This window comes from Catharus ustulatus, chromosome 6 (genome assembly GCF_009819885.2).
Source record: "Catharus ustulatus isolate bCatUst1 chromosome 6, bCatUst1.pri.v2, whole genome shotgun sequence".
In the NCBI taxonomy this organism is placed as follows: domain Eukaryota; kingdom Metazoa; phylum Chordata; class Aves; order Passeriformes; family Turdidae; genus Catharus; species Catharus ustulatus.
Genome location: NC_046226.1, coordinates 27,863,117 through 28,007,295, shown reverse-complemented (window position 1 = coordinate 28,007,295; position 144,179 = coordinate 27,863,117). Strand labels below are relative to the sequence as shown.

The window sequence follows — 144,179 nt, the reverse complement described above, 5'->3', positions numbered from 1 at the left end:
TGTCCTTTCTAACAAGGCTCTTTTAAGATGTTGGAGCAGGACCTCTGCCATTTTCCCTACTACTCAGATATCAAGATCCTGTTTCTACTGATTACACTCATATTCCCACAGACCAGAAGAGAATGAGATCTGTTTGAGAGCTTTTGCAGTCACCAAAAGACTATGAGGCTTTCAGTTGCTTGTAGCTTGACTTACCAGTTTGAGCAACAGCAATATTCTCATTCAGCACAGTGAGGCATAAAGCCTAATGTTTTCAGATTGCTTAGATGTTATGAGATAGGGCACCCCTGTTGCTGATTAGAGTCAGGTGAAATAATTTGAATAAGTCAAAGTCATTACATCTGAAAGTTCTTAGCTGTAAAAGACAAGATTGAATATATGAATGGTAAGATTGTACCTTTGGGCTGGTTTCTGACAGTGGCAAACGAGCACTATTTTACCCTTAGTGAAATCTGTTTACACTGGATAGACTTACCTACATATAAGAAGCAATAAAGTAATAGCCCTGACAAATCTAAAATTCAAGGTTTGATTTTACACTTTAAATTTGAAGTTATTGAAATACATGAATTTGGAGGAATTGTTGGAATGGAGAGAATAAACACCGAATGTGAGGAATCTTCAAGTAGGATGACATCTTTATTTTTTAAATGAAGAACATATAGGATTATATCATAATCAAGGCTTTATGTGTGAACCTACGTGGGCAAAAATGTATATATTTTTGCATAAGCTGATGGGAACTTTCAAATTTACCATCTATAATTTTTTGTTTTACAAATACCTATCTGTCAAGCTCATGATTACTAAATGCAGCTCTGTGACAAAGATGAGATGACTGTGAACAAGGCCAATGACACAGAGCTACAGCAGGACAGAATAAAGCAGAAGGTTTGATAATGAGAGATTACACTTTCCAGCTATTCTTGAGGACCAGAGGGAGGGAATTATTTGTCTTATGCTGGCAGCAATTTCCCTAAACCATGTGAGATGGCATACCTCAAGCTGTTGCAAATGTAGGCAGAACAACCACAGGCCATGGCTCCTGGGTGGATCTAGCTTCCCCAGGGTATAAAGTATATTGAAAAGGCTCCTAAATAGGGGCTGAACACTTAATTTGACTGTTTGAATGGAAGTCCCTATATTTTTCAATCACTAACCCTTGTTCACAGCTCCCTTGAAGCTTAATAATCAATTCTGCTTTTTTTAAAATTAGATTAGCTGTTCATGGTTACAGTTTTACAACTGTAACATATCAGATGTGTTAAGCAGAACTTATGCACTTTCCCCTTTTTTAGGTTCTGTAAAGCTGCAATGGACAAAGGTTATTAATCTCCTGCTGTGTTTAAGTTTCCTACAGGTTAGTTTTAATAAAATGTTTGTTTCTTTAAAAATGGGGCCACATTAATCCCCAGCCCTTGAAAACTTTAAAGTTAAGCCAAGGTTTCCCAAAGGACATTTGAAAATAGAAATATACTAGTATTTATTTAGAGAAATTTTATCAGTCCATGATTCATCAGTTTTCTGTAAGGAAATAGAGGTTAATTGCAATGGTTAAAGATTGTGTTGTGCATGTTTCTGAATTGTTAGTACTTAAAGCTTTTTGTGCTTTATAATATCACTGCAAGAAAAAAAAAATCATTCAACGTTTTCAGTTTTAGTGAACAAGAAACACCTTTACCGAAATACAAAAGCCATCTATTCTTACGCAAATTCATGTCAGACATCTAAAAGACTCCTTTTGTCATTCTTCTACAGGAGCTGATTGATTCATGCTACTAGTTTAAAATATACATAAAAATCAGAGCACTAAGAATTTTTTTTTAATATCAGATAGTGTAAACTTTATTATAAAATACTTCACTGCTACATATATTTTATTGCAATTCAACCCAGTCAAGTGTTCTGTAAGAATAATGTGCCTTAGACTGAAGCAAGGCATTATGCGAAAGAGTACTGACTTTATCAACCTCATTCTGTGAAGGTAGATAAGAATGTAAATGTGTTTATGTGTGGCTGCTTGTGTGTGTATCATGCAGACCATTCATAAATTGTTATAAGGATTAGTCACCTAATTAGTTGTTACTGTATATTATTTTTTAAAGATCCAGATAGAAGAGACATTGGCAAATGTTCAGACCATCTTTATGTTATTACATCTAATTGTAAACATCAACACACTTAATTATCATGCAAGCCTGAACAATTATGCCATTACTTTGTAAACATACATGAAAGGTTATTCATCACTGTCATATATTATAAAATATTAGTAATATCATGAAAGACAACCACACCAAACTTCTTCCCAGTCTTTGGTTTACTCATCATTTGAGACAGTCACAATGATGTGGTTAGTAACATGGAAGTTTGTCTTTTTCTGATGAAGAATATGTATCTGTTCTATCTGAAACAATGAGATTTATCTGTATTATTTTTCTGTTAAATTCTCATTGAAATTACTTATACAAGTTTATACATCTTTGACAATATTTAGTCACATACTTCTCAACGCAGTAAAGAGAATTAAACATCCATTTCCCTCCTGAAGAGACTTTTAAAAACCTGAATTACACACATTTCAAGGTATGGGGGAGAAAACAATATAGGATCATGGAAGCCATAATTTGCTTTTAGTTTCTTTGAAAGCAGTAGGCTAATAAAAAAGTAGCAGTTTTACATTATTATTTTTACTCATGCTCCTGCACATAAAAGATAATAATTTTAGATAATATCTAGACTCAAGGTTGTCTAATACTTTACTATTTTAGTATTCAAATCTGATTTGCATTTGAATTTCCTAAAATTTCAAACTCTGGACTGAAAGTGCCATGTCAGGTGTTGGCTGCTGAATATTTTTCAAATATTTCCTCAAATTATATAAGCCTTTCATAAGGAGTATTCAGCCTATGTCTGCTTTGAAGCAAAACCTTGGTTTCGTCCAGCCAAATACAGCCATGTTTTGAACTTTTAGATACTACAGTTCATCTTGTAGTAAGGAATCATACTAGATCTTAGTAAGCGCTTTCAGAATTGAGCAACATAATTTCCTGAACAATAAGTATACTTAACTCAACAGTGCATGACATTGTGCACTAGACATGCTTCACGTCTACCCAGCAGCCAGCATGCCCATACAGTCCAAGGTATTCCAGTTCAAATAGTCCAGAAGTGATTTAGGCATGTCAGCTCCAAACTGCATCCATTCTAATACATACATTCTAAAACACTTAGCCTGTGCTAAGACCACAGGCTCATTAGCTTCAGGGCTTTAATCTGCCAACATAACTATACTATTTCCAGCTTAATAGCGCCAGAATTTTCTGTTGTGAGAAAAGTACCTGTATAGCATGCTGGGAATATGTCTGTCATATCAGCTTAAAAACAACAGCCTATTACTTACCAGATATTTTTCCAGATAGGCTCCTAAAGTTCTGTGCTGTTGATGATATGCTAGATGCAACATGTTTTCTCTGCAGCTAATTTTTGCTATTTATTTTCTGGCAGAAAGAAAAAAAAAAAAAAAAAAAAACAACCACTCAGAAACTATATGTATTGCACTGCAAGAATATTAATTTTCTACATTTAAAACTTAGAAAATCCAAGAACTAAGGTTGATCCAGCAATGTTAATTCAGGCCTTGCATGTATGTTTTAGGGGGTAGATCCTTATTTATTTGCTCTTGGAGGAAGATTATCACATTATGCCTAATTGAATAGACTACACTCTTTTCTGAAAACACATCAAGGATAAACTGCGGTGGAGAATAAAGATAAATGAAAACTGATTCATCCCTCATGTAACTAGGAAAGTCTGCAGGACCAGAGTGTGTCTGGAAATGGCAGGTGAAGAATAATGCACTTGAGTTGTGACAGTGAGAACTGAATCTACCACGAAGTTCTAATGTGATGGTAATTGAGACACTTAAAGTTTTCATATGGCTGATAATGGCTGCTAAAAACGGCCACATTTTCTAGGTACCTATTTGAGTCATCCTTGGCAGATCCGTGCAAGTGCCAAGTAATCGCAGCTGCGACTGAAATGAATTGGATCTATGCTTGTTATTTAAAATGCTCTGAAAATTCAAGTCCAAATGCATTCAATTATCAAAAAAATAGTGAAAACTTGATCATTTTAACCTCTTTCAATTCTTCAATTTATTGCAGAGATTCCTCAATGCTGGCAGAATTATTTCAAAATTTTTAATAATTTTATGATTTTAAAACAAATTTTTGTTGTTTTGAAGTAGCTTACATCAGCAGACTTGAATGCTCATACTCAAATGACCTACAACCCACCAAAATATCTGTGTCTAGTGTCAAATTCAGAAATTATGCCAATGCTTGCAATACTGCTTTCACTTGCAGTAAGGCAATTGAGTCTCTGAATGAATTTAGCACTGTAATGTTAGACTGAGTGTAAACCTGAGCTGGTTAAATGAAGTTTCAGATGGGCATAGAGATGCTATTTCTATTGCATTACCCAGAAAGTTCACTTTCTTGCTTGTTTTTACTGTTCCTACACCCACTGGAAATGTGGAGTGTTTTCACCATTTTCAGAAACTTACAGACAGCATCATGCAAGGACATATGTTGAAGACTGACATAATCAAGGATACATCAAAGATTTCAGTTTCTGACCTCTGGGCTACTTCCAAGCTAGCTTTCATCTGAGATGTGTTTTTATTTTTTTAATTAATTAAATTAATTGACAGTTTACTTCCTGGTGGTAACAAGATCATATTTATAAACAGGATATATTCTGTATATCCTACTTTGCAGAAACATAGTTTTAGTAGAAAAATTTGGCTGTTTCTAAATAATGAAAGAAATAAGCCTGAGAGGATCACAAAATCACTGGATGGTTGATGCTGACAGGTCATTACCCCCATGCCTTACTTAGGCAGGTTGCTCATGACCATGTCCAGCCAGATGTTAATATTATCTCCACAGATGAAAACTCCACAAACTCACCACACTAACATACTTGCATTCAAGTTAGCTTATATTTGCTTCCAGGCTTTTTTCCCCCTTCTGAAATTGCTTAAAGTCATCTCTACTAAATGGTTATACTATTAAAATGTATTGGAGATGAATACTCATCAGATGTTTTCATCAGCCTCTAACCTACATCTAGGACACTACCTTATTAAAACAAATGTAAATTAAACACAGTACCTGCCAAGTCTGATAACCAGAAGCAGAAGGAAACCTTACAGAATTAAAGATACAATGATTTTGACTGAATTTAATTCCGTATTTAGAGATTTCTATTCACTGTACAAATTTAAACTGTATACTCTGCATTTTCTACTCAGGTGCTGGGGCTGTAAAGGTGTAATGCATGCTTAAATTTAACGGATTTTATCTCCATTGAATCCCAAAGCATTGAAGTTTTCCATGTTGCAGTTTCCATAGTTGTTCTGCCATAGTAGAAGAGTTGGTGTTTGTGGCCTGAGAAACAATGTTTTGAAGAGTTTTATTGAATAACGTCTATTCTTCCTGAAAACTGACCTTTGAGCACTTACAGCCATGACCATTTATAAATTGATAGTAGTATTCTTATTGTAATGGGTTACCAACTTCTTTCTAAAGTCTAACACATTTTGCAAGTTATTGCTAGATAACTGTTAGGCATTCCTCTGCCATCATTGCTCTACATTTTCTAAATTGTTTTGTGACTACTTACTATCTTTTGCTAACAAAATATTGACATATGGTAATAAAGTCTATAATCTTCTTCTATAAAACTGGTAATTTTTTCTCTGATTAAATATTGTGAAAGATACTGTAGTAGTTCAGCAGACTATTGCCTTGGGCAGAATGAAGAGTTAGAAAAGTATGTTTGTAACTAACACAGGCAATCTTCCTTCATGCAAAATTCATCATTGCCTTTTAAACTATATGCTCAGACTCTTCAGTCAGTAAGTGGTAGTGTGGAATGGGGTATGCACATGTGAGGTTTAGGGATATGGTGAGGTCTGGGCTTTATTATAAAAAAAAAGTGAGCTTTCAACCCAATGAAAAGCTTTGGTCTTGAAAGAGAAAGTAGAAAATGGAAGAGAAAAGAGTAATACCCTAACCCTCAAAGTGTCAGCTGGAAGTTTCCGTGTTGATGTCCTGTCCTGAGTGTAAAAGGATCAAACAGGAAGAAGAGAAATCATAATATGAAATGGGATAACATTTCTGAAGACAGAGATTAATTTCTCTTGGAGACCTTAATCATGAGGAAAAATGGTTCAATTATGTTGTCAAAACCCCAAGTAGAAAAAATGTAAAATAAACCACGTACGAAATTGATGGTGTGCATGTTGACGTAAGAGGACAAGGCTTGAGCTAGATGTGAATGAATGAATTTGAGACTGAAGATAGGGAAGAGGTGACACAGTGATGAAAACTTATCCAACCTGTCCTTACTACAAGGTGTCCCAGCTTTCTATTCTAGCACTGAAAGTAAATGAAGACTGTCCCTTTTTTTACTTTTTCTTTTTTTTTTTCCTGAATCCTGGCCAACTTCCCTTTTCCCTGTGCCAGAAGGTTTCCCTGAGAACCCCTGAACACAACACCCCAGTTTTTCACTTTAAAAATACAATCAGTCTGCAAGAGGATAGAAAGAATCTGCAGATTGCTACTGACTTACCAGTTAATTTGGCATCATTTTCCACATGACCTATCTTGGGAGAAACTTTAACTCACATTCTGAGTGATGCTTCCGAATGGAAACCTCGATGTTTAATGGTTGATTTTGCAGCACCAGACAGTCTCATAATTTTGATCTGAGTAACATCTTGGTCTGATGCTTTTCATATTTGCTATCTTTGCTTCCAGCTACACCAGTGTAAATGTAGTTGTATTGTTGAGTGTCTCAGTCTACTGATGCACAATTTATTCTGAATACTGTATCATGAAGGACAATAGAGGTTCAAAGTACACACCAAATTTCTAGAATGTGGTTAGTCTTTTGATAATCATCCACCTTCATTAGCTGAATGAATACTTACTATATCTCTCTGACAGATAACTACTGATTTTCAGGAAAAATGATTCCAAGTATCTGTCATCACAGCTAGAAATCTAGAATCTCACCAAAAGTCTCTGGATGTAAATGTAGATTTGATGTTTTAGGGATAGAAGCAGATGGTCAGAAAGGGAAATAAAACCATTGATCTTTGACAGAAAATATAAAATATATTCTGACTTCCTCATCCCTTGTTACCTAGGAATGTCTTGGAAATTCCTTTTGAGCATAAGTCTAGTGGGAAGGAAAAAACACAGTCTACATCGTCTTGGATCCTCAAACCTTTGCCATCCTACCAAATGATGATGTTTCTCACTGTTTGGGCAACAGAGGAAAAGGAAAAGAAGTTTCTTCATCTGTTTATGTCAGACAATATATTCCACTACCATTTGAAATGCAGTTTTCCTCCATAATGAGTAAGCCATAGTATTTTGCTTCCTAAAACAGCCTCTGGATGGAAGTGCAATGTGTTCCAATACAGTTTGCTTTCATATGTGCAATTTGTTTGTGACTCATGAATCCCCATCAATATGCCTTCTGTAGAAGATGTTATAAATGCCATCAATCCTTTATTTGTATTTGAATCACATGCATAAGGCACTGAGATTTTACAAGATACCAAGCAGATTTTGAGAGGACAGCAGTTTTCATCTTCAGAACAAAAAAAAAAAAAAAAAAAAATCATGTATGTGCAATATTTTAGTGTAAAGCCAATATGCAAGAGCAACAGAAATTCCTGACAAAGCCTCCTCCCCTTGAATCCCTCCCACTGCTTCTCCGTTGTCATCCTTCTTAAGTATCACCTCTCCTTTCCATCAGGACTGGCACTCAAGAATAACAGATGGCAGCCTCAAGATTGTAGCACCCTTTAATGTCTGCCCTTTACTGTCTGGCAAAAGTGTTGACATTTCTGCCTTGAATGAGAACTGAAAACATGTAAAAATATATTCAACATGAACAGTCAGTGTCTAAGAGGTTGTTTACACACTGCTAATGGGCTTTGACTTTAATAGAATGATCCTTAGGTCTGCAGAACCCACAGTCAGGTGTGAACTGGATATTTTCTTCTGTTATTTCCCTCCCATTAGAGAAATAACCAGTCTTTCTGCCCATGGACTCCAGAGCAGTCCCTACTATTTCCATCAGCAAATATGAATGCACTGTTGTGGGTTTTCTTGCAAGCATCAAACACCCTATAATCTCCTAGAATTGCCCCCAGGAAGCTCTGCCTCCTCCTCTAGTAAGAGTTGCTAAATTGGTGGGAAAAGTTGAAATAAGAAGCTCAGGTGCTATTAAACATTGGAGTCTTAAGTAGTTACTGAATTTTGATATTCACCATCATATGTTTTTGCCTTTAGTAGTGTACTGATGCTCAGAAAGTAAATTGTACAAATGTGTCTTCATTGCTGAAAGCAAAATTTATTTATTTGCTTGCTGAACTGAACACAGAAGTAATGCAGTGAATTGTTAATTTCTAAGAGTAAGCTTCAGGGAAATCTCTGGAATTTTTTTTTCTGAAGTACTCAAAATAGGTACCCAAATCCATAAGATCAGTATTGTCTGTAAAACATGAAATAGTCTCAAGGTACATTGAGCAGAGTTACATCATGGTATGGAGCACTGGCTAAACGCACCCCTGGCACTTTTGAAGAAAGCACTGCAACTCCTGCAACTCATTTATAGCACTGATTTATTTCTGATGGACATTTAAAATCTCCTGTTTACTTCTCATCATAAACTATCAGATAGCTCTTTCTATGATGTTTTTGACACAGTATTTTATGTTTGCAGAGTTTTGGTTTTTGTTATTATTTGTCTTTTAATTATTCCCTGTTGTTATGAGGCAGAAAATTCCCATTAACAAAATATATGGTTCTTTAATCATCAAATATGTGGAACAATTCAAGTCAAACAGGTGACAAAATACAGGACAATTTACAAACAAATCCCTCAGATTAATGTATACTGCTTAAAGATTTAGCACAGAAGGACTACATATGTCTGGGAACTCAGTAGTACTTTCTGCTTGCAAACCCTGTATTTTGACAGGCCATATTGTCTAGAGATAGGACGTCAGAAAAAGAATGAATAATTTAATCAGAAATAAATGAGACAAATTGTATAACGGACCGTACATGGATTTCCTTCTTGAAAGCTGAAGTCTGCCCATGCTTCACATGACTGGGCAACTATTCCACAATAAATCAGAAGCAGGTTTCTTCCTGCTAGTTTTTAAGCCAAATAAAGAAAACATTCAGATTGCTGGCAGTTTCAGGGAGATGTTAGGGAGGCACAGAGCTTTTAACATCCTTAATAAAGTCTGTAAGGTGATTTTTAAATTAAAACTATTATCCAGCTGATTCGAAAATATTTTAAGAGATTTTTTAAATTCAAAGAAACAATGAAAATAATAGGTTTTAATTATACAAAAAACTATTACAATATTTACTTTTTGCACGCAAGCTTTTATCTGAAATGATACATACAATTTGCTTATCTGAAAAAATTGAATATCTTCGCACGTCATTAGATATCTCCCTTCTATTCCTCAGCAACACGAAAAGCTGTGGCACAGAAATATTTTTAGATGGAGTGAACAGCATGAGAAAATGCCTTATTTTGGAAAAAATACATATATTAAGAATTAAATGTGAATGGTCTCTTTTGATCAAAAGAGTTGGAGTAAGCGTGTGGGGCACAAATATCGGCTGTCGAGGCATGCTCTTCCCGAATTTCCTCACTGTTCTTTCATATTTCAAACCCTGTTTTATTTAATCTTCACATTAGAACACACTGAGTGATAGGGTTAGAGAGACCTAGTGGTTTTAAATTCGCACGTCTAAGCCCTGTTTATTGGTATTTTGCTGACATCTAGCGGTGACCAACCTGACAAAGCCAGATTTCTGTCCTGTGCAGTTGCAGCAGGATCATTGCTTTATGAAGAATGCTTGTAACTGTGGGTTTAACGCTGTCATTTCATAAGCTGAAAAAGAAAATGCTCAGCAACCATTCTCCTCTTTCACTGCCTAGTCATAGGGAATTGTGAACTTTTAAATACAAAGGAACTGTTACTCTTGTAGATTATTCTAGAATTTTAAAGTCAGGTTCTACTAATATTGTCAAAAGCAGGAGCAAAACAGAAAACTAGGACCGGGGTTAGACGATGCCACGGTGAAACCTTGATAGCCAGCCTGTTCTTCAGTCTCCACCCACTGCCAACAAGTTAAAAATACTGTGTGCAAATCGCCTGTGTTTGCCTGCAATAATGAAATACCTGGTGCTGGAAGAGTTGCATGGTGATTTGGGATGTGTCTAAATCAAGGAGAACAAATCTCAGCTGCCCTAGATGTGAATACCAAACCAGTTACATATATTAGATGGCTGCCTTTGTTGGAATTCACATCCATATCTGCAAAATCAGTCTCAGGCCCAATGTATGCAATAAAATAAAAAAAGAAATCAAGCTGTGAGAATTCTCTTTTCTCTCCCTCAGAGAATTAGTGTTGAATAGAGATACTTTGGTTGAACAGCACTATTTTCTACAACACAAACGTTTTATTTTTAATAAATATTTATGAGGAGTAGGCAGGGGAGAAAGAGGTTATATTTTGATGATTAGAAAAAACAGTGACTCAATAAATGACATTAAGCTACTGGCTTTTCTGCTTTTGTTTCAAAACTATGAATATGTAGTGAGAGAGTGTGTGAGAGAGAGAGAGAGAGAGAGAGAGTGTGTGTGTGTGTGTGTGTGTGTGTGTGTTTGAAAGAGTGTGTGAGACAGGTGGCAGCAGGGTTGCTATAGCAATTACTTGTCACTAATGATAGGAGGGTAATTACTGCAGCAAATTCCCACATAGCTATTCAGCACACAAGTTAGACTATTTCCCATCCTAAAATATTCTTTCTGTATGTGCAAGATTACCTTTTTCACCAGATGGCTACCAGTTACATTTCTAAAATTTACAACAGTCTAAAACCAGAAGTTCATTAATTATAGTCTGAATGGAATCAGAATTCGGCCACCACCATCAATTTTGAAAGATGTGGTGTCTTTTGGGGTATACTTTTCTCTAGATACAATACAAAATTTTCTTTGCCAGAAAGGTTTTTGTAAGTTCAATGTCAAAAACATATTGAGGTCACCTTCAATGCTGCATTCAAGAAATCAAGATAGGTATGTCATTGAGGCTGACTCATCATTTAATTGCACAAGATGTAAATTAGGTTTTTCTGCAGTGAACTAATAAAATTAAACTATTAATAACTGTACAAACAACTACAATTCAGGCCATGTTTGAAGGAAAATAGGCATTGAGAGAGTTTCTTTACAATGTCTTCACTAGTATATTTTTCATTTTGTCTCTTTCCATTATTTGTAGCTTGAGAGTGACTTATCATGTCCTGCAAATCAGAAAACAATCTACATTTCATCTTTAGGATGCTTCATTCTGCAGTGTATGAAACGTTTCTAACCTAATAAACCAAAATCAACTTCTTTCCCAATATATATAATAAAAAATTTTATTTTGTGTAAACAGCAGTAATAAAGTGGTCTCAAAGGTGTCTATCTGATTTACACAAAAACATGATGTTACCTCAGCTACAGTATTCCTTAATGATCTCTTTAATGATTCTCTTTATCCTTTTATTGCCTTTGAAATGAAAGTATGGATTACGGACATTACATCTTAATTAACTGATGGCAAATATGTAGATATGCAAGCTACTTTAGAGGTTTCATTTTTTGCCCCTCAGCTGGCTGGACTGTGATGATTTGAGAAAATACATAGCATTTTCTCTCTTTCCAAGAAGAAGTAATGAATTTCAGAACTAGGAGCTGAAAAGACATCACTTGGGCTTCCTAGGAGGATTAGATTGTCAAATATGCCATAATTAACAACTGTTTGATCTTTTGCTAAAGTGTATTTCTTTCTGATTCACTTGTTATGAAAAAACTGTGCATCTCTGGTTACTCGTATTAAAAACAGTGCAAGTCTGCTTACCTGGGCTTTGTTCATTTTTCATCCTTCAGACAAAGTATTGATATTTTGTATCTCCAACAGTTCATTTTATTAATATAGAAAATAGATAACTTTCATTTGGTGTACTAATATTGCGAGAAGAAACCCTTATGAAATGCAACTGTTTTCAGATAGTATTTAGTACTATTGAGTTATTTCAATTCCTGTATAAAAGTAGGTGAATATGCTGAAAGTTAAAATCCACTTGTACAGTAATTAATTAACCTTGTATAGTAAGGAAAATAATACTTGCTGCTACTACATCAAAAATTGTATAAATAGGTTTTGTTTAAATAAGGACTATCACAATTTTGTTTCTTTTGTTTATGCCACAAGTGAAGGTTGATCTATAATCTGCTTCTGATGTGTAAATCAGTAAATCTTATGAATCATTTTAACCTCAAAGACAGCACTTGAATTCCAAGAATTTAATGAAAAGCACTTCCCATTTTTCTCACTAAAAATATATAGCTAGTACCAATTAAAATTCAGTGCACAGTGTATCCATTAACCCTGATAATCAGTAAAAACATGTCAGAGAGCAAAATGGTTTCTCCAACTGAATGGAAATTTCAATGAGCAGTTAAACTACAATAGGAAGAAATTCATTACTGGAATACCTTGCTGCCTTACAGCAGGTGAAATCTGATTCAAGAAATAACGACATGAAACTATATAAAATCCTGGCAAAAGTGGCAGCAAGGACAATGACACATATTTTAGCTTGTACCAATACTTATTTTGGCTCAGAACAAAAACAGAAAATATTGATCAGGCAGCTACATGTTAGATCAGTGTACAAGAATGACAATTTCTTCCCCAAAACCCCACGCTGTTTTTATTGTTTTGGCTCTTTGACTCTTGCTGACTGGAGTTCAAGCCCCAAATGGACTTCTGATCAGCAGGGTAGCTGATTTCAGAATACAGACAGAGAGAGAAAATGTGTAAAGTTTGTGAAGTACTCCACAAGCTCCAGCTTGCAAACCTCACAGAGATTGCAGCCCATCCAGCTCACAAGCTCTCACCTAATACAACAGGCTGTAAGTTGTGAAGAAATGTGTTTAAGTGTAAATAGTCTCTACTGCCTTCAGAAAGTAAAACTATTCCCTTAGTTTAGTCAAGTATTGCTTGCTGGGGAAGCTGAGAGGTCAATGTCCTAGGCTCACCACCGATTTCTCACTGTAAAATGGAAGTTAGCAATAATTGTGTGTATAATATTATCTATTAGGTGGTGCATAAGGGCTTGCATTGTATGTACATACTGTAATTGTATAGAAAACATTACAGAGTGAGCCTGCTTTTAGCTTGATGCCTCATACAGTGGTAATTAAGGAGAACAGTCTTTTGATTTGCTACTATTTGCAGTTCTACAGGAAAACTAGGTTTAGGCTATCTTGTGCTGTGCATTGTTGCCATATTTAATCTTCTGATTCTCTAGGAACAATTACATGCGACACCTATGGGGAATTTAATTCCTCTGCTGCTGCCTCTATGGCAATTGTAATTATGGTGCAGTACTATTTGAAGGAGGGGGGGAAGAGATTAAAAAAAATGTGTTTTTTAGAATATAGCACTGAATAATACCAAGGTTAGATTTATACAACAGCATAGCTCCAAGAATTAGCTTCCAGAATTAACCCTTTGTTTCTTTTCATGAGAGGCCAGACAAAATTAAAGCATTGGTTATTGCAAATATTTTCATGTAAAGCTTTCCATTCAAAACTATCAAATGCATGTATCCTCACAACATATGTGGGAGTTATCACAGCTTCTTTTTTTCCCCCTCCTTCTCCAGCTGAGGAAACTAAGGCACAGAAATGTTCTGCCTGATTTGTCTTTATGAAAAATCCAAAGGAGAGCAAATTAGTATGTGAGAAATTTTGAATTTCTAGCATTTCCAAGCTCCTTTTCCTTTTAGTTGATACAGCTTTGAAGGAAACATAATGGGCAAAACACATGGCTTTTTAAGCTATAAGACCTTAAAAAAGTCTGTGGAATGGAACATAATAAATTAACAAATGTTGCTTTGCACTATTCTGCGGATAAATCCTGTTGAGCAGAACTGAAGACGTCATTGTCTGAATCACACCGTATGATCCCAACCAAAGAAAGTCATAGACAGGGTTATGCTATTGCATTCTGAAGGAAATTTTAAAGAGAATCCAAAGAGCAATAGTGTATTAGAACTTCTTTTGTTCCTTATTAAAAAAAAAAAAATTATCTCAGCTTCATTTGCAGTATGGCCTTTTGATTTCTTTTATCATTGTGATGATTTTCAGAACTGATCTTGATGGCTATTCAGTTAGAAATTAAACTGTCATCAAGAAGTCCTCCAGTGCCTTCACAAGTTATCACTCTTGGAGAAGTGGTGTACACATTAAATCAGGAATAGAGCCCATTCTGGCTGAAGAACTCATTTAATAATAATGCAGAAACTTATTTGTCTTAAATAAACACTAATCATGCAAATTGAAATGCACTCACAATTCTCTATGTCTATCTCTTCACCTTCAGCACTTGCAATATTCCCCCTTAAATGAAACACAACATGGCCAAGCATGACCTATAGATAGCAGAAAGCTAACCTATGCCTTTGGTATAATTATACTGTACAAGAAATATAGGATTTTCTCTTTGCAGTGTATCCAACAGAATTTTAGTCATGCCAGAGAAGGTATAATGCTATAATGGCCTGTATGAATTTTGGTAGACAATGTGCACAGCACATACCCTTGCAGATCTGCTGCTGTGATTAACCTGAGAAATTTTCATGAAAAAGAAAGTAACTAAGAGAAATGTGTTTTCTACAGATAATTATCAACTTCTTTTGATACTGACATCAACAGAATTGACAAAATCTCTTTGAACATCAAGATTACCTTTCTGTGCATTCTTTCTTCTTAAAAGAAAAAAATACCTACAAATTGAATTACAAAATACCTTAAAATTTAAGCTTTTCCCAACTTTCCTCTTAAAAAAGCGAAGGAGTTGATGGAAGATCTTTTTAGGCCAAAGGGAATAACTCTCATACAAGAGCCAGTCTAATTTTTTCCACACAATCCTTTTTTTTTTTTTTTCTCAGTTATGAAAACAGCTAGCCTTTTCACTGAATTAGTACTTCCATGTGTGAACTATCCATATCCATTCTCCCCACCGTGTATGATGTTGTAAAAGACTTCTGGACTGGTACAAGACAGGTCAAGTTTTCCACTCAGAAAACAATCTGTGTGTTCACAGCTAATGTGATGATCTCCTTGAGAAGTCAGCACATGGGAACTGTCATTTGAAGACCTGCATTTTGCCACCATCTGGCCAAACAACACTGAATAAGTCACTTGCAGCCTTTGTTCTTTGAAATTCTCATTTATGAAGCTATTATCAGCCAATATTTGCACAAATGTTTCGTGCTTCTGTTGTACATTTAAAGTAATTTTTGTCTTTACTATGCCTTAAAACCATTTTTGGCCTTGTTTTCTCCAAATTTACATATCTAACCCTCCATCTAGCCTGAACTGCATTCCTTGTTTTGTAATATGAACAGTGCAGGCATAGTACAAAAGAGAGGAGATTCCAAACAGTGAATCTGAATGCACTTTTAAACATACTTTTCCATTGCAGATATTTACAAATGAAACCCTGTGATGCAGCATTTAATTCCCACGAGAAGTGTTATTCTCATTATATCTTCTGTCCGTATACAAGCTTCTGCTCTGTTACTTGTATTGCCATTTTCGGCAGGGACTCAGAAGAGAGAAAGGATAGGAACTCAGACAGAATTACTAAACTGAAACACAAAGATAATGAACTCTAATGCAACAGGACAGCAAATTAAAAGACTGGGAAGTTGTTAGCCCATGCAAAAATAGGAAGAAAAAGAGCTTTATTCCATACTTTTGAAGCATTCTTCAAAGCTCAGAGAGCCTACTAAACGAAGCAGTCCAGTTAATCTGCCTAGAGCTCCTCAGTTTGGCTCTCTTTACAAAAGAAATCCAAGCAGACATTTTTAAGAGCAATTATTTTTTTATGAAAAGGAAATAACTAAGACCTAGAAAGGCACATTAGGGGCTAGAAGACACACCAATCAGGAAATGGTTTAAGATGCCCATTCAGCTCAATTTGTTTTAAAGTATTTCAAACCCCCTGAATACAGCAAATTCTACAAATAACCAAGTGGCTGGGAGACATAGCGCATACTGCCAAACAGATTTAAATGCAAAACCAAGACTCCTGTTTCCCAAAGCTGTGGAGGGTGATTATAAAATTGTCTAGTCTTAAGGCAAAATTAGTCTCTCTGTTTCGCAGTTTGTATCTCTGTATTTCCCTACCAGAGTTCTAATGTTCCCCTTCTGTGCAAATATATCCACAAAAGAACAAATTTATATCGAAAATTGGTAGTTCCAAAAATGTCATGGATTTGGCAAAACTGTACCCTGGTTCACAATATTATCAGACAGAAGTACTAGATTTATAAAACACTTCCTGTCCTTTGTTTTGGGATCAAAATTTAAAATACTAAAAAATTATACATTTAATAACACATTTTAGAGTTTTCTTTTCATTTTGAAAACCTTGTGAAAATCTATATAATAATTTTTTTTAGAAACACAAAGTCTATGAATTTGTCTTTTTATTTTAAAAAGTCCTCAGATTCCCTCTCTATCAAAATAATTTTGGCAGCTGAAACATACAGAAATGCAGTATGTATCAAAAGACTGTGAAAAAAGCTGGAAGATCACAACATTGGATCCACTGGCTGCACTTCAGTTTTATTGTTCCAGAAGTTTATGGGTAGTGTCACATGAAAGGGTACAAACCTATTATAATACTGACTTTTCAAGTAACTGGCATTATGAAAATGTTCTGACACTTACCAGCGATTGGGGGAATTTTCTTTTTATTCTGTAAAAAAAATAAGTTCTCTAAATCTCTTAGTCTGGATAGGATCTTAAGAAGTAAAAGAAATGACGGCAATGTTTCCAGATTTTTGAGGAGGAAAAAAAAGCGCTATCACTCAGGAAATCAGATACTCAGCTGTGTCTGCAGGTTATAGAAAGCTACGACATAATCTTTCTGCAGAATGAGAGTCCTTTGCAAGGCATGCAAGAGAGACTAACACAGAATATTTCTAACAAAAGTATTGATTGCAAAAGCACATTTCCTTTCCTCTTACCCACATTTCTGATTTTTAAAGGCCTACAATAATGGTGAAGTATATGAAGCTTAAAACCCAGTAAAAGCTGCATAAGGAATCCTTGATGTCTGATCAAAGGCAAACTATTTGAGAAATTTCATGAGCTTCTGCAACTATTGGAAGATAAACTAACACCCTATATTGAGCTATAACGTGAAATAATGTCTTTTAACTAAAAAATACTAAATGGGCATTAAAACAGAATATGAATATAGTTAAATGGCAAATATTAGGTTTGTTTCTAAGACACAGGGGAACAATTCCAGAGATTCTCAGCGAAGAAGCACTGAGTGACACACAACAAAAGCAGTCAGCTTCCACGTTTCAGCACGAGATGCACAACATAATGCAAGGAACAGCAGGAATGTATTAATGAGCATGTAACTACAAGACAAAGCTGTTATGATGACTGCAGTTGTGCAGAAAAATATTCTTTATTGGATTTCATTAAAATCTACAAAAGTTATTTTTCAGATCAAGTATTTGTGATATTGGAAGCAAATTAATATCAAAGAAGGTTCAGGAAATCAAATAACATAGTGCAAAAAGGTATGAATTGTGCTTCTTTTATATGTCAGTGCATGTTACAAATTTAGAGTGGCACTTTTCTAGAATACTGTCCATCCTTCTGATTCTGAGACAACAGGCTCTGAATGCAAAACTCAAAGTGGGTTCTCATTATCTGAAGGAAAAGGTGTGAAAGAAGAATGCCTTAACTAGCTTAATTACATCCAAAATTAGGATATGTGGGATATCTGTAATACTGAAAACCTTGTGAAACACCTGTATTACATGTGAGATTTCATAACCATTCAGACTAAGTGAAAGCTGACCGTGAGTGAATTCTCAATCATGTGACTGGAATATCAGTGTTTCACAATAAAGTAAACTATTCAAGAAGTGTAATGGAGTAAGAGCTCCCAGTAAGTGAACACATAACTTTACACAGAAGACCTGCAACCAAAGATAAGGGAGTAAACTTTCCACCCCAATAAGCTGGACACAGTTACCAGACATGGGTGTGAAAACAGAACTACAGCAAGAAGGACAATTACATGTAGAAAAAAAGTGGTGACTTTAATCTTTGAACGTAATGGTGAAGTCATTCATTCCATGGCCATGATGGCTATTCTTCCAGAACAGCATGGTCACACTCGTTCCTGAGGATGAGTCCAGCAAAAAGCACCAAAGCTAAAGAAAACTAAAGGTAATAATGTTTATAGTTATGTCAGGATAGTCAAAATACTGCAACCTATGTTCCTTCACCGACAAATTGTTTGTCTAATCACTAATAGTAAAAGTCATGGCACACACAGCAAAGAAATGCTATGATAGAAGCCTAGATGAATTAATTGTTTGGATTCAACATTTAAACCCCATGAACAAATGTACAATGGAACATAGAATCACTTTGGCAACAAATTTGCTTGTCTGCTGGATAGACATCTAAGTGATTTTACTGGGTATTTGTTGCTATTTTTATTTGGCATTATGTTTAGGTTTCACTTGCAGTAAATGGTAAGCAGAATGAACTCTCAATTTAAATGTTCAATTAGTTTTATTTAAGCATTAAAAGAATTTCCTGGAATATACTTTCATTTGAGGAGATTTTATATACATTTGTCATTATCATTTCCTATCCTTCAAATAATGTTTCAAGAAAAAATGTTTATAAAACCTCATTTTGTTCTGCTAACCCTGCAAACTAAATATGTTTCATTTATTTTTAAATTAAGTGAAAATTAGCCAGGTGTGATAGATAAGTTTTCTATACACAGGTCTAAATATTGACAAAAGGAGACGTGTCACTGGAAAAATCATCAGTCTAGCAATTATCACGTTAGCATGTTAAGTGGAAAAAGATGTGAAACTTCCAAATGTGTCAATACAGATTATTTCATTTCCACCAGCTATCAGCTATACTGTGAACATCAGTGCTTTAGTGTCTATTCAGCAACAAGTCAGTTTTTACAAGCAAATATCTTAATGTGACATGAAGAATTGTCAAATCTCTGGCAAAATTATGCACATCCCCTTCAGAAATGGTCTGCCAAGAAAATATTAGACATTTCTAGAAGGACAGATAGTACAGGGATAGAGCCAGAGGCCAGGAACTGCAACAACCAGTCAGCAAGACCTGTCTTTCTCACAGACATGATTTTCAGGCCCAAATGTGACTGGACAGGGAGCAGAGGAGAAGGAGCTGTCACCAACCTTTTCTACTGCTGCTGTCCATCAAAAAGTGTTTCAAGAAGTTAAATTAAGGGGCATTGATTAATGAGCATCAGACAAAGAAAGGAAGATACAAAAGTGATCCTTGTAGCTGAACAGACTGCATGTAAAACACATCTTTTCCTTCATAATGTAAATAATTTATTTCAAAAGTCCTGAATAGACTAGTGCCTAAACCAGTGTTTAACTCTTTCTCTTGTCAATAATAGTGCTGATAATTTCATAGCAGCTTATGGGAGTCACAGCTCACAAAATTCATTATTTTGGAGGGACGACTTAGAGACTCAACCCAGTGAGAAGTAACAGCATGAGAAAAGGATAGTTGAGATGAATAACACTTTCTTGCAAGGATCCTGCAACATTGAAAAATGTTGTTTCTTGAAAAAAAACTTCTCTCGATTTTTGACTGGTCTTGGAGAGGTCCCAGCTGACTGGAAGCTGGCAAGTGTTACCCCTAATTTTCAAGAAGGGCAAGAAGGAGGAGCCCAGAAACTACAGGCCTATCAGTCTCACTTCAGTGCCTGGTAAAGTTATAGAAAAATTGTTCTGCAGCCATTGAAAAACACCCAAAATACAAAACAGTCACTGGTCACAGCCAGCACAGTTTCATGAGAAGAAGGTCCTGTTCATCAAACCTGATTTCTTTTTATGAGAAGGTAATCCACCTTGTTGATCAAGGGAAGCCAGTTGAAGGAATCCATTTGGATTTCAGTAAAGCTTTCAATACAGTCTCTCACAGGATCCTTCTGGACAAAATATCCAGCACACACCTGGATAAACAGGGTGAGCATCTGGCACAGGTCAGGCACAAAGGGTGACATCAGACTGGAGACCTGCCACTAGTGGGGTTCCATAGGGCTCCTTCCTCAGCCCTGTGCTCTTCAACATCATTAACCACTTGGATGCACGTCTGGAGGGGATACAGAGCACGTTTGACACTAATACAACACTGGGAGGGGCTGTTGACTCCCTTGAAGGCAGGGAGGCTCTGCAAAGAGACCTGGACAAGAGCAAGAGAGCTAGGCAATCAGCAACCAGAAAGTTCAAGAAGGGAAAGTGCTGGATTCTGCACCTGAGACAGGGCAATTCTGGATGTACAAACAGAATGGGAAATAAGAGGCTAGAGAGCAGTGCCATGGAAAGGATTCTGGTCAATGGCAAGTTGAACCTGAACCAGCAGTGCCCTGGCAGCCAGAAGGGCGAGCCCTGTCCTGGGGTTCATCAGGCACAGCATCACAGCCAGGCAAGGGAGGGGATTGTCCTGCTCTGCTCTGAGCTGGGGCAGCCTCACCTCCAGTGCTAGGGCAGTTTTAGATGCTGCAAAATAAGAAGGATGTAAAGCTGCTAGAGAGTGTCCAAAGGAAGGCAACAGAGATGGTGAAGGGTCTGGAGGGGAAGCCATGTGAGGAGTGTCTGAGGTCACTTGGTTTGTTCAGCCTGGAGGACACTGAAGGAGACCTCACTGCAGTTACAACTTCCTCATGAGGGGAAGAGGAAGGGCAGGCACTGAGCTCTGCTCTGTGGTGACAGGGACAGGACACGAGGGAATGGCCTGAAGGGGAGGATTAGGTTGGATATTAGAAAGACATTCTTCCTCCAGGAGGAGGCTGGGCACTGGAATGGGCTCCCCAGGGCAGTGCTCACAGCGCCAGCCAGGCAGAGCTCAGTGAGTGTTTGAACAGCGCTCTCAGGCACAGGGTGTGACTCTTGGGGCTGTCCTGTGCAGCTGGATTTGATGATCCTTGTGGGACCCTTCCAACTCTGCATATTCTATGATTCTGTGATCTCATACAATCTAAGGATTTTTAATACAATTTTAAAAAATTACTTTCAGAAAGCCAGTGTAACATTGATGTGTGCTAAAAACATCAGATATTCTTGGTAATGATTAATCCAACAAGTCTCAACATAAGGTAAGCAGAATGGGCAGTGCTTCTAACACAGTCTGGGGATGTCTACAGAGCGAAAATCACCAATTTCAGTGACATTGGGCCAGACCCTTACTGCATGACTCCAAGGCACAAGTTCAATTTGTATAGGTATTTTTGTAAAGAGCTACAGTACACCAGTATTATTTTCTGGCTGAATTACGTTGCACTTTTGCAAACTCTCAAGGAGACCTTCTAGAATGCATGTGGGCAAGATAGAATTTGTGATCTAGTTTAATCACAGAAATCCAGTTACTGAAGTGCTGATGTTGCTTATAACAGCATTCATTGTACCAAGGTCTAATAAAACTTTTTAGGTGAAGAACAACAGTATCTTATTTGTATTTGTACTGCTTTTTCCTCAGAAGCATCCTTATTTGATATTTTAAGCCTCTTTTGCACTAGAAGTGCATTATGCAGGCTGCTGGTGTAATAGTCCAAGCAAAGTTTAAAACTATTTTTCCAAGGAAATAAATCTGAATATGCCAAGTTCTAATAAGCACTAACATTTTATGGAGATCTACTACCTTTTCATCTATTTCCTTCAAAAATTGACTAATCTTTGACTTCTAAGCAAGAATTCTCAAATACATAACGGTGACAGATTACTTTCATACAAGTATCATAGTTTTTATGTAAAATGCCTCAATGAACGAATAGGTTTTTCCTAATTTTAATTGCAAACAGTCTGTATGGTATTGAGATACTGCAATTATCCCATTCTTCTCTTTTCCAATGTCTTCAGGAGTCCATGACTTGAAATCTCCTTTAGTATTGATTTCAAGATAAAATTTCAGTAACCAACAAGAAAGATATTTTAGTATTTCCTTTTTATATTTTTTACTCTCCCTGGTGCTCAGCATCAAGCAAGATTTGGCCCCAAGTTGTGGAGATTTTAGGCAATAGCTTCCCCATGCTTAAATTTTAAAAGTAGTTGCCATAGCAACTGCCAGACACAGCATATGGTGTGTCTGTTACCTCCAAGATAACAGAGCAAGTTCTAAAGAATTTTCTTTACAATATGTTATGAACCTTTGTACTTTTTACAATTTTTCAGAGTGCAGTATAAGGTACTGTTGTTCCCTGACATTCTCTTCAAGTTGAATGCTCATTTTGTAATTCTCTCTTTCATATTAGGGAAATATTTCCCTCTCTAACTTGTAGTTTTATTCACCCAATATTCAGCAAAACAGGAAAGAATAAGGTAGGGAAAAGGAGACATTTTTAAAGTTTTATCTAAAGATTCTACTTAGTTTTGCTACAGTGTTCTCTTTCCTTCACAGTGGCAATCCAAAAGAAAAAATGCAGAAAAAGACAGAAATCTTGTTTAAAATTCTCTACTATATAGGTTCTAGGCATGCAGACATTTTGCAGAACTCTATACAGCCTTCAGCCCTTGGATTCCCGCATCTGTCCAGCTTCTCATCTCAAACGAAGAATTAATATCTGTGCAAAGTGGCCTCAAATAAGAGGAACTTAGAAACACACCTGTCACCTCTTGTTTGGTAGGTAGTACATATCCCTTGTATAGCAAAGACTTATGTCCAGACCCCTTTCCAAAATGGTTTTTCCCTTCTATGTGTACCTCCTAAAAAGAAAAACCACTAGAACAGCTTGTGGGTGGAATGATACTGCCTACCTTCCTCCACACACTGAGAAGATGCCTCTGTCCAGCAGAGCTCACAGAAGTTCAGCCTTTCATTGCTTGCCTTGCTTTGCAGAATCCCATGCAGATTTGAGGAATAAGGGTAATAGGCCTTTATTCCTCCTTCTGCACCTCTGTGGTTGTATAGGCTGAGACAGGATTAAAAGAATAGTTACTAGGATACATAATAATGTTCTGCTCTATAATTTTCTGTCCCCCGAGTCCTTCACTCTGACAACTTTATGCAATTCAGGCACCTTCTGCAAAAATCTTCTAAAAAATTAAAAAAATAAAACTGCACCAAAACAGGATGTAAGAGTGCACATTTAATTTTCCCCCTGAGGAGAAGCTAAGAAGGGGAATGAACTGTTCATTATACACTTAGCTTAATGCACAACTACAAGATGGCAACACTGCTCTGATGAAGATACAAGATAGTGTAAGAACAGAGTAAAATATTTTAAAGGGAACCTTCTATGCTTGTGGGGTATTTTTCCCTTTATTTACTCTTCTTTTACCATGGTTATTTCTCAAGGAAGGGGCAGTCATTCAGTAATTAGAACTGCATGCTATTACCGTCAAGAAATACTTGGTCAAATGTCCTGCAAATAAATACTTGTATTTATTTAACAATTTGCATAGTTCGTTACAGTAATTATTGGTGTATATATACATATTTTTTAATCCTCTTTTGCTGTCTGGTCAAGAGATGAAAGAGACTAAAGAGCATAGCAGCAGGTACTATTTCTGGACATTAGCTTTCAGTGTAGCTTTCAGCAAAGGTTGAATGATTCTACTGTGAAAAAAAAAAAAAAAGAAGACATTTTTGCTGCTAAAAAGAGACTAGTGGCAGCATTTTTTTCCTAGTAATAGCAGTTGAAATTAACTAATAACCATAGTTACAGGAAAAGCAATGGTAGGAACTTGAGGTTTTAGCTGCTAAATGGCATGGCATGGTAACAGAAAAGGAAGGTCACGTGTGTTTCACCTCATCTTGGCGATGCACTATCAATTTATAAGTCTGGAGTATTTAGGAGAAGAAAATTACTCCTGGTGTCCTGATAAATATGTTTCATTATTTTTTAATATTGTATTTATTTTATATAATGTAAAAACCATGATTATATGAAAATACTGTAATGTAGGAAGACATAGTTATCATCCACCATGCCCCACTTATATTTGTGCTGTAAGCAATATCAGAGTATATAGGTCAAATATAGGTTAAAGTCACTTCAATACCCATGAATATCATGCTTCTCTTGAATTTCAGTTTCATAGGTTCTTATGCCTTACTTTTCCTTACCAGCTCATGGATGGCATTTATGTGTTGCATTGGACATACGCTTGATATTAAGGTGTCCACAGGTTCCTGAGGGAACAGTTTATGTCTCATACTTACTCACTTCCTCCTTCTGAAACCAATTCCTTCCACTTAATGCTGTAGTTCTGTTCTTAGCAACCAGCCATCTCCCCAGTGCTCGTGCTATTCTGTTACGAAGAGTAAGCAAAGGGGAAATATTAACGATCTTGCTGTCTTCAACTGCTTACTAGGAGGGGCTGGAAGAACAGAGCCAAACTCCTTCTATGGGCCACAATTACAGAGTTGGTGAGTATGAATTGCAACAGGGGAAATTTCATCTAGATGGTAGGAAAAATGCTTTCATCGTAGTCAAACAGTGGAACGGGTTTCCCAGAGAAGTTGTGACATCGCCACCACTCAAAACTCAATCAGGCGAGGTGCTGAGTAACCTTGTTAAGTTGATCCTGCTTTCAGCAGAGCCAGATGACCCCAAAAATTCTCTTCCAACCTAAATTATGTGGTGATTCTGTGATTCTATTCAGTTCAGGAAAGCTCAGCAGGCAGTGTTTACCACTGAAGAAACTACTCTAATTGAAAATCTGAGTGTGCCTGACAGTTATAAGTGAAAGGTTGTGATTTATCCAAACTAGTTTGTAACACAGAGGGAGAGGCTGGTATTTTTCACTTTTGTATGACTTTTTTCTTTATTACCATAGAGTATGTTGAATTTAGTAAAGTTATTCCTAGTGAAAACACAAATAGCGGAGAATCAAATCCTAAACACGAATGCACCAAAAATAAAATATCTCATAAGTTTCCTTTCAGCATGACTTATGCTACTTCAGCAAACACAGAACCCAATAAGAGATATGCAAAGCCCCTCTCTAATTAAGTATAAGTGAAGTATATCACTACAGTGTATTAGTGACTCCATATAAACATATTTTCCTCCTGAATGGTTATAAACAGGCACACCATAACCTCATTTTTAGCTTTTTTTTCCACATTATAAATTCATTTTTCTCGTTGCAAAATGTCATTTTCTTTCCAGCAGGTTAATCCCAGGAGGTCTGGTAACTACAATTACTCCATTTAAATATTCCACAGATCTGTCAAGACTCAAAAGAATTCTGTAGTGTCAGTTTAAATATAAATATATATAATTCTAGTTAATAATCATCACTTCAAGTCTGTTATGAAAACTGTATTACTCATTTGGAATTTGTGTGATGTTGTGTATGCATGCAGCATTTGTTGCAGAATTTTCATTGATTTAATTGTTAAAAAACCAACCGTACTAATGGCAACACATCAATGACCTCATGCAGAAAACAACATTGCTTTTAACAAGGTTAACTGGTCTATAATTGTTTTTTTTCTGATTACTTAAAGAAAAAGCACTAGATATTTTCTAGTTTTTCATATAGAGTACATACTATTGTAAAGACAAAACCAGCAAAACATATTTGGTGCTTTAATTTCTGTAACATTTCCATCTGAAGAAAATACTTTCATTTACCAGTTACCAGAACTTTTTCTCTTGATGGGGGTAGAGAGGTTTGGAGAAGTCGACAATTTTCTGCTGCCTTATGAATAGCCTGAAACACTACACAGTTAAAAGACAACCTCCTAAAAGGCTTCAAAACAAAAACTGTTATGTTGATCAAAAATAGAAAGTAGTATATTTTCTTTAAGTCTAATGTGTTCATTGGATCTTTATTCACTTATCCTGCTAGAATAGTCCTTGCAACACAGGTAGAAATGTAGCTCTTTTTACAACTAAAGTTTCAGTGTAGCAGAATGAATATGCCTTTTTGCCCAGCAAACTAATACCAATAAATAGCATTTTGAAGCTTTTAATCACCATGACAACCCACCTTAGATTCTTCAATAAAATGCCATAAACACACTGATTTATGCACACCTACCCTGTGTTTATAAATATCACCAGTGTTGTGCATCTTAAAAACATATAATGCCATTGATGTCTTTCTCTTGGAAAACTCATCAATCAGCACTCCAGTTAAAACTTCATTTGTATCCTTCTATTTATATTAAATGTTGAGTAAACAGTTTAGTTAAATAAAAAGACAGAGATACATACAAAACATGTCACAAACATACAAGGATATTCCTCGAGTTCAACAATCATTGGGAAAAATACCTGATCTATAAATAAAGTGGAAGAATTATACCCTTAAAATATCTACAAAACAGAATCAAAATTCGCAAGGCAGAACTCTTCAAACTACTCTTTCTGTCTCAGAAAGGAAATAGTTGACTTAAATATTATAAGCAGAGTATTCACTAAGCTGTGTGAGTAAGGATCTAATTATTGATATGAGTCACATTCTGATGTAAATGCTGCTTATGCTAATGCTGGAAAAATCACGACAAATGTTAAAAAAAACTGCCCCAAGACCAAAATTCAATTCAAGCCACTCTGGGAAATGGGACGTTACAGATATCTACTATGTAAAGGAAACAGATACTCACCGCTGTGTACTCAGCGCTCACAAAATTCACCAGATACTGTCCATTATCTTCCATGATTTTAGAACTGATGCCCTGGACCAGCCGTGCCACCACAGCTGCAGCATACCTGCCAGGAGGAACTCAGGATAACCAAAGAAACCGAAGAGCAATGTATGCTCAGGCCTGCCACGCTTGTCTGTGCGTGGCCTGAATTGCTCACCATATAGCTGCCACTATAGCTGCCACTATAGCTGCCACTATAGCTGCCACTATAGCTGCCACTATAGCTGCCAAAGCCTCTGCCCCTTGCCCCAGCCCTCCAGAGCCTCTGCTTGCCACAAGACCTTTTATCCCTTGTGTGGTCAGTCACAGCAGATGACATGAAGCACCTGTGAATCTGTGCCAGTCTGGAAGCACAGCTGATAAAATCAGTTGAAACATCTCTGAAATGCCACCAGGTATTTTTTGGGATAGACATGAACAAAAATTCTTAGCATTCTCCTCTTCTCTGATCCTTTCTACCATCCCTGCACTGAACTCTCCTACAGAACAATACCATACATCCATTCATAGAGGAACAAAGGCCACTTCACCATACCTGCATTTGCATGGTATTTCACAGGACCTGAAGGGCTTAGGAGGGACTCAGGGCATGTTGAAGACCTACAGCATACATGTGAATGGCTTGGCCCCTGGAAGAGTCTCAGAAAGCATCAGGGATGCAGTCTGGTTGATTCCTATTTTTCACTAAAAGACACACAACAGAAGCATGCTTCAGAAAATGTGAGGGAGCAGGGCAATATGGGCTCTTTGCAGTCTTGGTGTAATGCCTGCTGCACTATCCGGCTACTCTACAGACATCCTCCAGCAGTAACCTATCAGATATGTCAACTCCACCCTATTCACTTAAGATTAGCTGTGAGCTCTGTAATAACAGTGCCAGTTTTAATATCAGCACAAAATTCACTTTTGCTCTGCGTGTCCATCCAAAAATAAAAGCTTCCTGCAACCAATGTATCAATACTAATATCAGTAATATCAATATCAATATTGTATCAATACTAACAACGCTGTCTGTCCCAAATACCTCCAGTTTTTCCATCCCTCTTTCTATGACTGTATCCTAGTGAAGACATATTGTGTATTCTAAGACAGCATTGCATCGTACTATGAAATAAAGGTAACTTTCGTAACTTTCACGGATAAAGACCAAATTATGCTTATTTTCAGATTTCAGTACATAAAGTCTGCAGTCCCTTTCACTGCAAGCCAACAAAATGAGTCTGTCAAGATGTATTCCTCAAAATTTGTCGCTCTGCTCTGTAACGTCTTCATATACTTCCTCTGCTAAAGAAACTGCAAAATGAGTCAAAAACTCATCTGCCTTTTAATTAGTCATGTATACTCAGTCTAAATCTGGCAAAGGGACAGAATGTCTGAAAAGCCAAAATTTCATATTTTCCCTAAGGAAGACTTTCAATATTTTCTCATACTAAAAAAGTTCCAGGGTGATAGGGTTATATATATGCGTTTACAAGACAAAACAAAACGTTGCTACAAAAAGATACCATGAAATTCCTCCTCTTCTAGCCTTTGCTCACTTATGGTCAGTTGCATCACTTCAAAGTTTTCACTATCCTCCCTTCATTAAAATGACAATATAAGTTACCAAAAGACAATGTATAATATATATAACCACCTTTGATATGTGATGGCCACATGCAGTGTCAGAGTTGTGTAATCTGTCTAGATTGAACATCTAAATTTCATACATAAGAGTTTCACTGAAATGCTTTATTCTGTAAACCAATGCAGATGGTTCCAAAACGGCTCAACTACATTATTTAGGTACTCATTATTCAAACATAATGAAAGGTTAGCGTTATCTTTTACCTGCAGACAGCCCAAGGTTGGAGAGCTAGAGCATGAATCTCTGTAGAATATAAAGTCATAGAGATTAACCTTATTGTTTTCTTACTATTTCTTTAAGGAACTGTTTAAAATAAAATTAAAAAGACAGTGAGCTGGACTTCTCATGGTACCTGAATATAGCTGAGAGTAGATTGAGAAAGTTCCAAGTTCAGAGACATGAACTCTTATTAATATAGTTATTTTTTACTTTATAGCAAACACACTGGTAACAACTTCATTTTAGATTTAAAAAAAATTCACCGCTCCCTGTGTTTCTGAAGGAAATCTAATATAGGGACCACAAGGAAATCTAGTATAGGATCCTATGGATTCAGCAGAGCCTTGGAGCTGTCAAGACTCAATCCAGGCTGTTAGAAGATTTAGCCAGGCAACTCATAGAAAAAATAAGCACCTTCTTCCTACTGAATGAGTTTAAGTTTTAAACCAATACTGCACTTAAAAAAAAAAGTTTTATCTGTTCATTTTATAACTACTGCATCACACAGTTGATTTTCAAGCCCAAAATACCACTTGTCTAGAATCCTAATGACATTTACAGGGCTTAAAATCAAATGAACAAAAGATACTTTACCATCTCTCAGTGTCCCTGTAAAAATTACATACTGCACTTCTACAGAAATGTATCTTTTCTTCTGTTTAGTTTATCAGCTACAGAGAAGTTTTAGGTATCTTTTTATGTCTTGTAGCACTAGTCTCTAAACTATATGCAAGTACTTTCAATGAAAAGAGAAAAACTATAGTGGGAATAGCTTTATTGTCATATTTTTACAAGTGGGTGTGAGAAGTGATTTAACTTACAGGTACTGATTATTTAATTGTATTGATATAGAGCATAGAGCCTACCATGACTAGTGAATCATTCAGACTGACAAGAGGAGGTGTAAAAACTCTTATTGCTTCTATTCTGCCACATCCTTCCAGCTTTACAAAAGAAAAAGCTTTATTCACAAGTGATGTATTGATGTATTCACAAGTGGGGGTTAGTAAGCCATTAAAGTTCTTGATAACAGCTATGAATGCATAAAACAAACACGTCAAATCCATACAATTCTGTAATTGATTGGATAATGATTATTCCAAGAGATGACTATATCATCAGGTGCATAGTATAGCTGACTCGGGGCCTACATGGTTTAAAAATAATCTTTGTAAACTTTACAAAATTAGGCTTATATGGTGTGTTCCATTTAATTTGTTAGTGTGTGATCTTTATTCAACACAGTTTTATAAACCCATTTATTTATTTAGATGTGAAAAGATACCACAAACTATTAAAGTCTTTGCTACATCGTATGAAAAAAATTGTACTTTTATTTTAAGCCTATAGTCTTGAAGCAGTAGTCGATTAAAATAACAAATTAATTTAGTCTGAAAAATAATTGTGTTTTCAACAATACTTAAACAAAAATTACTGTGAGCCAACAGTGCCGTGGCAGCCAAGAGGGCCATTCCTTGTCCTGGGGCTGTCCTGTGCATCGGGCACAGCATCACAGCCAGGCAAGGGAGGGGATTGTCCTGCTCTGCTCTGAGCTGGGGCAGCCTCACCTCCAGTGCTGGGGGCAGGTCTGGGTGCCAGAATAGAAAAAAGACATTTAAGCTGTTGGAGAGCATCCAAAGGAGGGCAGTGAAGATGGTGAAGGGCCATGGAGAGGAAGCCATATGAGGAACAGCTGAGGTCCTGGGTCTGTTCAGCCTGGAGAGGAGGATACTGAAGGAGACCTCATTGCAATTACAGCTTCCTCATGAGGGGAAGAGGAGGGGCAGGCACTGAGCTCTGCTCTGTGGTGACAGGGACAGGACACGAGGGAATGGCCTGAAGGTGTGTCAGGGGAGGCTTCAGCTGGAAATTAGAAAAACATTCTTCCTCCAGGAGGAGGCTGGGCGCTGTAACAGCTCCCCAGGGCAGTCAGTGCTCACCAGCTGGCTCACCAGCTCCAGAAGTTTGAACAGCGCTCTCAGGAACATGGTCTTGGGGCTGTCCTGTGTAGGGTCGAGAGTTGGACTTGATGATCCTTGCAGGTCCATTTCCACTCAGGATATTCTATGATTCTATGAAAAACAATTAGTAGAATTTAAATAAATCCTCAGTTCTGCTTTCAGCAACATGAATAGAAAAAGCTACCTATAGATAGGTTTGAATATGACTATCTACACCAGGTTTTAGAAATACAACAAAGCACAGGTTGGGAATCAAAAAATACTGTTTTTTTTTTCTTCTTCATCAGTTCTGTGCTTTTCACTAAACTCAAGATGCTGAAAAGCAAGCAAGTAAGGGATTCAGATAAATAATTTCTTTTCATTATCACTTTATGATGAGGATAATTTTTTTTAAAAATGTAAATTACCTGTTTTCTTTAAATACTTACAATTTTGATTTTTCACAGCCAGCAATTGATTTTAAAATCATACTTTTCTCATTGTTTTTCCTACAGTATTTAGATAACACATACCTTTCTGGTTTTGTGGGGTTTTCACTATATATTATACATGTGCAAAATTTTTATTTTTTCTGTATCAATTATTTTTCCTTTATTAGTATAAATTAATATTCTTGGAAGTTGGGTAAAAGTAATACACTGAAGGCATTAACTAATTTGCCTAGTAACAGAAACATTAACTGTAATGTGAAACTTTTATCTGTGTTACTTTTTTCCTTGCTATTATCTGAAGAAAGAAAATAAGGCAAGAGCTGTATTGGATAAGATTCAGTGCTGGTAAAAGAATCCTGAACTAGAGATCATATTCACTAAGAGGTGAAAGAGCTCCTATTAAGTACCATCTTGTATGTGTTTTGCAACAAATTGTTTCTTCGACAAATTACTAAAAATCTTCCTGTTACTAGTAGTCCAATATAGAAAGGAAATCTTACGTCCTGTTTTCATTTTGTACAAAAGACAACTGCAATGAGTCTGGCTGCAGGGTAAAATCATCAGAAAATGAAGTTGAGAATGGCTGTGTATCCTGCACAATTTCATAGATAACACATTAGTAATGTCCCATTGGAAGAAAGCTGGAACATCTGGACAACTCTTTAGTGAAAACAAATTTTATTTTACAGAATAAAAGTGAATGACAGCTATCTTCAGATGAGGAAGCTAGACTGTACTAAGTAATGCAACATGAGAAAAATATTGCACTAATCTTGGTCGAAGGTGAAATTTGCAGGTCCAAACAGAATAATCTTTGTGCTTGTAAATTTAGCACAGCTTACTCTTAACAACTGGCATTTCATGATTGTTGATGCCATTACATCCAAGCTGCTTTTCAGAACAATGCATAACAGGCTTTTTAGTTAGACATGAACTAAAAATTAAGTCTGGCAATTCACTCTACTTATCAATTTCTAATTAATAAAAAGGATGAAACCACTGGAATTGAACTTATCCTGTGAAATGACAGGATTGAGAAGAATCATAATAACAACTTAGACACAATAGGGAAAGTGAGCGTTGATACAGGATGTTTTAAGTCTGATAAAGAAATCTATTAAGATACTGTTATTCAGCATCAAATTGTAAAAAATCTTTTTACATGAAGTGAAAAATCATAGAATTGTAAAGTTCAAAGAACAGATAATGCAATTATAACAGGATACAGGTGAGCTACTTAAATTATCATATTCCACTTAGCTCAGTGATCATAATAATTTTGCAACTCTATTATATTGAGCTGTGAAGAATAATTTAGAAAATCATTGACTCCATCTAGTGGCAATTTTCTGTAATTTTTCACTTGCAACTGCTTCAGTAGAGAAATCAATTCCAAACTTTCATTTTAATTTGTTACAAGTCAAGAAACAACAACAGAAAACAACAATCAAGAAGATCAGCCCACATCCCTTGCAAGAACAATGCTCAAAATATTCTGAAAAGAAAGTCACATCATTTTCCATATACTATAGTTTAGGAAGCTGAGATGGAGGGAAATGAGACAATTTAGGCCAGTGGCAGAATATGGATGAGAGCCTCAGCTTTCCCAGCCACAAGACTGTTCCTCAGAGAACCAGCATGACTGAGGCAATTTTTCTCACTGGATATCTTTGCCCCAGATTACCAGTAGACTACTGGTGGCACTCTGAATGAAATGAAATTGAATGAAATGAAATGGTATTTTTCCTTTTCATAACTCAGAGGAGGGAGGCATATTGCTGCAGCCACCACCTTAGCCATTACAAGTAACCATGTTTGCAGGCTGCTTAGACAATATAAAGAATCAGACCTCAGAAAATGCTCTGCTTACTCAGCCCCCACAGTGTACAATTTGATCAAAGTGGCAGCATGGCATGACGAAATTTACACTGCAACTCCCTGATGATCTATATTATTCCACTAAAAAAAAAAAAAAAAAAACAAAAAAAAACCCCACACACACAAAACCCAAAACAAACAAACAAAACCATACAACAGGTCAAGTCTCCAGGGCAATAACTGCAATTTTTCAAATACACTTTTCAAGCTGTAATTTTTCAAAAATTTTTCAAAAGCATTTAACCCAGATGAAGTAATTTTGGATAATCTTGTTTATATAGCTGCTAAAATGTAAGTCTGATAGAAAAGTCTGAGATGTGGAAAGCCACATGTTTATTCATGGTCATTGAAAGAAAAATTAAGTCCATAGTGATCAGAATCTAAGGAACTATAGAGAAAAGTGATTTTTACATTGCGAAGTTTTCGGGCTTTGGGGGAGTGTGGGCATCATTAAATTTTATTCTTGTTTTTACAACAATACTTGTAAATTCAATTAAAGAAATATGGTGGACCTCAGAAAGGAGACAGTATTCATCTCCAGAATTTTCCACGACAGGGCAACAAAAATGTCACTATTCTAGTTTATGTAAAGTCAAATACATAACACACTTTCCAATTAATAATTTGGAAAGCTATCAACAAATTTTGAACTGGTCCACAGCTATGAGGAAAATATCAACTACTGATAGGAATAAACATCATTCCATAAGCAGGATGATTGGAGCTCAATTCTAGCTGGAGCTGATTGACACTACCTTGTCAGTCACAGTCTGCACTGCGAAAAGAGCTATGATGCTGAGCAAAGGATTAACACTATGGTGAAATGGCTTTCAGAGCTAAACTTTGAATGTCAAAAGCATTCACTGATGAAATTATCCAAAGATTATTTTGAGGAAGTAAACTTGGCAAACACAGTGCTCTCCTAAAAGCAGTATAAACAGTACGTGTCAATAAAGAAGCATACTTCCCCTCTGCTGGTTTTAGTCAACCACAGTTTATTCACAGAATTTCTATTGCGAAACCCTGTCCCACTCAAATCTATCTTCTCTTTGACAAGAGTTCTAGTGAAAAATCACTGGATTGAAGAAATTCTTAGATATGAACCCTTGTTCTCCCAAGCCATTAACTTCAGTGTTCAGTATGCTGCTTCCAGGACAAAGTAGAAGTGTTCTACATGCTGTCCTCCCTCATGAACACCTATGGATGAACAGACATCTTCAAATAATCCCCTAGACAATTGAGAGTGACTCCATAGCTAGTCCGTCTAAAAATGCTGGGATTTCATAGAATAGTTATCTCTCAGATGTGATTAGCAAAACAAAACTTGGAGGAAAAGTTTTTATTTTAAACGTTTTCAAGTCATGGAGATAGAGGGTGACTTCAGATCTTAATAAGAGCTAATTGCAGCCCACGAAGAGATCTGTCCATTAGGATATATTAAATTCTCAACAGCATATGATTAATACAGACTCATTTGTCACCAACAAATGATGTTTCCTTGGCTGTTTTTACTTCATCTGGTATTTTCCTTACATTTATCCATGAACTTCGTAAGAGAAGTGCATAGGTCTTTCCCCCCCAAACTCTAAATTGCAGCAAACAAAATGTAGGTATCGTGACTTCCCTGATACTTTCCTGCTTTTTATTTGTGGGTCGCCCCTGACTGCATGCCAGGTACCCACCAAAGCTGCTCTCTCACTCTACTCCCCATTGCAATAGGACAGGGGAGGGAAAAAAAAGATAATAAAAGTTTTTATGAGTTGAGATAAGGATAGGGCAAGATCACTCATCAAACACCATCACAAGCAAAACAGACTTGACTTGGGGATATTAACTGAATTTATTACAAGTCAGAAGCAGAGAAGGATAATGAGAACAGAACAAATCTTAAAAACACCTTCTTCCTGCCCTCTGTCCTTCCTCAGTGTTCTATCTCCTCCCCTCCTCACACTCCCTGCCAGGAAGACAGGGAGTAGGGGTTTCGGTCAGTTCCTGCCACTGGTCAGAGAGACGAGTTCTTCCTCTGCTCTAGTGTGGGGTTCTTCCCACAGGAAACAGTTCTTCACAAACTTCTCCAGTGTGAGTCCTTCTCACAGGCTACAGTTCTTCGAGAACTGCTCCAACTTCGGTATCTTATCACAGGGTGTGCTCCTTCAAGAACAGCCTGCTACAGCATAGGTGCCCCATTGGGTCACAAGTCCTAACAGGAAACCTGCTCCAGCATAGGCTCCTCTTGATGCTGACATCTCAAGAATCACAAAAAAAGTTAACAATTTGCCCAGAGAGTACAGGGAATGAGAAGAGGTTATGAAACTGGGTCCTGCCTTACTCTCTCAAAGGTGGAATATGTAAAAAATTTTCTTAAGAAAGGATATTCTTTCATGTTTGACCTTTGTATACTTTCAAGTCTGATCAATAACAAAGATTTAATCTGTGAAACAGATAGCATTCAACAAGCGAGCTCTAAGTGATGTCCAGGTGTTAGAAAGGCAAATTACTTCCTGCCTTTGTCAAGGTGTAGGGCTTAACATGTTCCAATAATCTCAGACCTAAAGGGAGGTTAAACAAAACTTGGGAAGAAGGGTAAACCACAAAGAATGTATAATTTATGGGCCACCAGGACATTTCACAGAACATCCAAGATAAGGAAGAAACTAATAAAACCAACTCAGCAACTGAGATGGATCAGCTCCTGCTGAGTAAAAAGTAATTCTGGCAGGGGGAAATCTTCAGCCACCAACTCACAGACCACCAACCCACAAAACCCACTGACTCAAGAGAAAGACTGAGTATGCCGACTAATTAATTAGCATAAGCAAGAGAATCATTAACCAATAGAAGATAGAATATTAATTATTAAGAGAACCATGTAATTTATAGCCAATAAACATAAATGCCTTTGTCTGGTAACATAGATAAATAGCAAAAAGTTTTGATAGCTGGTGTGCTTGATTTGTGGAAACCTCTACCTTGCATACTGCACAGAATAAACAATGTCTCCTGGACCACCTCCTGTCCCACCTTCTCCACTGACCTCAGTGTATGCAGAGTTGCTCCTCTCACATTTTCGCACTCTGTTTTTCTCTGGTCACAGAGATGTTTTACATCTGTGCAGTAACTTTTTTCCTTCTTACATATGTTATCACAGAGGCATTACTGCCATCACTGATGGACTCAGCCTTGGCCAGCAGCAGGTCCATCCTGGAGCCACCTGGCATTGGCGCTGCAGGACTTCTGACAGAAGTTTCTGATTCTCACAGAAGCCACCCTTGTAGCCACCCCCAGCCCTCGACACCTGGCCACACAAACCCCATACATACTTAAGTAAAATAGAAGAGCAGAGCAATCACTGAGGCCATCACCATTTTTCCTCTGCTTTTGTCCGACTCCAGTACTAAGCTTTTGTGGTGAAATTCCTGTATTAGCATTTCAATATTTTTTAAAGAGATTAATAGTTGCAAATCAACAAAGTTGCAAACAGACACTCTGGATCTTGGAGCTGGGATCTTCATGAATATGTAATTCAAAGGTATTTGTGCTGCACAGGACAGTTACACCCTCAGGGTACACCAGTGGTTTCTTGTGGGAGTGGACCTGTATTTCGATCTTGTCTGGGTCTGATGAAAACAAAAAGCTTGCAAGGTGCACTGAATGATGATTCACCATTGCCTGAGAAGGCAAAATTAGCATCTTGATTGGTCTTTAAAAAACATGTATTTTAAAAAATCCAACAACTCATTTTTATAAAGGCATATTCCTTTCCAGATTTGCCCTTGTATCTGTAAAAAATTGTGAGTGATGTTCAGGGCATCATTATGAAAGGAAGACAAAGTATGATTGACTGGATATTAGGTGAAAGGAATTTAGTCAACTCTGAATGAAGGTCAGCCCCCAATGACAATTCAAGGGTATGTTTCCAAACGCTTCCATGCTTTCCAAAATCTGGGTCTCTTTCTGACATTTCGATTGAAGAGCAGCATAAGCCCTAGACTATTAAGAAAAAAACTAGTGCTAATCACCTCTTCAGTAAGGCTGTCCATAAGATTTTGGCAGAAGTAGCTAAAGGGAGAACAGACAGAAACCTTTCAATTAAAAAAAAATTATATATATCATCTAATGTGCACTTTTACAGGATTTCAAGGTTTGAATTTTGTCTGATTTCTGTGTCCACTGACTGCTCCCTCATCTGAGTCTTCTTGGATTGCTTAAGGTAAACTGTTTCCCTCTGCTCTTGTTTATTACTGAACAAATAAGCTAGCTACAATCTATCCAAATGAAAAACTTTGGTTCAGCAGATTTCACCTAAATTTCCCCACTTTTGTTTATTTATAAAACCTATCAGATTTCCACAATAAATTAAACAGAAAATACCAGCCATTAAAGGAACAACCCCTGTCCACCTTTAAAATAAATATTTATTTAAATGTTCAAAGAAAATGTTTTCTATTCTACTTTACCTTTATAAGTAAGATTCTTGCCTGAGGTGGGTTAGGAATTTCATAAGCAAGGCTACTTATCTCACAAATTACGTATGTTAAATATTTATTTGCTCAAACAAGCATCTCAAGAAACATTAATCTATTTTAAACGTTTAAGAAATACTGGAAGGCGTCAACATTCAGAGAACTAAGTGGTAGTAGAATTTCAAAATATTTTCCCAACTGTTTTCCCTAAAGCTGCTTACTGTGCAAAAACAGATACAATTTTCTTTTGGAATACTTTATAAGTCTCTGAATCAAAAGTATTTCATCAGTATCACACACAATCTACTCTACAAAATGCCTTCTGCAAGGCAAGTATTAGCTGATATTCAAATACAGCTTCAAATATAAAACACAACATGAACTACTGAAGTAAAACAGCACATTCACATCTACAGTCTAGAGTTTGATCATTTGGATTGGGAGAAATTGAAGTTTTTTCTGACACTTACAGGATGAAAAAGGAAAAACTAATGCTTTTTTAACTGAACCTAAAAATCTCAACAAACTACCAATTAAAAATCAGAGAAATATAAACATAGCTGGTCATCACATGTAGAAAGAAAATTTTAAAGTGCTTTATCAGCTTCAGGAAGGGTAACTGATATGGTGGGTGCAATCACTTTCACTCAATAAATGCAGCTGTTTCCCCCACCCTGGTTTTCACAAGTGTCCAGATACACAGAAGAGACTTATTTCTACTTTTAGCTCAGGGAGGAAAAACTGTAAGCAATTTTTCCTATGTCCATCTGAAAAGCCAAGGAGTGGAACAGTTCTGTTACATTTACACAGGCCCATCAAGCTCCTGACCCAGGATGAACACAGCAATGCAGGCAGCAGATGATCGCTGCAGGGTGCAGCCCCACTGTCTCACAGCAGGAGAAATATCACCCCAACCACTGCTGTTCACATACCTGCCTGTTATCAGAGCAACCCTGGACCAGGAGACCTCAAACTGCTGTTTTGTGAGGAAATTCCTGCTGCCAAGAGTTTGTATGTGTCATTTTAAAAGACACCAAGAACAGTCAGAAGTGATTACAGATCAAACATTCAAACAAGAAACAGAAAATATAAAAGGGGAGAACTAGGAAAACAAAACACTTGTGTTTTGCAGTAAATAGTAAGCTAGTGCTTTTTAAAAGGGTTATGTGAGAACAAAAAAATAAGTCAGTCCATTATCTAAAAAAAAAAAAATTAAGGTAACCTGACATCTTTTAAAACAATTAAAGAATAAGGACTTTATTAGTTATGTTAATTTTATTATTATAGAACCATGTAAATCGAGTGTAACATGTGCCATCATGGTTACATCCTAAAAATTTTATAAGCTATAATACGAATAGTAAGCATCTCCATATGTGGTTTGGTGTTTTAGACAGCTTAACATACTTCAGATATTTAGAGGATGCACTGCTTGTCAAAGTTTTACATAAATATAGAAAAATGTTTGAGGCTGTCTCATTAAATTTAAATAAAACCCCACAAAGTTCATAAAACCCAGGAGAACACACAGACACACTTAAATGTTAATTCTTCTTTTAGAGCTCTTTCTCCCTTATGGGTAATAATCCTTTATTCACTAGATTGTTACTTGAGACAGATATATCCTGAATATGGCAGACTGGAATCAGACTCTCAAAAGACAACATTAAGCCTTATCATTTCCATTGGCAGTGTGACAATTCTTTTTATTTATTAGAATATTTATTTATTAGAATAGTCAGCGAGCTAGACAGGGTAAGGACAAGAATGATACTCTACACTTCTTGAAAATGTGCATTTGAAGACATCCTTCATTTCTTTTCAGAAGTACAGGCTGGAAGGATTAACAGCTCTTTAACATGCAGGACTTGGGCAATACACAGAAGTAGGTAAACCCCAGATACACAAACCCAGGAAGTAACAGAGACTGTGACAAAGACCAGAATTCTGACAGGCTATGGAAGGAAACATTCCATCCCATGGAGATTAAACTGGAACTTTCTAACTGATGAGGGGGAAAGATGATCACATATTTATCAGGAAAGAACAAAGTCATTACGGGATATTTTAGGGTATTCATATGACTGCGCAAAATGCATTACGGGATGTTCGGGGGAATGGGTGTGATGAAGGTACGTTATAGGTAAACAAGAGCAGGAAAACAGAGAGGCAGTGGGATAATGGGGCCAGTTGTGTGAAAACAAGCTGCAGGTCACCACACCTGCCCAACCAACTCCAGATTCCAGATAAACTCTCTGTTCCGACTCTGTGTGCCGCTGGAGAACTTCCAGCCAGGGCAAGTGATCTGGGATCTAGCTTGGTAGACTCCGGGCCCAACAGCCAGGTTACCGGGGGGAATAAAGGTCTGGAGCAGGTATTGGACAGACCAGCCTGGGGAGGGTAGGGATGAGCCGAGAGAGCCGCTCTCGATGGAGCGCAGGGCGCGGGTTTGAGCTGTCACCCGCTCAGCATTCCCACCGCATGGACCGCGGGACTGCAGCGCTCCAGCAGCACTCGCCAAATCCCAGCCAAATCCCGCTGGAACGAGCTCCCCTGTGACACAGTGCACCACCACCGGCATTCCAACGGCAAAACATCAGCACAAACATCAAATACAGTGGTTCACTGAGAAACTGCTTCTTACAGAGATTTCTTACAAAACCCGCAACTTTTTGTTTCCTCGGGCAAACCCTGCAGGGGAGGTCCGAAGGGCGCTGCCGGGAGCGGCAGGGCGCTGGGCGGGGCGGGCCGCGCTTCCGGCAGCGGGCGGATGTTGCCGTTTGAATCGGCCGTCGGTTGGCGCGGCCTGGAGCGGCCTGGCGCGGCCTGGAGCGGCCTGGCGCGAGCGGTGAGTGCCGCCCTCGGGGCTCCGCGGCGGCGGGAGCCGAGTGCCGCCCGGCCCGGGGCCACGCGGGGCGCTCCAGGGGCTGTGGGAGCTGCCGGGGCAGGGAGGCGGGAGCCCCTTCCTTCGCCGTGCGGGGAGCGACGTGCGGCAGCCTCCTAGCCCGTGCTTTGGGGAGCCGCCGCTGCTTGGCTCCCGCCGCTCGGAGCGGCAGGAGCTCCGGGAGTAACCAACCAAACATGCGCCCTGTGGCCTCCGCGCTGGCGGGACGCGGGCGGCGTCCCGGGGAGACGCGGAGTGCACACGGGAGGGGAGCGGGCGGGGGTCACGCACGGGACCTGCCGTGGCCCTTGTGGCTGTGGAGCCCTGCGAGGCTCGTGGGGAGCGCGGCCCCTGAGCCCGCACGCTCGGCTCCTCGGGCCGGGCCGGGAGCGCTCCGCGCCGCCCGGGGCTGCGTGCCGAGGGACGCGTCTGCCTCGGGACACCGCACCGGGCAGTCACCGCGGGGTCACCCGAACGTCCCAGCGCGTGGAAATTCAGGACAGACAGGGTGCACGGGAGAGTTCCTTTGTTCCTGTACTGGGGAAAACGTGTGCCTGATGCCGTGCTTCTTGGGGTTGGCTTTGGTTATGCTATTACAACCTCTAGTTAAAAGACTCTTGAAACGCCTTACGTTATGGAGCAGTTAAGCATTACAGAATTTAGCAAAATCTAAACACCCTTCTGAGGACTTTTCTAGCGTGTTTAGGCAAAGTAGATACGTTTTATTTACACCGGTTTTCTAGACACCGGGGGATAATTCCTGATTGTTCCTGTTTCGCAAACAGACTGATGAGGAATTGCTTTGTTCCTAAAAAAGCCCCGGGGTACTTATGCGGGGGGCCTGCAGTGGTTGATCCGCGTATCTTTTAACTTGTAAATTCGAACTTTGGGTTCCCTTACCTGAAAGAATTTGAGAAGTAGAGGGAATTGGGGGTGGTGTAGCGATTTATTTTTAATTTCTATTTTGCTGGAGCCGAGGAAAGGTGGGAAGGTGATTTTCTTTTTTCCCGTCACATATGTGCTTTTTCCACCTGTAGGGCTTTTTACCAAAAAAACTCGGCTTGTGTGGCTGTGTGTAGGTAGTTTCTTCGTTGTATTACTGCAGGAGCTTGAGAAGGGTGAAACAACAGTGAACATCCTGAGGAAATCCTAAAGAAAAGGAATGTGTGTATTAGGAATACAAGTTAGATCAATGTTTCTAAATAAATTCCTTTCCACTTCAAAATGTAAAATACATTGTCCTACATGGTATAAATTCCATTGTACGCATGTATCCCAGTTTTGGATTCTTCACCTTTTTTGTGTTTTGGAGGTTTTTTCCCTTTGACTTTTTTGCAGATTAGGATTTCTCTGATTAGGCCAAGTTCCTGCATTTTCTCCAAAGAGTGGAGGCTGTGTTCATAGTCGCATGACTACACAGTCTTTTTTTTTCATTTTGTTTCCATGTTCTTTGTATTACTACAGTCTTTATTTGAGCAGAAGTCAAAGCTGTTTCCTGGGTTATCTCTAGACCATTATTTTTGTTGCTTAAAATGAGTAAGAACTCTTCTCTACAATGAGGTTTGTAGATAACTAGCTGTTGTGTTGGACTTTATTTTCTCTTTTGAAAATCAAATATGTTGTTTTTTAGTTTGAAGAAATAGGTAATAGTTGCTATATCTCTCATTGGTCTAAGAATTCTTTTTTTCTGGGCAATTGCGTCGTGCTTTCTGAACCCCTATCTCTCACAATAACAGTTGAATTATAACATTCTTTTATCATAATCCTACTTTTAGTTTATTGAGTTTATGCACTCTTTTTGCAGTTTTAAATAAAACATAAAAGAGGTGTAGAATGTTCATTAATGCACTGGATCTATTTAATACCTTGTTTCTTTTGCATGACAGATAGCCAGAAGAACTCAGGATGAGTAAAACGAATAAGTTTAATGTTCAAAGCACATGTGAGTAAAATTTTTTATCAAATAATTTCAGAGATACTTAATCTGTATATATGATGCTAGTTATAACTTGTTTTATTTGGGCTCAAAGAGCAGGTGAGTTTCCAGTAAACAAATTACTGTGTTCAGTTTGAGGCTCTTCATTACAAGAAAGACAGGAAGCTCCTGAGAGGGTTCAGCAGAGGCCACAGAGATGATTTGGGGTCTGGAGCATCTCTCTTATGAGGAGAGACTGTGGGAGCTGGACCTGTTTAGTCTGGAGAAGACTGAGAGAGAGTCTCATTAACCCATGTAATTATCTCAGAGGCAGGTGCCACCTCAAGAGGATGGTGCCAGACTCTTCAGTGGTGCCCAGCAACAGGATGAGGAGCAATGGTTGTGAACTAAATCACAAAAAGTTCCCCCTCCACATGAGGAAGACCTTCTTTACATTGAAGGTGACAGAGCACTGGAACAGGCTGCCCAGAGAGGTCATGGACCTTCCCTCTCTGGAGACACCCAAAACCCACCTGCACAAGGTCCTGTGTCACCTGCTCTAGGTGGCCTTGCCTTGCAGGGGGTTGGACCAGGTGATTCCAGAGGTCACTTACAACCCTAACCATTTTGTGATATTGTGTTGGAACCACCACTTGTTTCAAGAAATGAAAAAAAAATAACTTACAAACTGCCTTGGGTTTTTTTGCTGTAATTAGACTATTTTAAAATAATATTTTCTGCAGATGTTTTAAGAAAGTAATCTTGTGAAGTTAGCAGCCAAGTCACACGGAGCTGTGTTTGAGGTGTACCATTCAGGATTTCTTAGGCTAAAGCAGTAACCCTGTTCTTGTTACTATTGCTACTGTGGCTGGTCTTAATCTTAGAATATGTAAATGTGTTTTATGCATCTACTGGGAATTAAAGGGAAGCTGTTAAAAGTCCATGGAACTATGATAGTTGGCTAGAAACTTTGTTAAGTGGGAAATCCTCAAGGTTTTAGTTGAATTGAGTGTTCTTTCAACTTGTTAAATGTTTTTAAAAGCTGTTACAGAAAATTGCTTGGCACTATTCACTTGCTTCACCAAGATTATCACACAGGTAGACAAATGGTTCATTCATGGATTCTGATATGGGGATGACTTTGCATATAGTAGTAAAAACAACTAGATGACATTTCACATGCACCTGAACATTGTTGACCATTTGATAATTCTCTTTGGGTGTTTTGGGAAGAATATTTCAATTGGGAGCACAGTCTGCATGTGAATTTAACTTGGCTCGTAGACCACTCCTAAATCCAGCAGGCTAGTGAAGAATTTTCTTTATAGTAACTAGAGGAGGAACAAATGCAGATTCTTTTGTATCTATTATAAAATTCACCATTAAGGTAAGGGATATCTGCTGTCCTTTATCCAGTAATCTACTTGAAGATGCGTGTGATTTAAAAGAGGTGAAAGCTACTGCTCTGTAGCTGATCCATAGTAATTCCAGTACACTCACTATTGATTATTATCATGATTCTGTATTTCAGTTTGTGTTCTTTGTGGACTGACAGATGACTGCACTGAAAAGTATGGAGAAAAAAGGACCTATGTGGAATACAATCTCACTGTTCATTATTACTGTTTGGTAAGTGTATGGTATTGATCTTGGAGTTTCTTGTTTTATCTGAAAAAAAAAAAAAAGTGCAACAAGTATTTAATACTAATAGCCTGTCCTGTTGTTGTAACAATTCTGTTGTAACGCAGGAAATGTGAACTTTAGGTCATAGCCTTGAAGGCTTGTACTTGTTAGGTGCAGCAGATGAAAAAAGTAAATCCCAACAAGCTTTTATTCAAAGGTAAATACTGTTCATGGTCCATTTAAAGGAATTCATTAATTCTTCTAACCTATCATAGCAAACAGCAGTGAAGGTACATGTTAAGACAAAGAGAACAGTTTACATCTACATATTCCCACCTATAAGAAAAATGTAGTCTCAAAATTTGAAATGTGAAAATTCCACCCGGACAAAGTACAGAAAAACTTTTTTTTCTCGTTCCTCAATAGTTCTTACTGGCTGTAAGCTATTCCCTGACATTACACAGAGCACTGGGAACTTAAGTCCTAATTTTCAGTTAAGTTATATGTACCCTGTGATCATGTTAGTACAGTTTTACTAATCAGTAGAAGTTTATAATTTAAACAAAGCTGTAGATATAACCTGCAGCTTTTGTTATCACCTTTGACATTTTCCAAGATTCATATTCTTAAAGGTATACTTAAACTTCCCCTCAAACTCCAAATATTGGCAGGTCTTTAGGAAAAGTCTTTTGTTTGTTAGTAAATATAATTTAAATTGTTCTCCCCAGTTCTAAAATTACAGTAATTTCACGATTACAAGCCGCACCATTTTGACTAAAATTTTGCTCCCACACCGGAAATGTGGCTTACACTCAGGAGCGACTAATATGTGAATAATTTTCTGACATTTACAACCCCGGAAGTGCAAACTGAGGTGCCGAGTTGAGCAACCTGCCAGTAAAACCCGGGACTGCGTGATTGTTACACATTGGTTACTCTGTTGCGCCGCGGGTGGAGCCGGCTCTGTGCAGGCAGTGCGGGGGTTGAGGAAGGCAGGGGACTCCCTCCTTCAGGCAGCCCAGCCCAGGGGAGGCAGGGGGCTTCCTCCTGCTGGCCCCGCGGCTTGGGGGGAGGCGGGGGGCTCCATTCCCTCCTGCCACCGCCTCCGTGGGTGCCAGCAGGCTCCTTCCCCGGCCGTGGGAGCAGGGGGGCTCCATCCCCACCTCCCACCACGCCGCGGGTGCCGGCGGGCTCTGTCCCCGCCTGCCACCATGGCGCAGTGCCGGGCCGGGGTGAGTGACCCCAACGGCGGCCGGCCCCAGCGGCCCCGCCGAGTGGCAGCGCTGAACTGGACCACCTGGACCAGCCCCGAGCCCTCATGGCCCGAGCTGAGCCAGTAAACGCCACCATGCCGCGATTCTGTTACTAATTGGCAACTTTGTTGCACGCGGGTCCTCCCTGCGAATGACAGAGCGGCTTATAATTGGGTGCGGCTTGTGTATGGACAAAGAACGAAGTGTTTGCCAACACCCGGCGATGCGGCTTATAGTCAGTGCGGCTTGTAATCGTGAAATTACTGTAATGTCAAGTATCAGAAGTAATATAGGAGGTGTTTTCTCCACAAGTTCTTTGAAGAGTGTTGTAAATTATTTAATAGTTTGGATACTGAATCCTTTAAAAACTAAGGAGAGTGGAGGTTTTCTGGTTACATGAAAGTAGAAATACTTGGTTTTAAATAAATTGAAAGCAGCTGTAAGGAAATAGAGGCCATTATGCCATGTTAGTGGTAATTTTGTCCCATATATAAGACCATATCAAATGATAAGAAAGAATCCTATCCTGATGAACCGAAAGGAAAAGGCATGTATGCAATACTGAGTGTTAGGACTTAAAAGGTATTTTAACTGCAGGAAGATCATCACAGCATCTTTTACATTTTTTGTCTCTACTTCTTTTAAAAATGAGCAAAGCCCTTTATTTTACTTAAATATAGTGTATGTTATATAAGAGTTATACTAAGAGGCACATTAGTGACGGTTTAATTATTCTTTGCCAAATGTCTCACAGTTGGAAAAATATATTTAATTGGTTTGGGTATATAATCTTACATTTATTTGAGTAAAATATTGAATGGTGTGGTGTTGAAATTATAAAACAAGATTGTAAAGAATATAGAAGCATCAAGTTGTGAAACTCTTCAGTTATTTGAAGATTGTAATGTAGCTGCCTAACTTTAAATTATCATCAGGCTTTTCTGATTTGCCTAGTTACAGTAATTTCACGACCATAAGGCGCACCGGACTATAAGGCGCACCCCCCGGGAGTTGGCAACTTCGCAACTTTGTAGATCATATAAGGCGCACCGGACTATAGGGCGCATTATTTTTTTGCAGCGAGGAGCTGCGCGGCGCACAACAAAGTAACAAATTGCTGGCAGGTGCTCGATTTGCAAAGATTTTTCGAAGATCGGTGTAGCCTTTAAACGCAACCCCAGGCACCCTCCCCATGCAGCAGACCCCGGCACTCCTGCCCACCCCCCGGCGCTGGCTGACACGGCTCACAGCTCCCGGCTCCCACCGTGTGACCGCGCTGTGTCCTGGCTTTCCCCCCAGCCGGCGACGGCGCCGTTTCTCGGCGCTTTCCTGCGGCACTTTCCCACGGCTTCTCAGCACTTTCCCACGGCACTTTTTCGCCGCTTTTTTGTGGCGCTTTCCCGGGGTGCTTTCTCGCCGCATCTCGATGCTTTCCCGCAGCGCTTCTTGGCAGTTCCCCGCGGCCACGCTGCTTCACCCCGCCTGGTGGCCGTGCCAGTTCCCAGTTTCCCCTGCCCAGCAACCACGGCTCCCGCGGTTCCCGACTCCCCCCGCACAGCCGCAACTCCCACGGGTCCCGGCTCAGCTCGCACTTCCGGGTTCGCAAATTTCCGAACTTTGTACGTCAGATAAGGCGCACCGGACTATAAGGCGCACTTTCGGGTTCAGGGAAAAAATTTAGTCAAAAGGGTGCGCCTTATAGTCGTGAAATTACTGTACTTGATTCTGTGTTTATTTAAATCTCCTCTAAAATGAATTACTTTTCCTCTTAGGTGACACTTGAGTACAGTTACTTCCTACTGTGCTTCATTATCTCCACAGCACAATTGTCGTTCATATTAACACAGCTAATTTAATTTTACTTCTCCAAAGATTTATATGCTGAAAGTAATTGTTTTAAAATTATCTGAATAGTCTGTATACTTCAAAAAGGAAGGCAAAATACACTATCTTGGGCCTACAGCATTAAACAATACTTTGATATTATGAAATATTATTTTCATTTTACTGGTTATTGTCCTGTCAGACAAAAAAGTGTTTTATATCAGGTTTTTAATCATTAAAATGTTTCCGTGTGAGCTTTTTTAGACTAAGCTTCTCTCTTCTTACTTGACAAGCACAGTGTATGTAATTTTAAATCTTTAGGTTAGGTGATGTTTTAAAATACTTAATTTATTTTTGTAGTTGATGTCAAGTGGCATTTGGCAGAGAGGTGAAGAAGATGAAGGTGTAGATGGATTTTTAATCACAGATATTAGAAAAGAAGTAAATAGAGCTGCAAGACTGGTAAGAATGATGTCTTTGGAAAAAGGTAACTGTTACGTGCTCTTAGTACTGCCCATTGGGGCTTGTTTTTTTCCTCCAATGGTCAATGTGCTGAGCCCATTCAAGCCCCTGAATTTTACGTTTAGGTAACAAGTATATTGGGTTTGTGGGAACTGCAAGGAAACAAAACCGTGCCAAAAATGTAATGATTCACCCTTAAAGGCAAGGAAGTACCTAAGATTCATAAACGCTCATAAAGATACATAATACTGCTGGTAAATTGGGCAAAAACAGTGACAAAAGTCAGAAGGTCCACTGGAGATCAGAAAGTTTTATTAGTCAATTACACACATGGCATGGAAATTGGCCTGGGCTTTGTGGAGGGTACTGCCTTTTTAGAAATAGGTTTCTCCACCCCAAAGGTGCATTTATTGCCTTCTATGTGAGTTAGTTATCATGAGCAGTCTGTTCTTTCAGGTCTTTCTGGAAATGTGTTGAAGGGCTCTTGGGGTCTAAATCCTGCCCTATAGTCCATGCCCACTTCCTGCCACACGTTCCTGTGCTTGCACTATGATGTGGTTCTTTCTCACAGCAAAGTGAATCTGTGCTGGGCCCTCTGCTCCAGTCAAGTCTTGTTCTTTCTCACAGTGTGTTAGTACCCATAGTCCTTGTTTATCAGCAACAGTTCTTGTGTGTTACTGCCAGCAGTCCCTGGTTGGCTCTAGAGCCACGTGGTTATCAGTGTTTGACATCCACATTATTCTCTTGTCCTCTGGAAATCCAGAGCTCCAAGGGTTTCACTTTGGACCACTGTTTATAGGGTCACAAGAGGGTGTGCTTTAGTTACAGTAATTTTCCATCCTGGCTGCAATTTGAGTTTGTAGCTGTCTCTGAAGTTTCAGTAACAATACTATTCCACTTGGATTGTTATTTAGGCAACAAAAACAGTTTCCAAGGCTGTTTGTTGTAAAACAGGAGCTCATTTAGATACCTGTTAGTTCGTGGGAACAGACAGTGTTTTTGATGAACCTCGAGAGAGGCTTAGTCCAGTGCAGTTTGTTCAGGCTGAAGCCTAGAGAACATTTCTGAGGTCAGTGTGGCCTGGATGCTCCATTACAATTCATCCCACAACTGAAGTCAGCTTCCCTGGGCCTCTACAGTTTGCAACTATTTTTATTCCTTGGGTAAGTTGCAGATAAATAACAGTGGATTAAACTTTCATAGTACCTCATGACATTGTGCTGAGCTTGAAATGAGCTTGTGCTGACAGTAAATAATTTATGGATGCCTATATAAAAATATATATGTGTATGGCTATTATACCTATATAAACTATAGGTACTGGTAAAATAACTTGTATTTTATCTTATATATCACAAGACAATAGGCATATAAGCCAGTACATAAAGTCTGTGAAATAACTCACATATGCATATGTTTACTCATTGTTACAGAGCTAAACCACATTAGTCTTGTCACAGTTTTAATCTATTAGCTACTATTCTTTCTTACACTTTCTGTGGCTTTTCTGTTGGTTTAATTTCTGTACTTTACTTGTATTTAAAATGTTAATATTCTGTTTCCTAAACAAATTATTTCTAGAAATGTAATATCTGTAAGAAAAAGGGAGCCTCAATTGGATGTGTAGCTCCTAAGTGCAAACGAAGTTACCATTTTCCTTGTGGGTTACAAAGGGAATGCATTTTCCAGTTTATGGAAGACTTCAGGTGAGTTTTGGGGCTTTGTTGTTTTCCTATTTTCAATTTATTATATTTATGCAGGAAGTGACTTGGATTTCTTTCATGACTTGTTATTGGATAGACCAATAGTTGCAAATAATACCAGATTATGTAGGAAATGAATACCCGATTTGTGAAAGACATGAAAGTGAAACAGTTATATTGCATACCTAATATTTATAAACTCAATTCACAGCACTTTTAAATACTTTACTTTATGCTTATACTAGTATTTAAGTTGTTTATTGAATTGAGCAGTAAATTCTGAACTCTGCAATAAACTGCATAATGGTTGATTTGGATTTTTTGCCTGTCTCCTGTGCCTTTGTTGGAATGGCCAAGCTTTGGCTGCCTGTATCTTTCAGCAGTGAAAAGACAGTGTCTGCCCTTTTGTTGTGTTTCCAAGTTGATTAGAGATGGGACTGCAGGGGAAATGAAATGCACTTAATATCAAATATCTAAAAAGTGTTTTGTTTTCTTTTACTGTCATCTGTCTAGCATCTTGGCTGTAGTCAAAATACTCTTCAGTGCATTATCCTTGTGAGCCGAGTTTGTAGGGTGGATGGGTTGAAGTCTGGCAGGCACTTAATAAAAAACAGCTCTCATTATTTCAGGTGCTTGTAAAGACAAGGGATTTTCAGAAAGGTTTCTTCTAGAGCTGCATTTCTTTGATGTCATGGTATGGAATATCCCTTAGGTCAGTTGGGGTTAGCCATACCAGCTGTCTCACCTCCAAGTTCCTTGTGCATCCCTAGCCTGCTCACTGGTGGAGAGGGCTGAGAAACAGAAAAGGTCTGGACTTTGTTCAAGATCTGTTCAGCAATAGCTAAAACATCACTGTGATATCAACACTGATTTCCTCACAAATCTAAAACAACATCATTCAAGCTACTATTAAGAAATTTAACTCTAGCCTAGCCAAAACCAGTATATCTGCATTTTAAACTTGCTGCATAGCACTTGTTTATGAAAAATTGATTAATTAATTTTACTGTCTTCAAATTTTATGAAGAAGGTTCTTAAAATGTTAAGAGAACCATAAATTGCTATTTTTAGATCTTACTGTTGGGAGCATAGACCAGTCCAAGAGTTTACGGATAAAGAACCTAGAGGAGCTTCACAGTGTACAATATGCCTGGATTTGGTTGAACATCTTCCACTGTACACTGTATTGAAAAGTCCTTGCTGTAAAAATGCTTGGTTTCATCGAGAATGCTTGCAGGTAATACAGGTTCTCCCTTTCATTCTTTTTGCGACCATGGAGATCACATTTCTGCTTAAAAATAATGGAACAATTGCTTACCATTAAGTGTAGGTAGTAGGTATGAAGTATAGTAGGTTTGAAGAACAGTGCTTAAATTGTGTTATGGACACAAAAAGATTTTGAGTTTTTAATGCTATTAAATTTTCTCCCCCTGTGCCCCCTCCATGTTTCTGTATGTATGATATATACTTTATGCCTTTACGACTTTTAGGAACTGACGTTTAACCTAAGCAGTTGCTTTCTTGCAAGTCAGTAGGTGCAGAATCTCAGTGCTAAAATTTATCCATCATCAGTTCTCTTTGGCTAAATCCAGGACTAGAAAAAGTTACAACATTCTTTTTGTAAACTTACACTGCATCTGGAGAGTTTGACTGAAAAGGATGGTGCTTTCATTTATGAACCTTATTCTAGCATATGACCTCTTTCCTTTAAAGGAAGAGAAAATCTTTGCCATTTGCTTTAATGTCAAGTCATGTCATGATTGATATCAGCTTTAACACCAATGTCAGGACAGTATCCATGAATGTAATGCATCTCAATATTAAGACATCATTTATTGGCATCTTAAGGATGGTAGTAATTCAATAATTGGTCTGGTTTCTTTGTTGTGTTTTCTTTTTCTTGGCACAGTATCAAGCTTTGAGTGCTGGGATATTTTTCTTTAGGTGCACAGTATGTAATAACAAGGACAAATTTCAAAAGGAAATGTTGAGAATGGGCATACACATTCCAGAAAGGTAAGTAATTTTGTTAATGATTACTCTTGTATGAAAACTTTGATAGGCTGTTCTGAACATTTATTTTATTCTACAGTACTCCAAGTATTAATATATGAAACATTGGTTCTGCCTTCAATTGTAGAATTGTTCAATTTGGTAAGGAATAGCCTGTTTCCTTTTAGATATGCATAAAAATTGGCAAAGGTAAAATTATTTATCTCAAACATGAAACAGGAAGCTCTGAAAAATCATTTTTAATGGCATGATTCAACTTAAACTCTAAACCAAATTAGAAGATAAAAGCACTTCTCAAATACAATAATTTTTCCTCAACATAGACATTGCTAAGAAGTGTATTTTCTGTGCCCAAGTTTATTTATCTGAATTTCTGTCAAGACAGAATTGTAATTAAGTGATTACTCAGCCATACAGCTTCTATCTTCTGCCAAGGGATTGCAAAGGTTATGCCAGTACAATAACTGCTTCCAAACTTCCAAGGTGTTTTTCCTGTTTCTATCACCTGATAAGGCTCAAAATATGACAGAGATCAGAATGATGGTTCTGTGTTAAAATATTATTCCTTAATAACTATTAGTCTTTTCAGAAAGCACCATTAATTCCCTCTAGAGACAAAAGCTTTAGATTCTGGAGAGGAAGAAGAGTCAAAATAATTGATGAACTTTGCCGTACTGGCATGGAACATTCAGAGTTACCGTTTATGAAACCAGTTTCAGCAGTAACTTGAATAGGCTGCCTAAACGAATATCCTTGTTTTCTGAGAAAAAAATAGAACAGAGACAGAGCAAACATGGACTGAGGTCATGTGAAAAATAATAAATACTTGAAGTCCAAATAACTTCACACAAGAAAAAGTCTGTCTGCGTGTTTTATAGTATTATTTTAGTTACTAGACTTTACATCCCCCTCTCAGTTACCTAGAACCTCCATCTGTTACCTAGAGCATGACATGATTGAAATATATTCATATGTTTATTGCATTTTCCAAAATACAGAGTAACCCATTGAAAGGATCAGAAATAGTTCTGATATCCAATCTTCTGCCTTGTTTACAGAGATGCGTCTTGGGAACTTGAAGAAAATGCATATCAAGACTTACTGCATTGTTATCAACACTGTGATGTTAAAAGATGTCTTTGCAGGAAAGGAAGAGATTATAATGAACCTGATAGGTATGGTACTTTAGGAGGATAGAATTGTTTGTTTGACATGTATTTCTTTGTTGCTATTTATTAATATTTTTATTTACTTAAATGTTCTGATATTTTTCAGTATCAGGTTTTAATGTCAAGCCAACACACTGTCCAGACAGTGTTTGCTTTTACTCAATATAATCCTATTTCAATACTAATTTCTCTAATTTGATCTGGTTATAAAAGCCATGGAGTAGCTTTTTTTCTTGTTGCAGCGAATTATTAGTGTATCTTGCATGAAGAAAGTCTCCTTGATTAGACTCAATTCTACCAGACTGATAAAATTACGTTTTGTTGGTTTAGTGTCTGGATTGCACTTATTATTGAATGGTCTTTGTTTTAACTAGCCTCATTCTTCTGTCTAATTCTAATACCTATGTTTTTCATTCTAGTAAATGGGAAATAAAGCGTTGCCAGTACTGTGGTTCTCGTGGGACTCACTTGGCCTGTTCATCTATGAGATCATGGGAAGAAAACTGGGAGTGTATGGAGTGCAGAAGTATCTTTGCAACATCAGGTAAAATTAAGGGTGTGACAGTAATTTGTTAAATAATAACTTTAAAGTTATGTAAGCCTACTTTAAAACTAGCAAATTCATTAAATTAGTATCATGTTATCATACAGGGAAATACAGCAAACAGAAAAAGCGTGCTTTGGCTACCTCTGAAAAGACAAATGGAACAACTTGTTTGCTGGAAGAGCCATCTCCAAAGTCCCCTCGGCAGTCATCTGGATCTCCACGCAATTTTCTACTCCAGTGTGTAATTTTCTGTTTTCTTGCAGAAACTGATTCTTGCATAAAATAACACTTAAACATGAGGAAATGGTGGCTTATTCTGTAGGTAAAAAACTTACATTGATTTGCAAATCAAATCAAATTTGAATAAAGTTTGGTGATTTAAATTTTCTGAGTAAGCAATGAACTCTGGAAATTTGCTGTAGTTATTTGGATTTGGTGCCATGTGAACCACTTTTTAGTTTGGTAAAGATAGATCCTTGTTAAAGGAATTTTAACAATTTAGTTGATAACAATAGTATACAAACAGCAAAGTGTTTAAATTTGCTTATTGTTATTTTTTCCATTTTAATAGTATTCTAGAAGTCTGACTTAAAGATCTTCATAGTAATGTTTTCCTCTGCTGCAATAAAAACTTTTCAAGTTTGTAGAAACTAATATTTTTAGTTCTTACTTACTATGTCAGTCAGGACTTTCATCTGATGCTATTGCTACCTTGAAATAGGAAGTGTTCATTCATTCGTCAGTTATATCTCTTCTTAAAATGCTGTTTTGGCTTATAGCTCACCAAAGATAATGTGCCAGAACTTGTCACCTTGCTCACACCGAGAACTTCCAGCATCCAACAGAATGACAATGTCCTTATCTCCAGTGATGTCAAACGGGAGCTGGTCCCTGAGGCACAGGTATTTCTTCTATTTTTCTTATTTTGAAGAGTAATCTAGCACATGGCTTTATACTGTATTTCCTACAGAACATGTGGGGGGAATGTCTCTTTGTGTGTTTGTGTATGTACAGCAGTCATATGTATTTGTGTGTATGTGCAGTATCCATATATATTTCTGTGTGACTATATACAGTATGCATATGTATTTGTGTATGTATATATGTATACAGTCACTGCAAAAATAAGATTAGGATACACTTAAAGCCTGAAGTCATAGCTTGAGAAAGGTTTCTGCTATTAATAAGTTCTAGAGGAGTGCGAGGAGATAAGAATGAGAGCTACTGAGAATTTTTAGGTTAGGTAGTGGGGGATCAAAACCCAGAAATGCCTATTTGTCCTTACTGATGCATGGCTAAACATTCTTTAGAAAATTGGGAATGAAAAGAATCCTAATTGCTTTCTTCTGATTAGACATGTCCTAAATTTTTAATGTTTTTGTATCTGTAGTGTATGAATAGTTCATGATGGTGCTAAAACAACATGTTTTAATATAGAATATTCAGTTTTTAAGGACATAAAATTCACTATTTTCTTGTGAGTAGTTAATATATGGATTCTACCTGATGTGCTAAAAATTTTGATGAGGGAATGAGTTACTTCTAGTAGATACGGTATTTGAGGTAATTTTGGTTGGAAGCTAGAAAACAAAGAAAATATTTTGCTTTTTTTAAATGAGAATTTCCTTCCTACTCAAATCTACTTTTTATTGTAGTGACAAAGATTGTTCTAATTCAGTTGCAAAACATCTTTAACATAAAATTATAAACTCTTCAATTTCTCACTTGTTTCACTTTGTTTAAGTGTCAGTTCATTGTGTGAGAATTGTTTGGCACTGTGTTGGAGTCACTAAATTGAGAAAATCTGTTTTATGCCAGAGTAATTATTTCTACCTCCTTTTTTTGGTTCATAGAGGTATTTTAAAACTTGCCACTACAGTGTTAAAATTTTTTAAATCTATACTAAATGTTTTACCAATGTAATTCAGGCAATACCTGAATGTGCCACAGTGTTTAAAGAAGTGTTCTTCTTAATAGACTATTAAATTGGTTTTTGTGTAACTGTTGCTAATTATTAATTATAGATTTCATTTGAAAATACATGCAATTTTCTTGTAGGCGTTTAAGAGAGCAAAGAAAGGAAGTTTCTAATATACTGAAGGAGTTAAAGGTGCAAGTTAAAACAAAACCAACAAGACTTAACATCAATGCAGAAAATATTTGGAGTAGTGCTTTAAAAGGATTTAGACAGCGCATCTTCAGTCCCACAAATACTATTGAAGTAAGTTTCTCAAACAGCAAAAATAGATCGAAGACAAGTACTTCTGCTGCATCAAAGCACCATTTCTTCCAGTTGTTAATGCTTCACCTTCAGAATTCATCATTGTTTGAGGGCTCTTCTGGAAAGAATTTGTCACTTGATTTTCAAGGTAATTAGTTGCTTTGTTCAAAAACATATTGAGAAGTATATAGCTTAAAATAATTTTCAGTCTTCAGCCAGTATGAGTGAGTTCACAAGTATAGTCCTGAAGGATAAAAATGGGGGGTTGATTTTTTCATTTTTTCAATTCTAAAGGGGGATGGTGTGTGGATTTGCAATTTTAAAAAATTGGGTTGTTTGGAAAAGTTGATGACAACCATGAAAAGCAGCATGTAACTAGACTTAGAACTTTTTAATTAGTGTATTTGTTCTCTTTTAAGTGAATTTCTTTCTGACTCACATTCTCTGCTAATTATTTACCTTTCTCAAATTTCTAGAACATTATTTCTCATAGTGTGCTTCCCAAGGACTCCAAGTTAGCTTGAATTGTTATACTTCAGAATTAAATATATATTGGGTGTAAAGTGGAAGAGGAAGTTACATCTCCCAAACCTTGATAGTGGCTGAAGAGTTGGTGTGAAAAAGCATGGTACTCCTATGTAAAAATAGTCTGAAAAAAAGTTTGAACTAGCAGAAGATAGCAGAAGTTAAGAAGAAACAGCACTATGACATTTTCTATTTAAAAATGAGGATCAGAAATAATTTCCATGTATATAAATAAACATATTTTTCTATTTGCAGCACTAGAAGAAAATCTTTATTTTGAAGCTGGTAAAATGATTGCAGTTTCTCTGATTCATGGTGGTCCATCTCCTGGTTTCTTTTCCAAAACACTGTTCAAGTGTCTTGTCTATGGTCCAGAGAATGTGAAGCCAGCTTTGGAAGATGTTGCTGATGATGATGTAGCACAAACAATAAAAAAGGTAATATGCAATAAGTTTCATTCTATTTCTTGCTCAAGATTATAGTTGGAGATAAAAGACTTACTGAATATAAATTTTGTTGAAATTAAAAAGCTTATTTTTTATATATATGTATACAGATATGTGGTAAACAAGTGCCTAACTTATCTTTTTATGCAGATTAAATATGCAAATAGTCTGTCCAGCCTACAGTCTACACTACAGGACTGCTGTGAATTCCTCGCTGCTGCTGGATGTTTAAGACCTGTAACAGCTTTGTGTGATAAAAACATGCTGGTGAATGACATATTGATCTGTCATGTAATCAAGAAAGTTACTTTACCCTTAGAAAGGTTTGTTTTGCTTGAGTTTTTGAACTTTTTGGTTCTTTTCCTCACTGCAACTCTAAATAATATGTTGCTAAAACTAACTTTCACACGTTCTTGCTTATTTTCTCCATTTAAACCACTAAAGTGTGGTTTAAAGTGTACTGTAATTTTCAGTTGATTAAGTAGCAACTGTTAACTAGGTAGTTAAACTGAAAGACTGAAATTATTTCTGCATATCTGCTCTGACATCTCCCTGGGTCACATTCTTTTGTCAACCTTATGAAGAAGACAGATTCACAGTTTTTAAACTACAACCTCACAAAGACCTTTGTACTATAAAATTTCTCTAGCCTATGTTCAATTCTAATTTAGAACTGCTTGAGTTTGGAGTCTTTACGTTTTAGAAGTGTTTAACATATGCTTAAAATTCAAGTGAATTTTCTAGCATTCTAATTAGGGAGTTTGTGTGTGCCATTAGGAGTGTAATACTGTCAACAAGTGTAAGTTGGCCTACTTAGAACATAAGCATTGCATTGATGTTTCTGTGAGGCAGTGATGACCTCATTAGCTGGAAAAGTTGCAGCTCTTGGCTGTTCTTTGATTGGTCTCTGGCCTTATTTCCAATTCACATTTTTTGTTTGCTTGCCAAATGGCTTTGAATGCCATTTTTTCCAACAAGCAAGCCTGATTTAAACTTCACATATAGTGTTATCTTTGACAAATTTGATCAACTCAATCTCCCACAGCTATGGAAACTGATTCTTAATGTGAGGATTTTTTTTAAATGAAAGTCAGAGTCAGTCATGGTCCTTCAGTCAAGGCATGTTTGAACAATCTATATCATATTCTAAAATTAGTGAGTTAAAAAGTAAAACGTAATATTTAGTGCATTTGTTTGAGGTAGTGGGGTTTTGTGCGTTTTGGAAGATGGGCTTAAGATGCGCTTAAGTGAGTAGGACAAGAAATCACTTGTCACTGTAAAGCACTGAGTAACTAGAGAGTTGGTTATTTTAGCTGTTAAATGTTCTGTGCCACTAGGCACCACTGAAAAGAGTCTGTCTCTGACCTTCATATTGCCTTCAGATACTTCTACATGTTGAGATTCCGCCTGAACCTTTCCTTCTCTAGGCTGAAGAGTCCCAGTTCTCTCTCTCTGCCTCTCCTCATAGGGTTATGCTCTAGTCCCTTAATCGTCCAAGTGACCTTTGCCAGGCTCTCTCCAGTCATTATCTCTTGTACTGGAGAATGTGACACTGGACACAGACTTCAAGTGTGGCCTTTCTGCTGCTAAGCAGAGGAAGAATTATTACCTCCCTTGAGCTGCTGGCAACATGGTTCCTAGTACAGCCCAGGATGCTGCTGTCTGCATTTGCCACAGGCACAAATAATAGCATATAAGCACATGCAGACTTGCAAAAGCCAAGCAAAGGCTGTATTTTAAGATAACTCATTTTGTCTTTGGATAAGGAATTTGAGCTGTTTTCCAAAGACCTATTTTTAAGAAAAAGAATTGCTATATTTTCATACTAAAGCTATAAGTATACCTTGTACATACAGTCAAGTATCAGGAAATAAGGTTAATTTCTACATATCACTGGTACTTCTTTCATCTCCTCAAAAAGCTCTACAGAAATATTTAGATTGTTAAAATGAGAGTTAAATGCACTTCCCAAGATAAAGTGGGAGTACCATGTAACCTTCTTGACAACATTTAGAGAGTGGAGACGGGGAAGATTTATTATATCCCATCTTGCACCTTTATAAATTGCAGAGTTCTGATGCATGGTCATTCTTTTTTTTTCCCCCCCTCCTCCTAGTTTTAGGCAGGGTTTGAAAACCCTTGGCGTTCTAGAGAAAATGCAAATGCACCCAGATGCGTTCTCTAGCATATTTTGCCACAAACCTGAAAGACTTTCAGCGAAAACACTTTGTGATCTCTTTACAATCCATTCCTCATCAGATGTAAATAAAGTTGAAGGTGCTGGTTTTTGGACGGGCTATTTGCATGATGTGGAAAGTAAGTAATTTTAATTTTCTTTAATTAAAAAATCCTCCCCTTCCCTGTCCAGGTTATATAGTTGCTGGTATACATACAGAATTTTATTTAGTTCAGTGGTGTAAATAAATAAAGGGTTTGTATTCATTATCAGTTCCTAATTGTTCCTTCTTCCCCCTCTTTCTTACTAATTAGAATTTCTGAAACTGTTGCCCAAAACTTGAGAGGGGTAAATATATGAAAGACTGGTGCTACGATTCCTGTGAATTAGAAAATAAAAATCTAACACGCAACCTAAGTGATACAGAAAAATCATTTATTAGATAGATTGTCTGAAGTCTTGAAGACCACTGTTTTCCATCTTTTTCTTCCTGAACAGATTTTTGTATTCACTTCAGATTTTTCAGAACTAACTGAAGTGGGTTTTTCTTGCTAAACTTTTTCTTAGGTAGCCATATAACTGCATATTTATTCAGCATATTGGTTTGATTTCATGTGGGGTTTTTTCCTCTTAGCACTTAACATGCAGGGTAATGGTTTATGTGTAATAGACAATGAATGATAAAAGTTAATCCTGCTTTTTAGGTGGTGAGTCTGTAGTGACATTGGAGGATATTCTGCTCTTCGTAACAGGTTCCTGTTATATACCAGCCATTGGTTTTGATCCTGAACCTACTGTTAAATTTTTGCATATCAGGTATCCCATTGGAAACAGACTTCTTAATTGCTTAGAGCTTCCTATAACAGAGACATATCAGCAGTTCAAAAATAAAATGGAATTCACCATCAGAAACACACTAGGAGTTGAAGGGGAGTAAGTATTTTTGCTGTTAAACTGAATCTTGGAAACTTGAGTTTTTTCTGCAGGAACATCTGCTACCAGTTTACCACTGTATTTTTGGACAGCATGCTTTTAGTGTTTTTCCAGCCTTCCCCCTAAAATTATGCTAAAAGTTGTAATGTTATGAGATGGAAAACAATTTTCAAATTAAAAAAATCCTTACCTCCTGAATAATTTTCCTTTTGAAGTTGACCTTAAGAGTCCTCCATCTCTTGCAGAAGTAGTTTAAATGTCAGCTTTTGTGTAGACAGGTATAAAATGTTACCACACTGTAACAGGTAAGTATGTGGATAGTATGAAATATTTGGGTAACTTATTTATCAGAAACAAACCAGGTAAATTTTAAAGGTAATTGCTGTATAGCATTACATAAAACTGTGATGCAGTTCTTCAGTTCTATGTATATTTTTCTCAGTAATTGTTTTGTATTGATTCATTTACATTCTGATGGTTCATAGAAACCTAGGAAACTTTAAAAAATACTTGCAGTTTTTATGATCATTGTGGCAAGTGCATTCAAGGTCTGGAGAAAACATAGGTAAAATAATACAGTGTAAGGACAAAATCCAGTCGAACTTGTCTTTCTGTTTTTAAAGAAAATCTTTGACATTTTCACGTTTCTGCATTCTGTTGTCATACATTAATTTTTAATTACTCATAGAGTCAAAATAATAAAAATCAGAAGTAAATCTTGAACATGCAGCAATAAATAACTGGTCTTTCAAAGTGAAATATAGGAGCTAGACTTAATGTTGTTGAGTCTGAAAGAATAAACGTTTTTTGCTCATTAGAACATGTAAACTTGTTTTCCATTAAACTGTTTTCATACGACCATGCACTACCTAAACCTCTCCTTTAAACTAAAGGCAGTCTACCATCAAGTTTGTCTGCGCCTGACACATTTTTAGTTTTTATTCTAAACTCTTCCAATTCAGCCATACGTGCATTCTGAGCACCGTATAAAATACATTTTACTGCTGCGGTAATTTGTGTAAGTGGCCAGGCCATTAAAGCTGTAAAAGATAAGTAGTGAAATTCCTATAAAGCAATACTTCATTGTTATTAGTGCTAAAACTATGACATTAAAAGGACATTTAAATCCATTCTTTTTAAATGTATGCTGCTCTCTGTTTTGAAATTACGCTATTTCCCCTCTGTTAATTTTGACCTGTATTATATGTTCTGAACATAAGTTGTGCTATAGATGTAATATAGATACATATGTATATGTATGCACATTCTTCAAAATACTGGAAAGTAATCATACCCTTTTTTATTAACATAGCTTGAAAATAGAAGCAGGATTGCTTTACTTCTGAATTCCTGAGCAAGGAAGTACATCCACAGTAATTATAGATGGATAGGTGCTTCTGAAAAAATAATAGAAAGTCTAAGGAAATCATTGCAAGTCTTAGATCTGACATTTCTCACTACTAATGCCTAAAAAACCAACCTAATTGCATCAGTCTTGTAATTATAAATTTAAGCATATTAGAAATTAAGACGGGATTAGCAGTGGCTTTTGCTTGTTGGCCAAACGCATATTCAAGTCTCCCTTAAAAATAAACATACGATCTCTTGGAGAATGTAATTTGACTTGTTTATATACTAAGCATTTTCTCATTGTTTTCTTTTTTCCGATAATATTCTTTGTTTCTGATCTTTGCATAATTTTTTACTCTCATTCTGCCAATAAATTCTTTGTATTCTTTGCCTTCACAACGTTCTGTTACCATTACAGGGAGAGTGGTTTGGCACAGATTTGTTTACATAAGGATTCATATTGTATGTTTGTATTTTTCAAATACAATGCGTTTCCTGCAGATGTAATATTATACTTTAAAAATGAGTGCAGTATTTCTTTTTCTTGCCTAGTTAAAGATAAATGTGTTCTGTAATGTTATTCTTCCGAATGAGAAGTAAAAATTTTACAAAAGTAGCAAGCCAGAATGTAATTTTAAAGGACAAGGACTTTTGGTACCTGCAGTGGCAAGAGAAATTGTTCAGGAATTGGAATTAAATAAACTGCATTTTAAAATCTTCAATGGTGAAAGAAATAATAAAATGATGTGAATAGAAGGCTTTGAAAAATACCCAAGATTACAAAAATAGAGTTCACCCCTATTATTGCTTATTACTTTTAAACTCAGCAGTTGAAAGGCTTTTATATTGCTTGAAAGGGTTTTTCGTGCACAGAATTTGTTCCCGTTTTCTAATAGTGATGTGTACCCATTCAGGACAAGTAATCTTTTCCTTTTCTATTGGTTTGATCAGCTCTGTCTAGACATTCCAATATAATACTTCATGTATTCGAGTTGTATTCCTGAATGCTGCTATGGAAAGGAATTTCCTAATTTTCAGCATTTATTTATATAGACCAGTCATAAATTTATTTGGCCTGTTCATTAGCATTCCATTGAATAAACTAGCACAGAATGGCCTCCCTTGTCATGACATTGTAAGAGCAATTTATATAGCTATAAGGACCATAGGTTTTTTGTTGTAGCAGATCAATGAAGTGCAATATTATGGGGTAGTTTTCATTTTACATAAACATAACCTAAGGGACACCTGGAAATTAGGGAGGCTGCTTACTTTCAGTATTTCTGTAATACAGGGAGAATAATGGTGTATGCATCAGTTGAGTATTAAATATATTCTTATAATAGCTGCATCTTTTGTAAGATTTTCAGCACCACAAAAAAACTATTGCAGTCCATTTCATGTTTGGCCAAAGAACTTCATGCCACAGTTTCTGCATCAAACCCTTAGTTTCCATCTGGAATTAGCACATCAAATAAGCTATTTATTTTCTAGAGTGATCATTTTCTACTAAACAGTAATATATTAGTGAGTTTATTATGGTCTCCTTAACAATGTGCATATATTAAAAAAACACCCTTGAGTATTTTTGCTCTATTTTTGAAAAACTAAGAAATAAGAAATTTCTCTGACTTGTATTTTTACCCCTTCAGAAGATGCTTACCAAAAAAAGCTGTTAGCCTCTCTAACTGATTTAAGAGGGAAATATAGTCCAAAGTAGAAAAAAATTGTTCATACTACAAGTTTAACTATTGTGTGCTGCAGCTTTATTTTCATTAAGATGTTAAGTCCTGGAATTTGAAAACATGAGGGTTTTGAGTGTTAGTTAATAATTCACAGTCACATTCTGTATATGCATTTTGAAAATAGTATAAAAGAAACAGATTTAAATAGAAAGAATTGCAGCTTTGAAGCCTACAAAGTATGCTTTTCAAGTTTATCTTGAATCTGTTTTATATGGTAAAACATATTTAAAGCTATAACTACTATTTCTTACCTATGGGAATGTCTAGTTGGACAAAAGAAAAATTAAAAAGGTTTTGCTTTTTAAGTGTCAAATCATACGTACACAGAAAATAATTTTCAAGATGTTAATGTTTGTTTAAAAACCTACAGTGTAACCCTCTGATTTTTGTATTACATAAACAATGTTCTTTTGCAAGTTAAGGGATTTAGAATGTTATGCAAAAAAATGTAATTTTGTAAATTTTTTTTTTAGCTCTAACTTGAACTGTTGCATCTTCAAATAACGTTTTACATGACAGTTGTAGCATCGGTGTTGAAATAATCATTGATTGTGGGGAATACGGTGTATATCCAAAGTGCAATAAAAGGTTAAGTATGTAGCTTCCATGTTTTCATTTTGTTGATTTATGGGTTTTAGCCCTACAAGTGTTATCACATGTTTACCGGGATCCTGTTGTATCCGAAGCCGAGCTGGGGCAAGGACGGTCTTGCCCTGTGGGCTTGCTGTAAGGGCGTGAGGGCAGGGGCCTCGTGGGCATGTGCGACCCTGAGGCAAAGGAAAGCAAACTTCTAACTATAATCTAGCGTGATACCTCACTAAAACTACATTACTTCCTTTGTAGCTAGACCCCTGCTTTTGAAACATCAGTCAACATTTAGTCGTGAGGCGGTCGTATCAAAGCTGTTTCAGTTATTGCTTCTTGAAACTTCAGTCCGAGAGCATAACTTACCACCTACTCAATGGATAAGCGGTGCCTGTTGTTGTTCCCCGGTCGTGGCCGGCTGTTCCCGGCCGGGGCACGCCACAGGCCCGTGTTGTCAGTCGTCAGCGGGCGTTCCCGGCTCGCCGCTGCGGCGGAGCCGGGCGGGCCCGCCCCCGGCCCGGGGCCCGCCACGTGTCGCGGCGGCTGCGCAGGCGGGGCGGGGCGGCCGGGCCGGCGGCGCGGGAAGATGGCGGCCGGGATCCGGGAGAAGCAGACAGGTGAGCGCCCGCCCGCGGTCCCGGCGCTCGGGCGGGGGAGCGGCGCCGGCCGCACGCTGCGGCCGCCGTGCTCGCCTCTGTCCCCGCGGGGCGGGCCGCGGGCGCCGCCGCGCCTCCGCCGGGGATTCGCGCCCTCTCACCCGGCTTGGGTCTCCCGGCAACCGGGTGGCGGCCCCTCTACCGCCTTCTCCTCGCTTCTGCGGGCCCGGGGCGCTGGGGCTCCCGAGCCCTGGGCCGTGGTTCTCGCAGAGGGACCCCGGCCCCGCTTGGCCCCCGGGGACGTGGCCGTAGGTGCCGCCGAGGTGTGGAAGGCACCCCCGGGGCGGGACTTGGCCGGGCCCGGGCCGTGAGCCGTGCCTTCTGCCGCGGCCGTGCGAGCTCCCTCCGTCTCGGTTTCTTTCTGCCCGCGGGAAGGATCGACGGGAAATAGGGTTTAATGGTGCAAAAATAAAGCTACTGTTGTCATGTTCACGTTAAGACAATACCGGGGCATCCGAGCAAGTGTGTACTGACCCTCAAGAAACTGACATACGATAATAACAACTAAACTAATTGTGCATGAGGATTTCTGCGAGTAAAGGGTTTGTTATTCTGTCCCTTCTTAGACACTGTTGAGAGTCCTTAATTGATTCTTCTCTGCCTTGATGCTGCTTCGTAAAGCCTTGTACCTACTCCTAAAGCACAAGGAGTGACAGCTCCGTGGTTCTCTACTTCCCTTGCTTGCCAAAGTTGTAGTCAGTAGTTAAACTGTAATCATGGCACTTTCTCCTTGACAACTGCACTATCTTTGGTGGTATAGAGGATTCTGGATGCATTTAGTTTGCATGAAATGTTTTGAATCATCTGCCTAAAAATCTCAGTCACAGTCTCTATGGACCTTAAATACTTTACTAGTAAGCTTCATTTTTTGGTACCAGGCTACTTTTTTGTAGTCTCATTCCTCTGCCATCTATCACTGATAGGGCTATTTGATGTTCCTCTTGCTTATCTTCTCTTTGCTATCTTTCTAATAAAGCTTAATTTCTTTGAGCTGATATTTTGTACAGCTTTATTCTTTTCTACTCTGTCTCTACTCTGGTTTGGGTTGAAAGGGACCTTGAAGATAATCTCATTCTAACTCCCTGCCTGCTATGGGCAGGAACACCTTTCACTAGATCAGGTTACTTAAAGCCCCATCCAGCCTGACTTTGATCACTTCCAGGTATGGGTTATCCACAGCCTCTCTATAAAACCAGTTCCAGGGCATCGCCACTCTCATAGGAATTAATTTTTACCTTCTATCTAACCTAAACCTACTCTCTCAGTTTAAGGCCACTCCCTCTTTTCCTATCACTACATGCTCTTGTGAAAAGTCCCTCTCCAGGATTCTTGTAACTCCATTTAGGTACTGAAAGGTACTATAAGATCTCCCTGGAGCAGTCTCGTCTCCAGGCTGATCAAACCTGACTCTGTTAGCCTTTCCTCTTAGTAGAGGTACTCCAGTCCTCTGATCATCTGGTGATCTTCCTCTGGACTTAATCCAACAGGTTCAAGATCTTATGTTGGGTCCAGATGTGGGCACAGTACTCCAGGTGAGATCTCTCCAGAGGAAAACAGAGGGGCAGAATTCCCTCTCTGACCCTGCTGGCCATGCTGCTTTGGATGCAGCCCAGAGTACAGCTGGCAGGTCGTGTCAAGCTTCTCATGCACTAGCACCCCCAAGTCCTCCTCAAGATTGCTGTAAATCCATTCACTGCCCAGCCTGTATTTGTGCTTGGAATTGCCCCAGCCTAGCTGCAGGAACTCACACTTGGCCTTGCTGAACTTCCTGAGGTTTACACGGGTCCACCTCTCAAGCCTGTCAAGGTGCCTCTGGATGGCTTCCCTTCTCTCCAGATTATTGAGGAGGAATTTCCTCATGGAAGGGGTTACACATTGGAATGAACTGCCCATGGAGGTGGTAGAGTCACCATCCCTGGAGGTGTTCAGCTGGACATGGCACTTGGTGCTATGATCTGGTTGACAAGGTGGTGATCAGTCAAAAGTTGGACTCACTGATTCTGGAGGTCTTTTCCAATCTAAATGATTCTGTGATTTTGTGACCATACACAGCTTGATGTTGTTGGCAAACTTGCTCTAGGTGCACTCAGTCCCACTGTCCATGTCACCTGCAATTGTTACTTGGTTGTTTCATTTAGCCTTTACAACTGAATCCGTGTTGTCTTCTGTTAAGGAGGTCTTTTCTAAGGAGCTAGATTGAGCAACTAACATATACTCAGAAAAAGGTTTCTTATCATTTAGTTACGGTATGACCATGTATGTGTACCGTCTGTTTTGACCTTTAGCCTGGTTCATAACCAGGATTGGTTTCTTAATAAAAGCATATCATTGTGCAAGCACAGTAAAAACCTGATCCTTGCCCCAGAGAACATTCAGCATTAATGTAAATGAAATAGCAATATGAATACAAAAAAGGATCTCAGACACTTGCTGAATGTTGACATGATTGTCACAGCACATTACTAGTCTGATTGCACTTTCTTAGCAGAGAGCTTACGCCAAGTTTTACTTTGACAAACTCTGCAATGCAGCTGCTTCAGCTCCAGTAGCATCAAAGCACATAACCATACAGCTTTATATAAAATTACTCATGTAGCTGAAGATGTCACCAGCAGTGAGGGGCCAAAGAATCCAGGAGCAACCTGTAATCAATTTTCAGGGCTGCTTCATGGTGTTTAAAAAAGAAAAGAAAATGCTATGAAGCAAGTGGAAGGCTGGAGTCCATCAAGACTCAGCAGTCAATACTAGCTTGGATTTTCCCACAATTGTGTTTCACTGCTAGTAATGTCACTTGAAAGGGCAGGACACAGGAGAAACCTGTGCAGCATGTACCTGGAGAAAGGAGAAGTGCTTCTGCTGCAACAGTAGTAGCAAAAATGTAAATCAGAAAAAAAATGTTGTATCTTTGCTAAATGGAGCTGGTTATTTAATGGTAATAGAAACAGATAGGGCTGAGGTAACCAGTGCTGCCTTTGCCTCAGTCTTCACCTACAAATGCTTCCAGGCCCTAGTGTCACTTTGGAATCAATCACTGAGTGAATCCTATTGGAAAATACATCTCATCACATGAGGGGAAAGGCATGCATGAATTTATGTATGATAAATCATGCCTGACTGGCCTAATTGCCTTCAGTGACAAAATGACTGGGTTTGTAGGCAACAGTAGAGTATTTAATTTACCTTGACTTCAGCAAAGCTTTTGACACTGTGGTGGTATATCCAAATTAGCATGTCATGGACTAGATGGATGAACAACTAGCTACATCAGAAAAACTAGTTGGATGGTCAGGCTCAGATTAATCAGGCATAATTACCTAGAAGCTGGTAACAATTAGAGCACTGCACGAGTATATTCTGTGACCTGTCCTTTTTAAACTATACATCAGTCAACTGGAGGCTATGTTAGAGTGTACTCTGATTAAGTGTGCAGGTGACAGCAAACTAGAGAAAAGTCTTCTATTTGAGGTCAGAGCTGCCACTTGGAGGCACCTAGATGCGGAAAAGGAATGGAATTTAATGATGACAAATTCCTGCCCTTGCACATACAGGCAACAGGTGGGGGTTGCCAGACTGGAGAGCAGCTCTGTCAAAAAGACCTGCAGGGGGTCCCAGTGGAGTTGGGAGGATCAGCAGGAGAGTGTCAGCAGGGACTGCCAAGGTGGTCAGAGGCCCTGGTGAGGCTGTAGCACTAAGGCTTGTTCTGCCTGGAGTTTTCTCCAGGTGGCTTCAGTGGGGACCCTACAGCAGCTCCCCAATACCTATGGGCAGCACTGAGAAGATGGAGCCAGGCCCCTTTGTAGTGGTGTATGGCAGTAGGGTGAAGCACAACAGACATAAGTTGCATAACATAAATGAGATGTTCAGACTGGATAGAGAGAAAAACTTTTTCTCCACAAGGACAGTCAGTGCCACAGGTTACACAGTGGTTGTAGCACCTCCATCCCTGGAGAATTGACTGGATAAAGTGCTGAGCAGCCTGGAGTAGCCTCAGAGCTGAGCCTCCCTAGGCAGGAGGTTGGATTGGAGGTCTTCCAAGGTCCTGGGATGTCTTGTGATACTGTAGATCCTAGGAACTGCACTATGTTCGTTCAGCCAGAGTCAGAAATTAATTGTCTCTACTGCTCTCCATTTATGAGCTAAGTGGTATCCATCACTCTAATCTCTGCAAGTTTTTCCTCTTTACAAAGCTCTGTGATGATTTTGTTACGAGTTTTAAGAGAATAGGCACTATAGCATAAATAGTCTTTTGCTTTCCCATCAAAAATGGGAGAGCAGCACATACTGTGTTGTTTAATAATTAAATGAGGAAAGATTCATTACATAATCGATTTATAAATTAGAGGTAGGTGAAACAATCTACTTTGGTTTGTATGTGGAATGGAAAGTTAAATAAAAGTTCATTCCTCTTTCAAAGAGTTTTCCTGCTGCAAGCTAAGGATATTTTTGTACCCCTTAAACCAGCATTTTCTTCATATGAGTTCTCAAAATCTTCCAAACTGTATTGATTTTGGTCAGTCATAAAGGTACTTTTTGTTTGGTGTGTACAGTGCTGTAGGAAAAGCAGATCAGGGAATAAAGTGAACTAATTCCCACTGGACAGAATGCTCCTTCAAGAAGATAGTGGAATTATTTTTAAGGCAAACCACGTATATAAAGCCTGTGTAGCTAAGGAGAGTTGATGTTTTAGAACTTGTTTCTTTGCTTTTTGCTGTGTCCTCTAGAGTTCATAAATTCTAGCAGATGTGAGCCATTTGTCAGTCGAAGCTGCATACAAATAATGAAAATGTGACTTGTTGCATTTATATTTTGTGATGATTTTCCTTTCAAATGAAATGTGTAATAAAATACTGCTGAAGTCTTTAGTCACTGTTGTTGAAGTGTGGAGAGAATAAAACATTCTTTGGCTTTCTTTTCCAGTGGCTTTGAAACGTATGCTGAACTTCAATGTTCCTCCTGTTAAAAACAGCACAGGAGAACCAGTATGGAAGGTAAGAACTTCTGAAACTGGAACAGGAGAATTTTACAGTGTTCAGAAAAGTTCCGATTTGCAGATTTTAACTAAATCAAGTTCATCTTTCTTATGTTATTACTTGTACAAAATATTTTTTTCTATATTATAAATACATAGAATTGAGTATCAGAACTGCTGAAAAAATACCAGAAAGAATCAGAAAGAAGCCCATACAAATGGAAGAACTACTGATAGCTTGAAGAAGCTAAGCTCAGGTTAGCTTTATTATTGTAAAATATAACTTGTAGGTCATGAGGAGTTTTTGCTACTATGAAACATATATTCTGTCACTTCACCTTCATATATTTTTTCACTAATTCCTATTTTCTCTTCTGATTTTCCTGTTATTTTCTCCCAAATGCAGTCAGGAAAACTCTGCACACACAGTAACAAATTTCTAAAAGCAAACTCTTGTTTGGCAAGACACTTTCCAGGAGATGGAAGTGATGATTCTTTTTCCCCCTTTATCACTGAGTTTCTCTTTGGTTTTTCTTTTATATTTTATTTATTTGTAAGCACAAATGGAAGTCTATGACAAATTAATGATTTCTTATTAATTGGTAGATGTTTAGATGTTGAAGCACATTTGAAGTTAAGGTAGTAGTTCCCTAAACCTGAATTCCTATATCCACTGTAGAATACAGTATCTACTGTTTACAGCACTTTATAAGATGATGTGTATCTGTTTCAGGTTCTTATTTATGACAGATTTGGCCAAGATATCATCTCACCTTTGCTGTCAGTGAAAGAGCTGAGAGATATGGGGATCACTTTGCATCTGTAAGTACTTTTTAAAAAATTGGGAATTCTTTTCTAAAAAGAACATTATTTAATATTCCCCAAAATAAAGAACAAATCAGTGAAAAATCATTTAATAAATAACTGCTAAATTAAAGATTATACACTGACTTGCTCGTAAAATCAGATGGCATTATGCAGATTCAGAGAGTGGAGAGATAGTTCCAAACTATCCAAGCTGTTTTACTGTTCAGTAAGATTTCTTGTTCCAAACAGGAGGCCCTTGTTAAAAAAAATATTATCCAGGAGGTATTATTTTGGAATTTGTCTCTACAAATCCTTTTGCAATCACATACGTTAAAATTATATTGGTGCAAACTGTTTCATGGGACTGTGTATGTTCTTTGCTTATCTTTTTGCATGTAGATTTTACTTTGCTGTCAAGCGTATTAAATCTTTAAGTATTATCATAAGAGATTTCTCATTTCTTTTTCCCCAGATTACAGTTACCTAGTCCATTGTCATTCCTTAGCTGTGGTAATAGTCATGAAGAAACTTTGAACATGCATTTATGTTTTTTTACTAGTTTATTAACTTTTGCTAAGTGAAGGCTAGAAATGGAAACACAATTTGACCTGCTGGCACATCAGCAGAAACATGAGCAAAACATCTAAGCACCTTGTCTTCAAGCAGGAAAGGCAAGTTTAATAGAGTGAAATGTACAGTAATTTCATGATTATAAGCCACACCATTTTGACTAAAGTTTTGATCCTAACCCGAAGAGCGGCTTATAATCAGGTGCAGCTTATATACGGACAAAGAATGAAAAGTTACTCTTTTAGTTTGGAGGACAGGTGTCTGCTGAGAAAGGCAGGAGCCTCTCTTTGGAATGGAGAATGTAAACCCCCTCCCTCCAAATTATTATAATTTTGAAATCAAGGGGCTTTCAGGCAAAGATATGGGAATTAGGAATAACAGTTCTTTACTAGGGAAATTAAAATAGAAATACAGTACTACAAAGAAACAAACTCCAAACCCTGACAAAGTCAGAGTACAACCTGACACCCCGTCAGGCAGGGTGTTGGTAGCAGTCCCATTAAATGGTGGCTGTATCCTCCTGCAGTGACAGATGTGATTCAGTTGGAGCAGTGCTCCTGGAGAAGGTGCAGTTTCCCTCTAAAGGTCCAGTGGTGATGTGGAGAAATCCGGTTTTCCTCTGGAGTCCAGTGGAGAAGGGGGCTCCCTTAGTGTCCCAAAACCTCTGTTTTTGTCTTGGTAAGAAATGTTGGGCTCTTCCCCCTGGCTGGAGCAACTTCCAATGGGATGAAGTAATTTTGTCAGTCACACAGTGGGACTCAATGGCCATTAGCAGAAAATGACTGGCTGGGGGAAGGATGGGGTGTGAAAAGATAAAGAACAATGCCCTGCCTGGTTTCAGAGGATGGCCCATTAGCAGAATATCTGCCGTTGAGATAAGGATCACTGCCCCCACCCTCAACAGATGGTGATAGAATAGATACCTTTTATCACACTCTGTATTGTAATGTGCGGCTTATAATCAGGTGCGGCTTATAATCATGAAATTACTGTAGTGGTTTTTTACCATAGAAACAACAGTTCACATAAGAACTTCATGGATGCAGTATTTTAGCTTCCTCGGGACGGATTATCTGTTTTTGACCATTTGTAATGCCTTTTCTCAAGCTTTGAATAAACTTTGAACACATCTATTAATATATTCAGCCAAAAAATATACATGCATAATTTCTTTTCTTGCTAAAACTCTAGCTAAATATAGAAGGATATTGTAGGAAATTACATTTGTCTGTACAAAAATAATTTCTTTAACTTTTATATTTTTATACATTTCAGAGGAAAAAAAACCATTAGAAATGTCTTTTTTCTTCCTGTCAGGCTTTTGCATTCAGATCGGGATCCTATTCCAGATGTTCCAGCCATTTACTTTGTAATGCCAACAGAAGAAAATATTGACAGAATGTGCCAGGTAACTTGTATGTGTAATGTTTCAAAAGAGCCCACACAACAAGGTGTGTGAAATAATCTTGCACTCACCAGAATGTGACTATCACTAGCACATATTTGTCAGAAGAATATTACCCAAATATTATTATGCAAAAATTCAATTTCCCAGCAAGTAGAATAGTAAACATGTCTTGTGTGTGTCAGAGAGAGTTTGGGGAACGAAAAGACAAGAGGCAGTGGGTATCAATATTCCATTTAACATTAGAAAAAACTATTTTAATGAGGGTGACCAAAGACTGGGACAGATTGCCTGGAGAGTTTGTGGAGTCTCCATCCTTGGAGAAGTTCAAAACCTGACTGGGCACAATCCTGAGCCACCTACACCATTAGATACTGCTTTGAGTGGGAAGACTGGTTAGGCTAACCTCAGTTTTTCACATTCCTGGGAAGGAGATGGATGGAAGGTTGACATGTTTGCCAAAGTAAGGAGAAGAGCAAAGGGTATTTTTGGTCAGCAGTAAGGTGTGTAATAATTGCTGCCTTTTAGCTTAAATGTAATTTCCTAGTTTTTTGCAGTTCTGTGTTATGTTGTTTATATCTGATACATAATCAAAACACTGTGTGCAGAGCTGTATGAGACAGCTAAGTACTTCTGAAGGTTTAGTTTGACTGTGGATAACTGTAACATCACATAGTAAAAGTATCATTTATTTTAATTAGTCAGGAATGTATTAGAACTTATTCAGGAAAATATTCCTTTCTTTTAGGATCTTCGAAACCAGCTTTATGAGTCTTATTATTTAAACTTTATTTCTGCCATTTCAAGAAGTAAACTGGAAGATATTGCAAATGCTGCTATAGGTGCTAATGCAGTAACTCAAGTGGCTAAGGTAAGAAAGTCCCTCAGTCCCTAATATTAACACCATTAAATGTGTCACTGCATTCTTATTTTCAGGCATACTGGGGAAAAAACTGAACCTACAGTCATGCCAGCTTAGTACCATACTTCACCTGTCAAAACTCCAAGTGCTTTTAGACTTTTGGACTAAATGATAAGAGGGGAAATACAGTGGTTTTGGAGGATTCCTGATCACATCAGCTGAATGAGTGCTTTCAGTGCATATATATTTCAGTATTATTTCCAAAATACACAAAATAAGCAGTATGAGTGCAGTTCTCATTTGAATTAATGTTTTGTATGTACACACTTCTACTGAGTACTTTCCTATACCTTTATTATTTAAAGGCATGTGTTAGGGATTTACTTTTATTTTTGTTGAATGGCTGTACCAAAACCTGTAAATTATTAAGTAATATACTTAAATACATTTACTTTTTCTAACTCCAATTAGTACTACTGGCATGAATGAAAGAACCCATTGTGAAATAAAATGAACACTACCAGTATTGTTTAAGCCGTAGGTCCTCAGCAGCAGGAAATTGGTGTAGCACTGTAAACTAACTTTCTTAAACCTGTTTTTCAGTTGTAATGTCTCATTTATAGTTTATGCTATAGAGAAGTTTAATTTCTTTCCTGAATGTACAGGTGTATTACAGAAAAGTTAAAATTAATGACCTGTAGTGTCTTATTATTCAGATATTACCCTCTTTCCTCTCTCCTGCTCAATGCTGATTATGTTGTAGTCCTTCATATTCATAAAAAGTGAACCTGTAATATTGAAATAGCTTCCACATGTTTATTTTCAGTGATACTTGGCTACTAAAACTTTGTCCGCAGTTGAATTTGGACAGTTCTGGCACTTTCCAGTGCTCTAATATTTTGTGTTACTCAGGGAACCCTTACATAGGCTTTTTAATTAATAAATTACATCTTGCATTTTTTTAAAATATGTACTTCTGTAAAATGTAGCAGTAAATCACATACAGGTTTTTTTTATGCTTCATTCTGACTATTCTGTTATTCCTTACTTTCTAGGTGTTTGATCAATATCTTAATTTCATTACTTTAGAAGATGATATGTTTGTATTGTGTAACCAAAACAAAGAACTTGTTTCATACCGTGGTAAGTAGAATTTATATAAAAATTATATATTAATGTCTGAAGTTGAAATTCACTTCTGAATATGTAGCTAATAACCAGCGGTTGCTTTGATCAGCTCAGAATTCAGGATAATCTGTTAGATACGTAAAATCATGAAAGAAGCGGTTCTTAAGATATTCATTGCAGCATCTTTTGTTACATGGTGATTGTGATTCTGAAAAATAAATACATATTTTTAAATAACAAAGCAAAACTGTGATATAAACATTTATAGATAATCACACTTTTTATGTAAGGAATAGTATTGGCAAAATTACATATTGTTTTCACATGTAGATAGTCACTGTGGGTGGCAAAGAGCATTGTAGATAATAAGCAATATGATTGCTTCTGCAAGCATGTGAGCCAAACATGTCAGCTTCTTCATAACGTTTCAGAGTCACAAATGAATTCAGCCTTCTGGAACTCTTTCTTTTTTCTCAAGACTTCTGCTCAACTAGGTTTGGAACCTAGCAGGAAAAGCAAGTGGCTACCTTAGGTCAGTTTCCTTGGTGCTATGGCAGCTCAAGTCAGCATAGTACTAGTTGGCATAATTGTCCACATGATTTTCCTTCCTCCATTTTGCTGATTTTATGTACACCCTTGACCCATTCAATGTGTTAAATGTACAGAGAACTACCACTCCACCACTCCTGCCCCTTACTCTGGATGTTACGGGGTATGTTGCCTGGCTGCTTCTGCTGCAGTTTTACTCTTCCTCTCTTTTTACACCAGAACCAGTAATTTCAGAGCTGCAGGGTGTGTTTAATTGACTCATCCCTTAGAAAATACCAACTCATTTGTGTGATGTACAAATGCAATGCAAGAGAAGAAGAAGAAATCAAGATAGTACTATTTTTGCAGCAGCTCTTCATTATTTTAGTGTAGCTACATGTCACACAGCTAATTCCTGGTGCATAGAATACCCCCTAGTGACCAGATAGAGATGAGAAGTCTCTGCATGTCTAATATTTAGCAGCGAGATTTTTCTCCTTTCTTGCCCAATATCTGAAGTCCATACCTTTCTTTAAAACTGGATTCATAATAACTGAGTTGTGTCTCACACTGGAGATTGATTCCATTGGCAGAATGAAGGGCATTTTTGTTTGAAAAACAGATATATTTTTTTTCACTAAAACTTGATGTTGAAGAGTTTTAGTAATAATTGTTTAGTGATGTATTCCTGTATATATAAAGATACTTAATTGACTTTCATAAGTTTCCTTATGCTAACAAGAAATTTGAATTAAAATGACTGACAATGTTTTGCACCCCTCAGTTTCTATCCAGCTTTTTTTCCTGTCTTGGGCTGCTGAAATTTGCCAGCATGTAGAAGTGGTTGTTTCCAAAAGCTTATTGAACAGAAATCTGTTCTCCTACATAGAGTGATGAGTTTGCCATTAGAGCTTGGCAGCTGTCTCATTGTGTGAGTTCCAGGTCTGGCACAGACAGGTGCTGGGAATGCAGAGGTAAAGAAGAAGTGAGATTTTTGCCAGTGGAAAGTAACCCCAGCAGGAGACTACCAGTTTCATAATCTACAAAAGTCAGTGTAAATCTGAGGATACTTAAAGATGTCTGCTATTCTTGCAGCAACACTGCTGTGTGTGACCACAAATGTATCTGAATGGGTGAACTAAGAACAAATATAACAAAATAGGTTAATTTTCAGTTTCCTGGTTCCTTGGCTGTATGACTGCTTTTACAGAGGGGTAATGTCGGGACAAATAAGCAATATTAAACCCTTGATTTATGTGAAAGACTTTCGTAGACAGAAAGGATGCAATATATTCTCTCTGCTTAGTAATGGACAAGAAGTGATGAGTTTGCATGCAACAAGAAAGTTTCTGATCAGATATTAGGAGCACTTTCTAACTTTAAAAATAGTGAAATATTAGATTACCTGTAAGCATTATGGTGTTTTTATGTCTGGGAAGCTCTTTGAATTGGTTTAGATACAGAAATTACATGGGTATAACTCATCTTTGGAAAGGAGGACCAACTCGTTAATCCCTCAGGCTCCCTCTGATTCTGTTTTTTCTAAGACTGTGTAGAAGGAAGAATAAATGAGTAATATTGGTATAAAGTTGATATTTGAGACATCCTATTTCATGCTATTTGAATGCTTCTTTACCGTTCTTTACAATTTGGTTGAATTTTATAGTACAACAGGAAAATGTAGAAGACCTGTGCTTTTTTTCTGTAATGGTGCATTCCCCATAAGTTTTTTAGAGTGGAGAGAGAGAAACTTATAGAAAATTTGGTAGAACATTTTAGCAAAAGATTCTTAATGAAGTTTCTCAAAGGCTGATTTAAGGAGCAGTAACATTAAGTATCTATGTTGGTTGCTATGGTACAAGAAAAGGAATGTGCTCATAAAATGTGCATGGTAGACAAAATTAGAAGGCACTGACACTATGCAGATTTCTGGAACATCAGAAATGGGTACTTTAAACATAACAGGATGGGAAATAAATTAAAATAAGAAAAGGCAAGCGAGTGAAAATAAGGCTTTTTTTTTCCCTTGTAAACTGGGAGACAATTAGTTGGAGATAACTACAGAATGATAGCCCCAGTGGATTTCAAAGCTTTGTCATTATAGAAAAATACAGATATTGGGAATGGTCTGCCTTTCTTGGTGCTGATATTTCAGAAACTTGAAACTTTTATTACTGCTCTCAGCCTAGTCAAAACTTTGGCTTACTAAGTATAGTTGCTGAAATATAATCCATGTCTCTAAAGTTCTTACAGGAGAAAAGGTGGGGGGAATAAACACTTTCATAGGGAATGGTTATGGCTGTCTATGCATAAGTTTAGGATGAGTTTAGGATGAAAGGCTTAGTATTGCTTAGAGCTTTGAAACTGATTTGTGAAAAAAGAGGATAAGACAGGTAGTTGTGTGAGAAAATTTTGAAGGTAAAGTAAAACAACAAGGATAGGGTTAATGGCATGAATCCTGGGATAGTGTTTGACTTGAGATCTGTGATAAGATTTGGTTTGATGTTTCCTATTGGCTATTATATTCTTGTCAGGGTTAGTTACTTAAGAGAAATGTTGCTGCATGTCTTCTGTTCTGACTTAAATGTGGGAGGGAAATCTCTCTTATCTGTCAAGTGAAACATTTTATAACTTGGGAATTACCCCTAATTTAGAGATTGATGGTAAGTTCATAAGAAAAAAAAGGAATCTTCATACAAGAGGTGGGATTTAGAAATTTTAAATAGAGATAACTGCATACTAAAATTAATTATTTTATACAGGAAATTTTTGAGGATTTTCTTCCTGAAAAATGTTTGCCAAGTGGGTGGCCATTTCTCTTGTATAACATGTTTCTTAGTAGGTTTTTGTTAATGCAATACTAACGTAACCTAAAAGATGCATATGCAGTGAGAGAGATTTGGAAATTATTGTGTAGTGTTTGACCTTATACAGTAAGCAATAATTAAGTTCTGCCTTTTTTTTCTCGGAAAAAAAAGATGGTGGAAACTAATAGGTGTGCTAAGATGGGCATTTCAGGATGTATTCTCTTCTGCAGCAAAAGCTGTTGACAACTGACAGCCATCAGATAAGAAGTGGATTGCTCTCTCACTATTAAAGTGGCATAAACTTACTTAACCCTATTCTTTTTTGCACACTGTTTTAGCCATTAACCGACCAGATATAACAGACACAGAAATGGAAACTATAATGGACACTATTGTTGATAGTCTCTTCTGTTTTTTTGTTACACTTGGTAAGTTTCCAAATTCTAGCATATTTTCCATATTCTTTGAGATAACTAGAAATCTAGTGATTTCTTATAGAAAATTAAAAGCAGAATTAGATCTGTGACCAAAATCTCAGTAATTCACAGGGTGGGATAATGATCTTGCTCAAATTATTGCTTTATATCACTGCAAAGCACAAGAAAGGCTGTTCTTCATGAGAGTAAAGTCTTAGTCTTCAGTATCAATGGGAGAAGAGCACTGAAATGCAAAAGTTTGGATTGAATGTTTTAACAAAATCCTAGTTTGCAATGAAGATAATAGTGCTTTGAGTTTGAATTTATCATTCTGAAAAAAAAAACCAAACCTCCTAAACACCACAGAATTAGAAGAAAAAAGCATCTCACACAAACCATGCAAAGATCTAAGTGAAATAACTTCCTAAAGGAATGGGAAGTTATATTAAGTTTACTTATTTTATTGTGAGTTTCCTTGATGCTTAATTGATACGTTTTTCATAGTGATAACATTTAACTGAAGTTGTAACTGAAATTGGTCCATCTGAGATAGCTTTCCTACAAGGGGAGCTGGGATTGCTATGGGGCAGTCTGTTCAAGAGAGATTCCCTTGGACCTATTCAGTTCTTTCAGGTGTTAGTGTGATACAAATTAATGTCTTTTCCTCAGTCATTTAAACCTGTGGTTTTGGAATATACATGTTTGTATAGATAAGTGAGAAACAGTAGATAGATATTTGGTAACCTGAAAGCCAATGGAAAATGTACTTTTGAAAATAGGTACATAGTCCCGGACATAGCAATGAGTTGTAACAGATATATTGTAGTGATATAATACTTATTATTGTGTTCAAAGAACTTCTAACCATTTGAAAATAACTTCTAATGCATCTATATAAGATAGTTTGTCCCCTCCAACACTACATTAGCTTTCTTTCTAGTATGCACTCTATTTCCCATAAATTGTTATATGGGCTATTCATTTACTTCTGTAAAACTTTATTTAATATTTCTATATAGTGTATTTTATTTCATAGATAAAGACTGCAAGAGAAAAGTTTAATGTAAGTTTGCATTTAATCTCAGAATGTTAGTAAAAGTTGTCCATGAAAAGTAATGTAATCTAAAATCTGAAAATGACAATGCACGTGGAAGTCAATCTGTCTTTTATTAGGCGCTATACCTATAATCAGATGCTCAAGAGGAACTGCAGCTGAAATGGTGGCAGTGGTAAGAACTGTTTTTCTAAATGCCTGTCATTGCTTTACTACTTTCCAGACATCACTTTCACTTTTCTCAGTACTAGGCAGAGATCTAGTGTCATTGTATCCTTTCCCTTATGAAGGAAATAAACCTGGAAAAGATGCATCCATTTTCCTTTCTGACTTTAGTTCCACAGAATTTCTGTAGAAACTGTAATGTTAGAGAATCAGATAATGAGAAACTTAAATAATTATTCCTAATCTAGAGTTTATAAAGATTTTCTAATAGGCCTTATAATTAAGCTGCATCTACACAGCTTAAAAAGTGGCTGTTGGGCCTGTGTTCCTCTGTGTGTGTCAGTAAGAAATTTTTATCTATCTTACTGGGAAGCCCAATAAGTACAAGACATTTTTAATATAGCAGATTAAACTGACATTGAACTTGATCATCAAATAGGGATGAAATGACCAAACTAAACTACCATTAACAATCTCTACAGAACTGACCATTAGGAGTCACTGTGGTTCATTTCTTCCATCTTCTTTGCGTCTTCTTTGTGAGTGAAATGTTAATACTGATTAAATCTAAGCATGCAGTGTGCGTGTACTCACATTGAAGATATTCTCACTTCTATGAAACACTTGTGTGTCAGTGTCTGACAGCCCAATTTACTGCTTCTACTGTGCTTCCCTCTTGATGCTTCCTACTGGTATTTTCTACTTGCGTGTTTAAGGAAAGAATGCTAATTGTCTGTGAGGAGATTAGTAGACATAAAGGAAACATCTTCGGTGTAGTCCTGGACATAGATATAAATGCTGGAGGAACAAAATAGATGTAAGATTTCTTTATTTCCCATGTGCACTGGACCTAGTCTTTCTGCATTTAAGACATTTGTAAACTACAAAAACAGCATAATAAATCTTTTTATGGTGATTTTGTGAAGAGGTTAGGAAACCATTGGTTTGTTAAAAATAGCTTTGTTTTTCCCCTCCTCAGAAATTGGATAAGAAGCTCAGAGAAAATCTAAGAGATGCCAGAAACAGTCTTTTTACAGGTGACACACTTGGAGCGGGCCAGTTCAGGTATTATGTTAGTAATTTTATTTTTTATATTTCAGTTGTCTGGTAAGTCACCACTGTACTGAAAACTGCATTTACAAGAATTTGGTTCAAATTCTATATTATAAGAATTTACGTACTTTCACGGGACTTTTCCAATCCCACGGCATAATTTATTTAAAAACTTTTATAACTATTGAGTGTATGGTCCTAGGGCAGGAAGTCAGAAATTATGTTATGAACCAGTTAATTTTGTTCAGCCTCTAAAACCAGCAAGAGCTGAACTTCTGCAAATATACTCTTCAAATACACTCTGTTTACAGGACTATGAAATGCAGTTGAATGTCTGAACATAGCTCTGAGCAGCTCTTAGTCCTTTAAAACAAAGAAAGACCCATTTTCTTGCTTGTGAGCATTGTTACCAGTTCAGTTATATCAAAAGCAAGTGTTTCCCAGCTGATCCCTACCTTGACCAGAGTACAGTGCTCCAGGACTAACACCTGGATAATTAAGGTCCCCTAAATCATGACCATTTGAATCCTTTGTGGCTGCTGATAATGTGTTCTCAGTAGCATCCCTGTATACTGCTACCCCCAGGTACCTGAATACTCCACAGGCTGCCTTAGGAAGGTGTGTTATGAGAGTTTATACTGCACATGAAAAGAGGAGAGGAGATGTTTTGGCAAGACTGTAGCTGATAGGAAACTTTTAATCTGCTGACTGGGTATAAAGCAGTCATCATACTTTTATCTCAAATTAAAATCAGAGCTTGGATAAAAGGCACAAAAAACATCAAAGTTGGCTAAAGGATTGAGATTGAAAGGAGAGAGAATAGTTATGAAATCCCAATTTTTTCACTTCATGGAAACTGAATTGTAAGCAGTTCTTTTCCTTCAGAGGCGTGGCTTGCTTTCCTGGTATTGTGGTATTGTAGTCCTCAGAATTAAAATGCAAGGTAAAGGAAACATAGGAAATATTAACTAGTTGAATGGCTTCAGATCTTTAATTGGGTTTTTCAGAATTAGGTGACTAAGGCTCCTGAGATTTTATATTTAAGTGAATATACTTACTGCAAGGAAATCCAGAGCATGGAATTTAAATGCTTTTACTCTGTTCAAATGCACTTTACCTGCATGTTTGTAGGGATAATGTGCTCAATGTTACTGGGGTGCTTTAACCATGTTTAAAGAGGTACTAACACAGTGTCATCTTTTCAGCTTCCAAAGGCCCTTATTAGTCCTTGTTGACAGAAACATAGATTTAGCAACTCCTCTACATCATACTTGGACATACCAAGCTTTAGTGCATGATGTGCTGGTAAGGATAAATCTGACTTTGTTACCAAAACTGTTTTTTCACTCAGTTTGTTGTTAAAACTTTTTACCACATTCTTTCTTAATCCAAAATCTGTTTTGTCTGTTTTGTTTGAAAGTTGTTTTAATAGAGAACAACTTGGAAAACTTTCTTTAGAAGGTTTATTTAGCAATAATTTCTAAAGTATTTAAAAAGTTGAAATCTTGGTATCATCAAAAGTTCCCTAATTCAGCAATCCTGGCTTCTTCATCAGTAGCCATTATCTATATTTAAGTAATATCCAAACTCCATTAAGTGCAATTCAGTTTTGAAAAATAAATGCTTTTAATGTGTTTTTAAACCAGTTTTGGTTTTAGTTTGAACTTCTAAAAATACTTTTTCCTGTTTTTCTCCACAAGGTGGTGTAGGTGGTCAGAGCAGAGTGGTATACAATCCTACTGTAAGAAATCTAAAACAGATTTTTTTTTTTTTTAAATTTTTTTGAAATTTAGATCACTTTAAGCTGCCTTTATTTCCTCAAGTTTATTTGATAAAACCAATAGTAGAAACGTACTGGAATGATAGCTCATTCTTTTTCCCTCAGATTTGTGCATTTTGCATATCAGTGTGGAGTAAATAATAAAGAAAAAGAAAAAAGAGTAAGAGTAATTAATATCTTTTTATGTGCTGAGAGTTATTTGTGAAAATAATTTCTATATCTAGGTTTGAGAATTATTTTGGATTTATTATTGAGACTGTTAGAGGCATACATGAAATGTGCACATGCACATATGTGTTGATACACAAAGTTGATGGTGAACTGTATAGTCATACATAGTGTCCAGAAAGTTGCATTGCTACGACGAAAATATTTCAGCGCTAATGGAATGTTTTAGGACACTTGTAAATTTTTAATGTATTTAATTCATTATCACAAGTCCTTTCCCCTTAAACTTGAGTGCTTTCTGCAATTAACAATTTTTGCCCTAGTTTCTTTAGGAAAGGTATATCTGAAAAATACACAGTTTGAACCAAGTTTTCTTCAGTAAGTGTTGAACTGGCTAGAGACTTGCAGGTAGAAGTAGTGAATTTCTACAGGTTTCTTTTTAAAGTAGTGTTGGGTGGCCTCAGGCATGAGTTGGGATAGGACTTAAGTTCATCAAGATGCAGAGTGATCAAAGATGTACTGGAAGCTGAGGACAACTAGTGCTACAGATATGGTGGGATATTGGAATAACACTGCAAGACTTACTCAAAGATCATTGGATCTCTACTGCATCAGGCTTGTGTAGTTTTTCTGAACCATCTTGTTAAATGTTGCACCTTTAAAGTGCACAGAATTAGGAATTTCTAGCCAAGTGGTCTGTGGTTCCATGACAAGAAAAGTTTAATTTCAAAATTAGTCAAGTTATTCGCCTTAAAGGCAAGCCTGCCAAACTCTTTACATACTGAGCATAATATTTTGTGAAATAACTGCAGTAGTCTTTTAAGAGCCCGTAACTTGTAACCGTAAAACTGTTACCAAAGTGTTTATTATGGAAACTATACTTTCAAACAAATTGGGTTTTGTTTAGGGTCTCAGTTACAATATCCAGGAGTGCTGTGCAGTGTTGAGCTGCCCAGGCACAGAGTGCTGCATCGCGTGAGATTATAACCATGCTGTTTCTACACATAAACATGTTTACGTTAAGACATTCCTATTTATGAAAAGAAACTTTTCATAAATGGATACAGAAAAATTGGAGGCATGGTTAGAAAGTCTTATAAAGACGAAATGAGGATTTGGATGGAAGAGCACTAATCAGTAAGACTTATTTTAGGAAAACTTGTAAATGCCAAAACTAACTTGAAAACGCAGGTCACCGGTGAGTTAAAATGATCCAAAACACAGATCTCCATTAAAAATTACAGTTAAATTTACAATCAAATTAGTTCTTTTCTCTTCAAGTTTTTATCAAATATGTGTACTTGAAAAATACAATTTTTTTTCTGAAACATTAAACACCTCCTGTAAGATGAGGTTTGTGCTCATCAACTGCATGTGTTTCCTTTGAGTAGCTACTTGGATATGTTTCTATTCTGGCATGGATCATTTGTAGTATTTAAGTCCCTGCCAATAAATAACTAGAAACATTTTAAAACTTTATTTCACAGTTCCATTAACAGTGATCCATTTCTGAATACTTCAATGAAAATAATAAAGTGATGTTTTATTTCTGGAAAAAATACCTATTCTAAAAGGCTCGTGACAGTTTCTGTGTAGTTGAAGATTTCGCTCTATCATTATTTGTCGGGCAAAGAGCACCTTTGAAGTTTTAAATGTTCTTGAAAAGAGCTAAGACAAAGTCAGCAAGTGGAGTACTTGTTAATACTCTTTGTTGAAAACCAGAGAGAATAGGTAAGATGCAGAAAGTACAGAGCAGTCTTTGGCAGTGGGGGAGAGAACTAGAGGACTCAGAGGGAGCAGTGTGGTGATGTGAGCATAACTGTGTCCTCTAGCAAGGCAATGTGTTTTCTATGTTCATGCATCTGTGGAAGAAGAAAAACTATATGGAAAAATAGCAGCTTTATTGCAAAGTTTTGCTTGAGCATGGATTCACTGTTTTACTAGTGCTCAAAAAATTAGGGAAATAGCTGTGAAGGTGTGGCTAAATAGTCCTGACAGTGAATAATCCTATTGCAGATGTCATCAGTTTCTTGGCAGCTTTGTTATGTATGTTGTAGTTATGTAAGTGAACAGACTTAGAAACATTTTATATTTTTTGTCTGCAATATAGAAACTTTTCTACTTCAAAGTTTTGGAGAGTTGTTAGAGCATAGTCTTTGCTGAATAACTTATTTTCTATGCAGAAAACAGTGTTGAAAGTTCAGTGTCAGAAGAGTGCTTGCATATGAGAAAATCAAATGTCTTTGCTTAACATTTGTTGCCTTGTATAGTATTGAACTGATCACAGTTCGGTTACTGTGAGTAATTTGGAGTTCTTATATTGCTGTTGTTACTATCTAGTTAACTAATAAACTGTTTCCTGCCTACTTATGAAGTTCTAATAAATACCTCTGATCGTATTTTATAGAAAATATTGTAGAATATACTTTGTTGACTGTAAAGGACTGAATAAACAAACTTTCAAATATTTACATAAGATTTCTTTTTATTTTAGGATTTCCATTTGAATAGAGTTAATTTGGAAGAATCAGCAGGAACAGAAAGTACTCCAGCAGGTGCTAGACCTAAGAAAAAAAATAAGAAGTCCTATGATTTGAGTGCATCTGATAAATTCTGGCAAAAGCATAAGGGCAGGTAAGCCGTAAAGGTATACAGTTTATATTAATTTAGTCTATATAAATTCTAAGTATTCTTCATATCTGGTAGTTCTGTTTTAAGATTATTTGAAAATATTTTCTAGCTTGGGGGCTTTTTTTCTAGGGTATGTTGGGTTTGGCTGAGATGAAGTTCATTTCCCCACAGCAGGCCTCACAGTGCTATGCTTTGTATTGGTTGCTAGAAAGGTGTTGATTATGCTCCAATGTTTTGGCTACTGGTGAGCAGTGCTCCCTCAGTATCAACACTGTCTCCCCCACATTCCCCCTCACCAGCAGGCTGAGGATGGGCAAGATCTTGGGAGGGGACATAGCCAGGGTAGCTCACTCAAACTGACCAAAGATATACAATGTACCTTTCTGTACCATTCCATTCCATTCCATTCCATTCCACTGTTTAGCAATAAAACCTGAGAGAAAGGAGGAGAAGGGTGCAGTATTCAATGGGGGTTTTTTTTAAATGTTTTTCTTCTGGAGCAATCACTCTGCCTACTGAAGCCCACTTCCTGGGAAACAGCCAGACATCCTCTGCTGGTGGGAAGCAGATAATAAAACCATTTTCCTTTGCTTTCACACATAAGCTTTCCTTTTTTCAACCACCTGTATCTTGACCCATGACTTTGGGAGTTTTTCTACTTTGCTTTCTCCCCTCCCAATCTTGCTGAGGAGAGGAGTGATAGAGTCACTTGGTGAGCACCTGGCATTCAGCCAGGGTTAACCCCCCACATAAGGAATAGTCATTGCCAGTATTCGTTGTCCATATTTGTCTCTTAGCTCTTTGTTATAGAACTCAGAACTGTTCTTTCCAAAATTGCATAAAATTATTGAAAGCAGTGAATATATCTTAGAAAGTTAAAGTAAACCTACAGTAAGATGTAATTTTCAGTGATTTAATTCTACTGCATGATTTGTGTATTGTTATTTCCAAAACGGTTTTTATTGTCTGGTTCTAGTATTTCAGTTTGTTGATTTAGCTGAGCTTAATGCAGACTATTGCATTAGTCCTTTTCCAGAGGTGGCTGAGTCTGTTCAGCAAGAACTAGAATCTTACAGAGCCCAAGAAGATGAAGTCAAAAGACTTAAGAGTATCATGGTAAGTTCTATCACCTGTGTGTATTTTATGTAAAGCATAATAGGGCCTGTAGAGATGCCTAGCCTACTCTGTCATCCCACGGACAAAAATTTTCAGTGCATGCTGAATTTAGGTATAATACAATCTTAAAAGTAGGACTAGAAGTACCATATTTCATGAGAAGTTTCAATTTCTTGTTCATTGCTGTTGCAATTGTATAACTTCCATACAAACTGAAAAACACAATCCAGACATGAACGGCATTATAAGAAAATAGATTCTAAATGTACTGACTTTATATGCATGTGGGATATTTGTATTTGTTATGACTTTTATTCCTCTTTTCAAACCCTTCCTCAAAACCCAGGGCATTGAAGGGGAGGATGAAGGAGCAATAAGTATGCTTTCAGATAATACAGCTAAGCTAACTTCAGCTGTCAGGTAAGTAGTCAATAACACAATATTGTTTAATTATCTGTGAACCATTTCTAATTTTTTTCTGTTATTGTAGTTTCAGTATTCTTTGAAATAAGTATCTTTAAATGTAGGCTGTTCAGCTCTATAATGTCGTTTAAATGCTTTATAATGCTGATAAAGTTAAATGCAGTGTCCTGAACCAGTGCTCGCATATGTAATTTCCACAATGTATTTGACTTTGGACTGTTTCCTCAGAAAAGACAGGTAATCTAAGTGCATCACAGGTTTGCTTGCACTGTTCCACCAAAATCCCAAACCTCTGCATTCTTTCATTAAAAAAAAAAATTAGTGAAATCCCTTTCTTCAGGTATGGTTATGAGAGTCATTACATCTGAACATTGTCATTTTTTAGTTTCAGCCCTATTCTGTAATTCTAGATTTAATAGCCTTTAAAGGTCCTTTCCAACCCAGACTGTTCCATAATTCTATAAATATTTTAGTACCTACTGTATACAGTATACAATTCAACTAACAGTGGAAATCAGCAGGTTAGTTTGTATTTAATCTCTTCAGCTCTCTTCCAGAACTTCTGGAAAAGAAGAGGCTCATTGATCTTCATACAAATGTTGCAACAGCTGTTTTGGAGCACATAAAGGTACAATTGCTCTCTAACATGAGTTTTCTGTCAGTAGTACTCTTTAACTGAAGGAATATATTTGAGGCACTGAAGATAAGAAAGAGAACCTTCTCAATCATGCTACTTCAGAATTCACTGTGTAGCATTACTTAGTGTTGAAGAGTGAGAGAGAATGAATTTTGAATGTCTCTGCCTAGAAAGCAAAGAACACCAGGTTTTTTTTCTTACCAGAATTTACTAGTTTATTCTCATTTTTTTAATGATGGACACAACTGTTATCATGGGTTGAAGTCTTTCAAAAATAAGTTTATGATGGAAGTGTTTCATTTATTTTAGAGACGTGTCATGGCAATTTATGACTTCTGTCTAAGCGATCTTCTGTTCTATATGTGTTTGTCAGAAGGGCACTGTTGTCTGCTCACCAACAAAACTCATACCCAGAGATGTGGCAATAATGAAGCAAGTTACTGAAGTGGGCTTTCCAGGAGGGCCTGTGTTAGATGTCTTGTGCAGAATTTAAGAACTTCACAAAGGGGTTTGTCTTTTGCGTTTTAAGTCTACTGCTTTTGTCAGAGACCTTGCAGAGGGATTGGTGTCAGGTGAAGGCCCTGATTACTGCTAGGATAACTTGGAAAGTTATTTCACAGTATGAAAACAGAAATTGTAGATGAGGCTTTCAGAAACACTGAGAATTTCAGAAATTCTTTTCAGTTTTGGAAAGTGCTTCAAGAACTAAGTCTCACTGAAAATCAATAATTAGAGAGTTTTACTCCAAGCTGCTTAAAATTCATGGAAGGCAATGTGTTTTGAAGCTAGTTTTAACATTTGTAAAAAATGTAAGATTTGTCCTTAGTTCTTATTTATACTGAATTTAAGTACTTTATATGAACAAAGGATTAATTCTGCAATTAAATTAACAAATTAATTTTAAATATTTCCTAAAGTTGGAGTAGAGGTAATAAGTCTCTATATACTTAGCTCATTACTGTAGGGGCTAGTTTATGGACTTTTACACTATTAGGTGTGTCAGTTTTCATATCTGACAATTTAAAAGCAATACTTTAATACCACTGAAAAAAATTGAAATCAACATTATTGATATTTTGATGCCTTGTCTGTAAACTCATTTTTCTAAGAAAGGTACTGGGATGATAATGGCAGGCCTAGACCAGTAGTATTCTATATATGATTTGTTGGCTGGAAAACAAGTTTCAGAGCAAGATGTAGAGTGGCAGTAACATCAGTTTGGCTTTCCAGTGTCCTATTGGCAATGAGCTGGAGTCAGATGCATTAGATGATAGCGACACACTTGATTGCTTAGAGGTGGAAGGAATTGCCTTATCTGGATACTCAACCAGTCCCTGGCTTGCTGCTCTGATAGGGAACCTGCTGTTAGGGAGTGCCTTTGGAGTGATGGTCCATTCCTCCATGATTCTTAATTCAGGGACTGCAAAGTGCTCAGGCTCTTAACCTTCTTAATGTATAAATGTCAAAGAAAATTGTAAGACAAATGACCAAGCAGTTTCTCCAATATATTGATATGTACATCTGCATCATCTTTTCTTTTGATTTAGAAAGCATCAGATCATCTCCAAGTATTTAGGAAACTGTCTTAAACTATGCAGATGGACGTGTTTTTTCTATTGAAATTTGCCTCTGGTGAAGCCCTTTAACTGAATCAATGTAAAGTTTATTCCAAGTGCTTTCTCCTGACCACTTTCTCCTCACTTTGTACCCTTCAATGTTAGAAAGAGTATCTTTCAATCTTGAACTGTGTATGCAGGATGTTATACTATCTAATGGATTCCTCAAAAATACTCCCAAAAAACGAAGTGTCTCATCCAGTACTTTTAAAAGAAATTTTGATGAGACCTTGACTCTGTGGTTAATAGGCTTTATATACAGTTAAATAATGAAACCAAATTAGGATAAGACAGAATTTTTTTGCAAGTAAGTACTGAGGTCATGAGGAGCTCGTGAGGCACCATACTCTTCTTCAGGTTGCTATATTTTTCACTTCTAAAATAATCAGGAAGTGCATTCATACTTTAGAATAGAGTATCTGCATTATCCATTTTGGAGGTTTACTATATTAATTATTCGAGCATTTTTCTTCACTACGTATATAAGGAACTGTGCAAAGTATGCAACAAGACATACTTTAGATATACTAAGTGAACTTAATTTCTTGTCATATTTTAATGTTCAGTTTACAGCTGCTTTCCACATTCTCTTGGATCATTTTCTAAGACACAGCAAGAGGAAACCAGAAATTAATCACATACTTATGGGTCCTGGCACAATTTTGGCTGAAGTTTTTAGTGAAATAATGGAAAGTATGCATCACGTTTTCATGAAGTGGACCATCAAGTATTTATTATCAGTGCTTAGAACAAATGCATCCTTGTTTTGCATTTGTTGGTTTTTCCTCTGCTGAAGCTGGTGACTGAAGGTCTAGACCCAACAGATAACAGATTTAGAACTAGAGTTACCTAGCTGCTTTAAAGTTTCAAGTAGTGCTTATCTTTGCATGTCATTCTAGTATGAATAGAATTAATGATGTATGTTAAATCATTAGTATAAAAAGATGCACACACATACTTTTCTCAAATGACAATTGGGGGGTAGGTTAAATAACCTCTTGCTAGAATTCTACAGATGTGAATTTATGTGGCAGATTTTTGTAGGAATTGTTGTCTGCCTTAAATTAGTTGTGTTTGGTTTAGGGCTTTTTTTAATTCCTACATGATTTAATTATATATCTACTTTTGCTTGATCTCAAGGTCTGATACATTGAACGATCTCTTAATTGGGATCCCCCTTAATTGGGATTGACAATAGCCTTTCAAATTTTCAAATTCATATTTTTAAAGGAATACTATTATTTTAAATATTCTGTTTTAAATAAGATTATATTTTTCTCTTACACCAGGTGAAATAGTATGTGATTATGAAATATGTATGTTACAGTGAGCCATGCTGTTTTTCTGTAGTTCAGAACTGATAATTCAGTAACCTTCTAGTAAAAACAGCTTTTTCTGAGTTCAGTTACAGTGACCTTCCTATTGTCATTCTGTGCAGTTCAGTGAAAAGGAATTGGCTCTGACTGCCACTTCCAGCCTTCTTCCAGAGTTTCTCTTCCTCTTGATAGCAGCACACTATAATTACCTGACCAGCCTCCCTCATTCTAGAGGCAGTTATTTCTGTTTGTTTTCTGTCAGCATCTTTGAAAAAGACCTCAGAGAGGTTCTTAGAAAATGTCTTTTCTCTTTTGCATATTCTATCTAAAATAAAGAATTTTTGTGGTGTAAAGAGGATGGAAGAGCATCCAGCAAGTCTTTACAAAAATGACATCTAAGAGATTTTAATGGGTCCTGCTTCCACTTACTTGCTTTAAAAAGAAGGAATTTAAAGTTCATTTTGGAGTACAGTGCTCAAGTAGACTCTCCCACGCACTTCAGTATTTTTCCCTAAAATAAGTTTTGGTTTATGAACAGCCTATTTCTAAAGATAGTAAGTTGAAAGCTTTCACAAATACATTTTTTTTAAAAAAGCAAGCTGAAATGTGGCAGTTTAACTACAATATAGAATCCTGTTCCTGAAAGGGCAGCCAGAAAGGTCTCTTGCATGAGATTGGTGTAGAACAAGATGTCATAGTAGAAAGTCAAGAGCAGGAGGCAGAAAAGGAGTAACTGTAAATGTAAATGCAAATGCATCTTTATTATATTTTTTTTCATATTGCTTGCCAGTTTGGCACCCATAAGAACCTATTCTTTGCTGTGTTTTTTATTGAATCTACAGGATTGTTTAGCTCCTATTCCCAAACTTTTCCTCTTGGCATGTCTGTGAGTTTGCCATTGAGTGAGCAAAATTGCACTTAATTAAATTAAATGGGACATCTGCTTCTTATCAGCATCTGTTAGACAAGTTGGCTCTTCGAGAAGTAACTGTCTCATTGATGTGGCATATCTGGGATGTCTATCAAAAGGTAACTAGTAGTGTTTAAGGCTATTCAGTAACCCATATGAAATTTGATTAGGTATCCATCTAATTCCTAGCAAACCAGTATGAGAAAAATATTGCCCTTATTGGCATCTTTGCTAGTGATTTTCATTAATTATCTAGTGAAGAAGTAGCCGAATAGACTTACCATGTTGATCCATCTGCTTTAGTTTGTCACATCAGAAAGAGTCTCAAAAGTTTTACATTGCTGCTTACCTCTGATGTCCCTATTGTGGATAGAAAAAAAATAGAGACAGTGGATAGAAAAAAAATGTGAACCTGAAGTTTTGGGATTTTCAGTTTCTGGTTTTTTCCCCTAAGAGTGCTGAGTTCACACTTCAAAAGTAATTGTGCAAAATTTTTTTTTTAGAGAGTGAGTGTACATGTATCATGAATGTTTCTCGTTAGGCTCGAAGTATAACACATGTATGCAACCAGTGAATTTTCTTTGCTGCTGGTAATCTGTTTTGTTCAGCAGTCATAGCCAAACAGTCACAAAGTTGCACATGGCTGAGAAGAATTTTTGCCTGTGCTCCGAGTAAGTTAAAAACTGTCAGTCTGTTCTTAAAATTCAAAGTGATTGATGATTGAATTACAAGATTTTATTTAGAAATTGATCTGTAAACAAATACAGAGCATCAGTGAATCTTTTTATGTTGCACATTTTTACATGCCATCTGAATACATTTCTCGTAAACAGATCACCAGCTAAGATAATAAGGGCTTTGCCAAATTCAACAGTAATATATTTAAATTTATAAGAATGAGTTTCCACATTTCAAGACAATCCCTTTTTTATTAGATGTCTTATGTCTGGGGAAAATATTTTCCACTTAAAATTTAACTTAATCTTACATAACAGGATACAAATATAGATAAAACACGAAAAGCAAGTGAATGTAATGGAAAGACATAAATAATTGTACTAGTTTCTTTGCAATTGCTTTATGTCTGTGGAGAGATTAAAGGAAACTATAACACAGAAATTCTCCAAGACACTGTAGAATTGAGGTCTCACATGGTTTACCAGATACCAAATTGCATCTGATGTAAGATCTTGGAAAAAAGCTGGTAGTTCAGTTCTATTCTGACTTTATAGTACTCTTTTAACGTAAGCTCACGGTAAATATAGGTTGAAAGAAGCTCTAGTTTTGGGTTTTCTCATTTCATGCACCTTCTATGTAGTCTTAGTCACTGTAACAATCAACAGAAGACATTCTTCTGCCCCTAAAAGTAGTAGGGGGTAATTTCTGAGTGCTCTTCATGGTAATTTACTTCATAAGCTGTAATTACAAGCATCCAGAAAAGCTTTAAATTAAGTTGTTGCTTTGCAAGTAACTGCTCTTCTCATGGAGTTCAGTAAGTGATGGCTGAGAAATGGAAGTATTGTATAGCTACCTGCATCATAAGCTGACCACCATATGCTTTCAATATAAAAATATTGTAATTCATATATTTTTTACTTTGTTTTCTCCTCTAGCTCTTTTTCTGAGGAACTTACAGTACTCAGAAGGTGAAATATCCTGAGCCTTACACTAGAGAAGTACAGTAATTTCACGATTATAAGCCGCACCATTTTGACTAAAATTTTGGTCTGAACCCAAAGTGCAGCTTATAATCAGGTGCAGCTTATATATGGACAAAGAATGAAAAGTTGCTCTTTTAGTTTGGAAGACAGGTGTCTGCTGAGAAAGGCAGGAACTTCTCTTTGAAATGGAGAATGTAAACCCCCTCCCTCCAAATCATTATAATTTTGAAATCAAGGGGCTTTCAGGCAAAAATATGGGAACTAGGAATAACTGTTCTTTTCTAGGGAAATTAAAATAGAAATACAGTACTACAAAGAAACAAACTCCAAACCCTGACAAAGTCAGAGTACAACCTGACACCCTGTCAGGCAGGGTGTTGGTAGCAATCCCATTAAATGGTGGTTACATCCTCCTGCAGTGACAGATGTGATTCAGTTGAAGCAGTGCTCCTGTAGAAGGTGCAGTTTCCCTCTAAAGGTCCAGTGGCGATGTGGAGAAATCCGGTTTTCCTCTGGAGTCCAGTGGAGAAAGGGGCTCCCTTAGTGTCCCAAAACCTCTGTTTTTATTTTGGTAAGAAATGTTGGGCTCTTCCCCCTGGCTGGAGCAACTTCCAATGGGATGAAGAAATTTTATCAGTCACAGAGTGGGACTCAATGGCCATTAGCAGAAAATGACTGGCTGGAGGAAGGATGGGTTGTGAAAAGATAAAGAACATTGCCCTGCCTGGTTTCAATGGATGGCCCATTAGCAGAATATCTGCCATGGAGATAAGAATCACTGCCCCCACCCTCCACAGATGGGGATGGAATAGACACCTTTTATCACACTCTGTATTGTAATGTGGGGCTTATAATCAGGTGCAGCTCATGTATGGACAAAGAATGAAAAGTTGTTGGCACCCGGAAGTGCGGCTTATACTCAGTGCGACTTATAATCGTGAAATTACTGTACATTTTTTTTTAGAGAGGTGGTAAAATAACTTTTTAAAAATCATTTTAGTAGAATTCAGAAATATATGAAAACCAGACTTTTAAAGTTTTTATGTACTGTCATTACAGCAATGACTGCACTGGATAAAAGGTGCCATAGCAGTTTTAAATGCTTTGGCATTATCAGGCAAAATTTCTCAAATTATTTAACCCAATAAAAGCAAGGTGACTCTTGCTCACTCTGGCAATGTCATTCCAGTCTCACAGCCGGGATGATGTGGAGCTGACACAGTTCCAAAGCAATGAGATGGAGACCCACTCTGCCAGTCTCCTATTTGAGCCAATACATAGCTGAATGTGCTCAAACATTAGGATTTAGTTAATTGCCAAATACTAAGGTTTTGTGAGCTGAGTAGCTGTAGCATTTATTGTGATGCTACATTTTAAGGTTCAAACGCACATAATGATCTGCATTGTAGTGGAGCATTTTAAAATAAGTTTTGGATTGCATTTTTTCTATTTTTAGTTTGTAAGATCATGATCAATAAGTGCAAAGCTTGTCTGTTTGTGCAGATGTGCTGCAATGCAGTCATTACTTGCATGGCCATGTGATGTCTTCCATAAACTTTTGCCTCAGTAATTTTGTATAGTCCCTGTCCCATCCTCCCTAAAAAGGATTTTCACAACATCTCGATGTGTCGTTGTATAATGAGACACTTCTTTTCCAATGTTAACAAGATAATCTAATTATAAACTTCTCCATCTTTAGTGTGAGTGAATTATTGGAAGCTTTTGATCTGAGGTTGTATTTCTGTACCAGCCCAAGTTGGCAGTTGCCAACGTTTCTTTGGGATGTCACCTTAATGTATAAAGGAATTTCCCACATTTATCTGCATTGAGTAATTGTCTTGTGGTCTGAGACCCTGGAGGTTCAGAATAAATTGGACATAATATTCACTTGACCATTATTTTTTCCTTTCACAACATAGCAATGTGTATAATGGCATGTTGTTTTCAGCTGTGGCCAAGCCATAGATGAAAACAGAGCTTCTCTTCCAGTTCACTATTTGTGCCAGACACCCCTTGCTTAACTTGCTTTTTCACTTTCAGTATGATAATTAAATACACATCAACTTTCTGAGAGTTAATAAAAAAGCATATTGTAATGCAAGCATTACTTACTTTTGCTGATTATTTATTTAAAAATAAAGTTTTTAAAACCATTTTTATAACTAAAGCTACATTTTTTTTAAAAGAGGAAATAAATATTCTTTCATAGTTTAAAGACGTTAACGCTATCACTTACTCTTAAACAGAGTCGAAAGCTGGATGTGTATTTTGAATATGAGGAAAAAATAATGAGCAAATCCACACTGGATAAATCTCTTCTGGACATGATCTCTGACCCAGATGGTGAGTACTTTAAATCTGAACTTGGTATAAAATTTGTTAAGCTACACAGTAAATCGATACCTGTTTGGACTTCAGATTGGTAAAGAGCAAGCTGTAAAGATTTGTAAAGAAAATAAACATTTGATTGATCTTCAGTAGCAGTCTAGAATGTTTAATACTTCAGCTGAATAATATCCAAAATATTAGCAACTTCTGCAGCTCCATTAAAATACTTTCCTAACCCCTTATTTTTGAAGGTCAATATATTTTATTTTTTGTGTTTTCCAGTATTTAGTAGTGCAGCATGGCCTTTTGTGATCTGACCAATACTAATTCTTTAAAATCCTACTGCATGTTTTATAACATATTCATACTTCATGAACACAAAACTTCATAAAGTTTGATTAGATCAAGGGGCTGTAATGTAGGTAGCTCCTGCTTTTGTGAGGAAAGAGATGAATGGGAAAGAGATGAATGAGACAAGTGGAGAGAAAGCATACAAGATGTAAATTGGCCAGTGCACTGGGACTGACCTGAAGCTTTGCATGTGTTGATTCAGCTGTGGCATGTCTGTTTTCATCATGTAGGAGCATGAGCAATGCATCCCAGCTTCTGTGTCAGATATGTGTCATACATATCAAGGCTTTACACACCAGGGGTGCTCAGGCTCTCTGTTAGCATGAGTCACTGCAGGTCTTTCTCTGAAAGGCTGAGATCCAAGTGACTTCTCAGCTTTTTGTACTATTCCAGCATCAATTCTTCTTTCAATCTATCACAGCCTGATGTGTGTCATAACCCTGAGAGGGATTTCAGTATGATCTGATACCAGTTGGCTGGAAGAAAATAACTTGCAGAGCAAAATTGTAAAGCTTAAATTATGATCTCTGACTTGTCTGCATACTGGCAATTATGTTAGCTTGCTTGTATGTCCTACTGGTTCAATTACTTTTTACCTGAATCCACATTTTCTATGCCATTTTAGATTGCAGTGTAAAGCCAATTGTTTTCCAAGCCTGAAGTATCATATCAACATTCCTATTAGCAAGGTTCCTGGGTTTTACATAAGAGAAAGATTAGATTTGTAAAAGCTAGAGTTTTTCTTCACAAACTAAGTATTCAGGTTTTCACAGCACTATATTAGTATTTTATATGCATTGCCTAGGTGTAAATTTATGTAAGAAAAAGATTTAAGTTAAATCACAGTGATTATTTCCAGGCATGCTGTCTTGTAAAACTGTCCAGCCTCATATTATGTGATTCACTGAGAAATACCAGCATACATTTTTAAGGCATAATACATCAAGTCTTCCTGTGCTTCCACTAGTGAACAATTTATTTGCATTATGTGTGGGGATATTTGTCTTGTGGATGACGGGATCTACAGAACCCTTCATGAAAGCACTTCGATTGGACCAGTTAACAGCTTCAGGCTTCAACCTCCCATTTGTTACTGTGTTGTTCTAATCTACCTCTCAGGACTATTAGCTGCTCTCCAGTTTAGTAGGTATTACTGTATCCTGGAGTAGTAATAAAATGGGAGCTAAGGGCTGCCTGCTGTTTTTTCAATTGAATATAAAATTGTTCTGTTCTAGGTTTGCCAAGTTACATTTTCTTCAGAATGTTGAGCAGTTTACTTCTCTGCGCTGTCACAGATCGTAGTCTAAAAAAACGTAGTGAACATTTGACAGGCAATTGACCTGACTCTTACAGCTGTTTATCACAGCTTTTTTTGCCCAAGTGAATTCCAAGTGGATCTCTACCTGGAAAGCTAGCTTTTGGTTTAGATAATACAATGTTTCTTCAGTTCTTGTTCTTCTGACTTACTGGTATCTGGTAAAGGTTAGTAAAACCTACTTTGCAGAGAAGATTGTACCAAGTCATAAATGCTCATTATGACAGCACTTACTCTTAACTTCTGCCAGACTAAATACATGCTCACTCATAAATAAAAGTTGCAGATTAGATCAGATGGTCTCCTGCTGACATGATCCACATTCCATAGTAGGGGAAAACAACCCAAAACAAACAAAACAGAAATAGAAAAACAGGAAAAAAACCATCATTTCCTTACCCACAAATACAAGAAAGTGCATTCTTATAAAATGTTGTGCTAAAAGTATTAGGCTTTTATAATGAATTTTAATTTGAAATGTTTGTTTTGAAAAGTTGTTCTTCGGAAAACTTCATTTGAAACTATTGTTTTGCTAGCAGTGATTCTCTTCTAGAAAAATAAAAAAGATGGTATTTGAAGTCGTACGTAGTAGTTTATAGTCTAAGTAGTGGTTACATCAACCTTTTGATCTGGAGAGATGAATTTTGACTGCTTATGAATAATATTTCCCAAGAATGGGAAGTGTTTTTCTCCAACAAAAGAGGATTTAAGAAGTGAAATCCTTTTTGAAGGCAAGTTGGAAGTTCAGGGGTTTTTTTCCTGACCAGAGGTTCGTATGAGTGCTTCTGCAATCCTCAGGTATTTCAGTACAGTGAACCATAGAGCTGTGTAAGCAAATTGTAGAGCTAAAAAATAATATACTATGGGTTTTACTTCTATGATTCTTCATTAGTCTGCTTTTTCATGGATCTATTTCCACATAACATTTGCAGTCTCCACACAAAATAAGCCATAATTTCTCTACATAATTTATTTAGTATGTTATATGAAGAATAATATTTACTGCAAATGAAAGGGAAAAGTGCAAAACTTTCAGAAAGAATGAGTACATATAACTCAATTCTTAATAAAATTGCTGTATGTTTTTCTACCATTTTACACATTGAAGAAGGCAATCATTATTGATATCATTTATTGTCATAACTAAAGATCTGCATGTGCATATGTATGGCTACTGAAGAGCAGTTAATGTAGCAGCATAGTTACAATTGTAGTTTTTAATTATTTTTTTTTAATTTTCTTACTGCAGCGGGAACTCCTGAAGACAAAATGCGATTATTTCTCATCTATTACATAAGCTCAGCTCAGGCACCTTCAGAGGTACCCATGTTCTTTACAGCTTCCAACACCATATTCTACCACAAAGGGTTTTTCTGTGTCATTTCAGTACTAAGTAGATATTTCTGTTTCTTTGCAAAGGGAAGTAAAAAATGCTCAGGAAATTCTAGAACTTTAAATAAATTTTGTCTTTCTGCCAGGAAGTCTGCTCACAAAGCTTTACCACCATTTCAAAGGATGTGAATGACTAGTAAGAGGGAGTATTATATTGTGACATATTAAGGTCAGAATTACTGCAAGACACATCTTAGCATGCTTTCTATTATTCTGCTCCACTGCTCAAAGAAGTGGATAAAGCATAATGAAAATATGACTCGTTTTACTCCATCTTCACATATTCAAGTATGATTGAGTCAGTTGACTAGCAGGTGAATGAAGAAATGCATCTGCCAATATCTGAATAATTCAGGAAACCATTTCTTCATATTTCTTTTGATTTTAGAAAGAAAATTCTTACACCATGGAAACATTATCTGATGAAAAAATGTTTGGTTAGGCAAATGGAAAGTATTCATATTAATGTATATTAGCTCCTCTTATTAATGTATATTAGCTGCTCTTTGTTTATTACTTACAGTTTTGACATTCTACAGAAACCGGTATTCTGTTGATGCTAGTATAAAGACTGTTCCATATCCAAAAATGCACAGGATTTATTTCAACAAACACTGTTCAGTTTAATAGGATCTGCTCATAGCAAATTTCACGTTGCATTTCTCTACTTGGTAGGAAATGGAATTAAGGCTCATAATTAGTTTTTCGGTTGGGTCAATGCTATAACTTTGCACCACTTATTTTGTGTTTAGATAAGGATGTCATGTCTTTGGAGTTAAGAGTAGCTTCAACCTTTTGTAATTCTCCACTTCATGGTTTCAGATTGATTTGGAGCAGTATAAAAAGGCGTTGATGGATGCAGGGTGTAATCTCGCTCCTTTGAGCTACATAAAACAATGGAAGTAAGTAATTTCTTTTTTCTCCTATGTGAGGCTAACTGGTAATACAGAACCCAACATTGTATTCAGGAATTATGTGTTACTTCTCTTAAATTGTAAATTATCCTTAAATATTCAATGGGTGTAAGTTTTTACTGTCATTGTTATGGTAATACATACAAATCTTATTTTAAAACTAAGATCCAGTAGTGCCAGAACACTATAAAACATGACATGTAGTTGTGCCCTTAATGATCCAGAACAGAAACAACTTATTGAATTAAATGAAAAGTTGTGCTAGTTCAGACTCCAAAGTTTTTTTAGTTCAGACAAAGGAGTGATGTTGTATATCAGTTATTGTAGTTCTACGTGGTATCTGAATGAAATCTTTGTCTTTTAACTATAAGATCTAATTCCTATGGTATTTGTAGGGAAGAGGGATACATATAATAAATAGTTACTTCCTGAAAGAGTTTGAAGTTTAGAAGTTTTTTCACTTTCAGATGACTTGAGTGGAACATTCTATGGAAATATGTGCCTGAGATAAATAATTGATTTCTATCCCTGCTTTCACAGAGCTTTCACTAAGATGGCTTCAGCTCCAACCAGCTATGGAAACGCTACGCCTAAACCTTTGGGGTATGCTTTTGATTAATTTTTTGTAAGCCTTTGGGTTCCTTTATCTTATTTTAGTAGTGCTAAAAGTGTGGTTAGTGTTATACAGGGCGTGGAACAAAACATCTCCCTCTTTGTAAAGTTTTTAAGGTACAGACAATTACAAGCACTCATTTCCCCTTAACAGTGCCTAATACACACAGAGAGGGAAATAAAAGGATCTGTGACTAAATTCACAAACTGTCTTAATAAAGTCCTCTCTGCACCTGCACATTAAATGCACCTTCACAGGAGAAGAATTCAGCACTAGGAACTGGATCTATGACAGCCATCACTTCGAGTAAATTAAATAGTCAATGGCAGAAGATAAAAATAGCTGTGTATATTCAAAATAATTTCTCTCCTGGGTTTGGAGACTCAGGGGTGCAAGAACACACTGCTAGTTCTTTGGAATGTCCTGGACTGGGTGTCTGTCTGTTTATTGAAAGGTGTAGTTATTTTTTCAAGACATGAGAAAAATATTACTGTGCTAAGGTTGCATATGTCCCATACAGGATATAGGACTTGGGTCTTTCCATTCTTCAGAGATTTCAATCCTTATTACCAGCTTTACTTTCAGGAATGCCCTGTCACTGTTGTAAGGAATCTGTGGCACAGTATAGTTAGAGAGAATTCAGGTGCTGTTTCACTTGGAAAAATTGCTCTTTGGTTTGTTGGAGACACTCAGCATCTCTGTTAACCCTGATGATTAAGGTATCCACTTGAAAGGAGCTCTCAAATCCTTACATTACTGAAGTTGTAAAGTAAACTGTTCAGTGGATTAAATCCCATTGATAGGTGAGGATCTGTCTGGTAGATTACAAGTGTATTCCCGTACACCTGTTTGCCATGTGATATGAAGAATTACTTGGTACTCAGGTCCTATTGTCTTTATAGGGAATTGGATGTCAGTATAAAGCTTAAGAATATAAATTTAAAACAAAAAGATCTTACACATCATCTTTATTTTGTTTTTGAAGTCTGTTTTCACGTGTTATGAATACGGGATCACAGTTTGTCATGGAAGGAGTGAAGAACTTGGTACTGAAGCAGCAAGTAAGTTTAAAAAAACTATTAAAAAGTCTATCTATTGTGAACATTTGGAAAAACAAGTTTCAGTACCCTTGTCATATTACTAAAATTCATTGTACACTGATAAAGTAAGCATAAATCTCTTTGAAGACGTCTTTGTAGCAATTAAGACTGGTTTCAGCATTATAAAAAGAACAGCATTATAAAAAGAAAGTAGACTAGACCATCAAAAACAAAAAAAATATAACTATCTGTATCTTTACTTGGAGCTACATGCATTAAGTTAATCTGTTCCAGAGATTGAAAGGCTGAAAGTGTTAGTTCTGTGTTTAGTTACAATTCAAACACTTCCTGTTTTCCCATATAAGTATAATGTACAGCCACTATAACCTTGTAATGTGCATGAAAATACAAATATTTTCATAATGACATGACCACCCTCAAGTATTCACTTAACTTTATAAAATATTTCTGAGCATAACTTGCATTTAAATGTATACCCCCCCAAAGAAAACAAACAATGACAACAAAAAAGAAACTGGCTGTATAACATGTAGCTGGAATGTTGAATTGGGGTTCCCAGAAACCTGCTTCTTTATAGAGGATACATTATTTTTCCAATATGTACCTTTGTCAGATGGCAATAAAGAAATATTTATTTACAGTTTAAAATCTTAATTCTGTAGTATTTTCACATCAATAATTCTGAAAAAAAAAGATTATTCATCATATTATAGTTTAGTTGAAGAGTCAGAATTTAAATTAGAAATACAGCATATCAGAACTAAATAAAATGAAATCTTAACTGAAGGTTTGTCTTTTTGACCTACTTAATCTTATCATTGTCCCTGTTTACTCAACCTGATATACACATAATTTATACATGAAAGCTGTCAGCTATCACATAAAAGTTTAAAATTGGGGTCTCAGTTTTGTAGGGTAGTTAATGAAGTTAATTCTGTAGGAATTTCACTGTGACTAGAATAAGCTACATTGCAGAGTTACAACTCAGTGGTTTATCATGAAATATGATTGAGGAAAATTTAAATATGCAGCTTGCCTGTGTGTTATATTTTATAGAGAACTCTTCAGATAAACTATTACTTGTAATAATAGAAAAGAATTCTGTTCTCCAGGAACTTCCTGCTCTTCTTGTATTAAACATTTTATCGTTCCTTTAAATGTGTGGCTTTGAAGAGTTAATATTATTCTGTATAAAATGGCTTGCATTGCGTTGTATTCTGAGTGAGCAAAAAACCAATTTACACTGTTTTCAGGATATGCCTTTTTTTAAATTTCTTCTCCAGGTATTGTAGGGTAGCCAGATGAGAAACCTTTCTTCCTCATATTTGTAAGCCTAATGTAGGCCTGTGGTATCTCTGTTAAAGCTTACTTTTTATTTTTCCTTCAGTAGTTCAAGAATTCACATGGGTTTTCCAGTGTAATATGTAGATCATCCTTTGAAATGTCCTCTTTTGGTACATTCTGTCAACAAAACTCATTTCCAATCCTGTTGCTATGTAAATTCACCCTCAGTTTATTATAACAGAAGTAGCTTAACTCTTTAATATTCAGATCTTTTGTCCCAGCTGACATTTCCTATGTTAAATACGGTACAGTAATCGTGAATTTCACCTCAGTGTATCCAAACATTTGTTGCCAGGATTGCTTTTTTACCCATTTCTTTGGACAGCATTAGTTCTTTCTTAGAATCACGCATTTAATTATCAGCATCAGATTTAAAATTTTTTCCTTAACTACAATGTATTTTTTAATAAGAATCTGTATTTGAGCACATCTGCGTATGGTAGTAATAACTAAGTACAGCTCTGTTCCTATCTTCACAAATTTTTTTGTGCTCTATGTCTTATCTTTATCCCCTAGCTATATGTACCTCAGATGTTTGCTTATTTTTTTTACAGAAAAGTAATTTAGGTGATAATAAATAAGCTTAACCTTTACAAAGCATAAGAGGAAAACTCTTTAAAATACTATTTCAAATGCTCTGTAAACTCTTCCATGAGTAATAATGTGCCTGGGAATAGTTCTTAGGAAGCTTTTCAGCATTCCACCAGTTTCACATTATGTTTTGCAGAATCTGCCAGTCACACGTATTTTGGACAACCTAATGGAGATGAAGTCAAACCCTGTAAGTACAATTGCCTTCACACAGTGAGAGATGGAGCAAATGAAATCTTGAGGCTGTGATATGTAAAGTGCTATGGCTAATTTTTTTCATGGTGTGCAGTTGAATCCAATCATGCTGTATTTCAAGAATAGCATCATTTTCATAACTATTTAATAAGACCTCTTTCATTAAAATAGTCTAAACAATGGCAATTTATTGTGTCTCATTGGGACTAATATTTTTTAGGTTTTTTCTATTCTGAGCTTTTATTACACTTGTGCTATATTAAGCTTCTGTTGCTACTCAATTTCTACATTAAGCTGTGGACTTAATTTTCTTTCCATCAAAGTGTTTGGGTTTTCTTTTTTTAAAGAGCACAGTTTCGGTTGTGAAATATTTACAGAGAATTGTATTAGGGAAAATTACATTTTCCACATCTCTAACTTTGCTATGTAGAAGATTTTACTACTGATTCAGTCATACTGTCTGCAAGCAGAGTTGGTTTTTGTCAGAAAATTCCTTTTCTTGCCTTGTTTCTGTAAAAATTTACTCAGACAATTTTAAATTTATATGCTACAATTTTTTTTAATGCTTACGTTAGCTACACAGTCAAGTCATTTGCTAGAACTTACAACTAAAAGTAGGCCTGAGAGTTCATGCATGAAGTCATTCTTCTTGCCATATATTTTGTTCCTTATATACAACCAACCTGTGCACATACTTGTCCTGAAAAAGTCACCTCTTAGAAATCATTTAGAAAGCTTTAATATGTTTACCAGATCATATCAATCTTCCTATTTTAATGCCATCAGTGTCAGTCAGAGAGAAACAATTGTAATATCTCATACTGGTTACTAGTTTTAAAACATTCTTCTTAGTCCGCTTTCATCTTCATGTATTAACTGTATGGACAGAGAGAAAAATAATGGTAAAATATGAAAAATGTCAACATGCAAGTAATCCTTTATTTTCTTATACTGTCCTTCATAAGTGGTATATGTCATGATTATTAGCGGATAATTTGCTTTCTCTTAACAAGCAAAGCAATTGACACAGTTTCCAGTGTTAGTGATTTGTTGTTCCTGTTTGAAAGAATTGAAAAAGATGTACAAGGCTAACTTTATTTAGTCAACCAGCAGAGGTCACCCAGAGCACTTACCATAGAAAGCTGAAATCAAAACTGCAGAAAACTTAAAAGAACATGAAAAATTAAACTTTTTTTTTTTTAATAAACATTAGCTTCCTCCGGTTACAAGTTTAGGAGTTGATTTAGAAAAGTTTACAAGTCATATGAGGTTTTTTTCTGACTTGATTTTTTCAGATTTTACGTAATAGAAAACAGCTACCCACACTCCAACAATTTGGAGAAAACATTGATCTTCTCACTTTAAAAAGCAGCGATTGGGCAAATCTGTCAGTCAGCAGCTTCCTGTTCCACTGCCATGGCAGAGAGTGATACTCATGGCACAAAACAGACAGTCCCACTTTTCAAGTCATAGTATTCTAGGCAATCCCTAAAGACTGATTCTCCTAACCTGCAGGAAAACTGACAGCAAGTTTGGGAGTAAGTTTCAGCTGAAGGAAGCAAGCCAGAGAGCCATTGTGGAATGTGTTTAGAATTGCTGTACTATCAACAGAAGTGAAATTGTATCTGGAAAAGGTCAATGTGTGGAAATACACCATTGTGGCTTGTGTTCATCCTCTGATGTGTGGGATCCTTTTCTATTCCCCAGAATAGAAAACTACTCCACTGCAGGGAAAACACAAAGAGAGAGGGAAAAAGTTCAAGATTTTATTTTTTTTACAGCACAGAAAAAAAGTCTCCTTTATAGTTCAAGAAAACTTATTAACCGCAATATGAAATGTACATACAGTTAAAAGGTGTAGTGCAAAATTAGAGTAGATTATTGAGAAGTCAAACAATTATTACAATGAATGTAAATTATTTCTTTTCTCGATAACTGCAACAATAAAGTAAATATATGAAATGTACGTACAATTTGTACCATAAACATTCACATATATTATTATTTGAAATCTTAAATCTATTGAGAATTATATCCTGTGCAAAATTCTGAGGGATTGTCTGTAAATCACTTTGAGTGTTGCTTGTCTCTGCTGTTTCTTTTGTCTCCCTGGCAAGGACAAATAAGTCTACACCCATACTTTCCAATTTTTTCAGAAGCAGGAACAGCTAGAACAGATCTTATGGGCCACAATACTATCATAAAACTTTTTAAATTTTTCTAGATTGTTTTAATTATAGTTACACCTCTTACTGAAAAACATATTCAGAAATGTTTCTTGATGGTCTTAAAAGTAATCAGTTCCTTGTGGGTATTTTGAATAATAATATTATTGTTAAAAGCATGATTTTAGACAATTGCTTTTAAGGTTATATTTTAATACGTGACTATTCTGTTCATAAAACTAAAACATAGTTGCTTTGTTGGTATCATTAAATAGAGATTGATTAAAACCTTAAATCTTCATAAACGAACAAAGTACACACAAATTTTAATCCATATCTATGAAATTCACTATCATTTACTATAGAGTTATGGAGATTCTTCTAAGGATCTTCTGGAAAATGGTTTGATTACTGAGTGAAGAGATCTTTGAAAAGTCAGCCTTTACAAAGTGTTTTAACCTCTGTCAATACACTTGTATTGTCTTAAGAAGTAGATCTTATTTGTGATATATACTAATGAAACTGTTTTGGCTAATACTATCCCTTTCAGTGTATATGGTACCTTTCAGACTTAGGATATACCTTTCAAGCATTACAAAGAAAAATTCTGAAAGTGGAAGGTTTCCTTAATCCAAATTAGTCCTGTTAGATTCTGCAGAAAAATACAGACTGAAAGTCAATGACATTTCCATGGGTCTTTTTGCATTATAATTTGAAAAACTGAAACCTAAGTTTATACATTCAGAAGTATTTATTTTGTTCTGGAATTGCTTAGGGAAGTCACAGATTCAGATGTGTGTAAGGAAAGCGCTATACAGTTGCTTTTATTGGCAGACTTGCTATTTCTTAAAGAAAATAAAATCTGCTAGGTTTTCTTTTCCCTGCACCCTCAGCACTGATTTCAGCAGGAATAGCGTACTTAAGCAGCAGTGACAAAAAATCCCTAGGTTATCACATTTCTATTGCTTTACCACTTTCTGTTTGTCTACTTACACAGGCCCACAGTGAAAAAACACAGCAGTAATACATTCAGGAGTAAATGTTTGTAATATGTTTATTCACTCTAATTTTTAGTTCTGTCATTAATCTGTAATTCACTCTAATAAGCAGAGAAAGTACATCTCTTTATGCCAGGTAAAGGTTTCTCAAATACCTCTCAGTTTTAGTCTATCTATATCTCATTTCCCCAGAGCCACTATACCACCTTTAGGTATGAAGCTGCAAAATCATGGATGCTGGCAAACTCCGGTAGTTTAAATTCCCAGTGGAGCATATAAAACTATTTTACAGAGATTCAGTGGGAAATTAGATCTAAATTATTTTCTTTTTAAAAGCCAAACTGCAGGATAGGAGAGTTATTTTATGTAATTATATTAAAGTTTGTAATACCAAATAGATTTCATTTTTGTGTGTGTTACCACCACATGTATATTAAATACTTCTTAATATTAGAGATAGTTATGCTATGTGAGCTCTAATAAACTCCCCAGATAATTTGTCTGCTACTGAAGAAGTATTATTTCTGCCCTACAGAATCATCAGAATTCAGAGTTCTTTGCATGTAAGCACATAGATAAAATCAACTGTAGTTCTGCATGCAGTTTTATCAACAAACTAAACTTCACAATACCTTGATGAAAATGTAGTACAGAAACAGGAGAAAGCCAAGAAGTTGTCAGAAGGCGTTACTAAGAAGTTTTGTTTTTCATCCTTAATAATTGGCAAAAATCCTGCTTGTTGCCAGTAAAAATATTGGAAGTGACTCAGTGTTCTGTGTAAAGAACTTTTTTTTTCTGTAGTTCAGACAGTAAAACTTTTCAAAATTTTGTGGAACTCATTTCTTCTTCAAGAGCTTAATTTTGGTTTAATAGTAGTCATAAATCATGAAATGAGAAGGGTGAGTTACATAACAGTAGCAGATTTTTGATCTGTCTTGTCTTTAGCACTCATTGCCACAGATGTGTTTTGCTTTATAATATTAAATCAATAGCAGATCTCATAACCTGGAAAGTTTTAGTGTTTATAACACTACTAACTAAAGCTGGTAGCAACTTAATTTTTCTTTCTGCGTACTGTCTTTCTGTTGGGATCTATTATGCAACCAATGTATTTTTTGGAAAGTGTGCGATAGTCAGTTTTAGGTGAACCAGAAATAAAAAGCTCAATAGCACCCTTCATAGCTTCTCACTGTTGTTTATTCTGTACTGGTTCAGTTATATACAAACTTTTTAAGTACAAGTGGACACCATAGTTAATGTTGAATGATGTGCTGGAAAATGATACTGGTTACAGTAATGTTTAATATAATATTTACAAGCAAAAATTCATTAGCCAAAATTCCAATCTTTTGAGATAAAAACATACTTTTTAATAGGAGACAGATGACTACCGGTATTTTGACCCCAAGATGCTACGAGGCAGTGACAGGTGAGTTTTGCTTCTTTCCTTTTACTCTGTGAAAAGACTAACTTAAGAAGTCTGTTTTACTCGCTGACTACAAGTAATTATTGTAATCATTAGATCCAGGTCATGACAGTTGGTCTTGAAGGAATTCACAACTGGGAACTTGGATCAATCAGATAAATTTTTGTAACACTGCAAAAAAGAATCTAAAAAAATAAGTGCTAACGTGCATTAGTTTAGTCACAGGAATGTGCATTAGCATTTAGCAATAATAAATTTTAGAGTTCTTCATAGTTGTACTACTTGGTTTCTTAGAAGCTTTGTGGGTTTTCACTGTTAAGTTAAATAGTGATTGGATAGGGCAGGATTTCTTTGTCTCTTTTTAAACAGTTAAAATTTTGATTTGTATACAACTCTTCTTTAGTAATTTGCTAATAAATTTGGAAAAAAATGATTAAAATATTACTGTATTCACTTTTGTTTAGGTAGGTGCACATTTTATGTTCATGTGCATGTGAAGGAAGGCTTGGATAGAGTTTATTTTGCCAGTAAAATCAAGGAAGAGGAATTACATCAGAAGTTTATAAATCTTTATTTTTGCTTTGTATCTTTAGCTAATAATTGTCTGATAGTCTCACCTAATCTAATATCCTAGCAACAGAGAAGATAATTAATTTTGATATTCCTTCTAAAAATAACTGTCATCAAACCTGTGGAAAAACAATCATCTCGTTTGGTTGCACCACTTTTTTACAGGACCAGTGTGGACAAAGTAGATCCAGGCTTGGTTTTAGTTATTTGCATGAAAATTCTGTCTTTAGTTTGTTCTTGAAACATGAAAAGTATACGAGGGCATAAATTTCAGATTATATATATGTTTTATTGAAAGATATTACAAATTATATAATTTCAAAGATACGCAAATTTTTAAATTATCAAAAGAGAAAAGTACTAGTACTTTATGTTTCATTTTGACTTCAACTGTCACTGGTTTGTAATGCTTTTATAGCATTTCTGGTGGATTTTGTGCACAAGTGCAAGGATTTATTTTACTCAAACCAAAGGGTTTTCTCAATTTTTTGCCCACTCTTGTATAGTTCTTACTTTGCTTTAAACAATGTAGAAATATTCATTTACAGCAGTTCATAAATGTAACTATAATAGTCATTGTAGGGAATCGCTTTTAATTTCTTGTTTTGGATTTGTATGTAAACTAAAGTCATATTCCTTAAATCATATTTTGGCATGATAGCAAAACTCATATAGTGATTTGTCTAATTCTCCCTTCAAATATTTTTGTAGACAATAAAAACATATTTTAGATGTCTTGACAAAATAGTGATATAAAATAGTTTAATTAATAGATTTAATTTTAAAATTACTGATTTTACTTTCTAATCTACTCCCATTTTAAGAAATAATGGCATTTCTACTTAGATATTTTAAATAGAGTAGTAACTGTACTGCTGTAATTCAATCTTAGCAAAACAGTATCTTTCTATCTTCTGTAAAGCCTACCTCAAGTATAAATAGGCTTTGTCCTCTGAAAGGATGACAAAAAATGTATGTGGATTTGTTGTATCATACTCAAAAGATGAGAGAATTGGGGCAACAGTTTTACTTACAGGAAGTCTTTAGTATTCCTGACAGACAAAGCAACACACTAGAGACACCCATTCCATTTTAAAACCTGTGTTTCTGATATACTAGAATCTGTGTTGAGTCAGTTTTGATCACTCAGAAAAAACATCTTGAAACAGGGGAAAATGTAATTTGAAGGGAAAAATGCAGGGGTTTTAAGCTGTGTTAGAACATAAGGTGTATTTGACTACCTGGCTTACTGGTTGGTACCGGGCAGGAAGGCAGTGGCAGTGTGTGAGCAAAGGGCAGGAGAGCAGACTGACCTTTCACAGCTTTTTCTTCACTTTCCCCTTTCCCTGAAGGTGCAAAGTGATGCAGGAAAAGAGGTTTCTCCCCCTCTATCTGCTACTTGCCCATGTATTCAAATGAAGAAGAGTCTGTGTCACCCAAACTTGTAATTTCCCTCTTCCTCCTTTAATTATTCTAATCCTATATACCTGCTGCCTATAGTAGTTTTTGAGATTTGGAAGCATCAGTAAGGGTGTATGCAGGCACTGCAAACTGACTGGCTTACCAGCTAAGATTCTAGGAGGCAGGATTTCTAAGTGCCAAGAATTGTGCTTATGCTGATGACATTTTTTAGTCTTTGTATTTGCTCCTAGGTAACAGCACTATGTACAGCTTTTAAACTATGGAAGAATTGTTGTCATAAAGTTTATTACTCAAACAGCAACATTAAAAATTATGAAGTAAAATTCCTATTTACTCATGTATTCAGTCCTGTACAATGAATGATTTTCCATAACAAATGGAAAGACAGTTATTGTTCTTCTTCATATTTTTGTCTAATATTATATAGTAGTCTATAAATATGATGGGTATATGATGCTTATTTCATGTTTCTATTAACGTGTAATGAAATCTGTGTTATATTTTATAGCTCAGTTCCAAGAAATAAAAATCCATTCCAGGAGGTAAGTCATGTAGAAATTATTTTTCAATGTTCATGTGTTAAAAATAAATAAATCTTGAAGTACAGTCATTTTTTTATGATCATGATTAAGAAAATGAGAGGTCTTTTTCGCAAAAAAGCACTTAGACTAATTATAGCTAATATTAATATAATTATTTATGGCCCAAATTAATTATTAATCATCCATGGAGATATTTTAACTCTTCCTGTGGTCACTGGAGACATCTCTGGACAAAAAAAGGGACATGTTGAAACTGTATATGTATCAAGTATGTTTTAATAGAAGAGAGTGACATGTTAAAAGCTCTCAGCTTGCTATTCTGCATTCTACCAAAACTTCAAATATCTTTTTCAGATAGGAAGCAGTGGTTCTGTGTCCAGTTTTATAAGACTGCAGTGTGATTGTGATGATTTTTGTTGTAGAGCTAATTATCTAGTATATCACTACTGAAATTTTAATATCTTGAGTGCATACTCTAATAATGTGTCTGTTGCCTTTTAGGCCATAGTGTTTGTAGTTGGAGGAGGCAACTATATTGAATATCAAAATCTTATTGATTACATAAAGGTATGTGTACTTCTGTCAGTTGTAGTCCTTAACTTAATGATAGTAACCAGATGTTTTCTCTAATACTCAGTATTTAGAAGACAAAGTCTATAAAATTAGCTTTAACATCCTTATTCTATACAGAGTCTGGGAAAAAATGGAATGCAAGAAATCAGTAGAAATTGTGGATTACTAGTTCAGACCAACAAAGACTTTCTGGTATTTTGCTCCTGTTGCTCTTTGGAGTTGAGTAAATAAACTGCATTCTCTTTTATTTTGTGTTCATACACACCAGTGTGGTTGAAAACTGTCAGCAGATGTAGCAAACTGAATTAACCTATTTTAGAGTCCTGTTAGTAGTTTACATGTGCTGGTGTTAAATAAAGCAGCTGTAACATATCATAACCTTGAATGTGAGGAGCTGCTCAGAATTCTCTAGTTTTCATAAATCTTGCAAAAGAGATACCTCAATGCTTTTTTGTATGCAACTTTGCAATATGAAATCAGTTCAAAATCAGACCTGCAGATAACAACATTTTATTGAATGACATTCTTACATGAGCATAAAGTAGGTTATTTCAGAAACCGACATAACACAAATACTATTCTATATGTTAAAGCAAATATCAGATTGGCACCAATACCTAAGCATTTATTACTTACCCACAGTTAGAAGTTTTCACTACTGGGTTAATAGAAGCTCATTCTTGTTAAACTGGAACATTTAATTCTGTGTAGAAATCATACAAGGTGTCATATCACAAGTAAGAAAATACATAACCAGCTATGTAATTCTGGTGTAACAGATTTGATTTCTCTGGTTCCAACTGGCCAGATGAGCAGAACACATGGATACCAAAAATCAGTGGATGGAGAAGAATAACTAAATCATTACAGTTCCTGGGAGGCAGGAGTGGTATTCAAGCACTTTCCAGGAATTAAAAAAAAATGCCAAAGTAATCTTAATAAAATTCTGAAGAAGATAAGAAATTATTTAACAGCAGCAGCACACCATTCTTTCTTCCTTATCTTAACCTTGTTCATGGTACAATTGTCCTGTCCTCTGGTAGACTGGATTGAGGCTTTTCACACAAAAGAGTAAATATGGAGCCTTAGTCATTTTAAAACAGTTATTCTACAAAGCATGTGAGAGTTTTATGTCCAGGTAAGTTTTGAAGAATGCAAAGTCAGAACATGTGCTGAGCTTCTCCCTCTAATAGGCAGCCATTCTGGGACAGGACTGGTCTGGATAGAGGAAAGGATAGTAAGAGGAATGTAAATTAAAGAAATCATTTAGATTTGGCTTAGCACTTGTCACTGTCCTCGATAACTAATTCAGTAAGACATCTGCTTGTGGCAGAGAGTGTTGTCAGACATTTCGTTTGCTCCTTAGCCTACCCAAAGCCACTTTAGCTACTTTATTGATCCAAAAGATGTCCAAGAGGATGAGTTACTTCCTACTAAAAAAAGTCTTCTGAATTCCCTAGTGATTAGTTCATTTCCCTGATTGTAGCTGCATGCTGACAGAGCTGAGGTTTGCTGTGTATGTGTATATACAGGGCACTTGTATGATGACGAGTTAAACACTTAGCACTTCATACAAAGTGGCAGGAAGCTGAAGTTTCAGAGGAATAAGAGAGCAAACGGAAGGTCATTTTTCAAACAGAAGGAACTGAAAACTATGGAAATGGTAGTGTTAGAACTTATGGAGAGTCGGAAATTGAACCTACTCTTTCTTCTTCTGGAACCTGTGAACGGAGGTTTTTCATCACGTTTGTCACAGCTGTATGTTTCTGGGGCTGTATGTTTCTCCACTGTGTACTTGAACAGTGGGAGATGACCCCCCCCCAAGGGGGAAGACTCACCTTTATTCCACCTAGCCCTTTGCTCTTGAAAAAACAAGGTTGGTTAATAAAACCCTTTATTCTCCCTCCCACCACCTGGAAACCTGTGTGCCTCTGCCAGGTGACCCTTATTCTTATCCAACAAAATTGGCTTTTCCGTGTGGTAGACTTCTAGCATCTATTGTTTCCACAGATGTAGTTTATTAATTATTCTCAAATTCAATCAGTCTTTCTCCAGAATAAAAAAGAGAAAAATCAACAGCTCTGTTCTTGCAAGCAGATACCACAGAGATTTTATTCACAGCTTTATTTTTCTAAGCACTATCCGTTTTGCCAGTTTGCTTCTGAAAGCACAGAGAAAGTATTTTGAAACTTTCTAAAACAGGAAGCAATGTTCATTCAGCTTTGACATTCTGGGATATTTTTTTAGAAGAATTAAGATAAACCTTCAAATCTAATTATATGTAGTTCTGTGCTAGAATAGGCTATCTCACCATGTCAAAAAGCAAATATTTATACTGTCATTAGAGTGAATTGTGCCTTAAAATAAATGTATCGTCCAAGTTCAATTCAACATGCTGAAAATGTGTCATCAGAATTGCAAGCTATAGGGAGCCTCCAAGAGGAGGCTAGCATACTGGTATGTGCAAAAGTATTTAGTATATCCTTTAATTTCCTTTTGTAGATGCTTTAAAAAGTACTGCTTGTTAATCTGCTACTACTGTGAAATAATTGATTTCCTATGGATTTTTCTTTTTTAGGGTAAACAGGGTAAACATGTCCTGTATGGCTGCAGTGAACTTTTTAATGCTACACAGTTTATGAAACAGGTAGATAACTTTGATAATCTCTATTATATTTATCACTTCATTATCTGTAAGTTGATTTATATAACTCTCTATCTCCATGAATTTTTACCAAAAAACTTCAAATTAATCTGGAAAGATTAATGCATGTTACCTATTTTTATTTGCTTGACTTGGGGTTTTGAATTCATTCTTTCTAATTAACTTTGAAGACCTGTTATCAATGTGAGTTCACACAAGTAATGTAGGTAAACAAGTTCATAATAATTGTCTCTACATTAATCCTGTTGAAAAAAAATTGAGTCAGTTCTTGGAACTTTCCAGGGTTTTCTTGCAACTTTTTCAAGTTACAAAATGTTTAAACTTTTGTCCTGGTTTATAAATATCTACAGACATACAGATGTGAAAGTACTGGCCTAGTGAGAGCTTGATGTCCATACCTATACTAAACTCAATCTTTTAGTGCTGTTAAAAACATCATTACTTCTCTATGGCTCATTCTAATACAAATACAAAATAAAAATTATTCGTGGTGGTCAACAAATAGCAGCCCTTCAGTAGCTGTCACCTCCCATGGTTTTATGTGCTACTAAGATGAGTGTAAGCTGTTATTCAAAACTACATTTAAAAGAACTAAATTAATTCCTGTTGCCCTTCAAGGAGACAAATGGTACTTGCTAGCTTTTAACTCCTCATTCAGCTTAATTAACTTTTTTTTTGTCTTGAATGTGTACACTGTGCCTTTACTTCATGAGATACATTCAAGTCTGAAAATTTGAAGCTCAGGTCTTCTCCTCTGAGGTTATGCATTAAATATTCTATTACCAGAAGACACTTGGTTCTCAGAGACAAAGAAAGCATATAAGACAGAAATATTTGCTGTATGAGTTGGATATTAGTTTGACTGACAGAATAATATTAGCAATCTAATGACTTTTTTCTCTTCTTGTTTAGTTGTCCCAGCTTGGCCAGAAATAAGACTGAAACACCATTACCTGGATGGGAATGTGACAACAGCGAATTTTTGCAACATTCAGATATCTTCGTATCTTTAATTTTATCCTTGTATTAAAACTTAAGCCCATTTCATTAATATGATAACTTTAAAAAAAATCTGTAATTAATACGGTGTATATCAGCATTTCAGAAATAAAACTTAAAACCTGCTGTGTTTTTGGTGGAGGTCAGTTTCACTATTACTGCATTTTAATTGCAGTACTAGCTATAGTTTGTGACAAAACTGTCTGAAAAGTACGGTATTTTCAACTTTTTATATGTAAACTTCTGATACTGTAAGCAGGGCAATAGCTCTAAGTAAAGGTCAAGTCTGTCTTTAGGAGTTATATTCTTCTTGAAAGCCAGAATATCTTTATTTAATAAAATTCAAAAGAGCAGAACTGCCTTTCAGGACCACAGACAAAGAGCCTTAGTGTAAGAGAACTACTTCTAGTTCTTACCCTTTTATTTTACCAAAGTAATTTGATTTGTGCAGTCTTTGCATTATAATCGAAGATGTACTGGAAGATACCTTCAGAACAAGTTTCTGGTACACTAATTTATCTTTTCTCTTAAGGTTAAGAGAAAATTGCTTGCCAACATAGTCAGTTTCAAACTGTAAAGCTGAAATTTTTTATTATTTCCTCTGCACTTTTTATTGTAACTACTTTGACTGTTATGTTTGGGAAGAACCCAAGTCACACTCACAAAACAACTCTTAATTTGTATAAGCGTATATTTAAAATACAGTTTTCAACAATTCCATTAGGTAGGAGCAGTTTAGTAGTTTAAAGAATCCAGTAAATGATAATTCTGGAGAATACATACAGGAACACAGAGAACGTAACAAATTCTTTTTTTAGATGGAGGTCTCTGCCATCAGAAGCCTCTTCTCTGGAAGCAGCTACTGGTGAAGCAATAATATGACTTCAAAACAAGACCTAACACACTCAAAAAGTGAAAATATTTCTTGTGGATTTATTAGCAAACTGTGAAAATTACTGGCTTACTGTAAATTTTTCAGTAGTGCTTTTTTGCACTGCTTTTCATTGTTGAATGTTAGTTTTGCACTAAACACAATGCCCTTTCCCCAACTAGATTATTTTTCAGAACATTTGTACAAGAAATGCAGTTGATCTATTCCTTAAAAATATGGCAAGAATAAAATGCGTAATCTAGACCATGTTATCACAAAGTAATAATGTTACTTAATTATCTACGTATTGTAATCTACTCTAGAATACTGCTACACATTTCTAATTTTGCCAAGTCAATAAATATATTTACTATGGTGTTCATTGTAGTTGTTGCATGTGAGCACTGTCCCAGATTTCAATAAGCAAGGACTCACTGTCAAATGCAGTTTGTTATTCTAATTCCATATACATATATAGATTTGTTAGCAAAAATAAGGCTAAAGTTTGTCAGGAAAAGAAAATTACATTTAAACTGTTTATTGCTTCTTGTGGGAGTTCATTCCAGGGGCTTTAAATAATCCCTCCTCAACTGTGCTTCCTGTGCAAAGAGTTTTAACCTTGCGGCTGACAACCAGCTTATGAAAAATCTCCCACTTGGTTTCTGTCCAGATCTTGGCACTGCTCACTTGAACAAGAAGCACTCCTAAATCCCAGCTTACAGAATTTGCTTTTGGAGTAAAGATAGAAGAATTTACTTTGGTGGCTAATTCAAAATACTGTTTTCTATCTTTACAATGCCTCTGGAGACAGGTTTCTTTTATGCCCAGCTTTATAACTGGATCTTCAGGTCTGCTGTTTGAGCTTTTAAAAAAAAAAAAGTAAATACAATTTTTGTGCTTCAAATATTTTTCTACTTCATCTCCAAAATAGTTTTCTGGTTTGGTTGTAGGAGTAGTCCTGAAGATCTCTGTTACCTTTAAGTTATGCATGTACTGCTCTGTCCCTGTAACAGTGTGCAAACCTCATGCTTCTTCCTTGCTAACATAACCTGAATTATGGTGTACAAGCTTTTGTTACATGGCCCTTTTTCCCAAGTACCTCTGGATTTAGGATTGTGGAAGGTTGTACAAGAAGTCTCTGGTTAATCTACAGGCAAACAATGTTAAAAATAAGCTCACTCTTTGGTAAGCTTCTTCAATTTATAGCTGTCACGGTGCCCTTTGCATCCTCAAAGGTCCCTCAAAGGCCTGTGCTTCAAGGAGAAGTTATGCCAGCTTCTGGCACAGCAGCTCCAGCTTCCACATCTCAGGACAGGCAATTCTTCATTGGTATCTACCTTCCCATTTAGGTAAGTAAAGACAGCACAATGAGGAATGCCAAGTGCTGTACCTGTTCTCAGGAAGAAGATTAGCAAATGAGCAGTCTGGTCTTCCCTGTGGAAAACTGACAGCCAATCTTTCAGCTAGTATGGACGAATCTTAGAAACAATTGTACACACTTCAGAATACATGCGCATTTGGAAATTATAGCCCTTTGCTTGCTTTGCTGTTTTAATTTGAAGGTTTTAGAATATTTAGGTGAGTATTTTGTGTCTTAATGGTGATTTTAGCGAAAATTCTGTTTTCTCAGACACTCCGAAAAAGTAACAATAAAAAAAAATTAACTGTCAGAATAAAGGAAAGACGCTTCTGGGGACCAGTACTTCATTTAAATGGCCTTATTTGTATGATGCTCTCTGATGTGAATCAGATAGAAATCTTTCTTAGACTTGAAGTAAATTTTTACTATTGATTGATGGTGTTTACATGAGTTTGAACGGAACGTAAAAATAGCAGGTTTTCCCAAAACCCATAGGTTCTATAGAGAATGGGAACACTGCTATCAGTCACAGTTACAGAGCCAACACAGCTGTGCGTGCACAGCTCCAGGAGCAAAGGGCAGCACTTCTCTTTATAATATACTCCAAAATGAAATTGCTTAATGATTAGTGTGTTGGCTAGAGCAGTCCTATGAGGTTTAGGAGGTGAAAGGTTTTTAAGCGGGTACATGGGAACTTACTTCAAAACTGCCACAACTGCATTCTTGAGATCTGAACTAAAAGGTGCTGGGCTGGAACAACATCATATCCCTTATTTACTGACAGTGGAGACACCCAGTCCCTCTCTTTGTTTGGATCATTCATTAGTTGTGACTCGTTGCTGACAGATGGCTTGGGCTCAGAGAAAGCCAAGCCTGGCTAGTGTTCTAGTGGTACAGAAAAGTTAGCCACAGTGTCAGTGAATTCTGTGTAGCTTCAGAGATCAGAGAAGATGTTAATATTTCTTACTATGAATCAGTAGATTAATTGACCCACTTCTGTTTTATTTGGAAGAGGCTTAGTAACCCTATTCTGTGCAGCAGTTGCAGTTGGTCAGATATATTCTTCTTAATATGGTCACATATCACTGCAACACATACGATCTTCAGCAAAAACCTGCATATTGAATTTATCAATGCATCTTTTTTTTCCTACAATTATAAACGATTCAGTAGTTCAACTGCCACTGGAATTTTAAATTCTAATTATAAACTTCGTATCTTTATCTGCTCATGTCTTTCCCCTTGTATAAACTAAGCAAGATTAAATTTTGTATTCCTAAAATGTTATATTATTCCAGGTCCTTCTCATAATTGCATAGGTTGACTTGCTTGATTTGGTAATGGAAGAGTGACCTTTATCCTGTGAAACCAGACTTATGCCCAAAAGCCTCAGAACTATCCTTTCCAGATCCTATTTCAATCTCCCCATCTCATGTATGCATTCCTATTTCTGGCAATACAAAAGGGATAGATCAAAGGTATAGTACTTTTAAAGAAAATTGATTTTAGCACCTCAGCATAGACAGGTAATACAATTCATTTACTGCTCTGAATTCTTATTTGTAATACGCAGGTAGCATGAAAATCAGTGGATGAAAATTAATGGATGAGAATGAAGTCCCAGAAGGGGTATGTAGCTTTCCTTAACAATAATTGGTGTGGATTCTTTCAGTAATTTCTGATAAGAATACAGTTCTCCATAGTGTTTCCTACAGTTAAAACCATTCACCCACCTTTTTCTCCTTCCTCAAATAAATTTTTATCTTCTCTCTACATGTAGACTTTCCAAGGCTTTCAAATCATACTGAAGATACAGTTTTAACAAATATTAGGATTGTTCCTATTTCATTTAGGACAGTAAAATTATACTGGTCAGGTCAAATAACTTTTTGTGTGTTAGACTTGATTGAGCTGTTTAATTTACTCCCTGAAATGACCTAGGACCATTTGTACATTCAGCTACAGTGGCAAAGCTTCCTTGGTTCTTCTTCCTGCATCTCTAAACCAGGGGAATAATTGCAACACCGTGTATAAGTTGCCAAGTGACAACAGGACCCATGTTCTGAAATGTTTATTACATTCAATCTGATACACAGTAATTTCACGATTACGAGCCACACCGTTTTGACCAAAATTTTGCTCCCACACTGGAAATGCGGCTTATACTCAGGAGTGGCCAATATGTGAATAATTTTCTGACCTTTCCAACCCCAGAAGTGCAAACTGAGTCAGTGCAAACTGCCAAGTCGAGCACCTGCCAGTAAAACCCGGCAGGGGGCTCCCTCCTGCTGGCCCCACGGCTTGAGGGGAGGCAGGGGGCTCCCGTGCCCTCCTGCCGCCACCGTGGGAGCAGCAGGGCTCCATCCCCGCTTCCCACCACTGCCGCGGGTGCCGGCGGGCTCCGTGCCCCCTGCCACCGTGGCGCAGCACCGGGCCGGGGTGACCGAGCCCACCAGTGGCGGCGGCCAGCCCCAAGCGGCCCCACCGAGCGGCAGCGCCGAGCTGGGCCACCCAGCCCTGTCGACAACCCCGAGCCCTCACGGCCCAAGCCGAGCCAGTAAACCCCTCCCGCGATTGTCTTCCTACTTGGTTTTTTCATTCTTTTATGCAGCGTATTCTTTGTGTCCATAACAAAGAGATCAGGTCACAAAACTGAAGAAAAATGAGGAAGAGATGACAGGTTATGACACAAAATGTTTCACAGGCAAGCACACCTTTTTCATGTAGAGCTTGCATAATAGTAAAGATGATTATATTGCCAGTTTTGCTAGCACTGAAATAAACCCTCTCTTTTTATATGTCAAAGAAGTGAAACACAGCTGGTACCATTTTTTCCTTCAGATTCCCTTACCTGTATGTTCCAGTCATCTCATTTTCCTGGGATTGTTGACAGCTGAACTGCTGATCTCCAGCTGGGATGTAAATTTGCCCTTGAATTGGAACATGAGTCCATTCCCATAGATAGCTAATCACCATGGGCCCCATTCAGATACAGTTTGAATTGGTAACTCACAAGGAGAGATACCTACTCCTGAATGTCCTGGTCTGTCCAGTTGCAGTACTGAGGATATTTTTTGTCTTCCCAGGGGGAAAGCTTTGGCTAGCCAGCCTTCCCTCACTGTAACCATGCTTTGATGAGCTCTTTGCAAGCAAACAATGTGAAGATAAATATACAACACAGGGAAGGTAACTATACAAATCTGCCTTCTGTGGGTTTTATACCTCTGTCAGGCTGGAAATCACCTTTATGTACAAGAGATAAGTGATAGTTTGAAGGAGAATAGGGAGGAAAACCCCTCAGGTTATGCTGTGGGACTGTCATGAAATTCTTACAGGGAAATTGTACAAGTCTTCACTGACCACATCACCAGCTTTCTGATGTTTCTGCAGATCACACTTCTCCCCAGGGGAGGCATCTGTCTATCAACCTTGCCTTGCATAGGACAAGGAACAGCACTGTTGTTAGCAGCCCAGGCTCTCAGGGAGGAGAATGGTGCCATACTTTCACCTCAACAGAAAAGTTGAATTTGTGCCTGCTCAGGGCCCAGTAGGAAAACAGATGAACCTAAAAGAGGTTGGTCTTCTGCAGAGCCAGTTAAAGGGGTTTCTTATTAGTTAGAATTAATTTTCTGTCTTTTTCTTATCTCTCCCTCTCAATTCACTGCAATATCAATGATCTAAAGAACAGTCCCTATACTGCAGGATAGGATCCTGCTTAGTCAAACAGTCAGTGAAAACTTCATGAAATCTGATGTTTTGCAATTGTGGCAGTCAAATCAAGAACAGCAAATCCAATAGTGATGTTTTCCAAATGGCTTTTTCTCCTTTAGGTGTCATTAGTAATTTGTTCTGCTTTTGTCCTGGCTGGCCTCCCTGTTTGCCATCTCTGTCTGGTCAGGATCTGGGCTTCAAGTGCTCACCTGTATCCCAGCCAGGCTCCAGTGTCCCAGCAGAGACAAGGATTTAGCCCCAAAATACTTGTAGTGATACCTCAGAGGAAACAACTAGTTCCCTTCCCAAACCCACAGAAATATTTGTACAGCTAAAGTTCCTGAAGCAAAAACACATCACTTTTAGAAGAATCTTTTGGCACAACATGACCTTGCTTTCTGTTACCTATTTCTAATAAACACACATTTTGGGAACAAAAACAGTGCTAGGAAAATAAGTGCAACTCTGGCTACAGAAAAGATGAGAACTGGACTGCACTCTTTGGAAATTTTCACATATTAAGGACAAATGTCTCTATAATTTAGTTAATATGCCATATTTTGAAGCTGTTTGTGTATATATATTTACTTTTTCCACAGTGGCAATAGAAAATCTACAGGACCTGTAAGTGTATTCACTGAAAGGCAGTTTTCATTGTCCAGTGTGATAAGGATTGGTAACTGAAGTGGTTTCTTATAGAAGGAAAATGCAGAACAAGGCCATTCCCAAGGCATCAAGATGTGCAGATCACGCAGGCAGCAGTGTGTGAAAGGGGAGGGATCCTAAAAAGACTCCAGCACAAGTCCAAAGGAGAGATTCTCCCCTAACATGAAAGTAAACAAGAGAAAGTAATCCAACCAGTCAGCAAACCTACAGAGACCTACACAAGCTCCCCTGCCCTATAGGGGACCAAGAAATAACAGTGGGCTCCATCCCAGAAGTGGTCCCAGGGTAGAGACCTTCTCTTTCCTTCACAGGAGGATGGCCAGGGAAAGAGCAAAGCACTAAGTCATGAACCTCAGCGACCCTGTATGGTTGGTAAGATCTGTCACCAAGCAGAGCCAGGAGGGAAACTCCAGCATCAAAAATGACACCCTGCTGAGCCAGGAATGAGACTGGCTCCAGGCTGGCATTCCTCACTAGAAGAATCAGTTATCAAGGAACTGGTGAATAAATTCACGTATTTTGGCACAATACCGAATACCAGGAAATGACAAATGCTACCTATACAAATTATTTGTTGTCAAGCTATAAGCACAAAGAAAATGTAGTTCAAGTGACTATATGTGTCTCTGAAATTTTGCACATTGTTTGGTGCCACAGCTCCAGTTCCACCCTATAAAACTTTGTGGGTATATAAAATTAAAGTGGAGACAAAAAACATTAGGTTGATCCTACAGTTGTTTTATTGGAAAGCACGGATTGAACAGGAAGCAAAATCTCAGCCACGTCTACCTAGCAGACAAAAGCTGGATATAAACTAGAGTCATCTTTTGCTACAAATAGCACTATTACTTTGAAAAATGCACACGAAAACTTCAGTTTGTGCCAGCAGACTGCCTTGCAATGCACACAATCGGGTTCACAAGTCTTTTGAAGACTCTGGTTCTCCTACAAGGATACACAACTCTGTGAGGAGCAAATTCTTGTAAAATAATGAAAGACAAGGAATATTTAATTGCAGCATCTTATGCTGTTTTGTGTGTTCTTTTGTTCATCCCCAAATTAATCAAAACTCATAAGAAACATCAATACTTTATAAACTATAATGGCAGACCTGCAATATATATTTCCACACAGAAATTTAATTATTAAATACAAAATATAGTTTTAAGAATCTTAACATTTTCCATGTCACGGTTATAATTAGATGAATGTGTTGTATTCCTTACGAAGTGCTTTTCTTTCATTACATGTTTGAAAGATCCCCACATCTAAATTTAAGAAGTCAGTAGTCAGTTGTTTTGAAACAGGAAGAGTTTACATGATAACGTGAATTAAAATAAAATTATTACTCATCAAATTATATGAAGTTATTTTGCTTGCTATTTACTTCAAACCTGACTGGTAGGTTGGTATTATGGGCTATACCTTAAATGGAATGCAATTAACTTGAAATCGATTTTTTTAATTATTATTTTAATAAAAGTGCTTTGCATAACTCAATGTTCCTTTTTCCTTTTCCCACCACGATCAAAACGTAACTGTCTGAAAGTTCGTGTGGCAGTGGAAATGTTTCCAGTTTGCCTACAGATACAGTCACTTCTCAGGGGCTGGCTCATAGCAGACACTTTTGTAGGCAGTCTTTAAACTTTGCCATTTCAGAGGCAAGCACTTTTGATCAAAGGATGAATAAAAACAAGGGCCTCAGGAGATTCCTTCTTGGCCGACTACTTCCAAAGGTCCTCCCAGGTTATGAGCTCTTTGAATCTCAAAGCTACCTAGAGTTTCTGTTTTTATCTTCTAAATTTCTAGACCTGTAGACCTAAAAACAACTACAGATCTTCCTTGTAGATTAAGCATACTTCATCTTGTTTCACACACTACCTTTGAGGAAAGAGGAAAGGGGAATCATGGATGGAAGCCAATGCTTCCCATTGATCTGGACTTCTCCCCATAGGACAGTGTTGTCCCATGGACCACAAAGAGGTTATGTTTGTAGAAAAAATGCACATTACTTGTTTTGAGAGCTGTGAATGCAGAACAGAGCCCAGAGAGCAGCAGACGTTTTGCGTGATGGTGCAAAGAGCAAAGGGAAAATGCGCCACAGCCACCCGTGTGAACACTGCCCTTTTTTAGGCAGCGAGGCAACAGCATTGGGACAATGGGGGAATGGGAACGAAGGAGAGAGACATATGCACGGTAGGAAAGAAACATCCAAGAGGAGTAAACAGCCACTATTTGAACTACATTAGCTCTTAACTGGAAACTTTAAAAGAAAAGATGTAAAAGAAATAACTGGCATGCACGCATACAGAATTGTCCTTGTAGAAGGAAAGTTTTTCCTACTTCAAGAGAAAAGGGCCCTATTTTACTGAAATGGCTACTTAATAGGACTTAGCAAAAAAAAAAAAAGAAAAAAGGGTCTGAGAACAATGTATCTATTATAGCCTTGTTTTCCAGCAGATGTTTTGAGGTGACACAGAACAGTTTAGTGGCTGGGTGTTCTGTTTTAAAGACCATGCTGTGAGTCGTTCCGGAACAGAGCTATTTTGGCTATACAGAGCTCTTAAATTTCCATTTTGAAAGTGTACTTAAGCTAGTAAGCTATGTGTAGCTAAAGACTTTTGTTTGAGGAATTTTAATTGAGGGGCAGGAGGCCAAGAAAGGTACCTCCAAAAGGAAAATGGGCTTTACCAAATCAGAGTGCACAAAAAATACTGATCTTATCTGTTTTTCAACACATCACTCTGCAGCCTTACTAAAATAACTTATTTTACTTGAATTCAAAACTAGCACTTCCAGCACATAGAAAAAGAGCTTTTGCCTTACAAAAATATTTTTGCAACAATCAGGTGTCTGAATGCGCTTCCCAAAGAATGAGCACATGAAGAGAATAATGATGCTATAAACTATGTTTGACCTTTAAACAGCTCTCATTTTGAAACAGGCCTTCACTGAAGCAATGGCACTATTCACAATGAAAAAAATTAAGCAAGGCTGCTCAGCATGAACTTACCTTCCAGAAGTTTGAATAAATGAACTGCTACTTAAGTAGAAAGAAATTTGAGAAATCCCACCACCACTACCAAACAAAACTCCAAACTATTGGTATCTATGCAAAAAGTGCATTAAAAAATTTACCAACCTTAAATGTTTAGTAATAACAAAGGGCACTTAAAACTGTTTCCTGCTAAGTCTGTTGCAGGTTTGTGTTCATTGTCCCCAGGTATCATGTGTTCTAAAGGCTTGAGAGTTGAGAGGCATTTGAAAATTACTTTGATTTTATTAAAACATGCAAATGCTTTATACAAAATCAGATTTTTCAAAAGGGTTCATTATTATCTGAATTCTACTGCAAGTGAAATAAGAAAAACACAGGAAACAGCAACAGCCATATTATAGAGATCAGGCATCCATCCAGTTCTGCCCCTCCAGCTGAGTCAGTAGCAGCAGCTTCAGAGAGAAAGCATTTCTGCAGCCCAGGACTTGGTTCTAATGCAGGTTCACATCCACTGTTGGCTGGTGGCTACAAATCAGTCTAAAGTATCTGTATTACATAAAACATACTCATTGATCTCAGAGGTCTTTTCCACTCTTAGTGATTCTATGCTTCATAGCCAAAAAATCTTGTCATTATGATTACTGTGCTTGAACATTTGATCTCATTGACATTTTCTGAGAGGACAGCTGTGTCCTAGCTTGCTCGAATTTTTTTTTAATCACAGGTGTAATGGTAACAGTCAAACTACAGTCCAACTTAAGTCCTCCTTGAAATTTTAATATACATGCATGAAACACAGTCATTTTCTCCAAGGAAAACTGCCACACCAGCTGCAAGTTCAGAGCTATGCATTTGCAAATACTGAGGGCAGCATAATAAAAACCTCTGGCTCATGAAACAGGAGACCTCTGCTCGTATCCCAATGAGACCTCTCACCATATCCCAGTCACCTCTCTCACTTTGTCAGTTGAATGAAAGAACAGAAATAATATGAGTCTTCTAAAAATCAAATTCATTGACAGCTGTGGGAAACAAGCCCAAAATTTAAAAGAATGCTGCCTCCGATAATGGGTCACTTTAGTATTTATTGTTCACAACCAGAATAGTCTGAAAAAATATGCAATTGAAATGTCAGGAAATTCTTAGTGTACTTATTTCCTTGAAAGTACAAATTGTATATGCTTACTAATCCTAAATGTGACTTTTACAATTTCTGCTCTTATTATGCTGCTTCTAGGAATTGAAATCATAGAATATTTTGGACTGGAGGGGTGCTTAAAAATTATCTAGTTCCAAATCCCCTGCCATGGGCAGGAGAATCTTTCTCCAGACCAGATCGCTTGAACCTTGGACACTTCCAGGAATGGGACATTCACAGTTTCTCTGGGCAACTCATTTCAGTGCCACCCTCATATTGAAGAACTTTTTCCAAGTATCTATTCTAAGCCTACCCTCTTTCAGTTTGTCTTTGTCCTCTCTCCTGTCACTACCTGCTCTTGTAAAAAATTCTCCAGAATTCTTGTAGCCCCCTTCAGGTACTGGAAGGCTACAGTTAGGTCACCCCAAGGCTCCTCTGGGGCTAAGCAGCCCCAACCCTTTAGCATTTCCTTACAGGAGAGATGCTCCCTTCCTCTTATCAGCTTGTGGCCCTCTGGACTCACTTCAGCAGCTCTATGTCCTAAGAAGAAGTACTAAAATTATTTCCCTATGAATGCAAATGGTATCACCCAGTGCTGACTTGCTAATTTTCTCCAGATAAATGACTCTACAAAGTTCTTTTCTCTCTTTTCTCTGCTCAGTTAGTAGACATTTTTCACACATGTATTTTCTTTCTCACTCACCTGTGACAATGAATGCCACTTGGCATTCACTAGAATAATAAAAAAAAATAGCATCCTTGTAAGGGAATATTTATTTTTGTTTAGATCTCTACTAGTATCTTAATTCAATCACATTAAATAAGGACCATTAGATATTGAAATCTTAAACTGTATCCTCTGCCTTCAAACCCCTCTCCCAGGCAAGCAAGGGTAATGATGCATTTTACTGCCCCTTTTCTTTGCACAGCCATCCACAGAGATACCCACCTACTGTCAGGCAAGGGGCCTAGTCCATGCCACACCAACCTAACTTGTCTCAATTAAATTCTCACTACAGTTAAGGCACAAATGGTCAGAGACTCTTAAGTCTGAAGAGTGTTACATGCCAGAGGGTAAGAATTTTTTTTAATTTTGAAGCCTGAAAATCAGTAATATAATGAGGCCAAAAAGAAGCAAAGGCCAAGGGAGCACTTTGAATTTTTTCCTTCCCAAAACCACTTGAATATTGAAAAGGACAAGAGATTCACTTTGAAGTTACATTTTAAAACCTTAAATATAAGACGGCAAAATTCTAGTGATAAAAACTGTTTTATTTCTTCCTGACCTTCAAGCAATCCTGCCCTTCATTTAAAGTTAGGATAATAGTCACAAATTCTAAGGCAGAGGATAAAGGTTCACAGTATAGACCAAAAACTAATAATCAAAAACAACACTTGGAAATAAATTATTTGATATTTCTACAGAATTTCCAGAATTTCAAAATAGTGCCCCAGAGCCGAGAGTCCGATTACTGTTCTATCCATGGCTTCTTTCATGAGCCTTTCGGAGCCTTTCACATATGTGGAAACTGTTCTATCAACAAAATCATTTTAACCACAACTGCTTAACCATTATCAGTGAAAAGAGAGTCTACTCAACACTACTAATAGTTGCCAAAGCTAACAGAATGGGCCAATGTGCTCATCTGGAAGTCCTATATTGAGCTATTTTGGAGAGAAAATGAGCCAAAACAGAAAGTGTTCGAGCAGTGAGTTAATCTTATTTTTCTGAAGTAGGAAAATTTCCCAAATGCCATTTCCAATTTATCTCAATATTCATAAAACAAAATGACCCTTAGTGAAAGTTTAGAGGTGCATCGGATTATTTTGGTAACAGTGAAGTCAATGAATTTGACAAGTGAAAAGATATTTTTAAACATGGAAGTAAAGCCAGTCCCTTAAAAGTGAATGTGGAATAAAAACAAAAGAAAATTTATTTATACATGAAAACACTATCCACAGAAATTTTCCAAACCTACTACCCTGAACTACAAGAGAGAGAAAATAAGATTAATTTCTTAGCAGGTAAGCAAGTAGAAATACTACAAGAATCAGGAACTCTCTCCAACCCATGGCAAGGAAGATTAAGCCCAAAGTATAGAACAAATAATCACAGAGGTGACAAAAAAGGAAAGGTAAAAGGCAGGCAGAACAAATCTGAGAAGAAATTAGAAATTTATACAGAGAAAAAAAGATCTAGGTGCTAAAGAAAAAAGGAATTGTTTAACTAATGGGCATCAGGAAAGATCCTCTCCATAACATCTGACAAAGAGATGTAAGATTTAAATCATTCTTAAAATAAAGCAAAGGTTTTTTGGGGACTTAAGTCAGGGGAAAAGAACCTAGTTACTAGATGTTGTGCAAACCAGGTAGAATTTCTAAATTTCACATGAAAATATCAAGGAGTATTTATTACAGTAAAGGAAGGAATCTTAGCATTTGCTAGAGGACCAGTTATTGTTGAGATTGTCAGGTGAGAAGTTTCTTCAAAACTTGCTTGAAAATAATAAAATTTATTAATAATCTAAAAATACTAATTTTAGATTAATGTAATTAAAAAATAAAATCATTCACTGAGAAATAAGACAGAAATCAAATAAATAAACAGCTCAGTGAAATAAGGATAGAGGGCTATCTAAAATCTCCCCCAAAGATGATGTAATTATCCACCTCTGTGTGAGTTAACACATACCAGTAACCAAGTGCAACCATTAAAACACAGCTGAAATGTAATGAGTAGATTTGTTTCATTGTCCCCCTAACAAAGCCAGGCTGCAGAGACACGGGGACACTGGTTCCCTTAGGCTCAGTTTATCCTCAAGCCTGGCTGTGAGAGTGTATTCTCTCTACACAGGAGTTCTACTTCTCCAAACAACCAGAGGATGAGCAACACTAGGCATAAGAAATAGAGTTTTTCCACTGACATTTTTAGTATTCCCAGCTTCAAGGTCACTTTGGGAGAAACTGCTCTCTCCTTATACTGTTTTAACACTGTCAAACCACCACATCCTAAAAATGCTCTATTTTCTGTTAAGGCTTAGTTAGCATAACAGTGGTAGTGAATTTTTAATAACACTCACAGTGAACATTGCAGCCACTGCTGGCGAAGCTACTTGACATTATGAGAGATATTAAAGCCAGAATGTTTTTTAGAACTACTTTATTTGCATAAATTTTTTGTCTTTGATCCTGGATTTCTTTTAGCTCTAGATATGAGGTTGATAAACATACTGGGGAAGATACGAGAAGAAAAGGGGATTTACATGACAGCTCTTCCAGTGCTGTCAGGGGGTAGTATTGGTGTGTATATACATATTAATACTCTGGAAAATCCAATATTTCCACACTGCTTCCGTTTCCAGATAAACCCTATTGCTGATGTTACTCAACACACCCTGCAAAGCGTTGTCTTTTTTCCTCAAGTTTGTTTGCAGTTTTTCTTGTCTCATTTAACAGCAAAACCATTGATCACATGCACATCAAGGCATTGCAAAAGATTTGTCCTTTGCTGCATTCTACATTGATTCCTCTTCTACAGCTGACAACCACTCAGAAGATGGCTGGTGGCAACCAGGACTTAGAGCCTATAAATCAATCTTTCCGGAAAAAACAGGCAGAGCTGAGCTGACTTGTGCAGAGGAAGAATATCAGCATTCAGCGTGTGGGGTTAAGGAGAGACTAATGATCCTGCTCTCCAGACCTTCGATCACTTGGAGCCCTTTGCTCTCCAGATTGTCAACAGTCTGAGAGATGCGATTCATGCCGTAACAACCTGCTGCAACAACTCCAGAATGCAGCAAATACAAAATAGTGTTTGGAAAACTGAGTCCTAGTCGCTTCTGCCTCACTGCTGTGGTCACAGGCCACAAAAGAGGTAGGAAAGGCAATGTCAAACAGGGCTTTGTTTCTAAAATAAGGAGTTGTGCGCACTGTGGAGCGCTTCCATCAGCACTAAAAGGCTTTCCAAGAAGGGTATAACCTAATCCAAATCACTTTCCTCAAAAACTGGCACATTCTTCAGAGCACATACCCAAACCCAACAGACTTCAGGGCTACCTCTACAGTAACTAGAGTAGATCTGGTGACAGAGTACTCTGGAGATCCCGCCAGAAGAAAATCTTAGAGCTGAAGATCAGAAAGGTTTTTGGCTTGAGTTTAGTCCCTGGAACTCCAAAAATTGTAATTCTAATTTTTCCTCTTCCTCAGTCCCACTGGTCTTACATCAATAATACATCCTTATCTTTCTTACTCAAAGAGAACAATTAAATATATTATGTAAATGGTTTGATGAAGGATGCAATTGCAGCGAGATGTTAGCAACGTAACTAACAATATCACATCATATCTCAGACTAATCTCATGAAAACTCAAACATGCCTTTGACTGATTTGCACAAACAATGAAACCTGTTAAAATATGGGTTTTGTAACATTTCTATTTTTGTTTCAACATAATCATTTTCAAATAGGAAGCTCTTTGGAAGAGTGTGTCTCAACAGTATTTTGGCTGACACCATGAAATCTGGTGAGAATGACACTAGTTGAAAAGGAATTGGTAGGTCAAAGGTAAAGCTGATTGATCACAGCTGGACTGTGTATTTGTGATGCAGTAAAGATTTACTCCTGCATGCTTCTCCCTCTCTCCTCATCTCCAATCCATCCAAGCAAACTCTGCTCTGCCATCTCTGCCAATAGCTGACCGGTTCCCAGCAGAGGTCGCATGCAGGTAGAGATACCAGAGGTGCGGAGCAGTCATCCTGAGAAGTCAGGAATGTGGTTTTCATGGGTTTATAGCAAGAATTTGCAAGGATCTGAAGAGCAATGGATGTGTTCTCCATCTAGGATATACAGCATAGATTGGTCATTACTTGTTCGTGATAAGACACCTTTGCCACACAGAAAATACATTTACAGTAGATTCCATTTACCAATACTCACTCCTGTCTGTAGCTGGTTCAAAGACAGCCCACCCAACAGACTCACTACTTCTTATTCTTCACTAGCACTTCTCTCACACTTGTAAATGTGCTGTTCAAATTCTTCATTTCCTTTACCAGGCTGGGAAACATAATAAAAAATAGTTCAAGGTTATGTGTGAATGTTCCAAAACTGGTACAGTTCTAATAAAATTATTTTAATCCTTTAATCTTCAAAATAGTCCAAAATGTTTCTTGGATCCTTCCCAAACTTCTCCAAAAAAACCCCAAAATAAGAGTCCAGTTACACTCTGTCCTTATTTACAAGGACCCGTATCTCCAGTGTTATTTATTTATTCATGTCTTCCCAGGTATCATAGCCCAGATGTTTTCCTCACATAGAAGACTGTAGTCAATAATTCCAGCTGTTATTTAGCTGACATGTTAAATTGTCACTAGAAACAAAGCTTTATATAAGTGAGTATTTCCCAGGAAATTACACTAGCAATTTGCTAACTGGAACCAGCAGAACAAGTGACTAAAACAAAGTTAAGCTTTGATCTCATAACTTTTCCCACTACTCTTTTCTTCCAGTCCTCATTATCCTGCCACGTTACTTCTTCTCAACCCTTTTTCAAAAATGCTTTAGTTTTTTCTAAGCATATGATTTCTAGTTTCCATGGACTGAAGCCTTTCAAATGGAAATTTTTATGTACCAGAGGACCTGAACACTCAGATAAACGGTTCTGTCAGTCATGAATATCAGTTTTCTAAGTTGTAATATTTGTTTTTTGCCCAAGCTTATGAATGCTGTAAAACCACCATTAAAAAAAATAGGTTTTTTTCTACAATATCTACCAAAACTAGCTGCCCATTTCCCTAGGAATGTTACATAATTAAAATAGAAATGGCATGAAGAATACTACAGCTTTTCATTCTGTGGCCCAACAGGAAAAAACAAACCCCAAGTATCACTTATATTTATTTATTCTAGGTATAGTGTTTCACTGAAATACAACAAAATATACAACATGTTCTCTTACTTGACTACATGTTTTACATCTTCTGCTTGCATAAAAAAAGTGTATTTGGAATGACTAAATGTCAACAGATGTAGTGCAATGTGATACAACACAAGTAAAACAGACATCTACTTGATGTGGGTATTTATATCCAAATCTTCAGAATGTCCTTAGATGCAGCAATTGTTTCAACAGAGATTTATTTAGTGGGAAAAAAAAGAAGTCATTTGAGACACATAGCTTTTAGAGATTTTTCACTCATCTGAAAAAGTAACTAATTAGCCAAACTACAGAAGGGATAATGGAACAAACAGCAGACAAATGGGCTCCTCCAGTGGAGTAAATCACTTCATTTATGTCAGCCTCCAGGATCTGTGTGCTCTGAAATCATGCATGCTGCAGCCCACTGACCCGGGGTGCTGGGCAAGGAGCAGCTGTGGTGGTGGCACTCTGGTGGGCTTGGACTGGAGAAAGGAAAAAGGGACACTTTCAAGCTCCACAGAAGCAGAGAGGTGAGGGGAGACACAATAGCATCACCCCATTAAGTCGTCCCCATGATGCAGCTTGTGCTGGCTGTACCTGCAAGGCAAAGCAGCTGCCTTGGGGCACCTCTCAGTCCTTGTCCTGGGTGCACAGGGCAGGGGGCACAGCCCAGCATTGGGGCAAGTGGGTTTCCACAGTCCTGGTCCACTGGCAAGCCAGAGGAAGTATTTAGGGAGAATTTTATCTTCCTCCATGCTGATGTGCTTCTGATTCCTTCTGCAGGAAAACAGAACGTGTGGTGGGATGGTTCACACCCTCACAGTTTGCCAGTGACACAGATGGAACACATCAGAGATCAAACCTGCAGAGATTTTGTACCTCTACAGTACCAATGCAGCCCTTTCTCCCCACACAATGCATGAAGTGTTTCTGCTAGTACTCAAAAAGGCTGCAGTGTCATAGCTCTGTATGCCTATCAGTTTCAAGCACTACTGAATTTTCATTTTGTAATGGATTTTGAACATAAGTGTCCTATAACCCTAATCATGTTATATTCTTACACTGTCATGCAGTATTTTACATTTCTATGGTGTTTTTATCAGATGATCTAAATGTAGCATAAAGGTCCATTTGGACTTTATTTCTGGTTTATTATGACTTGCAATTATGATTTAGAGTAGGAAGCGAACTATATCTCTTGTTTAGCATAAGTACATAAAAATTGTGAAAATTAAGTTAGCAGTACCCAGTTCACAACTATGAAAGGAATCAGAGAACTGGCACACCACCTGCCAGCAGGTAGCACTGCTCTGAACAAGCTGGAATAGGCTGACACACAAGCAGTGGCATCCAGTTGATAACACATCCCTTGACAAGTCATAACAGAGGCTGATTCTTGATAGGAAAAAACAATCCTTTTGGATCAGGCAGATCTTGACCCACAGATCAGTGATACACTGTGGAGTTTGGGAAAGATTAAAGCTTTTTCTGGAGAAAAGTTCTTGAGCCTAGACATCTGAGTCTCAGAGGGAGGAATCACCAAAATCCTCAGAGCCAGTGATGTGACATCAGGCTTCCATCATCGTATACTTAAGGACTGACTAGTAAAAGGATCCATGTCTGGGGTTTAGTAGATAATAGAAAAAATTGCCTATTAAATGCAGGATAAGTGAATGTTTGAAGATTTGAGGTTTTGCCTGGTTTGTAGGTCTGCAGAGTAATCCCATCATGCTGGTCCCAAGCTCACAAATAACAATAGCAGCAACATGTACATATACTGCTGTCTTACAGCAACCTCACCAATCAAAGACCTATTATCCCTCTTTTAGATGTGAGAAAATGGGGTATAGGGAGGCAGTAGCTGACTTTTTTCCAAAATTAATGAGCTAGTAGCCTACCAAAGCCTTGATCTCAGAGCAGACAGAGTGGTTCAGCAGAGAGAACTAATGCAAGCTTTACAAGAGATCAAGGCCAACAAGAGTAGAGGCCTCTACAGTGCTAATGAGGATCTATGCTGCTGGTCCAGACCCCAGCTCCATCTGACCCTCTCAGAAATCCCAGTTTGTCCTAAGCATCATAAAAACCACAGAAACTAGTAATTTTCTGTATTTTTGCAAATGAATTTTTTCATCTCTAACTTTGTACCTCTCACAAATGCATATGAAGTAAACTGTTGACCTATCATGCCCAAAAATGTTGTGAAAGGGTTCTAATTTCTGGGCTATAATCTGTCTACAATGTAAGTCAAGACTTTCTTAGTAAAATGTCATAAACCTCCAAGTACTACTTTTTTCCGGGCCACAGAATAACATGATGGCAGAATGTTCTGTAAACCTATATGTATGTGTGTACATATGTTTTTTCTGCCAAGAATTGTAACTGTCGGACAAAATTCTGGCAGTTTGGCAGACATGAGGCTCTAGTAAGGATTATTAACAAGATGAAATTTGCATATAAACCTGTCTCTATTCATGAAGACAAGAAAAGAAATGTCACTGGATTTTACAGAGTATGAAAATCTTCATATAAGTTGAGAAAATTGAACTTTCTTCTCTTAAGTTTCAAGTCTCTATATTGTTTGAGTTAGGTTTCTAGGTATATAGGCAATATCCACATTTTTAATGACTTATGTTCATGTAGTTGCTCAGATTGTTTCTGTGGACAGGAGCACAGCCATGTGTGTGTGTACACTGTGCAGTTTGAACCAGACCCATACTGTTCCCCTTCTTCCTTTGTCTCTGATGGATTTTCACTGCTTATTGATCCAGCTGGCTTGCTACAGGCTGCAAGTCAATTTGCATGTAGTGGCTAGCGTGGATTTGGCTGCAAGCATCCAGATACACTTATAGTAATCTATTTTTGCCCTTAGTGACCACTTTTCCAGGCAAGAAAGTGAAGCAAGAGGCAAATGCAACTAACGAAGATGGGCCACAGGTTTTAGTAAAGTAAGGTGAAAATTAAAATTCAGTGTATAATTACTCATGAAAACACTATTCCTGTGCTGCATTAGTTGGTTTGCCTTACGTGAACAGAAAGTCCAAAACTCTGCTGAATCATCCCTACATTACTGCAGCACTTTCTTATGAAATGCTCTCACACATCAGAGGAGTAATTTTTTATAAAAAACCCGATATATTTTAAGCTTATACTCAGTATCATCTCGTACCATTGCAGGAAATTCTAAGAAGTCAACATTCCCAATTGCTGGCATTCCACTGGGGAAGTTGTCTTCATTTCAAAATTAAATTCAATGTTCCTTCCAAGTAAATCCCAATATCAGAAAAAAATCTCAGATGGACTTAGCATCTTCTGCTGTTTTGGATGAACAAATCAGTGTTAGAAATGTAGTTTTAAAACCAGTATTTTGTAAGTGATTATTGGCTTTTTTCTGTTCGTTTTTGTGAGTGTCTGTGAACAGATTATTTTTGCAGGGATTACTGGCACTGTAATGGCCTCATTAAAATGGCAACATCATAGATCTCTTGTTTCAACAGCACTTTTAAGGCACTTAACTTTCCACTGTTGGCCAGCTATCCTCACTTTAAAAAACATGCAATCCTTCTATTAATAAATACTTAAAAGTCTATGGAAATGCAGCTCCCTGTATCTCTGCTCCCTCCATGAACTATCATCTGCTCTAAGACAAGCACAAGCTGTCCCGTTGCTGAAGCTTCTCTGTCCTTGTACCGATAATGACAAAACAACAAAATGAGCTCCATTTTCACTGGGATGTCAGTTATTATTTTTCTAGGTATACGAAACACATCAACTACAACTTCAAAAATTCATCAGCATTTTTTGTTTGAATTTTCCCTTAGTATAGCTCTAATTTTTTATTTTTTCATTGCACCACAGAATTCATTTTAATACCACACCAGTAGCCAGTCAGTTTTGTAGCACAAGGATCAATTCTCTATCAGCACTTCAACTTCTTTGCACATAATAGGCTTTACAGACCAGTCTCTGTGTACTTGGGGAATTCACTTCTGACAACTCATTTTACAAATTTCTCTACTTATTCTTGGGCCAAATCCCATAAAGTTTGTTAACTCCCATAGCACTTGGTGAGAGAGACAGGTGGTCAGAGGGCTGGAAACTCATCCCTGTGTAGGTTGACACCTACTAAACACAAGACCCACTGTTTTTAGTCCCCAGGATCAGTTTCTGGCTGCTCTATACATATCATCAGGATACAGCTGATATGAAAGAGTAGACATGATCAACCTGATGCCAAGATAGGGATGCGAGGGAATTTATCTTTCCATGGAGAAGAGACTGCTGTGCAAAAAAAGTGAAACAAGTCAATATGGAGGAGACAGCTGATGCCACCACTAGGAGGAAATTTTATCTCCTTGGATCCAAGTTCTGGATGTGCCTGTGAGCAATCAGTCTCCACCACAGCAGGCAAAGGACAGAGGGCAGAAGAAGGGGTTTGATGTTAGCAAAATTATTCACAAGAGTTTTATGAATTGAAGCTCGTGAATTATACAACTGAGGTTCAGAAGAGAACGTGTAACCAGACCTTGCAACCACAAGATTATGAGACTGGGAAGACTTGGAAATTATGGCAGGTCTTAATCTATAACAAGATTAATTCAAGCAGTGTTTTATTCTAATAACTAATTCTAATTATAAATAAGTGAAGAATTAAAAGACTACATATTTTTTATTGCTCAAAACAAAGTGAAATGCATCTCCCTCTGCTCTTTTTTCTTTGGGTCCAAATCTTTTGATTTGTGCAGCAGCTCCTAAGTGTGCCCCGCTGGTCAGGTTGGAGAGCAGGCATTCCTCACTAAGGGCCCACTCAAACTGGATGAATTCATGTTTCTTATTCTCACACATCTTTCCAAGCCTCCTATTCCCAGCCAAGTGGATTATCTATAAATATTCCCAAATTTAATATTATAAAAATTAGCTGTCCTGTGACACTAAAGCAACATGGAAGTCATGAGTCACAGTTTAAGAGAAAAAAAATTTAGAGAATAAGCCATATTCAATTAATTGAATAAGTGACCAAGTGGTTATGCCCAGAAGTTCTATTTTTTAAATTTGAAAATTAAACATTATGTATTAAAAACTATTTCAAAAAATAATTTTATAAATTATTTTTATCTAGTCAATTTTATGATTCAGAAACAGGATAAAATTGTTGACATAGAGAACCCATACAGCTGTTTCAAATATCTTGGAGTCATCCAAAACCATCTACTAAAGTTTAACCACATATCCTTTAGATTTGTACCCAAATCAGAAGTGAAATTTGAGTTGGTTTATGGAATACTAAATATTGGTGTTGGAATATTCTCAGTTGCTAATTTTTTCTAATTTTACATGCAGATATGCAATTGACACAAACAATCCAATACACAAACCCAGAAAGGAATGTTTCATGTAAGAGTTGTAGAACTATTGCTGGCTATTAGTTAACTAGTTGTAGAACTACTAATGCAGCAAAGGATTCTCAGAGAGGAAAAGCCACTAACAAACAACTTCAGCATCTCTAAGGAGTTGAGATGAGAAGACCACCTCCTCCATGTCCCTGGTTAACCCCATTGTTTTCAGCAGGAACAGGATCACACCCATAGCTCCAAAGGTGTTAATGGAGCAGAGTTCATCCTGCCACAGGAGGTTGGCATCTGCTGCTCCTTCCCACCTCCGGCTGCGTGGTCCTGCTCTTCCGCTGCAGCTTCCCCTCCCCAGCTATGCACAACAACTGCTTGCAGGAGCACAGCCTCAACCGGACTGCTGAAAATAACCCTCCAGCAGAGTTATTTTTAACCTAGATCCCTTCAGATTTTGTCAGGGTGGCATCACAAGCCATTGTGCACATGGGCAGTTGTAGAGGTGCAGGATAAAGAGTTGGGGATGGAGGATAGGGACGACCTTTTAATCTGTCTGTCCACCTGAAGGCAAGGAACTGTGAAACTGCATCCAGGGTTAACAATTGCATGTATAATACACAGAGCAGGAAAAATACTGGTCTTTCTGTCATTGCCATGAGAGACAATGACTTTCCAAAATACTTAAAGTCATCAGAATATTTTTCCTTTCTGTTTCTGACCCCATAACTAAATATACACACAGAGATGTCTTGCAGTATTAAATAACTATTTCCTCACTTTTTTATCCTCTCGGTGTAATTAATTAACTGACTCTTCTAAAGGACTCCATTAAATCTGAGTCCTGAGATGCCAGAGACATTCACAAGCGAAATCTCTGCTAATAAACTGGCCATAATTCACGGCAGAATCACTGAATTCCAGTGGTAGTGATGCAGCACCTTCTAGACCATTTTTCTAATGATGGTGTCACAGGGAAGAAATAGTAGTACCTTTCTGATAAAAGTAAAGATCTGTGCACACTGATAAAAATATGACACTTTCAATCAGGAATGAAGAGGGGGACTGTCCTGAAAAAATGGGAGAGTAGAGCTGTACTTGAGACTAGTCAGTGCTTTCCCATCCACAGAGACCAAGAAGGTGTTCATGCATTTACATAACTTATAAGCACTGAATAAACACTAGAAGGAGGAAGAGAAATCTTTTTCCTGAGAAATTCTCTCTCCTTTATTTGTTGCTTAATGAGTCCTACCCTTTTTTCTCAGCAGCAACTCTCTTCTCCAGGTTTCTGGGAAGTAGGAGGAATTTTTTTCATAAGGAAGGTGATTCCTAGCTCAGAAAGCAGCAGCAAAGGAAAAACCCATTCCCTGGACTGTCTTTTCTCTCAGCACTTCCATGTGTTCTTTGATAGTCATTTGGATCCTAGGTGCCTACTTGAAGGACTGGCTGCATAAACGGACTGTTTTTCAGTTGATTCAATTGGTTCTTCTACCCCTTAACAGGACATCAGTGGTAGCTCTTTTAGTCTTTAATTCTAGATTATTTTTGATACTTTTGCAACTCTTGCTCTCTGAGACAGATCTGGGGTTGATATTGCAGCCAAAGAGGATTTGGGGTTTTATTTGATCCTGTTTCTTTGCTAAAAGCTTTTGCTTTGGTATCAGTATTATACTCCAGTTAAGTCAATAAATATTCACCATGTCTGCCTACTTCTTCTTGTAAATCCTGATTGGACAAAAGCCTTAAAGCATTTGAGGAGAGTACAATAAAATCTGTTCTTCAAATAGTAAGCAGGGAAAAAGAACAAGAAATAGAGCTATCCAATCAGATCTCTTTTTCCTGTCTTTTCTCCCATTCTGTATCCTACCTGTCATCTTTTCTCAACACCTCATTCCCTGCCTCTTCCTTTTTCTGGGCTTCTCTCACTTGGTCTCACCCTCATTTTCAAGTGTTTGTTGCTTCTTTTTCTGAGCTCCAGCTGACATCTTGTTGCCACAGCAATGTCAGACATAAAAATCCCTTCTGCAACCAACTGCTGTTCCAGCAGAAGATTGTAGCAGTACAACTCATTTATAATGCTCATACTTGTGAATTTGCACCAAAAAATTTCAGTGCTAACATTTACACTCAACATGCTAAAGTCTTCTGCTAACCCATCGTATTTACCTTTGCAGTTACCACACCTTATAAATAAATGTCTATATATAATGTGTAGATACCTATATTTATATAAGTGCAAATACCAGTTTTTAAACATCCCCCAAAGAGCCAATCCATGTATATACACCAGCATGTACAGCTACTTCCTGCAGTGTGCTGTTACTGTGTAACACCTGTAGATTCACCTCTAGTTTTCCTGACTGCTTCCATACCCACCAACATCCAATCTACCCCTAGCATATGAAAACTGTCATCTGGCTGCTGCTACACCACCATCCTGATTTCAGCTTCCAATACAAAATCATCTTACACATTTAACAGCCTTTTCCATAACTTTCATCAGTGCTGGTATGTGGAACTCCGTTTTACGCAGTGTAAAACAAATCCATGCTTTACTTCCTACCAGCTGTAGAGATAGGATACTCAGGAGTGGCCAGAATCCCTGGGTCTCCATGGTGTGGCAGGAAACAGCAAATGGGGCCCAGGCACAAGACCATTAAAGGCATTTACTTATGGAAGAGAGACCTGTCATCTCCTGAATCACAGAACCATAGAAGAAAATCCTAGAATAGAATCATTAAGGCTGGAAAAGACCTCCAAGATCATGGAATCCAACCTTTGACCCAATGTCAACTAAACCACAGCACTAAGTGCCATGGCCAGTCATTTTGTTGCTTCCAGGGACGGTGACTCCACCACTTCCCTGCACAGCCTGTTCCAATGCCTGACTACCCTTGCAATGAAGAAATTCTTTGTGTTGTCCAACCTGAACATCCCCTGGCATAGCTTGAGGACATTTCCTTTGGTCCTGTTGCCAGTTACCTGGGAGAAGAGTCTGATTCCCACCTGGCTACAGTCTCCCTTCAGGCAGTTGTAGAGAGGGATAAGGTGATCCCTGCACCTCCTTTTCTCCAGGCTGAACACCCCCAGCTCCCTCAGCTGCTCCTTATATAACTTGTGCTCCAGACCATTCACCCTTCTCTGGATGTGCTCCAGCTCCTCCATGTCTTTCTTGCAGTGAGGGGGCCCAGAACTGGACACAGGATTTGAGCTGTGCCCTCCCCAGTGCTGAGCACAGGGGACAATCACTGCCCTGGTCCTGCTGGTCGCACCATTGCTGATACAGACCAGGATGCCATCAGCCTTCTCGGCCAGGTGGGCACACACTGGATCACGCCCAGCTGCTCTTGACCAGCACCCCAAGTCCTTCTCCACCATGCAGCTTTCCAGCCACTCTGTCCCCAGCCTGTGGATGTGCCTGGGGCTGCTGTGACCCAAGGGGAGGACTCAGCACTGGGCCTTGTTCAACCTCATAATATTCATACTGTGTATCTCTGCCAGATATCAGTCACATTAGGGAGGGCTGCCCACACCAGAAGGAATGTAGGCTCCATTTGTTCCCTTCCCTTTTCGATGAAATGTATGTGAATGAAATTACTCCTTTGCTTTTTGTAGTACCTGCAGAGAAATGCAAAGGAAATCAACTTTTAAATTATCAGATGAGCTTGTAGTACAAAGCAAGGGAGTAATGAATATTTCCCAAGCGAGTAATATCCAACATTCCCATTACAGTTTCCACTTGTCAACAGCATCCCATTTAACATGACTTGACATCATTAGGGCATCATCATGTATCTGAAGTATGTAACAAAACTTACACTATGAAATACCTCCTATACATTCTATTTTCTTCAAAATTTTATTCAAAAACCTGAAGAAGTGTGTCTTACAAGTGTGTTTCCAATGAGAAAATTAACTTATCTAATTCGGTACTACATATTGTGCCCATTAAATGATGCAGTCTGGATTTTGAATTTTTACTGACTGTTGAATCACGCAGTTAAAAACTGGAAATTTAAATTTCATTAAACTTAGAGAGATTTTCAAATAAACTAATAGATTTGCATTATAAAGATGCATAAAATATGAATCTAATAATTGTACACAATGAAAAGAAAGTATTATCTCCAGAAACAAAGGACAGAATGGGGAAACTCAGGAAGGGAGGGACAGCTGCAGTACAATATATTTTTTGTAGCTAGGGTTATGAAGCGAGGTGGTTTGTTTGGGTTTTTTTGCATTTGGTCTTTTTTCTCCTGGAAGCAAAGAAAAAACCTAAAACAGTTAGATGTGGCTTTGCATATGCCAGATGTGACAATGAGTTCAAATCCCTTTCTGGGGAAAGAATTGCTTCATGGAGTGTTTGATTTTGAAAGAGCAAGGGTTCATTGTCTCTAAATTTTGCTGGATACCGATAAATGCTGGCATTAGTGTGACATTTCCCTTTGAAAGCTAGAGTACAGAATTAATCCTAATAAACAGTGCAAATCTGCAGCCCTCACTAAGGCAGAACAGTGCTCGCTGTCACAGACTTCAGACCGACTCGTGAACACAGCTATGGATTTCAGCCCCTGGGTCTTTTACCAATCTCACTTTCATCTGCTACCTAGCAGATGGAATTGTTTTTTTCTTATATTTGGATTATCTTTCAAGCACTTAATGCATTATTAAAATCTTCTGATGAAGTACAGTATTCATAGTGGTAACTTGCACATATTTTATCAGTTCAACTTAGCATTTCTGTGCAGCATTTGCTAAATGATTAAACACTTCTTTAGACACATATTACAAAGTAACATCATAAATTTAGACTTCTATATCTTCCATTTTATCGACTGTTTCACTTACAAAAACTTCTTTAAAAATTAATATATTCCTCTACAATGTGGCATAGTAAGTTATTTTTTACATCTTTCAGATTGAGTGTAATAGTAAAACACCATTTTCTCTCCTGCCCTATGGTAAATTACAATCTACAAATAAAACTGTCTAAGTATATTTGTAATGATTCTCTTTCAGGCACATGAAAGAAATGTCCATGTGTGATCTATTTGTTGGTGGTCTTCTTCAAACTGTTTTCCCCAGATTTTTCATACACATGCATTTCATAGACGCATTTATATTGGCCTTAAGTCCTGCACATGTATCAGCCAACTTGTATTTGGTCTACATTGGCCTTATCCCAGGTCTTGTGGGCCTTAGTGAGGCACAAAAATGTTTATAAAACTGAAGAATGGACCTCCTACTAGTGTCCTTTTAAGAAATTGTCCATATTTGGATCAGAAACATTTAGAAAGTGTATTTAAGCATTCCTTTAGCATAGTTTAATGGAAAACATTCTTAATTTTTATGTAACCAATTAATGTTAATTAAATGGTTGCAGTAAAAGCAAACAAAAAAAATTTTGAGAGTTTACTCTTCCCATGTGAATGTTAAAAGTATGTATACTACCAAAAAATAAAAACAGTCTTTCCCAGCAAGGAGTACTTGCAATAAATCAACTTCTGAGGGTTGCAACAGCCCTTTTTGTGACACTGGGTGACATAAACAAAAAATCTGAACACGAAGTACCATTCTTGGGAAGGAATTTGAAAAAGCTGTAATGTGGTCATCTCATTAGAGAGAGATCAAACGCTGCTAATAAAAGCAGATATCTTGAAGAGACATATCCATGGGGAAAAACAAAGTGAGACTGCCACATCTGCTGCTGGCAAGAAGTACCCAAAAATACTTGGCTTTGTGGACACTTGAGTCCCACAAGGGTTAACTATGGATTAACGTATTTGCACTGACCATTAATTATCACGTGATATATGTAAATATTTCTTATAGTACGTGTTTCACATACACAAGCAAATACATAAAACTGAAGAAAAACCCTGAAGAACTATATTTTTTTTATGAATAGGGAATTATTCAAAAAACAGAACTGCATATAGATATTCTAGAAAGTAGGATTAAATCTGGTGAAAAATCTGATATTTTTATCTTTAACAGTAATATTAGAATATTCTAATATATCAAAATCAGATGTTTAATTTCATAAAGGCAGGGATTTTCAATGCTTTAAAAATAATATTGCCCACATTTTCAATAAAAAATTCCATTATTTTTAATTGAAACTCTAATTTAAAATAAAACACCGATAATTAGTTTGTGATCAAATTGAAATAAAATGCTTTAATTTTTGGTTCAGATATAACTTTTTAAATCTATTCTTTTCTCTTCTAACAATAATCAAATTGTGTCACAATTGTTACTACTAAAAGAAATTACTTTCATCACAGTAGCAAAAGTCGTGCTATATACAAATAAATGTGCAATTCAGAGGTAGTGAATAATGATGATACTTGAGGTAACAAATTAGGAACTTCAAATCCTTCGCTACACTCCCATTTTCAAAATTAACCAATCTGCCTGCCAAGCTGGACAATACAAGAACCTACTTCCTCTCTTTTGATATCATGATCTGAGTAAGATTTTAAGAGCCAATACAGACAGCAGTGTCGAAAGAAAGGAAATAAATATCAGTAAAACCAGAAGGAATTAAAACAAAAATCTGAGAACAAAGCGTACGAGTTTATGGCCTTTAAATCCTTTACAGGGTGTGAGTCTCAGAGACATCAAAGTAAACACTGTCATCCTAAACAGTTCCAGCAATTCTACCATAACCCATGCTACTCTTAATATTTTTCCAAGCAGTTCTGAACTTAGGGGCTCAGAGAGACCCTAGTCTTACAAAACTAGGTTGGTTATATGTGAATTAAATATCTTGAATTTCTATTGCAAAGGGTTACACAACACCTGTTTTTAAAAATTCTCTCCATGGGAAAGAAGGAATGGCTATTAATTTCTGTACTGCTTCTTTATTTCAAAATATTTTATATCTCTTTCAAACTGGCAATAGCTGACAGGGGAAAAAAAGTTTTGCACCAAAGTGAAAATCTGTATTCATCATTCAGCATGACTTTTTAAAATAAAAGAAGCATTGTTTTTTTTTCCATCTTTTAATCTCTGCTGTTTTGGAGGGGAAAATATTTCCTCTCTTTGATTTCATGATCTGAATAAGTTTTTAAGACCCATTTAACAAGACAGAATACAGTGTTAAAAGACAGAAACAAAAATCAATAAAACCCAAAGGAATTAATCCAGAAATCTCTGGTAGCTCAAAACTTCCATTCACTTGAACAAGTTTTAAAGAAATTAATTATTCACTCGAACACTGTGCTGAATGCTCTTTGTACAATAAGTTATCTCTCTGAATTGACTGGAACTGGCAAAGCTAAAGGCCAATACACTGTTTGCTTTCTCCTTTCAAACTCGTGTTCTTCCAAAAGGAACCAGGCTTGTCTCTTCCCATAGCAGTGCATGCACTGAAATGGCTCAAAGAGCTGCCTTCCAAAAAGGCCAAACATACATGTTCATAGAGGTTAAAATATAAAAGGTCTTCAGCACATGCTTAGAGGACCTTAAGACCATCTACCCTTATACTAGGCATTCCTCTGAAAGGCAGGAAGGGTTTCACTACCAAAGGTATTTCACCCCCAGAGTCACCCTGTGGCTGTGATACTCAGCCATCCAGACCAGGACCACTACCCTTCAAGGAAACCATCACTCTGCACATCCCTGTGCAGGTGACATTTTTGCTCTCTGATCCACGGCTGCTCTCCAGTTATGTGCCCAAGCAGAGATGAGTGATGAAACTGGCTAAGGATGGGTTTTGGAATAATTCTAATTTTAAGCCAAGTTTTTGTTGCAAAGAGAATGCATGGGGTGAAGCATTCTTTTTGCCTGATTCAAGAAGAATTAAACAATCTTACCAAGCACCCCTTCACCCTTAAAAGAAAACAGCCACCAGATAAACCCAGCCATCCTTAGCCACCATTCTTTGACGCCCCAAACTCTCCACAGCTCTAACTTTTTCAGGAAGAAAAAAGGCTGACACTTGCCCTTGCCATCAGAGAAAGAAAACTGCAAGCAATTTGCTTTCAGCTTTGTAACTCGCCCACCCTTTCCATGCCTTGGATGAAGTTACTGGTGAAGTTGTGTTTCTAGCAGTACATACCTTGGAGTTAAAGGTAAATTAGTTTTGTGGTAAATAATTCCTATTTTAAGAAAATATACTCAAATAACTACTGAAGGGGGGAAAAAAAGAGCAATGAAGGACTAGAGAGAAAAGTACTTACAGCTCCATCTGTTGCTGGAGATGGGTAGTAATTCAACTGCAAAAAAAGTCAAAAGCCAAGTTTACCACTTGGTAGACTGACATGAGTTTTAGCTAAAGGAGCTGAATTCTGGAGAACAAACGAAGCTCCAATTGTAAAAGAATAGTGATTCAACAACAAGTGTCAGATTTTTTTTAAAACATCAAAATAGAAACTACAAAAATATTTTAAAACCTAAATAAATGCTTACAATACATGCCAAAGTGAAATCTGAACTGAAATTTCATCCCTATAAGTGATAGATTATACTGTCCTTGATTTCAAAAAAGACATTTCATCTCTAGAGACTATAAACTGCCCTGGATCAACAATTGTTCTCCTACAAGCCTATATTGCATTGAACATGACAGAAACAAAATTATTTCTGAAATCTCTGATAGTTATCAGAATCTCAGTATTAAATAAAGATACAATGGTACCTAAATAGATATAATAAATCTCTTAACTTTGCTGTCATTAGAATTATACAAAAAAGTATTTTAAGCAAAAGATTATAATAATACAGACATACAGGTATCATATCATAACGTCTGTTCTTCCCAGAAACTGAAAAGTTGCTCTTTTCAACCATCTGTGTAGATGATTAAATCATGCTCAGCAAAACTAATGGGTTTTCCAATTCAGTTCATGAAATACAGATAGGTTTCATTTCCATTAGTTTATAATATTCAAAAGCCCAGTGAAATAAAAGAGTCATAAATAGGTTTGCATTGTATTGATTTTGGTAACCCACCAATGACATATTTCTGCTTGTCAAAATGGCCAAGTACTGGCTAGTTTTGGCAATATGTACTTTTCTGGACTAGCAATAAAAGCACATTGCAGAGGGTCTTTGCATGCACATTAACAAATATTTCTCAATTATCTCTTTTTCATGGATATTTCACAACGATCAAGAGAAAAGACACCAATTCAAATTCCAATCCACAGATACTGTTTGTCCGCTTCTACTCCAGTTATAAGGAGTTAAAATCAATAAACT

General features: G+C 37.0%; 2 protein-coding genes and 1 long non-coding RNA gene across 5 annotated transcripts; 2 read left to right on the top strand and 1 right to left on the bottom strand.

Annotated features, from left to right (window-relative positions):
• The first annotated feature begins 40,271 nt into the window (after positions 1-40,271).
• G2E3 (G2/M-phase specific E3 ubiquitin protein ligase) lies at positions 40,272-62,843 on the top strand. 3 transcript variants are annotated; one of them, XM_033061644.1, is made up of 16 exons: positions 40,272-40,302; positions 42,225-42,280; positions 43,785-43,882; positions 47,314-47,415; positions 48,997-49,121; positions 50,190-50,355; positions 51,028-51,134; positions 52,190-52,306; positions 52,720-52,856; positions 52,952-53,084; positions 53,627-53,749; positions 54,906-55,216; positions 55,849-56,030; positions 56,190-56,362; positions 58,156-58,355; positions 58,920-62,843. In XM_033061644.1, exons 2-16 carry the CDS (start codon positions 42,244-42,246, stop codon positions 59,150-59,152), a joined length of 2,244 nt encoding a protein of 747 aa, XP_032917535.1. In that variant the 5' UTR covers positions 40,272-40,302; positions 42,225-42,243; the 3' UTR covers positions 59,153-62,843. The 3 variants fall into 3 exon arrangements, with proteins under 3 accessions (XP_032917535.1, XP_032917534.1, XP_032917533.1); XM_033061643.1 differs by having other exon boundaries at positions 52,934-53,084; XM_033061642.1 differs by lacking the exon at positions 40,272-40,302 and having other exon boundaries at positions 42,206-42,280; positions 52,720-52,844.
• Positions 41,266-63,323, bottom strand: LOC116997236. Its single transcript, XR_004418139.1, has 2 exons — positions 63,195-63,323; positions 41,266-41,487 (listed from the first exon to the last, which is right to left on the bottom strand). It is a non-coding gene; the product is annotated as an uncharacterized LOC116997236 (long non-coding RNA).
• A 30-nt stretch (positions 63,324-63,353) lies between these two features.
• On the top strand, positions 63,354-113,096 carry SCFD1 (sec1 family domain containing 1). Its single transcript, XM_033061641.2, has 25 exons — positions 63,354-63,445; positions 68,402-68,472; positions 69,187-69,275; positions 71,148-71,238; positions 71,984-72,106; positions 73,153-73,240; positions 76,899-76,988; positions 78,150-78,205; positions 79,175-79,260; positions 80,454-80,553; positions 83,691-83,830; positions 84,853-84,943; positions 85,290-85,363; positions 85,913-85,994; positions 93,753-93,849; positions 96,750-96,820; positions 97,715-97,794; positions 98,347-98,409; positions 99,405-99,480; positions 101,552-101,605; positions 106,150-106,202; positions 108,700-108,733; positions 109,235-109,300; positions 111,885-111,953; positions 112,884-113,096. Exons 1-25 carry the CDS (start codon positions 63,415-63,417, stop codon positions 112,905-112,907), a joined length of 1,899 nt encoding a protein of 632 aa, XP_032917532.1. The 5' UTR covers positions 63,354-63,414; the 3' UTR covers positions 112,908-113,096.
• Positions 113,097-144,179: the final 31,083 nt, after the last annotated feature.

What these genes read in the sequence shown, in the direction of transcription:
- SCFD1 (XM_033061641.2), top strand. Translation starts at nt 63,415, where the DNA reads ATGGCGGCCGGGATCCGGGAGAAGCAGACAG. An exon ending in CAGTAACTCAAGTGGCTAAG is followed by an intron (nt 72,107 to 73,152) that starts GTAAGAAAGTCC and finishes CTTACTTTCTAG; the next exon opens with GTGTTTGATCAATATCTTAA. An exon ending in AGCTACATAAAACAATGGAA is followed by an intron (nt 97,795 to 98,346) that starts GTAAGTAATTTC and finishes CTGCTTTCACAG; the next exon opens with AGCTTTCACTAAGATGGCTT.
- G2E3 (XM_033061643.1), top strand. Translation starts at nt 42,244, where the DNA reads ATGAGTAAAACGAATAAGTTTAATGTTCAAAGCACAT. An exon ending in TTCATCGAGAATGCTTGCAG is followed by an intron (nt 50,356 to 51,027) that starts GTAATACAGGTT and finishes TTCTTGGCACAG; the next exon opens with TATCAAGCTTTGAGTGCTGG. An exon ending in CTATTTGCATGATGTGGAAA is followed by an intron (nt 58,356 to 58,919) that starts GTAAGTAATTTT and finishes CCTGCTTTTTAG; the next exon opens with GTGGTGAGTCTGTAGTGACA.